This window comes from Rhinolophus sinicus, linkage group LG05, assembly GCF_036562045.2.
Source record: "Rhinolophus sinicus isolate RSC01 linkage group LG05, ASM3656204v1, whole genome shotgun sequence".
NCBI lineage: Eukaryota > Metazoa > Chordata > Mammalia > Chiroptera > Rhinolophidae > Rhinolophus > Rhinolophus sinicus.
The window spans coordinates 82893063-83027926 of NC_133755.1; the positions used below are offsets into that span (position 1 = coordinate 82893063).

The window sequence follows — 134864 nt, forward strand, 5'->3', positions numbered from 1 at the left end:
ACGTAAAGAAAAACTGATAGAATTGAAAGAAGTAGATGATGTAACAATAATAGTTGGAGACTTTAGTGCCCCACTCTAAATAATGGATAGAACAACTAGACAGAAGAGCAACAAGGAAATAGAAGACTTGAACAAAAATGTAAAACTATTTGATCTAAAAGACCTCTATCAAACAAACCATCCAACAATAGCAGAATACACATTATTCTCAAATGTACATGGAACATTCTCCAGGACTGATCATATGGTAGGTCATAAAACGAGCTTCACTGAATTTGAAGGTGAAATCATACAAAGTGTGTTCTGACCACAGTGAATGAAATTAGAAATTAATAACAGAAGGAAATTTGGAAAACACACAAATAGGTGGAAATTAAACAAAATAACCAATGGGTCAAAGAAGAAATCACCACGAAAATTAGAAAATACTTTGAGATGAATGAAAACAAAAATACAACATACCAAAGCATATGAAATGCAGTGAACACAATGTTGAGAGGGAAATTTATAACTGTAAACACCTATATTAAAAGAAGAGTGGTGGCCAGTTAGCCCAGTTGGTTAGAGCATGGTGCTGATAACACCAAGGTTGCTGGTTTGATCCCCACATGGGCCACTGTGAGCTGCACCCTCCTTAAAGGAGAAGGAGGAGGAGGGGGAGGGGAGGGGGGGGAGGGGGAGGGGGAGGGGGAGGGGAAGGGGAAGGGGAAGGGGAAGGAGAAGGAGAAGGAGAAGGAGAAGGAAGATTTCAAATCCAGAACTTAACGTTCCACCTTAGCAAACTAGTAAAAGAAGATCAAACTCATCCAAAACAAGCAGGAAGAATGAAATAATAAACAGAGTGGAAATAAATAAAATAGAGAATCGAAGAACAATAGAGAAAAATCAGTGAAACCAAAAGTTTTATATATATAGTTGCATTGTAAAGCACCCAAAAACATTGACTTAAAACAGCAGAAACTATTTATTTACTCAAATGTCTGTATTTTTAGGTAGGACTCAACTATATTTCACATGGTCATGTCTGGGTTTGTAATCACCCAGAAGCTCAACTCGGGCCGTCACTTTCAAGATGCTCTGCTCACATGGCTGGTGGTTGGTGTGACTGTAGTTCTCTTGAATATGGGCCTTTTCTCGTGGCAACTTGGGCTTCCTTACAGCATGGCCACTGGGCTCCAAGAAGGAGTGTTTCGAGCAGTGAAAGTGAAAGTGGCAGACCTCTTAAAGACCAGCCATGAAAGTCTCACAGCATCATCACTACTGATACAGTCTATTGATCAAAACATGTCAGAGAGCCTGCCGATTCAAAGGAGGGGAAGTAGACTCCACCCTGTGGGAGGGGTGGCAAAGAAATTGTAGCCATCTTTAACCCACCTCTGGTGGCTTGCCTCAAACAGCCCTTCTCCTGTAGGACCAAAGCAGATCCAGGATGTTCCTGCTACTAGCCCGTGATCTGTTCTACTTGCTGCAAACAAGAGATTTTGTTTTTATACAGGAGGGTGTGCTCCTCACTCTCCAGACATGTATTTTGCTGCTTCTCATGTGTGTGCGTGTGTGTGTGCGTGTGTGTGTGTGTGTGTGTGTGTGTGAGAGAGAGAGAGAGAGAGAGAGAGAGAGAGAGAGAGAGAAACAAGAGGCTGCCTAGGACAGTGGGATGAAGAGCTCAGACTCTGGAGCCAGATGCTTAGGTTTGAATCCCACCTCTGCCACCTCCTAACTGGCTGACCTGGGCAGTCACTTAATCTTTCTGAGCCTCGGCTTCACTGTAAATGCGATGTAAGTATTTGCTACTGCGGTTGTGTTGTTGTTACTATTATCTGAGCCACTGGGCACCCTCTGCTGTCACCCTTTAACTCTTGATTGCTGCTGCTTTTGGCAGTCCCACCTCGGCTGTATGTAGCTCAGGATTTCAGGGGGCTCCTAGGTTCATTGGAAGTGGACTTCATGTTTCTGTCCCTCATTTCCCACGTTGCTCCTCGGTAATTTTTGCGAGGAGGGAAGAAAGTGCTCATTTTATTATTTATGTTATTGTAATAAGAGTGCCGTTTATCGTCCTGGTACAGGGAGGGCACCTTTCACATGGGAGGTTTAGCTCCTGTGTTCAGAGAGGCAAGGGAGGGTCAGAGTGTCCTCCTTGCACCAGCTGTCTCTCAAGTACCTTTATTTAATTCAAAATACTGAAAATGCCAAAGTGGCATCTTTTTGAGTGACATATTCTGCTCCCCTTCAATGACATATATTCATTTGAATCTAAAAACAATGTCAATTGAAAAAAACGAGTTGCAAAAGTATCATTTTCAACCAGGTTCTTAACCATAAGCAACAGAAAATCCTTCTGACTTAAACCGAAAAGGATTCATTGGGAGGATATTGGCTAAGTTACAGGGGAGCCGAAGAACCAAGACCCAGGACTAAACCTGTAGCTGCGGTGGAGCCCAGCCCTTCGGCTGAGCCTACGTCACGTGCCTGTCCCCAGATGCCAGGCGGGCTGGGAGGATGGGCAACTGGGCTTTTAGTTTTTATGCTAGAGGGTACTCTTCCTCCTCCTGGAAAGGGGCCTCAGACACTGAGCAGCCAAAAGAATGACAAATGGCCACATAGCGTCATTTAAACAAAACTTACAAACATCCAAAGCAACAGGCTAGATTGTTTGCAGATAAACACAGTTAAGAGAAGTACAAAATCATTCATGGGAATGATATGCACTAACTCCAGGATAATAGGCACTAACTCCAGGATAATAGGTACTTCTGAGGGGGGGGGGGTGGAAACGACGTAGGACTTCAGTTGGACTTGGAACATTTTTATTTCGTAAAATGAGACCTCTAAAACAAAGATGGCAAAAATGTTAACATCTGTTTATGCTTGGTGGTGGGTACAGGGATATCATTATTTTCTACCCTTGTCTGTATGTTGCAAATAATTCCTAATTACAAAAATCACTTCAATAAATCAAGAGTATGTGTCAGGCAACTCAGGTCTCTGCAGATGTCTCCTTATATAATTGTTGAAATGCAAATTGATTCTGCACCCACAAGAGGAAGTGGAAAGCTGTGCTTGCAATCTCCCACATATCTTGTGTTTTCCAACACTTGTGAGCAGTCTACGTCTCCATCAGCTGAAAGTTGGCAGGGGTACTCGGCTGAGATTGTGAGACTGAGTAATGCTTGGCCTGGTAGTATTTACTGGGAAGGAGTGATTCATCTCATTATCAAAATTCTGAGTCCTTTAAAATGCCTCCCAAGAAGTTATCTGGTTTGGAAGATCAGAGACAAAAACTGGAGAGAAAACAAGAATCTCAGAAAATTTGGAAAGATTGTAGATTAAAAAATCCCTTTTGTTCAGGCATTGACTCTGTAGCCAGTAGAAGTGAATTAGTGAATGTTTCTGTATATAACTTTTTAAAATTGCAATAACATATAACATGGTATAAGTTTAAAGTGTACAATGTATTGATTTGATGCACTTATGCACTGCAATCTGATTACCACCGTAGCGTTAGATAATTCTCTCATGTCACATAATGACCATTTCTTTTGTGTGGTGAGGACATTCAAGATCTGGTCTGTTAGTAACTCTGACAGTGTTGACTACAATCACTGCATTCGATCTCCAGGACTGTTTTATCTTCTAGTTGCAAGTCTTCACCCTTTAACAGCATCTCCCTAATTCCCCGGGCCCTCAGCCCCTGGTAACCACCATTCTAATCTCTGTTTCTGTGAATTTGGTTCTTTTAGATTCCAGATATGAATGATATCACACGATATTTCTCTGACTCAGTCTGTGTGTGTGTGTGTGTTGCATCTTCTTTACTCATTCCTCCATTGATGGATACTTAGGTTGTTTCCAGGTCTTGGCTATTGTGAATAATGCTGCATTCGTACATAATTGTTAATAACAGGAAATTCATTTTTCTCTGTCCCTGCCTCCAGCCCCCCTTGCAAATAAATGGTTAGCAAATATTTAAAGACTATGGGTTTGAAAATGGCACCAAATTGTTAGCCTGCCAGGGTTATTACCTGTTTGAGTTTTGTCCTAAGCATAGTTTCTGGACTATAACATGAGCTTAATAGATATTAGCTATTATTATTCGACAGCAAAAATCAAATAACCTACATAAAAAGACAATGGACAAAAGACTTGAGCGCACATTTTTCCAGAGATGATACACAAAAGGCCAACAAGCACATGAGAAGAGGCTCAGCATCACTAATCACTAGGGAAATGCAAGTCAAAACCACACTGACATACCACCGCACACCCATTAGGGTGGCTACTAATAAAATAAAATTAAAAACACCCAGAAAATAAGTGTTGGCAAGTTGTGGAGAAATTGGAACCCTTGTGCACTGTTGGTAGGAATGTAAAATAGAACAACCTCTGTGGAAAACAGCATGGAGGTTCCTCAAAAAATTAAAGATAGGGCGGTACTTCATGTCTCTGAAGCGCAGTGCCCTTACCTCGAGCAGCGCTGATCTCGCAGGGCTTGTGTGAGGATAAAATGAGAAATAGACACCACAGGGCAAGGGACGCTGGCAGCCCCACCTTGAAGAGTCCTGAATCTGGAATTTGGAGGAAAACTTGTTGTAGCAGCCTGTTGTTACATCCTTACCTAGCATCCCAGCTCCCTTCTCTTGGGAACAGCCTGGCTTTTCCTGGGGGAAGCCCCCTTTCCATCTTTTGATCCAAGTGATTGGGGTGAGCTTAATCCATCCGTAACTATATGGGTGGCCACAGGCCACGGCTGGTCAATCAGAGCCATATCTCCCTGGTCTCATTGACTGGTTCAGGGATGGTCACCTGACCCAAGACAGACCAATGAGGTTCAGGCCTGAGACTTTTGTTAGTATTACTGGGAAAGAGTCTCTCTTTTCCCAAAGGACTTGCTAGGCTGGGAGTTTGGGGCACACTGCCAACCTAATCTTGGGCAAAAACCTAGCAATAGAAGAGTCTAGGGCAGGTGTAGATGGACTCCGTCCAAAGGACAACTCACCTCTCCTAAGCAGAGGCAAAAATTGAAATTCATAAAATAATTAAAGGAAAAAAATTAAAAATAGAAACTACCATCTGATCCAGCAATCCCACTTCTGGGTATATATCCAAAAGAACTAAAGCAGATCTCAAAGAGATATTTGCACACCCGTGTTCATAGCAGCATTATTTACAATAGCCCGAAGGTGAAAGCAATCCAAGTGTCCAAAGGAGGGAAATTCTGACACATGCTACAACAGGGAATAACATTGAGAGCATTTTGCTAGGTGAAATAAGCTGGACGATTCCACTTAGATGAGGTATCTGAAGCAGTCAAATTTATAGAAACAGAAAGTGGAATGGTGGTTGCCAGGGACTGAGAAAGGGGGAGAACCGGAAGTTCTTAGTTAATGCGCATAGAGTTTCAGTTTTGCAAGATGAAAAACTTGGAGATTTGTTGCACAACAATGTGAATATACTTAACAATACTGAACTGTACACTTGGAAATGGTTACTATGGTAAATTTCCATGTATTTTTTTGTTTTACCACAATTAAAAATGTAAAAGTTAAATAAATAGTAGTTTATTAGTTAATATTTACTAGTTAAATATTATTTCACAGGTGAGGAAACTGAGTTTCAAGAGGGAGGAAGTGAGTTGACCAAAATCACTTCCTGTCAGCGCAGAACTGGACCTAATCCCATGCTCTTTCCACTTGGTCTTTGGGTTCCTCAGACTGATGAAGTCTTGGCTGATAAAGTATTTGTCTTTTTGTGATTGGCTTATTTCACTTAACACAATGTCCTCAAGGTCCATCCATGTAACATTGCAGAATTTCCTTCCTTTTTAAGGCTGAATAATATTCCATCGTGTGGATAGACCACATGTTGCTTATCCTTTCATCAGTTGATGGACACTTGGATTGCTTCCCCCTGTTAGCTATTGTGAACACGGATGTACAAATATCTCTTCAAATCCTGCTTTCAAGTCATTTGGGTAGATACTCAGAAGCAGAATTGCTGGATCATATGGTAATTCTACTTTTAATTTTTTGAGGAAATGCCACAACATTTTCTTCAGAAGCTGTACCATTTACATTCCCACCAACAGTGCACAGGGGTCCAGTTTCTCCATATTCTTGCCAACACTTGTGGTTTTTTTTTTTATTAATAGCCATCCTAATGGGTGTGAGGTGATGTCTCATTGTAGTTTTGATTTACATTTCCCTAATGATTAGTGATGCTGAGCATCTTTTCATGTGTTTCTTAGACATTATGTATCATCTCTGGACAAATGTTTGTTCAAGTTCTTTGCCCATTTTTGAATCAGTTGTTTGCTGTTGAGTTTTAGGAGTGCTTTATATATTCTGAATATTAAGCCCTCCTCAGATATATGATTTACAAATATTGTTTCCCATCCTGTGGGTTGTCTTTTTACTCTGTGGATAATGTCTTTTTTTCTTATTTTCCTATGTTATTGAAATGTGTAATACTGTGTAAGTTTAAGGTGTACAGCATGACTTGGGTTTCACATACTGTGAAACGATCACCACAGTAAGTTTACTTAACATCCATCATATCATATAGATACAAAAAAAATTTAAAAAAATGTTTGTTTCATTGTGATGAGAACTCTTAGGATCTACTCTTTTAACAACTTCCAAATATATTATACAGCAGTGTTAACTGTAATTACCATGTTGTATATTATATCCCCAGTACTGTTTATCTTATAATTGGAAGTTTGTACTTTTTGACCACTTTCATCAAATTCCCCCAACCCCACTTCTGGTAACAAATCTGATCTCTTTTTCTATGAGGTTCCGCCCCCCCCCCCCAAAGATTCCATATATAAGTGATCATACAGTATTTGTCTTCCTCTGTCTGACTTATTTCACTTAGCATAATGCCCTCAAGGTACATCCAGGTTATCACAAATGGTAGGATTTCCTTCTTTTTTTTATGGCTGAATTATATATATATGTATGTATGTGTATATATGCCACTACTTCTTCCTCCATCTGTCCGTCCATTCGTCCACCGACCCATCCACCGATGGACACTTAGATTGTTTCCATGTCTTGGCTATTGTAAATAATACTGCTATATATAAACATGGGGATGCAGATGTCTCTTTGACATAGTATTTGCATTTCCTTTGGATATATTCCCAGAAGTGGTATTGCTGCATCATATGATAGTTCTATTTTTAACTTTTAGGCAACTTCTGTATTTTTTCCGTAGTGGCTGCACCAGTTTACAGTCCTACCAACAGTGTACAGGGTTCCCTTTTCTCAATGTCATCACCAACAGTCATTATCTCTTGTCTTTTTGATAATAGCCATTCAAACAGGTGTGAGGTGATATTTCATTGTGGTTTTAATTTGCATTTCCCTGATGATTAATGATGTTGAGCACCTTTTCATGTTGGCCATCTGGATGTCTTCTTTGGACAAATATCTATTCGGATCATCTGTCCATTTTTAAATCAGGTTGTTTGGGGTTCTTTTTTTTGCTATTGAATTGTATGAGTTATGTATTGTTTATATTAATCCTTATTCACTATGTGATTCGCAAATATTTCCCCCCATTCCATAGGTTGTCTTTTCATTTTGTCGATCATTTCTTTTGCTGTGCAAAAGCATTTTAATTTAATGTAGTCCTGAAGGCAGTGTGGAGGTTCCTCAAAAAATTATGAATAGAATTACCATATGACCCAGCAATCCCTCTCCTGGGTGTCTACCCAAAAAATCTGAAAACATTTATACATAAAGACACGTGTGCTCCAATGTTCATTGCAGCTTTGTTTACGGTGGCCAAGCATGGAAACAACCAAAATGTCCTTCGATAGGTGAATGGATAAAGAAGTTGTGGTATATATACACAATGGAATACTATTCGGTGGTAAGAAAAGATGATATAGGAACATTTGTGACAACAAGGATGGATCTTGAGAGTGTAACGCTGAGCGAAATAAGTCAGACAGAAAAAGCAGCGAACCATGTGATTTCACTGATATGTGATATATAAACAAACAAATGAGAAACAAGACAAAAGAACAAGACAAACAAATGAGAAACAGCAACTCATAGACACAGACAATAGTTTAGTGGTTACCAGAGGGTAAGGGGGGTGGGGGGTGGGAGATGAGGGTAAGGGGGATCAAATATATGGTGATGGAAGGAGAACTGACTCTGGGTGGTGAACACACAATGGGATTTATAGATGATGTAATACAGAATTGTACACCTGAAATCTATGTAATTTTACTAACAATTGTCACCCCAATAAGTTTAAAAAAAAATTAATGTAGTCCTGCTTGTTTATTTTTGATTTTGTTGTTTGTGGTTTAGATGTCAAATCCCAAAAAATCATCGCCAAGACCCATGTCAATGAGCTTTTTCCTATGTTTTCTTCTATGAGTCCTATGGTTTCTGTTCTTACATTTAAATCTTTAATCCATTTTGAATTAGTTTTTGTGAGTGGTGTGAGATAGGGGTCTAATGTCATTCTCTTACATATGAATATCTAATTTTCCCAGCACCATTTATTGAAGAGACTGTTTCTTCTCCATTGAATATTCTTGGTTCCCTTGTCAAGTATTAGTTTGCTGTATATACCTGGCTTTATTTCTAGGCTCTCAATTCTGTTCCATTGGTACATGTATCTATTTTTATACCAGTACCACACTGTTGTTTGATTTGTGTATGTTGAACCATCCTTGCATCCCTGGATTAAATCTCATTTGATCGTGCTGAATGATACTTTTAATGTGCTGTTGAATTTGGCTTTCTAGCTTTTTATTGAGAATTTTTGGATCTACATTCATCTAGGGCCTGTAGTTTTCTTGTAGTGTCCTTGTCTGGCTTTGGTATCAGGGTAATGCTGGCCTCATAAAGTTTGGCAGTGTTCCCTCCTCTTAGTTTTTTTGGAAGAGTTTGAGAAGGATGGGCATTAATTCTTCTTAAATGCTTGTTAAAATTTACCAGTGAAGTCATTTGTTCCTGGGCTTTTCTTCATTAGATTTTCTCAATTATTATTTCTGATTCAATCTCCTTACTATTAATTGGTCTGTTCAAATTTTCTATTTCTTCCTGATTCAGTCTTGGTAGGTTGTATGTTTTAGGAATCTTTCCATTTCTTCTAGGTTATCCAATTTTTTGGCGTGCAATTGTGTATAGTGGTTTCTTATGATTCTTTGTATTTCTGTAGAATTGGTAGTAATGTCCCTACTTGTACTTCTGATTTTAGTAATGTCAATCTTCTCTTTTATTGTTGTTTTGTTTTCAAGTCTATGTAGCTAAAAGTATGTCAATTTTGTTTATCTTTGCAAAGAACCAACTTTTGGTTTCATTGATTTTATGTATTGTTCTTCTATTTCTATTTCATTTATCTGTATTCTCATCTTTATTATTTCCTTCTTTTCTGCTACCAGGGTTTATTTTGTTCTTTTTCTCATTCATTAAATTATAAAGTTAGGGTGTTGATTTGAGATCTTTTTTGTTTTTTAATATATTCATTTATAGCTATAAATTTCCCATTTAGTACCACTTTTACAGCATCTCATAAGTTTTGGTATGTTATTTTCATTTTCCTTTATCTTTAAGTATTTCTAGTTTCCCTTATGATTTCTTCTTTGATCCATGGGTTGCTTGCTTAAATTTCACAATTTTTTAATTTTCCAGTTTTATGTTATTGATTTCTAATTCATCTTGTTTTGGTCAAAGAAGATACTCTGACACTTACCTTTTTAAAATTTATTGAGACTTAATTTTTGGCCTAATTTATGGTCTATCTTGGAAAATGTCCCATGTGCACTCAAGAAGAATGTATATCATGCTGTTTTTGGGTGGTGTTCTGTAAATATCTGTTAGATCAAATGGTTTATTGTGTTGTTTAAGTCCTGTTTCCTTATTTATCTTTTGTCTGGTTGTTCTATCCATTCTTGTGAGTGGGGTATCAAATTCTCCAACTGTTATTGTAAAATTGTCTATTTCTCCTTTCAATTCTGTCCATTTTTGCTTCATATATTTTGATGGTCTGTCCTTAGGTGCCTAAGTGTTATAATTGTTATGTCTTCTTGCTGCATTTAAACTTTTATTAATATATAATGTCCTTCTTTTTCTTGCAGCCTGTTTTGATTTAACGTCTATTTTGTCTGATACCACATTTCCCTGAAAAAAAGACCAGGTCTTATATTAATTTTTGCCCCAAAAGACTTATTAGGGCTTATTTTCAGGGGATATCTTATTTTTTCATGTACAACAATCTACATTTATTCATTTATTCATGTACAAAGATCTACATTTATTCAAGTACAGTCATGTCATCTTCTGGAATATCATCATACATCTCCAAACCCCAAATTCCGCCTTGAATTTCTTGTGACTCCATTTCCTGTAGAACCATTGGCCTCAATCTCTCATGCCCAGCAATAGAGCTCTCCTTATGAGCACTTCTTGTCCATGCAGCCTGCTCGTAGTGCACTGCCAACACAGCTGTCAGTGAGTTTAGCCCATGAATTCTTCACCCAAGTCACGACCTCTTGCAGGCTAGGCTTCACAAAGTTTCCACCCTGATTTCTCTCCATTCTATTTTCAATGTAGTCATTGATTTCCATGAGCAAGTGGTCATTGAATGGCTTGTTTATTGCAGTATCAAGAGTCTGGAGATAGGCAGTCATTCCTGTGGAAATCATTATTTCATCTATTCTTCTCTCTGCAAGGAAGTTCTTGATGTCTTTAGCACGGTAAGTGCTGGCTGAAACCCAGACTAGTAGACCTCTTTGGCCACCTTGCAAAACAAGTGGCAGCATTAAATCAACCCACTTCCTTATAACTGCTTGTGTGCACCACAGGCTTTTTCAGTTTCAAGAACCTAAATGCCGGAAAGACGTTCAACCTTATCTTTCTTGCCCTTAGTGATGATTAGAGGTGGGGCTTTCTTTCCATCCAGACAAATTGCCAAAATACAGGTAACACGTGCCCTTTCGTAACCAGTGGAGGGAATGCAGATTGATGAGGCACCCCTCTGATCAATTGTCGTTTGAGATCTTTGGCCCATAAACACTGCAGTTTCGTCCACAGCAGTCATGTTGGAAAGCTGGTACTTAGAAAAGTAGATGCCATCAACAAAGCACTTGAATGCAAGTACACATTTAATAACTTCAGTATCTTCCAGCTTGAACAGTGTTGTTGATCTTAGAGACAGTTCATATCGCTGAAGGAAGCCATCCAGCCAGTGTTGTGATGCTTTGAATTTTTCTGGAGATATTTCTAACTGTGCTGCCATTGCAAGGGCAAAGGCTTGACTATCAGCCCTGCACACAAGCAAAGCCTTTGCTCTCCTGTCAGCAATCCATTCACAGATGATGTCTTCCAGCTCAGGAAATAATGGTTGCCGGTCTGATCCACACTTGTGCTTCTTAGTATTTCCCTCGTTCACCTGTTGACTGAGGTTATCGTGCTCTGCTCGCCATTTTCGGACCATTCAAAGATCCAACTTCTTCTCTGCAGAAAGCCGTAAGATTTTTGCCCCAGGGGTCCTCCACAATTCCTTTCTTGTATTCGACGGAATAGCTCTTTCTTTTTGCACTCCACTTGTCTGGGGGTCAAAATATTATTCCCTTTAAATCTACCATTAAGTCAAATGTTATTTGAAGATATATGAGACAGGAGTGGCAACAAAAATGATGACAGTTAAGAATGATGGTCCACACAAAAGCGATGGAATATTGCAGGCACCAAAATTCAGAAAACGTTTCTTTATTTCACATGAATGCATTAAGTACTTCCTTTACAACGCACAACGTATTGAACTATGAAAATTCATATTAGACACAACCACATACATTCGTTATCAAGTGCTCACGTTATTGGTGCGTTGAGTCTGTACTTGGATTGGTCATTCAGCAATAAGTCTGGAGTTCATCTGTTTACATAGACGTTTACCTCTCGTCCAAAGGCGCCCACTTGGGTATTTACAAATACTTAATTATAATTTATTTGATCACTTATTTTAAGTATTAATGTCAATAATATTATTTATATTTAATTATATATTGTTATAATTCAATACGTCCATTGTTTGTTGCAACCGACGTACTAAATACGTCCATCTGGCTGACGATCTTAACTGGGGCTTATTTTTGAGGTAGGGCTTATATTATGAGAATCCTGAAAACTCATGCTAGGGCTTATTTTCCAGTTAGGTCTTATTTTCAGGGAAATACGGTATTAGGATAGCCACTCCTGTTTTCTTATGATTACTAATTACATGTAATTTATTTTTCCATCTTTTCACTTTCAACTTGTGTCTTTGGATCTCAAGTGAGTCTCTTGTAGGCAGCATATAATTGATTTGTTTTCATTCATTCTGCGGGTCTCCATCTTTTGATTAGAGAGTTTAATCCATTTACATTTAAAGTAATTTCTGACAAGGAAGACTTACTTCTGTCATTGTGTTGTTGGTTTTCTATATGCCCTATAAGCATCTAGTTTTTGTCCCTCATTTCCTGCATTCATTTCTTCTTTTGTGTTTAGTTGACTTTTTATAGTGAAATGTTTAAATTTCTTATTTCCTTTTGTGTATATTCTATAGCTATTTTCTTTTCGGTTTCCCTGGGGATTACATTTAACACAAAGTTATAATATTCTAAGTTGAATTTATACTAGCTTAACTTCAATAACATACCAAAAACTGCTCCTTTACAGCTCTCTGTCCACACCCTTTTGGTTTTTGATGTCATAAAATCACTTTATACATTGTGTGCCCAAATATATAATCATTCTTATAAGTGTATTAGTCTCCCAAAGTGTGTAGAAAACAAGACTTGGGAGTTACAAACCAAAGTTACAGTAACAAAAACTTTTACATTAATAAATGTTTTTTCTTTCAATCATGTAGGAAACAAAAAGTATTGTTACAAACAATTGTTATAATAATACTATCTTTTATTACTACCCATTTATTTACCTTTAGTGAGATATTTATTTCTCCATATGGCTTCAAGGTACTGTCTAGTGTCTTTTCATTTCACCTGGCAAGACTCCCTTGAGTATTTCTTGCAGGGCAGGTCTTAATGGTTAGGAACTTCCTCAGCTTTTGTTTATCTGGGAATATATGAATTTCTCCCTCACTTTTGAAAGAGTTTTGCTGAATAGAGGACTCTTTTTTTTTTCCTCAAAGTTTGAAAACTTTGACTTTATTGGCCCATTGTCTTCAGGCCTTCAAATTTTCTGATGAGAAATCACCTCTCTCTTGCTGTTTTCAAGATTCCCTCTTTGTCTTTTGAAAATATGATTACAATGTGTCTAGGTATGGGTCTCTTTTAAGTTCATCTTACTTGGAATTTGTTGAGCTTCTTGGATGTTTATGTTCATGTGTTTGATCAAATTTAGGAAGTTTTCAGCCATTATTTCTTCTAATATTCTTTTTCTCTCTGGCTTCTCCTCCTGGGACTTCCATGATGTGTATGTTGGCCCACTTGATGGTGACCCACAGATTCCTTAGGCTCTGTTCGCTTTTCTTCAATCTTTTTTTCTTTCTCTTCCTCAGCCTTGATAATTTCCATTGTCCTTTCTTAAAGTTCACTGATTCTTCCTTCTGCCCGCTCATATCAGCTCTTGAACCCATCTAGTGAAATTTTCATTTCAGTTACTGTGCTTTTCAGCTCCAGGATTTCTTTTTAGGTTTCCTCTCTATCAATATTTCTGTTTTGTTCACACATAGTTTTCTTGATTCCTCCTTATCTTCCTTTAGTTCTTTGAGCATCCTGAAGATGATTGTTTTAAAGTCTTTATTTAATACATTTGCCATTAATTTTCTCATGACAGATTCTGTTGATTTTTTCCCTTTGAATGGGCCATGCTTTCCTGTTTCTTTGTATGCCTTGTGATTTTTTTATTGTTGAAAACTGGCCATTTGAATCTAATAATGTATTAACTCTAGAAATTATTTTCTCCCCTTTCCAAGGGTTTGGTGGTTTTTGTTACTGTTTTTGTTTTTGATTTTTTGATTGTTGTAGGCTGTCTCTGTGCTGAGGATTAGTCTGAAGTGTAAATTTAATGTTTTTTCAGGTCTTTTGTGAGCCTTTCCTTGGCAAGTGTCACTTTCTAATTTTCTCTGTATATGCACTTGTTTTTTGATGTCCTAGCCTTTAATGTCTAGCCTCTGAAAGGGGAAAATGCGAAAAATTAAGAGGGGGCAAAAAGGTTGCTGGTCCTTTAAATCCCCCCTGGAAGTCACTTCAGCCAGAGGGGGAGGGATTTGCAACAATGGGAAGAGGTGAGACAATGGCTGCCCACCTCTTTGTCTGCACATCAGTGATCAGAAGCAGCAATCAGTGCACTGACCCCAATGTTCAGGGACAGTCTTTTTTCCCCCCATCCCAGCTACTCTGTGCTCCATGTGCTCCAGAAAACTTGAGCTGCTGCCTTATGGCTGGAGATCATGGGAGGGTAACTGCTATTGTGCTAAGAGCTGAAATTGACTTCAATTTACTATCCCCACCTACCCTGGAAGTTGCCAGGCCTCAACAGACTCCAGAGTTCCAAAATCTTTACATCAGACAGATTCTGCCAGTGCAATTGTTGTCTAGGTGGGGAGACAGATTCCTGGTGCTTCCTACTCTGTCATCTTCCCAGAATCTTCCTCCACTTCACATTTGATCTGTTAAGGCTTATGAACTCTGAGTTATCAGTGTGACTGGGAATAGATTTAAGATCAATGTGGCCTGAAGACCATAGACCCATTTTGCAGTTATGCCTTGCTGAAGTCTGCCGCTGGCTCACCACCTCAAGGTATTCAAGGCTAAAATGAGGTTGTAGGAATTGCCAGAAAACCATGTGGTTCTGGCTTCCATATCTCAAGACAAGGAACATGAATAAAGGACCACTGAGATAGAGATGCAAGGCTGCCATATGAGAAAGGACAGGAAATCAATTTATTGAGCATCTATTATGTACTAGATTGGGATGGTGCACTAGGTGCTGAGATGGTGATGAGTAAAAGGAATGAATGAGTTCCTGGACCCCTCAGTGGGGGTCATATGCGTACTATGTTTAGGCTGGTGTCATCTTTAGGAAGACTTTGGTATCTGTAGAGGGTGAGAGTATACATGTCGGTTTAAGTTTTTGACTGAAAAGACCAGTTCTCAATGTGGAAACACGGTTGTGAGCAGACATCAAATCACTGGTAGAGTAATTAGAATTAGTCACTGATTCCCCAAATACTAATCATTAGCTACTGTTCTTCACAGCTTATCTCCTTGGTCAGAAATTTTTAAGGAGATAACTTTAAAGCCAAATCGTAATACTTATTAAATATAAATTTTATGAAAATACCTTCTTGATCCTGGTCAGAAATATTTAATACCTCAAGAAAGGCTTAGACACTTGGTGTGTTTGTAACGTGTCAACTAAGCCAAGTTTGAAATAAGTGCCCAAGAATTCCTTCCTTGCATAGTTTCAGTTTGGTAAGAACCACATGATCTTGTGTAAGATTTGGAAAGTGGAAACAATGCAGCAGCCACATTCTTTTTATATTAGGCAGGTGAGTGGAAAGAGGGCTTCAGTGCCTGGCACATAGTAAGCACTCAATAAATAGTAGCATGACCAGTTTTCGCCTGTGGCTACAGGACAGCTTTTCCTACGCACTGATCTGAGCAGCTCACATCCTACCTTTGTTGATGTCTAAAGATTTTACTACTCGCCCTTGTTTATGTTAAAAGGTAGGGTCCCTTCAAGTATGGATATTTAAGTGTCTGTACAAAATGAGCAGAGTTCAGAAGAAAACCTTTTGCCTTTTCTTGCTCCAACCAGGATCTAGAGAACAGGATCTGAAAAAAACAAGAACCCAAACACCGAGATTCCTTAACTCAACCTGGAACATGCTTTAAAAAGCGAAACATGTCTGTCCTTTACATACTGGTAAATTTCCCACGTTATTTTTACTCCAAAGTAGGATATAAGACCTATGTATGAGTCTATGACATTTCAGTTCTACCAAATGTTTAAGGATTTTAAAAGTAACTACTAACATCTTATTCCATATGCCAGGAGAATCATGCTTCAGACTAGAAAAAGACCTATTCTGGAATTGTGTAAGGGCATCAGGCGACCTGGATGACCATGGGCCGGCCACTTCACCATTCTGGGTCTTCCTCATTCTTGATTTTCTCAGGTCCTCGGAGAATCCCTGCATTATGGATTATACTCCAGTTGTCCCATCTATAGTAGTGGTTAGCTCCAACAGGATGCTGCCAGTCTTCTTGGGAGTTACATTCAATGATGTCTCCTTTTTGCCATGTATTAAGGTCATGCATAGATTATTTGCGATTATAGGTTGAGATAAATTATGCAAAATATAGCATCAAAATTATTTTGCCTTCTCTATATCCTTTCCCTACCACCCTAAGACATGTCAGACACAGGAGAGAAAAACCTGAAAGCAAGCACCGTGGGTCCCCCTAAGCATTTTCAAGCCATTAGGGAATGTCCTTTTATGTACAGTTTTGTCAGTCAATGCTATTCAAACACATAAGCTGCCAGTGATAAAAATAATATACGCTAGTTTTTGGATTTTGACTCAATTCATTCAGTGCATTTGTCACCAATGTTAGTGTTGCTAGAAAAGCCAACGTACGGAAAAGCTCTTCACTGATACTTTTCACACTTTGCAGATGCAGGCTGCCTCAAATTACCCAGATCACAAATTTACAGCCAGGAAACTTTCCCTGGCTCACCTCAAGATCCCTAATCATGATTTGCTTGGGAAAAATGTGCAAATAAAGGGGATTATCTCATTACCAAATAATTTCAGCAAAGGGTGAGGAGATGAAGCAAGGAATTCAGAGGGAATAAAAGTTGGCTGGAGCCTGCATCTACCTGCCTGAAGGTCTCTGTGATACTGCCGGGGAAAGGTGTGCCGCTGCCCCGCCCCCTGCCACCTTTCTTCTGCAGCGTGAATCAGGACTCACCATCCACGACACCATCTCCGTGAGCCTTCAGAAGATGTAACCATGACTTTCTGATGAAATATGCCACTTAAGAAAGGCATGTTAACACAGCATCACCTGGCATAGGCCTACTTATTATTTTATGTATTTCTTTAAGGGCACAATTAAATCTCTTCACTTCCCAAATTAAACCTACCTTACAGTCACTTAAAATGGTGGAATACCCACTGGTTAATTAAAAAAAACCAAAATCCTCTTGTTTTTCTGATTATTTGTTTCATTTGAACAAAGATGCATCATTCCATTGCCTGTGGCCCAATGTTGATTTCAAGTTGTGCATTAGAGCAAGGAGCTGGTTGATACTGTCCTTGCCAGTTTTTTCATTTTTTTTTCAGTTACAGTTGATATTCAATATTATTAGTTTCAGGTGTACAGCATAGTGGTTAAACATTTATATAATTTATGCAGTGATCCCCGGATTAGTCTAGTGCCCACCTGGTGTTATACAGTTCTTATAACATTACTGACTATATTTCCTATGCTGTACTTTACACGCTGTGACTCTTTCGTAACTACCAATTTGTACTTCTTAATCCCTTCCCCATTTTCTCCAGGCCCCCAACCTCCCTCCCCTCTGGCAACCATCAGTTTGTTCTCTGTATCTGAGTCTGTTTCTGTTTTTGTTCTTTAGGTTCCACATATAAGTGAAATCATATGGTATTTGTCTTTCTCTGACTTATTTCACTTAGCATAATACCCTCTAGGTCCATCCGTGTTGTCACAAATGGGAAGATTTCATTTTTTATTTTTATGGCTGAGTTACATTCTATCGCATATGTACCGCATCTTCTTTATTTAGTCGTCTACTGATGGACACTGGGTTGCTTCCGTATCTTGGCTACTGTGAATGGTGCTGCAGGGAACATAGGGGTACATATATCTTTTCAAATTAGCATTTTCAATTTCTTTGTTTAAATACTTAGAATAGAATTGCTGGGTCATAGGTAGTTCTATTTTTAATTTTTTGAGGAACCTCGTTTTCCATAGTGGCTGTACTCATTTACAGTCCCACCAACAGTGCAGGAGGGTTCTGTTTTCCCCACATCTTCTCCAAAACAGGTGTGAGGTTATGTCTCATTGTGGTTTTTATTTGCATGTCTGATAATTAGTGATGTTGAGCATATTTTCATGTCTATTGGCCATCTGTTTGTCCTCTTTGGAGAAATGTCTGTTCATGTCCTCTGCCCATTTTTTTTTGTTTGTTGTTGTTGAGTTGTATGAGTTCTTTATAAATTTTGGATATTAACCCCTTATCAGACATTATCATTGGCAAATATCTTCTCCCATTCATTGCTTTTTGTTTTGTTGGTGGTGACCTTTGCTGTGCATAAACTTTTTAGTGATGTAGTCCCATTTTTTCTTTTGTTTCCCTTGCCTGATGAGATCAGTAAAAATATTAAGTGCAATGTCAGAGTTTACTACCCATGTTTTCTTCTTAGGAGTTTTATGGTTTTGAAGGTCTTACATTTAAGTCTTTAATCAATTTTGAGTTTATTCTTGTATATGGTGTAAGAAGGTGGCGTGGTTTTTTTTTTTTTTTTTTTTTTGCATGTGTCTATCCAGTTTTCCCAACACCATTTACTGAATATACTGTCTTTACCACATATTCTTGTCTCCTTTGTTATAGATTAAATAACCCTATAGGCATGGACTTATTTCTGGCCTCTCTATTCTGTTTCATTGATCTGTTTGTTTTCATGCTAATACCATGCTGTTTTGATGACTGTAGGCTTGTAGTATAGTTTGATACCTCTAACTTTGTTCTCAAGTTTGCTGTCGCTATTCAGTGTCTTTTGTGGTTCTATATAAATTCTATTTGTTCTAGTTCTGTGAAAAATGCCATTGGTATTTTGATAGAAATTGCACTGAATCAACAGATTGCTTTGTGTAGTAGGGACATTTTAATGATGTTAATTCTCCTACCCATGAGCATGGTATGTTTCCATTTATTTGTTACCTTCTTCGATTTCTTTCTTCAGTGTCTTATAGTTTTCCAAGTACAGGTCTTTCACCTCCTTGGTTAAGTTTACTCCTAGGTTGGTTTGTTTCGTTTTTTTTTCTTTTTGATGCAATTGTAAATGGGATTGTTTTCTTAATTTCTTTTTGATAATTCATTATTGGTGTATAAAAATGCAACCAATTTCTGAACATAAATTTTGTGTCTTGCTACTTGACTTCATTCATCAGTTCTAATAGTATTTTGGTGGAATCTTTAGGGTTCTCTCTCTATATTATCATGTCATCTGCAAATAATGACAGTTTTTACTTCTTCCTTTCCTATTTAGATTACTTTTATTTTTCTTGTCTGATTGCTGTGGCTATGTCCTTGCCAATTTTCTCATGTCTCATTTCAACTTGGGCTCCACTATAGTTTTCTAACCAAAACAACCTTTTTTGAAGACTAAGCAAAACCAAGAACAATGGGAAATCACGTTTTTGAATTTATTTAAGGAACACCAAAAAAGTGCATCTGAATGATTAAAAAAAAAAAAACCGCAAAAAAAAAACCACAATTTGTTTTTAATTCATCATATGCTGCCTCACCAGTCCATATGCAGTCTAAAAGACGCTGATTTCTAGACACATTGTTTAATATTACTGAATTTGATACAAGAATATGTGAAGTTTCTTTTTTCCGTGTGGTGATGGGCACCTCATAACAGTTTGCTCAGAACCACTCACACACCGTTTTCCCTCTCTCTCCTCCACACACTTTTGCCTCCAGGACACGTAACACACACTTGGGAGGTAGGTCACTAAGATCATCTATTTTGGGAATAGTTTTTTTGTTTGTTACCTGCAAAAGGCTAACTGGACTTTTAAGGACCAAATCTCACTATTGGGCTCACTGGAGTCATGCTCTCATCAACAGAGCTACAAATACTAACAGTTAGGAAAAGCAAAAGTTGATTTTGCATATTCGCTTATTTCCTAGGTGAGATTGGGGCTTTTTAAAGAAATACCTCGTGGGGGAAAAAAGCATAAATGAGAAATTATAATCATTAATGGAGAAACTCACAATTTAATTCCATCTGTTCCATGGAGAAAACTGGCATAAAAGGAAACGACTATTTTTAGGCTTTAACATGGGTACTAAGCTAAGAATAAAAGTGTTTTGTTAAAACCACCATAAAAATTGAAGCTAATCTAAAACATAATTGCCAGTGTTCTTTAGGGTTTTAAACAAAAGTGAGATGTTCCAGGTTGAGGTGAATGTTTCTTTGGGGTGCCAAATGCATTCCCAAGAGTGTTTCTTAGGCTGCGGAAATAGAAAGCCATGCTCGATCTCGTTTACCCGTAAGGACTAAAATTCCACTACATGTACATATTTAAGACTTGCCCTAATTCAATGCCCAAGTACTCGCGATTTCAGGCTAGATGTACCTGCACGGGAGGCTGCTTTCAGTTCTTTTTCACAACTCACACCAGGACGAAGCTATCAGCACAGGAAAGGAAAACTACTATGAGTCAAAACTGCAAGGAAAACCCTCGGTTTAGAAGAGCAATTACTGTGTTTCAACCCCACAGATTTTGTTTTAAAAAATCCAGCCAGTTAATAGTAAAAAGATTTTTTTTCATGAGCGAGGAGTGTAAATAAAGTTCCATAAACCAGTATACAAATGTTTATGAGCCAGTAATTTTAAAAAGACAACAAAAAAAGCTGCAGGGATCCTAAATAGATATGTAAATAAACCCCCTCCAGGTCAGAGATATCATAAGAACAAGTCTTACATTCTTAATAGCAAGGGTTAGAATAGAAATACAAAACTGAACAATTGCAATGCCAGCAGGCAGTGCTGTACTCAACATTATTTCCTCAAAGGAAGAGAGGAAGGGAAAAAAGCACAATCCTGGTTGCTCTTTTCACATTTCAGCATCTCACAATTTCATTCAAAACAGGGACAGACAGCTAATCCAGAACACCCTCTGCTCACTGTCATTGCGGAAGTGTTGTAGGAATGACAGAATTTCTTATTAGGGACAGACTGGGTGTGGCAGAAACCCACTCTCACTCAGGAGGGACTTTGGCAAAGTCAGCAAGCAAGCCGCCTCTGACGTTCTGGCTTTCAAGTCTGAGACACTGCTGCGGAGCTGGGGGTACCAGACCCCCGCTGTGGGGACTCCTGGTTAAAACTAGGACAAGTTGCATTCATAGCACGTCAGTTATTTGAAAAACAAAATCTCCTCCTCCTTTCCCCCATCCAGCTGTAGGAAAGGAGAAATTCATTAAGCATTTATTTTGAGGTTTCTGAAGTGCTACTAAAATTCAATCAAATATAAAATCTAACAGACAGCCCCAAATTGTCAGGATTATCTCAAGGGCCCCTGAATTGGATATTGCAAGTTGACATGAACTGAAATGAGCTGGACTTAAGCTGTTGGTTTCATCTGGCCACACCAACGGTCACTTCTGTTCCACGTGGAGTGGTCGCACACCACCCCTCCATGACAGTACTGGGCAGCAGCAGAGTGTGGTTTTTGGGGAAGCTACTGGTTTTGCCATTTGCTTCCATAATCACATAGACTATAACAAACTTGACATTAAACACTGTTTAGTCCTGAGTTGGGTGAAGCCCACGGAGGAGGGGCCGAGTTCATTAGGACTCTTCCCTCCTTTGCGTGGTGTCATACATGGCCTTCAGCTTTCTCTCCTTCTGTTGCTCGACTTCCTGTTTCTTTCTTATTGGTGACCCCTCCTAAAGTCTTCTTGCCCAGTGCTTTACTGGCCTCTTCCTGAGGAAGGAATAAGTGAAATGTTCAATTAGTTCCTGGCTCCTCCAGACTGTCGGTCAGGTCTAACACGAGAGAGAGGTGGTACAATGACTTTATTCTGGGTGCCTGACTGGGTAAGTCAGAGCTGGAGCGGGAGCTTCTCCTTGCCTTCGCTTAAAACGACCAGCCTGCCAAGGTTTAATAACCAAATCCACAGACGAGAGGGCTGGGGAGTGGAGGACGATGTGCTCAGGAGCAGAGTACAGCTGTGCTGTGGGGGGGCTGACCTCTCCTATCACACTGCAGCTGGCTCCTGAACCTCAAAGGAAAGGGCAAGATGGTGGGGCTTCCCCACCACAGCCCCTTTCCTCAGTACAGAAGTACTGTCTGGAAGAAACCTGATGTGTCTGGTTTTTTAATAAGAAGAGCTTCAGCATCTATCTAGGGAATTAATTTTTCTCATCTCTTGCACGGACCTGTCAGCATCCCTATTCTACCTCTGGATGCAAACCTGCCTCAGATCAGATTGGAAGCTGTTTTCTCTGCTCTTGTGCCTCTCGGCTTGTCTACCTGTCCTGTGTCCCGTGCTTGCCCTTCTTAGAACAAAAATCCAGGGGTAAGGTCACTTCTTGATCTACCTGAAGGCAGTGAGTCCCACACACACCTTTGCATCCTGCTCTGCAAACTTCTTGAACATGTTGGCGTATATTCTGCGGTCCCGCTCGTTGTGCTCCTTCGCCTTTTTCTGGCACATGGAGATCTGCAGTCTTGCAGCCTTATTCTGGGGATTTACTTCCAACACTTTCTCAAAGTCGCCCTTGGCTGACTCAAACTCGTTCATGAGCAGCTGGGCTTCGCCCCTCCTGTACAAGCCCTTCTCGTTGGTACTGTCAAGTCCAAGAGCCTAGAACAGAGGGTATGTATTTTAGAAAGAATGAACGTAATTTGTGGGAATTTTAAAGAAACTCAGTATTTACATAACTTACCAAAGCTCTCTGGCCAAGGGAATTAAAGAAAGTGTATTGAAAAGATAGGTTTAAGGTTATAATATACTACTGATCAAAATACAACTAGCTACCCCAGTTAATTTCTGTATTTAATGCAATTTCTATAAAGATCCCAAAGGGATTTGGGGAGTCTCTTGAGAAGTCCATTTTGATGGAAGGAACAAACACCCAAGAATGGCTGAGAAAGTTTTAGAAACCAAAAATGAAGAGAGGGTACTTGACCTACCAGAGAAAAAGATATACTATTAAACTACTGAAATTAAAACAGTTTGGTTACTAGTCCATGGGCAAACTGGTCAGTGGAACAGAACAAAGCATTCTGAAACAGATTCATATGTATGTATGTAAAAACAGAGTTAATTCTTACCTCATATCATAAACACAAAAAGAAATTCTAAACCAAGTATATTTACGTGCAAAAAAAACCCCATAAAGGCTTATTTTTTTTATTACTATATAAAAAGTAAACCTAGTTGGAGTTGGGTTGGCAAGTACCCAGTGGGATTATTTTCATAATCTGATGGTACAGAAGACTTATTCTAACTAGAAAGGAAAAGACAAAAGACAAAAATGTGACTACTTAAATACTGAAACTTTCTCTACAGGAAAAGATACCGTGGACAAAGTGACGGGTAAACGACAAACAAATAAGGAAAACAGGTTCTCTATTGTCAAAGAGTTAATAGTGATAATGTACAGGCTGTTTCAATCAATTGAAAACAGATAAATAATGCAGTAGAAGGATGTGAACAGGCAATTTACAGAAGAAATACAAATGGCTAATAAGTAACGAAAACATTAGTAACCAAGAAATAAAAATAAAAATAAAAATAAAATTTTTTGTTGCCAATAACATTGAGAAAAAAACACTGAAAATATTTAAAGACAATATATAATGTATTAAAATTTAAAATGTTAATGTATTAAAATAATCGTCTGTTGACCCAGTATTTCCAGTTCTAGGAATTTATCCTATAGAAATAATCCTACAATTATGCTCAGAGACACTATGTAATTGGTAATATCAAAAACCTAGAAATATACTAAAGGGGATTGATTAAATAAACGATGATAGGTATATACAATGGATACTAAACAGATTTTTAAAACAATGAAGAATTATATAAGGCGCAGAAAGATGTCTTTGTTTTATAAAACTATGTATCTAAATCTAAACATTTTCATTTTTAAAAATTTACACATCTATGTAACTCAATGTGTGGAAAAAAACAGAAGGAATGTGTGTGAGATGAATGACTATGATCCTGGGAGAGAGTCAATGGGAATTTTATGAATGGACTTTTACTTTCTTGATTGTTTCTATAATGTTTTAATTTTTAATAACTTTATACTACTTCTATAATAAAAAATAAAGAAGCCAAAGTTTGTAATTACAAAAAAATGTACTAAACTAACATGTTTTTCTTAGGTAAAAATTTAGTATAACAAGATAAGGAACACATTGATCCACAAAATTCAATCTTAAAATTCAAAATAAATCTTAGAAAGAATGTAGGAAATAGTTGTTTGTTTTTCTTATCCCTTTCTGTTTATCTTTAAGATACATCCAATAATTAGCTTTTACCCACAGTACCCACAGTATAATATACACTGTTCACAATACTATGTCAGACCAAATGCCTGACATAGTATCAGCATCAGTTTGTGTACAAAAACATCAGAATCACACATCTGATAAACACTGTCACGGAGCACCCGGGTACGAAAAGACCAATAACAGCTTTAACAATACAGATGTAAAATAGAAGAGGGCTGCTGATGCTTTGTTGGTCTTCCAATTACTTATGTGTATTTTTAGTCAGTGAATAATTATGATCGTAAGAAAAAGTGACTCGTATGTAACCTCTATATGAGCAGTTACAGTCAGTTATAGTAAAGTCCTGAAAGGCTTAAGTTATTAAATCTTATTAAATTGAACCTGAGTTGTATGTTTACTCTGATATGAAATGCTATAAATTTAAAGGGGTCATGGATGAAAATTGTTTAATTTTATCAAAACTTTTATTCATAATATATTTGGATAAATAATCCAGGTATCAGAATAGTCTGTAATCAAAATCTTTCTGAATTTCCCAATTCATACTGAGAAACAAATAATCCGCCCCCAAAATAAATAAAGACAAATGAACAACCCTCTGAACCCTGGCTGAGGAAGCAAAGGAAGACCAAGTATAAGGGGGGGAGGGATGAGGAGTAAGTGGAGTCCCACCCCCACCCCCACGCCCACGCATGCGCAGACACCCCACCTTGTCGCAGCACTCCACCGCCTTGCCGTATTCTCTGAGTTTCAGGTAGCACATGGCCAGGTTCAGGAACGCAGCGAGCAGGAATGATTCCGAGGCTTTGGATTCCTTTTCTGATAAGCCGTATTCCATCTCCAACCAGGATACTATCTTCCCATACTGAATCACCGCCTGCAGGTACTTGCCTCCCTAGGAGAGAAAGCCCATCATCACTTGTGGCACTGGCTCTGGAGGGATACAAAGCCTAAGCTCAGGCCTCCCTGAGAAAAACAAACCCTCAAAACGGAACATCCTCCTCCTGTCAACCCTGAATGCCACAATTTCTTTCTGTTCTTAGGAAGTGGCATCCAGGCACCTTTTCCATTCTTGCTGAAGTCCCAGGGACCCCTGGGCGGGTCAGGACAGTGCCTTGTGTGCTGCCCTATGTTCTCCAGCACTTGCCACCCATACTTCTCAGAAGGGCAGTTCTTCCAGCAGGAGGGCATTTTTGGGGTTACATTATTTGGTGCTAATATCTGCAGACTTTCCAAAGGTTGGTGAGTAGTTTCAGACTACGTCCCACGTGTGTATGAGGGGAAGTGACTCTTCCCTTTTCTCCTGACGACCAGCACCGCACAGCAGACACGTTCTGGCAAGTGCAGTCCCAAACACAGCAAATCGTAGTTACCTAAACCAGGGCTTGGCAAACTTTCCAGAAAGGGGCAGATAATAAGTATTTAAGGCTTTGCAAGCCAAACAAGCTCTGCTACAAGTCATTGGTGGTGCAGAAGCAGCTACAAACACTCTATAAATAAATGGAGGTGGCTGTGTCCCAATAGGACCCTACTTACAAAAACATGCTGTCAACAATGGGAATATACATAGTCGACAAGCAGCATCCAACATAACTAACTATAAAACATAAATCAGGGCCGGCCTGGTGGCTCAGGTGGTTGGAGCGCCGTGCTCCTAACGTCGAGGTCGCCGGTTCGATCCCCACCAGGGCCAGTGGGCTGTGACCTCTACAGCTAGGATTGTGAACAACGGCTCTCCCTGGAGTTGGGCTGCCGTGAGCTGCCGTGAGCAGATGGAGGTTGGTGTGAGCCACTGTGGGCTACCGTGTGCTGTCGTGGGCTACCGTGTGCAGCCATGAGCAGCCAGTAGACAGCGAGAAGTGCTGTGAGCTGCTGTGAGCAGCCAGCCAACGACCAGCGACCAACTGCCTCAGCCGGGGGGAGCGCAAAGCTCATAATACCAGCATGAGACAGGGAGCTGTGTCCTACACAACTAGACTGAGAAACAACGGCTGGAACCGGAGTGGGGGGGAGGTGGAAAAAGGGGAAAAACAAAACAACGAAATATAAATCACATAGGTGTAAGTTAACATGAGATAAATCTTTCTCTTAATCATAATTTTGCTCTTACCTGACTAGAATTCTAACATATCGTGAATAACAATTGTGTAATTAATTTACATGAATTATATACATGCTCTATACAACAAGCTATGGGGCTGAGACCATGTTTTTACTGCCATTTTAGGATGAATGAAAGAAGGATAGCTGGTAAATACACAAATAAAATGGGGTAGAAGTGAGGGATCTCTTCTGCAGGAGATGACTACGAGCTTGAAAACATGACGCATCCTAGCAGATGGCAGCACTGGGACCCTTTAGGACATTAAATCCAATGTCTCACCAATGAACAGTGTTACGATCATGTCACCAGGATTTACCGCAGTCAGAGCAGTGCCTACATCTCGCCTCCCCACACACACTCCAAACCTCACCCAATAACTGCGTGAGAAGCATCATAGAGCAGGCGTGTGCGGCTGTCCTATTCTGAAGGACTTACGGGGTTGGCATGAGAAATGAGCTCACTTGTGAAAGGAAGCCCTGATGCCGGTTTTGGTGATGAGGATGGGGTAGATCAGTTCCAAGCAGGGGGCCGGGGTCTGAATGAGGGCAAAGCTACACCCCCCCTTGAACATCCCTCTTCACAAGTGACTTGTTTAGGAAAGGGGAGACACAGAGCTCCTTGGTTCTGCTCTAAGATGGCAGTACAAAAGGATTCTGAGGTGTCATGAAGAAGGGTACCAAAATCAAAGTCTGTTCTTCTCTCTGCCTCAGGAATTTGTGATACAGGTTATCTGTACGAACATGAAACCAGGCTCTTTCATGATAAATGCTGAAATTCTTAGGGAAATACTGTACTTGCTAGGGACTGAACTGTGTTGTTCCCCACCCCGGATTCCTATGTTGGAACCCTACCCCCAAGGTGAGGTGCTTGGTGACGGGGCCTTTGGAAGGTGACTGGGTTTGGGTGGGGCCCTCATGATGGAATTAGTTCCCTTGTAAGAGACACCGAGAACTTATTTCCTCTCTCTCCCTTCTGCAAACACCTAAGGAAAGTCCTGTGAGGACACAGCAAGAAGGTAGCCATCGGAGAGCCACGGAGAGGGCTCTCGAAGACAGTGTCCCTGCCGGCACCTTGACCTTGGACTTCTAATCTCCAGAACTGTGAGAACTCAATTCCTGCTGTTTAAGTCACCCCGTTTATGGTATTTTATTTGGCAGCCCAAGGTAACTAAGACAATACTGACATTTGGTCATAGCCATAGGCCCACTACTTCCTTTTTGGGCACTACAAAAATAAATAAATAAATAAAATAAGTCCTCACCAGTTTCTGTCCCACTTGTCTCTTGCTGGATTTCGAGCTCTTTGAGGACAGAAAGCACGTACTACGCCTTTTAGGAAGATCCAGGGTTTAGCACAAAGAGACCTTCAATGAAGGTTTGCTGAGTAAACATTAAAGTCAAAGCACAATAAATATGGGCTCAAAACTTTTTCTATCATTGGGGGTAAAAATGGAGGTGAGATAGAAATGAAAGGTGTCATTTCATTTAGATTAAGTAAGAAGGAAAGGCATTTTTCCTGTTATGCCTGGTTTCTTCCTCCTTTTTCCTCCTCCTCCTCCTCCATCTTTAATGTTCCTATTACCTTTCCCACTCTCGCCTAATATGTTGTTACAGGGAAAAGAAAGAGCAGGGGGACAAAGACCCAGATCGTTATCACTTCAGTAGGTTCTGAATAATCAGAATGGTACAAGACTATGGTTTCTAAAAAAAAAAAAAAGTAACAGACTTCAAAGTCCTTTTACATTTATACAGCATTTTTTATTTCTTGAAAGCTCTCATATATATTGTCATGCAGGGTGTCATGAGGGGTCTCCCCACACAAGAACGCAGTATATGGTGAGGCCAAAAAGGAACACCCATGGAGCCATAGATAGGGAAGTCATATCACTATATTCTCACTGGTGGCTGAGCTGGAGACACAGGAAGCAGGAGCCACACTATCTGCAACCTGCCGTCCACTTCTCTCTGCCAACCAACCTCACTTGCTAGCTGCAATCCGCTCTTGCTAGCTCAGCCACCATCTTCTTGCTAGCCCCCATTTGCTGCTAGCGTAGCCACAGCAGTTATATTAGTGGCCAATGGCTCACTGGTTACAGCTGACGGCCAACTAGCCACAGCTGATGGCCATCCAATCACAGTTGATGGCCATTTATTACCCGAGTAAGCACCTTTCCACGTGAGGCCGAGAGCCTGGAAACTGCATTCCTGGCTCTGTCCCCACAATATCATACATAATTTCATTTCAATCTCAACTTCCAATGAGCAAAGGTATTCTGTGGTATTTCTGCTTTTGCTGTGCTACACAGGAGTTCTCAACTGGGGGTGATTTTGTGCCTCTGCCCACCCCTGGGACATTTGGCTATTTTGAAAGATGTTTTTTAGTTGTCACAACTGAAGAGGGTATATGTGCTACTTGCATCTAATGGGTGGAGGCAAGGAATGCTGCTAAACATCCTACAATGCACATAAAAGCCTCACACCAAAACGTATTATACAGCCCCAAATGTCAACGGTGCTGTGGTTGAGAAATCCTGTACTAAAAGAAGAAAAAAAAAGGCAGGGTTGACTCTTCTTATGAGTTTTCCTTTTTTTTAAGCTAAATCCTAATCATAAATGACTTGTTTCCAATCCCAGCACTGGTTTCTTGGTTCAGCAAGGGTGGTCAAAACAGCAAAGCCTGGTTTGTCTGAGAAGGGTTCGGTGGTTGAAACGGGTCCTAGCTCGCTTTGGAAATGCCTTTTCCCAAAAGAGCACAAGGGGGCGCAAGAACCCCGCAGTGTCGAGTCGTAGAAAACAAACACCGAATAGGTGTGACGGGAACGCTCCGTCCTGCCCAACGCTGCCAGCCAGGTGGGGAGAGAAAAATCAAGCCTGTTTCACTGGCTTGCACGAAGTCTGCCGTAAGATCATGTTACCTATGCTTAATAACTAGCTTGAGAGCCAAATGAAGAGTCCTCTCCTATCCTTCTTCAGTGCTCAGAGGTCGATACTAGGAGCTGACAATCTAAGCAGCAAAATCATTCCCATTTAAAAGCTGAGCACAATTCAACTCTACCAAGGGGGGAGATTTACCCACGTAAGTGTAAACCAAACCAACAGGTCAATAAAAATGGGGTTCCAACGTATACCTGGCATGGAATGCAGGTTTTTATTGCTCCATCTCCTGCTCTCACCCACACATCTGGACTCTGCATGGGTACCTACCATGTGCCAAGTCAAACGCCCTGGAGAGACCAGGCCCAGGAGGCGGTGTGGCAATGAACCTGCCCTGAAATTTTAAAAGGGAATGTGTACAGGAAACTATCTACTGACCATTTTTTTATCCTTACAGCTAAAAACTAGGACACTGCTGGATCTTTTACCTATGAATATGAAGGTACTCCAGGGAAGGTTTCAGTAGTACAAATGTTCAGAGACATTGTGGGAGAAAAGTCTTAGGTCAGTGGTTTTGAACCTTTTGTTAATTTTGCCCCAATAGACTAACGTTTTGAAAGATTTTGTCTATCAAATTACATGTTTAAAATAATATGTTCCATATGTGTGACTGCCGATCCAGATTTTATTCAAAGTAAGTAATTTTAAGACGGTTCATGATATTAAGGAATACACAAATCACTACTGCAGGTGTGATGCTAAGAAGCAATAAAGTAATTGTACAGATACTGGTACGTAAGCACTGCTTTCTGCTACTGATCACAAAGCACGCATACACACACATGCACACATTCAGGACACAGCTATAAGACATGTGGCTTTGCAACATTTCATTACCAATAATGTTCCTCAAAGTTCTGAGTCATCAGCAACCAATTAGAGCTTCTGCAGTGTAGAGCTGTTCTACTACCCTGAGTTGATATTACTTTAGGTAAGTGCCAAAAGCGTTAACCCCACCCCCTGCCCCCTACAAACTGTTAACATTCTATTTCAAAGTTTTGGGAAATATGAAAAATACATTTAAGACTTTTATGAACCCCAGGTATATAGGAAACACCAATCCATGGATTTTACAGAAAATTTTATTTTCATACCAGTGTACTGCGTATTTCGGTCTACAAATAACCTATTTGGAATCTTACTTGAATAGTTTTGAAGTTTCCAATAAACCCAAATTGAATTAAAAAAAAAATCAAACTTGCTCTTGAGAGTTTAGAAACTCACAGGATTTTAAGGCTGGAAAAAACTTGGGGATCATCTAATCTAACTCCCTCACATTTCTTCTTCACATGAAAAAATAACCGCTTTGGACCTTACATGACTTTAAATCATTTGGAGCCATAAAATCCAATTTTCCCAGTTCCCAATTCAGAACTCATTCCACCAATGCTTATCCCCAATGCTTATCGGTGATCCATACATTATTTTGGTATATATAATAAATAGTTAGAAATAAATATAAATATTTATTACCTAAGCCAATGGACTTCAAATTTGTTTAACCGTAACCCACAGTCAAAAATGTTTTAGGGCCGGCCCGGTGGCTCAGGCGGTTAGAGCTCCATGCTCCTAACTCCGAAGGCTGCCAGTTCGATTCCCACATGGGCCAGTGGGCTCTCAACCACAAGGCTGCCAGTTCAATTCCTCGAGTCCCGCAAGGGATGGTGGGCTCTGCCCCCTGCAACTAAGATTGAACACGGCACCTTGAGCTGAGCTGCCGCTGAGCTCCCGAATGGCTCAGTTGGTTGGAGCGCATCCTCTCAACCACAAAGGTTGCCAGTTCGATTCCTAGACTCCCGCAAGGGATGGTGGGCAGTTCCCCCTGCAACTAAAATTGAACACGGCGCCTTGAGCTGAGCTGCGCCCTCCACAACTAAGACTGAAAGGACAACAACTTGAAGCTGAACGGCACCCTCCACTACTAAGATTGAAAAGACAACAACTTGACTTGGGGAAAAAAAAAAAGTCCTGGAAGTACACACTGTTCCCCAATAAAAGTCCTGTTCCCCTTCCCCAATAAAATCCTTTAAAAAAAAATGTTTTAAATTATGACTGAGTACCCACTCACACACAAGTGAACAAAAAATTTATGAAACAAAATTTATCCTTACTAAATAATGCAATATACACATCCACTAAATTGATTTCATGACCCAATGATGGATCTTCTCTCCAAGTTTGAAAAACAATAACCATACACACTGTGCCCTCTGTTAATTTTGTGTTGATTAAACAGTCTTACATAATTCTCTTGTTGTTTCATATCGGTGAACATAGCCTCCCCTCCCGCCAGACAAGGTTGTCAAAACAATAGCTTATCTTATAGCAGAAGCTCCATAAAGACCTGTTGAAAACATCGTCTAAATTTTGTCCATGGATTGCAGTGGCAAGGGAAAAAAAAGAAAGAAACCTGGACAAAACTCCATTCTTTCTCTCTCTTCCTTGGTAAGCCTTTGTGCTTGACAGGGAGAAGGTACATATTTGGGGTGGGGAAGCAACGGGGAGAGCATTCTGATTCGAATTGAATAAAGGGCTGTTTATTTCTTCTTCTCTCTAGGGGTTTAAGACCTAAGTGAGGAAATAACACATTCCTAGATGTTACAAGAAAGGGTTTTCGAGAAGCAATCAATGACAAGCTTCATTCGGGAATTTCTGAAGAGTCCTCACAGAAGCAAGTGTGGTGGGATCATCGTGGCCCTTAGAAGAAATTAACACTCGCCTCCTGTCAGTTGTTTTTGAAATGTGTGCAGATTCTCTTTCCTTTTGTCATGTGCCTCAGTGACTTCACCAAGACAATGGAAAGGAAATCAATGTGAAACTTACCCCCTATGAAGTCTATTATTTGCTAACAAATATTCTATTTATTCTTTGTTTCATTCCACAAACACTTACTGAGTGCTAACCATGTACCAAAGCAAGATGCTTTGGGCCTTGAGTGACAGTAGTAGCTGGGCAAGCCAGACCTGGTTTGCCATAAGGGGAGGTTACAATCTAGAGAAGACTGTAAAAGAGGCATACGTATTCTTTTGTCACGTTAATTCATTATGTCTCACCATTTCTTATACTGAAAATGACAGACTTGTAAAAATTCAGGCTTACTTTTACCCAGAAGGGTATTGATAAAACTCAGAGTAGGGACTATCAGCACAATTAACTGACATGTGAGTAAATTCCTTGAGATGGAAAGGACTGCACAAGGACTCACATACCTTGAAGTACACAGTTCCCTTCTCTTTGACAATGGCAGCCTGCTCCAGTTTTTCTTTGGTGTCCATCTCCCAGGATTCTTTGGCCTGTTGTATAAATTTGTGACAATGGTTAGATGAACAGAGAAGGAAAAAGCATCCGCTGACGCCCAGAAGAACAACAAGTAGCTACTTCTAGAGGAAACCCACACCTCGAAATACACTGGATTTAAAATTGTGTGTCGCTGCCAATTCGCTGCCAGGCACTTCCCAATGACCAAGCTGCAGCGTGACCGATGTTGCTCAAGAGGGAGGAACAGGCAAAAATCTACTGAGAAACATGAACTGCTGAACACTGTTGAAGAGCATATCTTCAGAATTATAAGGGGAGGCCACACAATGAATGCGAGTCCCTTATTTCCTTCCTGCAAACTCCACCACTGAACTAGTATAACTTCAGCAAGCTGTTTCTCCAAGCCTCAGTTTTTCAACTCTAAAATGGGAACACTATTAGAGTCAAGTCACAGTTGTATACTCACAAGAATTTTTAAAATTCCAAGTCATGTAGTTTTCTTCCACTCTGAAACAACCAGATACACTAAAGCCTCCAATCTGTATCAACCTGCAGATGTATACTTGGGGAATTTCAAGTAAAACATAATTGGGAGAATAAAGCTGATGCAAAAACATCATTTCAGAACCATAAATAAATGATTTTATGATCCTCTGCTAATCTGGATTATGTGTATCATTATTCTCCCACATTAAAGGTACAAATCCAGAGACAACTGAAGTTTCATTATGAACAGCTGGATTTAGAACAATCATGAAGAGTCAATACAGGGAAAATGACAATGGCTATGTCAGAGCTATTTACTGCGTAGGAATTATGAAGCTTAAGTGGTAACTGTAAAATTCTCTCTATTCAAAAGTGGTGTATTCCTGGTGGCACAGCACACCACCCCCAAAGTGAATAATGAGAGGTACCAGTCTTTCTGGCAACCCCATGTTGCTTCCTAACAATTTAGCTGTTATTTAAAAATCTAGTAACAAAGGCCCTTTGCATTTTTTTTATAGTAGGTTCAGTCTTTATAGAGTATAAAAATGTTCTTAATACAACAAGGCAGAGAATGAAATCATGTTGCCTCCAAATCACACACCTTCACGTGGTTTCAAATAAGGCAAGCTGCGCCCCATGGAATGTACTCCTGGGGTGACGACAGCACAGGCTCACTGTGGCATACCAGGGAGAACGCGCCTAAATTAAGCCACGTCCACTGGGCCTCGACAGGAAGAAGCTGCGTGTGACTTTACTGAAACTGGAGTAGGAAAGTCAAAGGTCTAAATGACCATGTGCTAAAGATTATCCTCTCTCTCGAACAATAAAAACCACCTGGTGCCATGAAGACAGCTTTGGAGAATCAGCGCTGAATTAGCAGGCCGTCAGAAGAAATTACCTGACAACGGGCGGTGGTCATGACAAGCGTATATGTTCATTTTGGGGAACATGAAGTGTGCAGGGTCTGACCAGGAACACCACTACTGGGGGACAATCCTACAGCAGTCTTTCCCCGACTGTCTTAGCTCCAAGTTACAGGCCTACAGGACAATGATTTCCTTTCAGAGTCTAATGAAATATAAGCAATCACGATTCCAGTCCAAGGCCTAATGCACAGAACATGGAGGTAACAGTGCAGGAATAAAAAAAGGAATACAAAATGCAGTTCTTGAGGATTCTGGGGAAGGGGGGCTCTAGCGGTGCCGAGAGGACTTAGCTGACACGAGAGAAGACCTTGCGCAGGCATATGCTTTGTGTCTGCCCACTGAGGCTGCTGCGGGGAGCCTCCAGAGGCAGGCCTGAGGTGGAAAATACTCAGAGAGGTACGTCGTTTCTGGAACTCAAGGCAATTGATGAACTCTCTTTTTTTTCTATTTGGAAAGGCATGAAAAGAAAAGGCCTGGGGTTAGCAGGTTTGTCTCTTGTGTTCCTTGTTACAGAGCCTGGTGGCCCTTGAAGCTTTGCAGTTTGGATAATAACTTGGAGCTCCATGAAGGCCTCTTCACCACTCCTGAGAATGGTACAATCCGTTCAGCACTGGAAAACCGTCCCACTCCCCCAAGGAGCTGCTTGGCAGAATGTGAACCTTTTTGTCTTCAACCCAGAAAAAAAAGTACAAAAAGAACAAGTCTAGGAACAAATAAGGGAACAAGTCTTGGATTCTACCCAAAAAATTAAAAAAAAAAAAAAAAAAAAAAGGCTGACACATAGGAACACTGAGCTCCTTAGTTGTGTATAGTTGTATAGCAGCTCTGCTGTACCAGTTGTCCCATGTTCTATCTAGCTGCAGTGTCAGAGACAAAAGACAAACTTGATCATGAAAAGAACATACAAATAAATACCGTCTACCTACACCACCTAATAATATGTTTTATAATTTACAGGAAGTGGATGGAGAGGAAATCGACCATGATTTCAGAGGAGTTCGTATTTTCTCACCTTTTCGAAGCTCTTAAGTGTAACTTCATATATAAGCTCAGCATTAGGTTCAATGCCAAATTTAGGCTTCCCTGCCTCTCCAAAACCATATCTGAAATGGAGAGTAAAGACATGAAACTTTAAAAGAATGGGTGTATTTCCAGGCACTTCCTTTGGTACTTTGCAGCATCACATTAGACAGCTATCATTTGCAAGACTACACACGTCAGAGACCCTGAAGATAAACCAGATATTAATCAGAAGATATATACCAAGTATCGCTGCTGTGGTTTTCTATGAAACCAGGCTAGGTTTAGTTTTCTTTTCTCCTTCACATTCACATGTAATGCAACACCTGTGCTCCTTGGGGCAGCTTGCTTACTGTGATTTTAAATGTCACTGCCTTTTTCTCTGCTTGATTTTATATCTAGTTCTTCTTACAAAATAGCCATTATTTGGCTATGAGAACTCCTCCCCGAAGCTTTATCAATAGGAGGGCAGAGGAGTTGGGCACTGCAGTCGCGACAGAGCTGTTCGCTAGAGGGATGTTTTAATAAGCTTTCAGCTTTAAATAGTACCACTCCTAACAGTACCACTTCCAGTCAGATGGATAAAGGGAAAGCTCACACATAGGGAAAAAAATACATTGTCACAGTATTTCTCTAAGACTTTATAAAAGTACACTAAAAAGTACAAATGATATAACATACACACATAATCAAAAAGAACAGCGCTAGCAAGCTCTAACAGCTCACCGAGAGAAACACCCTCATAGTTCTGTGGCTGTCCAACTGTAAAATGCTCCACCTTCTAGCCAAAACGGACTGAATAAAAGCATGAGGATATAGAAATTTGTTTTTTCGGATCCCTTCAGATCTTTAACAAATCCAAGGCATTCAAGAAGTCCACGTCTACCAGAATGGAAGGGGAACAGAATGGAAGTTCTGGCAGAGGTCTGTCTAGTTCAATGGTTTTCCAGCATTTAGGACAATGCCCAGCATATTAGGAAAATGTTCACTGGGATAGATTCTGTTCTCATCTGTTTCAAGCCAAACTACTCTTTAATAAATGGAAGGAGACTGCAAAAACATTGAGTAAACCCAAATTTTCAGGAGATGAAAGATGCCAAACCAGGTCAATGCTAATACCTTGAATTTTCTCAGGGGCAAAAGGACCAGAGTGGGAGCATTTATATGCTGCTGCTTGCATCACTTTCTTTACCCCTTGCCTGAATATTTCAGGAAGAAAATGCTTACTCACCTCCACTGTTACACAAGAAAATGGAAGCTGGAGCCAGAGTGAGGCAAAGAGATACAATGAGAACTGGTAGGAATGGGGTGTGGTGGTTTTAATAGCAGGGCAAAGGGTATCTTCAGCAAAGGAACAAGAGAGGACATAATTACCAGTGGCCAATTTTAGGAAGTGGTGACGAGTTTTCTACTTTGAGCTCTTAGACCTATACATCACTTATTTTGTTTCTGCCATCTGGTAAATAAAGAACATTCCTTAACTGCTGGGAACTAGGTAGGAAGGTGAGGCCTTGCTGGGCACGTGTTTACTGGCAGCACGTTATGTTTGGAGCCCTGTGCTAAACAGGCGCGACTCCAGCAGATGGTCTGGCACTTGCCTTACACCAGTGGCTCTCAACAGGGGTGATTTTAATCCCCCCACCCCCAGAGACATTTGGCAATGTCTGGAGATGGGTTTGTCACAGCTATGTGGCTGCCACAGGCATCTGGTGGGAATAGGCCAGGGACACTGCTGAGTATCCTACAATGCCCACAACCAAGAAATGTCTGGCCCGAGGTGTCACCAGTGCTGAGAAAAGCTGCCTCGGTGGAACTCACAAACACGGGTCCCAAGGCTGGGGGTGCGACGTGGGGGGTTGGGTCAAGGGAGGCACCAAATTGTCCTGGTTATTATCAACGGGATTAAAGGAGACTGAAGAAGGATATTATTTCTACAATCTCTCCTGGGTTCACACGAAGAGATTCTGTGGAGATGTATGTGGAACACATCATCCTGGGAGAGGAAAGGTCACACCAAACTGTTTTGGGAGCACCTAACCTGACTTCCACATGATACAGAAAGTTGTCTGACTTACGTTCTATCAGTCTGGGCAAGGAAGGACCCAGGGCACACAGATTCATCTGACCGAAAGATAGAATGCCACCGCTGAATTCCAGGACTTAACCCAAAGAGAAGCTAGGCTACAGTAACAGGAGGAACCCAGTGCTCATGCTCCTGAATTAACAGTTGTCTGCAGAGAGTAGAGATACACATAATGACTATTACTAGACCAGTAAGCCTTTATGTGCATACAAGAAGCATGGGTACCCTAAGTTCTTACCAACTGTTCCCTTTTTATAGATGAAGAAACTGAGGCTCAGAGAGAAGTGCTTCCTGAGAGTCACACAAAGAGGCAGTGTAGAGCCAGGATTTAAATCCAGACTCTGTGTCCCAGAAGATGGTTTCGTTTTTGACCCACACTGCCTACTAATTAGCTTGGCAGCCTATGTTTTGGTTTGGGGTTGATGCAGAACAGAAACATAAGGAAAGGGAGGAAAAAGAAAAAGTCAAAACTAGCCACACTTTACCTAAAACGAAAAAGAGTCATCAGTCATAGTATTTAAAACAATATATAAGATACTGTCCTGATAAGAAGAAAGAAAATGGGTTCTTTGGAAGTGTTTTATGAATTTCTTATTATGAAAACATCCTGCCAAGGAGTCTATCAGAATCAAAAAGAAGGTATGACCTGGACATCTTTTGGAGAAGGAAATACAGGTGACACTAGGAGTCGCACAGAGCATATTTACAACAGCACTCAGGTACAATGCTGCACAGGAAGCAGGAGTCTGGGGAAGACAAGGAATCCCTTGCAGGCACTCACACGTGCCTGGTGTTGGCGTGTTCTACATACATGGGGGATACATACATGCGCCGTACATGTGTGGGTAGTCTCCTACTGCACAGTATGTACCTTCCATAACGCCTCAACATACTAACTAACATCTGAAGAAAAAATAATATGTTCCTTTCTAACTATGCTAAATTATTTCCATAAAACATATGAAAAAACTTTTATATCTACAAATTTATGAAGACTTATTGACGACTTTTATGACTGAAAAAATCTACCATGTTTACACAGGGTTTCCTCTTCCTTGTGGTCTGAGGGTCAAATGGAAGAGCACGAGAGGCCTCGCAACATGCATTATCTCACTGAGTTCTCCACAACTTTATGAGGTAGGTACTATTATCCCCATTTTACAGAAGGGGAAACTGAGGTTTAGGAGAGTTAAGTGACTTGCACAAGTCCACACAGCTAGTAAGTTGCATCATTAGCATAGCAGGGTTTAAGCACTAATGATACAACAACTTAAACTTGCAAGGAACTACGTGCATTAATAAATATAAGGATAATTTCTGTTTCTCTCTGCCATTAAACTTGAGAATCTGGCCCTACAAGTGCCTTGTAAGCTAGGTTGAAATGCAACAAATTCATTCATATACTATTATATGATCAGTGTATACAGAACTTATCTTCAAGGAACTTAAATCTGAAAACATACATTGGACATAAATACCACTCTCCATATGAAGCTAGAACTATAATTTTAGGATGCTAGATTAAAAATCATTAGCTATTTTTGGATAATATCTATTATCCAAAGCAGACAGCCTTCTCTGTGCATTGCTTGATTAAAAAAAATTCCTTATAGAGAGAAACAGGTTCACCTAAGCGTGAACTACAAATACAGAGGAAATGTAAATGAAACACTGACGTGGGAAAATATTAGTGGAAAAGGAATATGACAGAGAAAAGGAAGGTATTAAATAAAAGGAGCCGCTAGTGAAGGCTCTGAAGGGCTCAAAGTATAGGGCATTTTGGAAGATTTTCAAGTGGGTGGGGGCATATTTAAGACATCACTTGAGAAATATGATTATGGCCCAAGTGTTAGGGCAGAGGTAAATACGCCACTGATTACTACGGAGGCTACACAAAGGCAAGCAATTGTACAAAAGGCTCCATATTACCTACTGGTAAGCGTAGTTCATGAAAATCCTACTGACTGAACTCCAAAGAGGCAGAGAGGGAGCAGACACAAAGAGAAGCAGATGCACTTACATGCAAACAGAATCAAACACCCTGGTTTCTCTCAATGGTCCATTTCTCAAGATAGAAGGATTGGATTCATGGTATAATTTTAGATCTAAAAATAATACCAAATGTGTTTTCACAAGAGAGACTGTTAGTGTCTGATAGTTCTGAGTGTGCAAGTGCTAATGGGTATCCTTATGGTGGGAAAAATTTAGGCAAAAATGAGTCATCTCCGCTGCCTGTAGATCCAGGAAGAACACTTTTTTTTCCCAGGGACTCTATAAGAACAGGTGGCACAAATTCAAATGGTAATAAATCATCCAAATACTGCTGCTACTTCTAACTCCCACAGGTTTTACTGCCTCCTGCCTAATTTAGAGAAGAGGAAAGGGGTGGTAAGAGAATCACAGGAGAAGTGCCAATAGCTTCCTGTCTTGGCAACGTAGCAAGCAAAACAAATAAACAAAAGAGCAAAACTTGCCTGTCAATCCCATCCTTAACACACATCAATCAAGTGAACAGGTTCACACGCGTTGGTGATATAAGGCCCATTAATTTACTCCGTGACTAACATAGTTTGATTGTTTCCACTATTAGCACTGACTTCACTGAAAATACCAAAATGTTGATTGAAAAAGCAAGCATATCCCGGTTTTTCAGACAACTTCACTGTGTACTGAACTGGTATGCAGCTTACCGTGGGTCAAGACGTAAAATACACTGCTCTTCCCGCTGCATTTTCTCCAGGGCTTTGTCAATTCCGATTGGGATGTCGTGATCTTCTCCTTCACCAACGATGAAGACCACATCTCTGCAATCAAACATCCTTTCACCGCAGCGGCCTTCTAGGTGGACTAAGGGAGAGGACACAGGTCAGTCACCAAAGGTGCTGATTAGGACTGGCTCACTGGGGGGCGGCTAAGTGATGCCTCCCCTTTCCCATTTCATCTACAGACACACATGGTATGTCCTGCTGAAGTTTAGTCCGCCCAGTCTGAAAATTTAAGAGCAATCATATTTCTTTCTGTTTTAAGTTTAAACTTATAACCACTGATAACTGTATCAATAAGATATTGGCTAATAAGACAAAGTGGAAAAATAGGTTTGATTTAAACCTACTGTATGACAGAGGTTTCCTCACCTATAACATGGGTTCGAGAAATACTAGATTATTTAATAATTATCAAAATGTCACAAATTTAATATCACATATAAAAATATAAGTTTAATATCAAATATAAGCTTAAACATTTATAACTGCATCTTGGCTTCAGATGCTTGGGTGAAAAACAACTGAATGACCATTTCCCCAATGATATACAAAGGTTAACTGAATACAGACACTCGTCTTTTTCTTTAAGAGTCTTAATCTCATTCACAAATACATCTGAATAAAAAAGGAAAACCCAAAAGCAACATCCAACGTACCGTGTTTCCCCGAAAATAAGACCTAGCCAGACAATCAGCTCTAATGTGTGTTTTGGAGCAAAAATTAATATAAGACCCGGTCTTATTTTACTATAAGACCGGGTTTTTATAACATAACATAACATAACATAACATAACATAACATAACATAACATAACATAACATAACATAACATAACACAACACAACACACCGGTCTTATATTAATTTTTGCTCCAAAAGACGCATTAGAGCTGATTGTCCGGCTAGGTCTTATTTTTGGAGAAACACGGTAGCTATGTCCCTTAGTGGAGTAATAAATGTCAAGTGTGGAGGCATCAATAGTCTACTATAACCTCACAAATCAAATTACTTAAGTGCCTCCTCAGAAATGTTAGGTGAAGGGGTCAGTTTCTTGGGGTCTAATTCCCCACTCCACTCAAACTGACTCATCTTATTCCGGGGGCAATTTCATATTAGATAAGGGGCTTTTATGTTGTTTCAAGACAAAACAGGAAAAACGCATAGAGATTTATATTTTTTCTTAATCGGTTAGATTTTTTTTTCCAGGATAAACAAATAATTCTCTGAAACTTTCAACTATTTTTAATAGTGAGGATTATTCATTCCTTACCATGTAGATCTTTGACTCAAAAAGAAATATGGGTGGCTTGTATGACAGCACAATAGCAATGTAATAATTTCTCTCATAAGAAAATTCCTTATTCCTACTTCTGTAATACAATGGCCTAGATCAAATGTAATGATTTCCTAAAATGCTCTTCTAAGACGGTTTGCTCTATTTTAGATCAATAAGTTGCTTTAGAGAGCGTAAAAATCACTCGTTCTGTTACATTTGTTCCATGAGACAATGACTATTTTCTAAATACATATTCAGTTCTAACTTACTCTACTCTTGACCTACTTGATCTCAGGGTTCCTATGAAGCTCTGAAATTCTATGATTCTATGACCCAGTAATATAATTCTCAATATAGGCCCAAACCAGCTTCAAGGCTAATTCCTATAGTTAATCATTTGATCAGGTTACCTTTCACCACGGCCTGAGAAACGAGAGAAGCCTTGATGAGTAAACAGCAGTTATGTAGACACGAGGGGCCACAGTGTCTCATGAACATTTACACTTTTCTAATTTACTAGGATTCGTATTATCCTGATTTGTTCGCATTGCAGACATAGGATGGAGTGTAAGAAGCTTGGGCCAAACGAGAAAAGGCCTGCCTCGAGTCAGACCCTCCAAACAAGGGCAAGAACCGGACTGGCTCTTAGGGTGGAGCTGGCATATAGGAATTTTGCTCTTTGCCCCATACTCATAAATGCTGATGATTCTATTACACTCACTTCTGGAGTGCTCTAGATAAAATAAAAATCAACTTGCAGCACATTGAAAGTTCTTTTGAACTGGAAAATATTTTCAAAATAAATTCAACTTTATTATTCTCAAATATATACATACGTGAGAGGCTCAGCAGGGAGTCTGGAGCTTAAAGTATTTTTACCAGAGTAAAAGCTGATGTTTCTAAAGGGTTGAGAGTTCTGAAAAGTCTGGATTCTTAAATATTTTTCAATCTGCCCAAGAAATTTAATTTAGACTAATGTGATCACACTTTTCATGAAGAGAGATTTGCTGAGTGAGCAAAGTGAGTTTCAGCCCGTCTACTGTGGAATTCCTCAAGTACTGAAATTTACTATCCTAGTAACTCACAACTTAGTTGACAAATCTTTTTGTCTGAAGTTTATTGTTAGAAGTATCTTCCTCCCTAAAGGAGAGTACATTTAGTGGGGGAGGAAACTATCAGTACATTCACTGTGGTTTTTGGTTGATCAAGTTTAAATGTGTTTTCAAAACAGGAAATCCAGAGACTGCAAAGGATTCCTGCCTGTGTCAGTTTCCTAGCCTGGTTTTCGGCATGCTGCATATACTTGATATCACAATTATATAAATAATTTCAGAAATTCTCTACATGTGATAACCCATCATATTAGAAAGAAAATAATTGGCTACTAATAAGCATGTTAGGAAGGTAAAGCAAACAAGTAAAAAAAGAAATGTTCAAGTCAAATGACAAGGAAGACATAATTAAGAAAGGAAAAAAAACCCATTCATTGCAGCTGGTCTCTTTAAGAGACAATAAATGATAGAACCAATGTTTGTGGCCCCCTAATAGGAAGGTAAAAATTTGTAATAACTCTTATAAATACTTACTACCTTATATATGGACTAATAACCTTTTTTTCCCGGTAAACCTAACTCTTCTAAGTTGGACCTGAACAAACACTACCTACAATACCTAAGATCTTAAACTGATAAACTGATACGTGCACACGCACATGCGCACACATGTACACGCGTACACACACACAAACACACTCACACACCAGTTTATATGTTAATATAAAACCACCACCTTTTAATACTATCTGGAATGTCAGCACAAGAGGAGGTATCATAGCCTCAGGGAATATATAGCCCATTGATTCTTCACATCTACCTGTAGCAAACTCTATAGCCAATTAACTGGCTTCTAAACTTGGAACACTGGTGTGACAAGTTCTACAGGGCTGTTGACAAGAACTCAAACACCTTGGAGCCCCAGAAACGTGTGCCAACCTCCACAGTAGGAATCCCCTTTCATGGTGACAGAGGCAGCCATGCTTAGTGCCTATAAAGTCAGTTTTTATTATTTTAATTGTCTCATCAATTGCTACCAAAGAAAACCGTGGCAGCTCTGGCTGTGGAAGACCTGTGGTTGCTTCTGACCTTGCATCTCTTAATGCAAATACTCACTTAATAAATATTTAATAATAACCATCATGACTCACTGGGAGCTCGGCCTCTAGGGCTCAGGAGATCTGTTGCTAATTCCAACCAGCATGATTTACGGGAAGTAGATGATCTATGACGTGCCCGAAGAGAATAAAAGTACATACAGGATGCTTCTACTTAGGGCTTTTTGGGTAGAGAAAGAAATACACAAGTTAAAAAGGGACAACATTTTCCCTTAAAGTCTATGTAACTTAAAGTGGGGGGGAGGTCCTTCAAACCCCGCGAAGTCAAACCAAACCAAATTACTCGAGCTTAGCTGCGCAACCGGAGTGTAACCACATCAAGTGAGCCTGGTCTGCGGCAAAACATCACTTAAACTGGAGCTCTGACTTATTGTTCTCTTACTGCCCTAGAGCAATTTTGTTTTGAAGAGCACAGAACACCCTGTTCTGAATGTGGCTGGCACATGAACTCAATGTGCTGACAGCAATTTGTACTCCGATTAAAACGGGTGGGGGGAGGAAAGAGTGTACTGCAGTAACAAAAACTGGAATGCAAGAACCCCAAAACTGTATAATTTGTATTTTAGGAAGCAAAACTGAGAAAGAGGCTCCATAACCTTAAAAAAAAGTGCTGTAAATGCTCCAGCCTAAAGACGTAGCTCTGGTAAGTGTCTGTTTTTCCCTTTTCTAATTATAGTAGTTGGTGTCTGATAGCTTTGCACTCATTCCCAAAACAATTACTGGGTCATGGGGATCTGAATGGGAATGCTGTAATAGCATTACTACTAGACAAGACCGGTCATTTGGCCAGAGAAAACCAGGTTGACAGGTTACTCCCACTCGCCAAGGGTTTTCTCTGCTGCCTAATTCGTGCCAAATGAATTTCTCCCTGCCTGTGTCTCCTGCCTAATAGAGAGCATTCAAGAGACAGTGGGATCTTAATCACCCCCTGAAAAGGCAAATGAGGAAGCAGAGATGGATTTCTAAAATCAGGAGAGCATGTTAATCACTGATTAGAAGAGAAACGGTTCCCATCAGGCATGGTGGTCAAACTGGGGGCAAACTCCCTCCCTCCCTCCTTTGCAGCATTTCGTACTATTCGAGATTACCAAATACCACTGTAAGATTGCTTATGGGACTGAGGGACACATGCTAACTAAGAGCAGGCATGGAAACTGGCTACTTGAATAGAATAACATTTATGCAGATGACATATATCTTAGTCTAAACAGGAAGCATTAACACAGCAATAAATTCCAGGCTAACACAAATCCTCACCACTTTTCTTTTTACACGGGTATAGATAGCACTGTAGTCAGATGTGGATTCCAGTCTCAGTCTGCCACTTAACAATTGTGGCTTTGGGCAAGATCATTTACATTATCTAATTCAGTTTCTTCATCTATAGAACAGGGGAAAGAATATTAGCTAACTCAGAATTGTTGAGAAGATTAAATTAGGTCCTGATTAAAGCTTCTAGCCCAGTCAGTACCTGGCATTTGCCAATTCATATGTCGGGATGGCTACTATGTTTTCACACTGTGTTACATGTGGATACACAGAGATGAACTCAATAAATGTTAGCTATGATTATTTTCCTGCAATTAGTGGTAAATTATACCAGATAAAACATGTTTCAGAATTTGGTATAAGAAACCACTTAATGGCTCCACAGAGACAACTGTAAAAGTATGAATAAAACTCAAAAACAGGCAAAAGCGATGTCTTTTGCTTCTTTTGTACCTCACTGTGCCCAACACACAGTTCAGGGCCAGAAAGTAAACATTTATTTAATGATTAATGTGAAAACAGGGCATTAAGGTAAATGGTAGTAATTTTCACTCATTATGGGAATTTTCCTTTTTGATAATAGTCAGTACTCCTATTTTTAATAAATTCCAAGAGCTATTTAAATTCTTTACTGATATGGAGCTTTTGTTTCTTAATACTATTCTAAAATAAATGATCCATTAGCTGGATTTTTAAAAAATAACAAATAAGACTATTTTCTACTAAGATTTTACTCTACCATAAGACTTACAGATACCTTTTTAGAAGGAGGTATATAAATCCAAAATATTTGAAAGAATAAACACTGTCCGTTTTAGACCAAGTGCCACACTACATTATTTTGTGAAAACATATAATAAAACAACTTCAAGAATTTGCTCTCTTACTGGACAAAATTTGCCAGGACATTCATAAACACTTCAAAAACATGTGAAAAACAAAACTAAAAAAAAACCCTCATAGCTCTATCAGATATCAACATGGGCATATATGAAATCTTTCCATTTGCAATTTTTGGTACCATTGTTTGTTGTTGGTGGTGTTTTATTTATGAGGAGCACACAGCTAGGTTTTGCTGTTGTTTTAACTTTGCAAGAATTTTTGCCTTTAATAGGTGACTTTATTCCATCCATATTTTTTGTTATCACTGATATGATCTGTTTTCTTCCTATCATCTTATTTTAGGTTTTCTATATAATATTTTCTTATTTTTCCTTTATTACTTTTACTGTATTGACCAAATTTTCCTTGTTCCTCTACCTCCCCACTGGGGGGGTTTGGAAGTTCTACATGCTATTTTTACTAGTACCTAATATTACATGTTAAACAAATCATTTCAAGGTATATATATATATATATATATATATATATATATATATATATATATCTTTATTAATGTTAACAATCAGCATAATCTCCCCTGGAATAAGAAAATCATTTTAGGCAATTTTGCCTCCCCTCTCCATTTCCCATCTGTACTGCATTGTGTTAAAACGACCCAGAATCTAGCTCCAGACTGTTAAACTATTATTATTTTTAACATTAAAGTGTTACCACTTCAAGGCTCTTTCAAGATAAATGTATCCAACTTCACTGTCATATTTTGGGAATTACTTTTTTGCTAACTAATGTTTCTTATGCCTGAGTCTTCACTTCTTGGCTTTATTTTTTATGATGCTTTAGTATATCCTATAGTGTTATTTTCAAAAAGGGCATGGGTCTGCACATTCCAAAAAGTTAATTTTCTTCTCATACTTCAATGATTTCACCAAATATAGAATTCTAGGTTCAAAATACTCCTACTTAGACACAGCGTTCAAAGCCTTGTCTTGCAATATTCAGTGCCATGCACAAGGAGTCTGATATTCTAATTCTCATTCCTTTGCATTTAGCTTGCTCCTCCTGGAAGGGTTCCAAATTTTCTTTTAAGCTATGTAATTAAGAAATGTCACCAGGATATATCTAGGTGGAAAAGCCCTCCTTAGTCCTGTATGCCACCATCAACTGGCCCTTTCAACCTTAAGATTCTTCTGTCTTCTCTAGGAAATCTTCTGTTACATGTTTGATGAGATGCACACTGCCTAGTCTTGATTTAGCATCTCCGTCTTCTAATTTTTCTTTCACCTCTCACCTCTGTTTTTTTGCTCTGTGTTCTGAGATATCCTTGACTACCCTTCCTATCACCAATTCAGAATTCTGGGACTGTCCGTTTTGCTTTTCAACCCTTCCTCTGAGTTCCAATTTTGATAGTCATATTCTTAATTTCCAGAAACCTTCTTATCCTCCCTTTCCTGTTTTAGAGAAGCTGGCTGTTTGATTTATGAATTTAATATCTTGCTAAACATCTCTGAAGATAATTAGTATTTTAAAAGTTCTCTATTTCTTGTTAGTCTCCCTTGGTGCTTCTTTTTCATGGTATTTGCGGATGATTCTTTGTTGTTTGGTCATATTTATAAAGGAAGGATTAAGCAAGATTAAATGCCTGTCGTTCCCTCGCACAGTATTTCTAAGCAGTTGCGTACACGGTAGGCCTTTTCCCAGAAGGGGTGGCTAACTGTAGAGATGTCTGGGTGAGGACCCCACAGATATTTACCGAGCATTTACTGTGTGCTGAGCACGATATGCACAGGAAAGTTGGGGGCATCTTTCCTTTCCCACTGGTGATGCTTGCAAAAGTTTCCCTTCAGGAGCAAAACACTGGCACATTTACTATTGTGCAGAGCTGCTATGCTAGTTCACTTCCTCCCCCTTCACATCTGTTTTAAAAGTTCAGACACTTTATGTTCTCATTCTCTAGTCCAAGTCCTAACATATGGAGTCTTCTGAGGCAGATCCTTATTTTATTTCAGAAATCTGGCCTTACTGGCGTTATTAGCCTGGGAGCAAAAGTCACAGCCAGGCCCTGGAGTCGTAATTCTCAATCCCTGGTTGCAAATTAGAATCAACTGGGGGAGTTTTAAAAAAATACTTGCGCCTGAGGAGTTCTATCCTTTGCGGTTTGAGATTCTTATTTAACTGGCCTGGGCTAAGGCCTGGGCAGCAGGGTTTTAAAAGCTCCCCAGGTAATTCTAAATTCAGCCAAAGTTGAGAACTACTACACCGGAGGTTTACTGGCCCCGCTGTGCCACATCGTCTTCTTACCACCCTGGTGATTGCCCCACAGCCTGCTTTGGCTCCCTTGCACCAGCCCACTGTGAGCTTGGAGTCCTGCCCGGGCTTGTGGGGAAGAACGGTATGTACTTCTGCAGAGGTCTTCTCTACACCTGTTTTGGGTTGGGGTTTCTGAGTCTAGTTTCCATCCGTCCAATTTCATCTACTTTACATATTCTAGAAATTCTTCATAATTTCAGATCCATTTCTTGTATTCTCCTAGTTTTCCAGCACTAATACGGATTTTTCCTTCTTTTCTGAGATCATTCTCCACCCCCAGCTCCCATCTCTCACTTTAGTCAGACTTGGAGAGGGAAAGGAGGTGAGAGGGAAGAGTACTCCAACAATTTGAATCCTGCAGATCACTCTGCTGAAATTTTCACATCTGAAAATGCTGCCCATTGTTTGCATTCTTGGCATGCAAAAGCAGCTGAAAGCACACTGTGTGGCGAGAAGCTAGAGCCACATTCAGCCAGCACTTTGATGTGCGCACTCTAAACACTTAAGGGAACAAATCAGAAGACGTGAGAGATGCGGAGTTGGGGTTAAGAGGAGCTGGAGGCTATTTAGAGCCTTTTGTCAGTCAGATTGGATTTTCAAAGAAGGCAAAGCTTAAAAAGTAACAACGTAGCCACTACTGGCAATTAAACTAAAGTAGATGACTAAAGTCTCAGTCATCATAATAATGTCAATTAGACTACCTTAGAACACAATGACTTCTTTTAAATGGAAAAAGGACATTGAATAAAAATTACAAGATGACATACGAAAAATTACACTGGAATGGAATCTAAAAATTGATTTCAAGCATTAGGATTCTGACAGAGACAGTAAAAATCAAAATTTCTTTGAGAAAGAATAAATCCTGTCAAACAAATTTAAGTTTTCTCTTCCACATAGAAACAAAGAAGTTATTAAAAGAAAGCAAAAGATCACTACTTAGTAAAAGCCATTTGATTCGGTCTGTAACTTTACTTTTCAAAAAACAAGCACAAATCCTGAAGAAATATGATTTAAGTAAGATAACTATTAAGAAGATCCATAATTAATTTGAAGACTGGGATTAAGTACAAAGACAAATTAATCATGGATTCTAGGTTACTCCTGGTAAAACCAAAAAGATGTGCTGATGGATTGGATGTAGGATATAAGAGAAAGAGGAGTCAAGGATTTCCTTCCTTAAATCTATTTAAAGAAAGCAAAACAAATGAAATAAACATAACATAGAGGGTGGGAAAAAGAAATTAAATGTTCACCATGTACTAGGCACCATTCTTCATTTAACTGTAACAACAGCCTGTGGGGGAAACAATTATTATTCCCATTTCACAGATAAAAAAACTAGATGCTCAAGTGGTTAAGCAATTTGCATAATCATAAAAATACCAAGGTTCCAAATATGTTCCGACTCCGTTGCTCCCAAAGCCGGAGTGGCCCCTTCCCTGACTACTCACTGTATCTTTATGCAGAAGCGACAGAAACGCTAACTCTTGTGCATCTATAACCACATATTAGAATGAATGATCATTGTCTATTGTTCTCTTTCACTGTAGAATTGCATTTAAGTTCTAGTATTTCTACCTGGTTTTGAATCTAAGTGTATAGATGATGCTCCAAAAAAAGGGCGAGCTGGTAAAGTCTGAGAAGACTTCAAAAAGAACAATGTGATCCCGGTTTCTGACAGAGACCACTTATAAGTCAACCTTCTGTCCCCCTCCCACTCACAGCTAACTTATTTCAAAAAGGAAAAACAGGACACCTTAACCTTGATAAATGAAAATACAAGAAATTTTTATAAAATTGATTTGTTTCAGAAAACCAAAAAGGGCTTTTGGGAGAAAATTAACCATTTACTCTAAAATTTCCCAGGAAAGTATAATCTAACAAGATGAAAGACAAAAGATTAGTCATTGCTCTTTCGTAATATATTTAAAAACAGAAAATAAAATTATATAAAGGATTATTCAAATACATTAAAAAAAATTCCATTCATAGTACGTTATCCTTCATGCAAAACGGAAGGGGATATAAGAAAAAAATACATGTCTCTGCTCATTTCTGCAAAAGAAATACAAGAAATCAGAAACTAATGAGATGAGTTAGCTACAGGAGTAAACAATGGGTTAGTGGAACAGGTTAGTAGGGTTGAAGGGGATAAAACTTCTGAGTATACATTTTCATTTATAGTTGGCCCTCCTGTGTCGGTGGGTTCCACATCTGCAGATTCAACCAATTGTAAATTGAAAGTATGGGTGGGGAGTTACATTGTTGCTGACTCATACCGTGTAGTTAGGCCTATGATGATTTCGGCAGTACTGAACATGTACAAACTTTGTTTTTGTCATTATTCCCTAAACAATACAGTATAACTACTATTTACATAGCATTTACATTGTCTTAGGTATTATAAGTAATCTAGAGATGATTTAAAGTATATGGGAGGATGTGAGTAGGTTGTATGCAAACACACCATTTTATATAAGGCACTTGAGCATTAGCAGATTTTAGTTATCCGTGGGGTAAGGGGGGTTGGGAGAGTTGGGTGTGTCCTGGAACCAGTCCCCCTTAGATACGGAGGGATGACTGTAGTTTAGAATCTCATGGTAATGTTTCATATATCGAAAAAACAAATGAATAATTAAAATCAACCAGAGTGTGGAGAGAACCCCAAATGGAATGCAAACATAACCAATGAACCTAACTGTATTATAAATGTGTAACATCACCATACTGAAGGGAATGAGGAAGAAAACAACTAACCTAAGTTGGAAAACAGTGTTTTCAAAGTATGCTATAAGGCTAATGACAAAAGGAACTATACACAAATATTTGCTACTTTGGAAATTTGTTTTTCACAGGGGTGTGCGTTGGCAATTCTGAAACTACTTTCTATATATACTATAATTTATGAATGATGAGAGCCAAGTTTCTCACTGTTGGAAAAAGCAGTTTCAAATAAGCACAGGGAGAAGAAGGCTAGAACAAAGCTATGGTGTTGGATTGGAATGGAAAGTGTAAACATGTAGTCATAGTTTTTAAAATATACCAGGTGCCAAAAAAATGTGTAACGTGACTTGTATTCATCTTTTGTTATCGGTATATATTGAGTATTACAATTTTAACACAGTTTTTACCTTTCTTATAATGTGTATACATTTTTTTGGCATCCTCTATAATATACAGACTAATATACAAATACATATAGATGTGTGTATATGCAAACTGAGGTTGACATATTTCCTACCTCTCTCTGCTAAGAGATTCTAGAAGCAATAACATTCGGAGCCATGAGTATACTTAGCATTTTTCTTTTTTTTATTAGGGAAGGGGGAACAGTGTCTTTTTCCCAGGACCCATCAGCTCCAAGTGAAGTTGCTACCCTTCAATTTTAGTTGTGCAGGGCATAGCTCAGCTCCAAGTCCTGTTGCCATTTTCAGTCTAGTTGCAGGGGGCGCAGCCCACCATCCCATGCGGGAGTTGAACCGGCAACCTTGTTGCTAAGAGCATGTGCTCTAACCAACTGAGCCATCCAGCCACCTCCAGATCTTACTTTCTAAATACCATTCATTCTCCAATAAGAGGAATCAGAGCTCTTTGGAAAATGGTTTGATTTTAGGCCTGGGGCAGGGAAATTACAAAGTGAGCCTAAAGCACCTGTAGTAGCAAAAATAAGGAAGTGCTTACTTAAAATACAATGAAGGTATGTTGAAAGGACACAAGAGCCAAGGTGAAGAGCTTCCAATGGCCAACTCTGGGACAATTTGAGCAATAATATACGAATAGTAATATATAATAACCTACAGAATAAATATCCATGGGTCCATGCTGATATAAATAAACAACTGAATAAATAAACGGGAGAATAGGCAGCTCTTTTTTACAGTAGAATTCCAATTAAATGTAGAAGGAACAGTGGAAAAAAAAAAATCACCATTAGGTAACTATCACAGTAATAAGTGTTGTATGCAAAAATCATTCATGGATGCTAAAATCAATGTGTGAAGGTGTGATGTAAAAGAAGATACTTGCATAGTTTCCTAGTATTTCCCTCCCAATGAGATACTTGGTAATTACAAAGGGAAACATAGTAACCTTACAGTGGAGAAACATGGCAGACCCCATCTTAACCAAATAACCCAAGTTAACATCACCCATAATTGGCTGACACCAACATCGTGTGCCTCCTGATAATGATGAATTGAGAAGGGCACAACATCACTGCTATGGTATTTTCTGAAAACGTGTAACCTCAGTCTAATCATGGGAAAACATCATACCAAACCAAATTGAGGGATATGCTACAAAATAACTGGCCAGTTGTCTTCAGAAGTGTTAAAGTCATGAAAACACAGAAAGACTGATGAACTGTAATAGACTGGATGTGACTAAGGAGACAGGACAAGTAAACACAATGTTGGATCCTGAATTTGATTGTGGATCAGAAAAAGGACATGAGTGTGGCAGTTGGTAAAATTCAAATAAGATCTGTAGAAAAGTTAATAGTATTGTATCGTTGTTGATTTACTAATTTTGATAAATGTACTGTGGTTAGGTAAGATGTTAACATTAGGGGAAGTTGGGTGAAGCATGTAAGGGAATTCTCTGTACTAGTTTCGCAACTTTTCTGTAAGTCAAAAATTATTTCAAAACAAAATGTTAAAAAAAAAAAAAAAAAAAGTCCCATTGAAAAGATTACCAAAGCATGATTTAATTTAGCCTGCTCCAAAGTTAACTCTATGGTGGTAGTTTTGTGGTATTTTCTGTAATCGGGAAAAGGTTTTTCCCTTTAGTTTTTAGTTAACAAAAAACCTCCAGTTTTAAAGTATGTATCATAAATTGTTGAAACATGGGGAGTCACTGTATCATAGGAAAAAAACCTCTATTTTTGTATATGTTTGAAGTTTTTCATAATTAAAGTTTTAAACACATGTGATAGACAATTTTTTTAAGTGGGTGTTAATATACTGAAGATAATTTTCTATCGTTCCTATAACACTCAAACATTTAGAATTCTATCATGGAATGTTTAGGGCTAGCAGGACCTTAGAACTCAAGAAGTCTACCCTGCCTGCATGACTGTATAGGAAGGAAGTTACATGTAGAGGGGTGAAGTCTAGTTAGAGCCAGCTGAAGCCAGAATCCTACCTCCTGACTCCTGGTCTAGGTATTTCTTCAACAATTATATATCTGAGCTCTTCTTTATTTATTCTAAACCTTATCATAAATGATAACTATCTAAACACTTCAACTGCAATATTACAGTAATACAATTTATAACTGCTTCCAATTAAAAAAAAAACACACAAATTTGCCAGACTCATAGAAATGAAATATGGATTCAAAGTAGTATATACAACATTAAAGATAAGAAAATCAACTATTCTAGTTTACTATTTTGAATGAACTCATTATTTTAAAATAGGCCTTTTATAATAGTGCATGTTGCCATCCTTATTTAATGATTTTATTTTTTATTTTTTTGGATGAGAGTATTCCTCTATTTTCTCACAACTATTTTTTTAAATACTTCAGCTCAGTAAGCTCAGCATCTTTCCATGCAGAAAGCGTTTACTGAACACCAACTGTGTGTAAGGCACTGTAGGTGATGCTGGAAACAAAGATGAAGAAGAGTCTAGTGCTGAAGCACATACTGTATACAGGGAAATGGGCTGATTACAATATTAACTGACAGTGGTGAGCACACTGTGCTGGGGAGGAAGGAGGACCAGTCATCCCCGTCCTCAGCAGTCTCCTTACTCCCAACTTAGCAGATGAAAACATGGAATAGCCTCAGGTCATTCAATAAAGGGCAAAGCAGACCGAGGACACAGGTCTCCTGACACAGAATAGAATGAACACTACCATCCAATTTTGATCTAATTAAAATGATGATTTGTTTTCTTATCTTGATGACAGCCAGTGAGATGGATTTGAGAGCCCTGAAGGGTATTACCAATCTACTGCTGTTTAATAATTCTGTAGTGTTGGGCAATTTATATACCTTCTCTAAACTTACTTTTCTCACCTGGGGAAAAGTAAATCTTACCTCATAAGGTTATTGTGAGAAATGAATAAATGTACAGAGGATGCCAAAAAAATGTATACACATTTTAAGAAAGGAAAAAACTGTATTAAAATTATAGTACAATGAATAACGCTAGCGTTCATTTGATTAATGCCATCTTTTGAGCAAACGTCATATTACACATTGCTATGTAATTCAACTTCAAAAAGTAATACATAGATAACATCTCTTAAAATGTATATACATTTTTTTGGCACCTCCTGGTAGGGCAACTAATACAGTTCTTAGCACACCAAGGAGTCCATAGAATAAGAATTCCTCGATGGATGGGACAACATTTCTTTCATTTTTTTGAGTTTGCAGAAGCTGGTACAGTAGCTGGCACATACGTATCAAATGAGTATTTACTAAATGAAGTCATTGTTAAATAAATGTCAAATTTAAAACTATTCTTGAGATATATTCAATGTACTTATTTCTATAAACAGATTTTAATAAAGAAATCTCCATTTCATCCACATTAGTGGAACCCAATCTTTAAGGACTAGTTCCCTCTCACAGCAATACCTACCTTCTACTGTCGCTCCTTCATTTGGGTTTGAATAGCCTTCTCCTTTCTGTTTGATTCTTCGGATAATGCCTCCATCTTCAAATAAATCCTCTCCTTTGAAATCAAGGAGCTCAATCTAGAAAGGAAAATGGGATTTGGCTGAGAAAAGACCAAACAAAACCAATTTCACTTACTTAAAGGCAAGGACAATCAACTGTCCTTTCATTTTACAAAGTAAAACTCTGTTTTATATTTAGCTGTGCTTCTTAGTTATTGGAAGAGTAGGGAAAAAAGAACACTGCACTTTTCAATACCTGGAAAGAACCTTCACATGATGACAATGTCTGGGACGACATCCTGTGGGGCTGCAGCGCACAGACAGACAGGAAATACTAGGAAAACTGCCCGGTGGGCAGACAGCCAGCCAGCGCTACAACGTGCAGGCCCCCAACCATTCTGTCTGACTTGGGAGGCCACCACTTTGCCACCCCAGATTCATGAAATTCCATTCTTAAAATGTAAGAATAAATTCTATGAAGCAGGCCTACAACCAACTACGGGTGTGTTTTAGCTAGTTATGCTGTTTTAGGCATTTCCCCCCTTAATTTTAAAATCAGGTTTGGCCGAATATGGTAATTCAACACAGGATGAATAACAAATGATCATTACCTACTGCTTCTAATGATGAAGTGACATTTATAAACCTTTATACTATGAAAATACTTTACAACTTGGTGTAGGTATTATTTCAACATTTATTTCCCACATTTCCATCCTGTCTTCTGGTCAATTTTAATGTCATACTCACACCACTGACCAGAACCTTTATTCCTGAGCCTGGTGTCTTTTGTTTATTTGGATATGACCTTTCTGTGCCAGAGACACGTTTCTAAGAAAGCACTGGCACACACCCCTTGGGTTTTTGGGAAACAATTCAAGAAGCCAAGCTCCAAAATAAATAAATTGGATCTGATTCTCAATAGCAAGCTTAGCTCCTTGTTCCACTGCCTGCTGCTTCAGAGCCAGCACTATAGCAGAGCAGATGCTAACAAGGCCACATCACACACATACTTGCCTCAAAAAAGAGAGTTGCATTTGAGGGAATTTTGGGGATACTGCCAGTCGCACCATACGCATATTCTGGTCTGCACAGTAAATGGCACATCTCTCCTTTCTTCATAGTAGCCACTCCAATGTCCCATGCCTTGATAACTTGGCCTAAGAGAAAGGAAAAGTTGAGACGCTAAAACTGCAATTATGTTATATATGAAGTCTTGGTTTGCTGATGTGGGGCTTAGCACAAGCGACTCCATTTTGGACTTAATCTCTTTTTTAACAAAAGCTACAGGCCATACTTAAAAAGATAAAACAAAAGTTCAGACAAATTTCCAATTCTTTATACTACGTACTCAGCTAGGAAGTAAGGGGTACAAAAGAACTCAGTGAAAGCTACACATTGAAAAATAAATTGTGGTATTTTTTTTGAGGGCTATCAGAGAAGATTCCCTGCTGAGGAAGACGAAAAGTAGTATTAATTTCTCAACTGCTCAAAGATTAAATCTTTGAAAAGTGGCAGTAACATGATCTTTGGAATGTGGCTGTGTTGCAGTTGTTGATTAATTTATCATTTTAACCATAATAATAAGTAAATATTTTCTAGGCAGAGATGAAACAAAAATAGTATAGAAAACGGAATTTGTCCTAAGGAGGCTTATTATTAGGACAGACAAAAGCAAACAAGAAACAACCAGAAAAGTATAAACTGCATAAAAGAGCACACGAAACAGAGTTTTTTCCTCAAAATTTAGCATGAGAAAAAGACTTTTAAAAAAGCAAAATGGAATGTGTTCTTTTGTCAAATCAGAATTTTTTTCCCCCTACTTCCAGGAAACTAAAAGTCAGTTTTACTGTTCAACTACAGAACAATATTAGCCTATATATTTATATTTTAAAATAAGCAGTCTCAAATCCTTTGGGAAACAATAGGAAATACAGGTAATTTAAAGGGATAAAATACAAAATTAAGGTGTTATGTTAATCAAAAACTTATGTATTCAAAGTGGGATCAGGTAAGCAATGAACCCAGAGGAAGAGAATTCTGAGAGAGCTGTTACCTGGAACTGAACTGGTGGTAGGATATTAGAATGATGGGAACCCTACACCAAGGTATGTAAGTAGGAACGATAAAGAATAAAGCATTTGAGACTCGACTTCAGCTTAGTCTTCAGTATTATAAATTTTCAAAATATTAGATACACTTATTTTAGTTAAAAATGTATGTAATAAACACCTAATATTAAAACACACAAGAGAGAAAGATATAAAGGGAAAGATGAAAGGTCATCCACTTCCTCCTTGTAAGAAGCCACTGTTATGCTTCTTTTGTATCCTTCCAGTGTGCTGCTGGTTTTTAAAACATGTAAAACACAAATGACAGCATACTATACGAGTGCGTTCCGTTCTGAGCTGCTTTTGTATTTAATATATAACAGATGCTCCTCGACTTACGATGGGGTTACGTCCCGATAAACTCATTGTAAGTTGAAAATATAAGTTGAAAATGCATTTAATACACCTAACCTACTGACTGGCATAGCTTCGCCTCCCCAGTTTCAACTGAATGTGTATTGCTTTGGTACATCATGAAAAAATTATAAGTCAAACCATGGTAAGTTGAGGACCATCTGTATCTTGACCATCTCCATCAGTAGAAAGGAGAATATTGTATCATTATTTTTTATTTTTTTGAGACTATGCATTTTAGAGGTTAAAAGTGCAGCCCCAGACTGTCTGGATTCGAATACCAGATCTGCTCCTTACTAGCTGTGTGACCTTGTGATGTAACTTAACTTCTGTGCCTCAGTTTCCTCATCTGCAAAATCATAGATACTAGTACCTGTCATAATAACAGCACCTGCCATACAGTTCTTATAAAAACTATTAAATAGAATATGTCAAATGCGTGGCATAGTGCCCGGCATATAATATGTATTCAATAAAGGACAGCCATTATCATCACTGTAAATAAATCTACCTCATTCTCAATGACTGTACACTATTCCAATCACTTTCCTATTGGGAAACATTATCAACAGTGCTCTAATAAGGATATTTGTCCATATATGTTTGCCTACTTCGTGCAACTTTATTTGGAACAAAGTTGATGTGCACTTTCAATCTGACAGATACTGCTCACTGTCCTTACCAAATGACTACATCAATTCATATGCCCACACATGGTTCTACTGTGAAAACAGCCCAGAATCATCAGAAGAATCAGAAAGTCTGCTGCTGAAAGGCTGCTTTCCTGTTACTGATGCTCTTCAAGGCCTGCTATGTTTTTGTGTGGGCCACTGAGAAGAATTTTTTTTAAACTGTCAACTCTGGTATTTTAAGACAAATACCTTATACATCATGACTTCAGTAAATCTTTATACTGTGGAGGTTCTACTGTACATTTGTTCAAGACATTTAGGCCAATTACTGAGGAGTAAAGGTCTGTCTCGGTATTAAGTATACAAAGGTGGCCATTCCCTTCTTCCTTCCAAGGAACATGCAATGTAGAATGGCCAGTGGAGAAGAAAGATACACATGCTGTTTCTTCTTCTTTTTTTTTTTAAACACAGTGTGGTAAACACACTAAAACAATGTATAAACAAGGGGCATTTGCCTTGGAATGAGAGTTGGCACAACCAGCAAAAACTTAATTCAGAGGGTATGTATGCTAGGCCTTAGAAGCTGGAAACATCAGCCTGTCAATTAAATCCTTAGGAGCCCCAAGCTAAATAAATCATGCCTATGCCTTTGCTTTTTTTCTCATTTGGGAACATTAAAGCTTCTCTTACCTAATGAAACACACTGAGCAAAGAGCCAGAAAGATACAGACACAGGTATGTTTCTAAAATTGCCAATACTGGGATTAAAAAAACAAACAAAAAAAACCCACACACACTCATTATAGAACACTTGGAAAGTATAGAAAAGCATAGAGAATACAATTTAAAAAACTTTTGAAATCCCAGCTTCTAGGGTAAACTGTGAATTTCTTGGTTCATTTTCTTCAAATTACAGATGTACACTTTGTTTGCATAGTAAATTTTTACATATACATTCGTAAAATTCTGATCCTACCGTGTTTCCCCGAAAATAAGACCTAGCCGGACCATCAACTCTAATGCGTCTTTTGGAGCAAAAATTAATATTATAGTAAAATAAGACCGGGTCTTATATTAATTTTTGCTCCAAAAGACGCATTAGAGCTGATGGCCCATCTAGGTTTTATTTTCGGGGAAACACAGTAGTTTATTTGGTTTTGTAGCCTGCTCTTTATATTTCACATTATATGAGTATTTTTCTTGTTAAAAAGATACCTGAAAATATGACTTTAATAACTACCAGGGTGCCAAAAAAATGTATACACATGACTTGTATTCATCTTTTGTTATCGGTATATATTATTACTATTTTAATACAGTTTTTCCTTTCTTAAAATGTGTATACATTTTTTTGCACCCTCTGTATATACTATTCCACCTTTTGGATATACCATAATTTCGTTACTCCCATTAATGAACATAGAGGTTGTTTGTATTTTTTTTTTACTATTATAAAAGTTTCAGTGAACAATTTTGCATCTAAATTTTTACATGACATTTTTGGCATAGTAAAAGCCTCCTACCTGACACAGTCAGGACTATGGTTAGTTAATTTAAAATGTAGCTTTAAGTAAAGTGTCATAAAAAAGAACATATGCATACCCGAAACACTTTTTAACTTAAAACATATGAAAGTACATTAATTCACTAACCTTGCGTTAGAAGCCCAAGGCCTTGTCTCTGAATGTGGCTCCAATGACAGGAGTTCCACGTCATCTTTACTATATAAACCACACTTAACGATACTTCATTTGCAATTTACAATGTGGGTTTCTTTAAAGTGGAGTAAGAGCCAGAAGACACTTATAAAGCGATCAGTATACAGAATCCTTCTGGTAGAAATGTGTTCTGATGGCCTCTGTATCGCCTTGTACCCACCCCTAATTCAGCAGCCATTTAAAAATGCTTTTAGCGATTCACCTTAATAAATCTTCCCAAAAATGTTCAACTTAGTTTTCATAGAAATAATGCCTCTCTTTTTGTACTAATTTCAATGTTTTATATATGATCGCTAATGAAATTATATAAGAAGTACTATGGATATAAACAGGTTTCAAGTGATTCTCAGCAACAGTCCGAGGAAGCAAAAGCAGCCCCCAAAGTCTGGAAACTGCTTGACATAGCAGCACTTAGGGTATCTGAAGCTGGCCTGGGGCACACAGCTGGGCCATGCTATTCTCCTGTTGGACATAATCTCACAAAACATCAACATCAGACAAGGTCACTCTGAGACCATGAAAAGTGGGACAAAACAAGAAACACTTCAAAATTTTGTCTAAACATGGACAAAAAAAACAAGGTCACGGTGCAACCTACAGAATACCAAACATCCCCCTCTCCTGGCGAATATGAGTGACTGCTATTAATACTTCTCTAGCAGGTAAAGCTTTAGTCTCATTCCATGTCAGCTCTCTTAGATAAGATTTAAGATATCCAAAGAATCACCCACATTCTAATAATATGTAATCCAGAGCAAAGCCCCTCTTCCTTAACCATCCCCCAAATCACCTAATATAAGCCCAAATCCGGTGAGTCCTTAAGAACACTCTTGCGGAGACCCCCCCCACCCACCCACCTTGCACATTCTCCCTCCCTACAGACAATGAGTAATAAACCCAACTTGCTCAATTACAGCTGTGTTCCTAGTGGTCTACGGCTAGAGGCCCACTCAACTGGCTGAAGCAGAGTGTTCCCACAGAACAGGGAATCAGCTGTATCACTGAGTTTATTCACAATAAATGAAGAGCATCAGTTAATCTGGAGTAAGTTAAGCAAGCTTCTACCACTTTCTTTAGGTCAATTTCTAGAAGTAGAATTACTAGGTCAAAGCATAAACATTTTTAAGACTCCTGATCTTTAGGATCTTAACTATAGGTATAATACACCAAGGATTTATTCTTACACTTGATCTGGACTTCAATTTTACTAGCTCAAACACAATTTACTTTATCAATTTCAGGAGTCCTATTCCATTTGTAACAAAATCTGAAATAAGTTTTAATGCTTTTTATATATATTAACTGTATGCAACTCAGAAAGTTTAAAAGTATAAAAAGCTCAGTATAAAAGCAATGTACTATACTTTTTTCTTTCTGCAGAGTATTACATAGTTTTTTCTCATTTAGAAAAATCATATAGTACATTTTGAAACATAAAATTTTAGAGGTTCAGTGTTTAGAGGTTCTAACAAGTGTACCGCTCTGGCGGGTGATGTTCAAAAGGGGGGACTATGGGGCCAGCCATTGGCTCAGGCGGTTGGAGCGCTGTGCTCCTAACGCCAAGGTCGCCAGTTCGATTCCCACATGGGCCAGTGAGCTGCGCCCTCTACAGCTAAGATTGTGAACAACGGCTCTCCCTGGAGCTGGGCTGCCCTGAGTAGCCGGAGGTCAGCGTGAGCAGCAGGAGGTCAGCGTGAGCTGCTGCAGGCTGCTGCAGACTGCCACGGGCTGCTGGGGTCTAACATGTGCCACCATGAGTGGCTGGTGGCCAGCGTGAGTGGCCAGCAGCCGGCGAGAGCTGCCGTGAGCTGCTGTGAGCGGCTGATCGACGACAGGCGACCGACTGCCTCAGCCTGGCGGAGCGCAAGGCTCATAATACCAGCATGGGCCAGAGCGCTGTGTCCTACACAACTAGACTGAGAAACAACTGGCTTGAACCAGAGTGGTGGTTGTGGTAGTGGGGGGAGGCGGAAGAAGGGGGAGAAAAATAAATAAACAAAAGGGGGGACTATGATCCTGTACCTTCCACTCAATTTTCCTGTGATCCTGAACTGCTCTAAAAATAGTCTATTAAAAAATCATACAACACATTTTTAAAATATACCATTTTAATTTAATCACTGAATACTTTCAGTTATAATAAAGACTACAGTGACTTTAGAACAGGAGTGTCCAAACTGCGGCCCGCAGGCCAACTGCGGCCCATGATCCATTGTTAATTGTCCTGCAGCAAATTCCAAATATATATTTAGTTTACTTAAATAAACCAGGTGAGGCAATATATACTTCACCTCGAGTGAGTGGCCCGGCTGTTTGTGTATTTTACCGTATACGGCCCTTGGTGAAAAACATTGAAAAAAGTTTGGACACCCATGCTTTAGAACATTCTTTTTCTTTGTTTTAAAATTTTAAAAATTGTGATAAAATACATATAACATAGAATTCACCATCTCAACCAGTTTTAAGTGTACAGCTTAAATATTGTTAAATACCGGGGGTGCCAAAAGAATGTATACAAGTGGACACTTTGGTCAACGTTGCTCAAGCAGTAGTTCACCTTAATCAGAAGTGTCTGGACACTGATGGCAACCACTTTGAGCACCTCTTGTGATTGCAGAAGTCAAATGTGACTTGTATTTATCTTTTGTTATTGGTATATACTGAGTATTGCAATTTTAATAGTTTTTTCCTTTCTTAAAATGTGTATACATTTTTTTGGCACCCTCTATATATTCACACCGTTATGCAACCAATCTTCAGAACTTTTTCATGTTGCAACACTAAAACTACCCATTAAACAACAACTCCCCATTTCCTCCTGCCCCAAGCCCTTGGTAAGAATTTCATTCTATTTTCTGTTTCTATGAATCTGTCTACTCTAGATTCTTCTAGATGTAAGAGGAATCATACAGTATTTGTCTTTTAGTGACTGGCTTATTTCACTTAGTGTAATGTCCTCCAGGTTTATCAGTGTTGCACATGTCAGAATTTCTCTCTTTATAAAGGCTGAATAATATTCCATCATTTGTATATATGATATTTTGTTTATCCATCTACCTGTAGATAAACACTTGGGTTGCTTCCTCCTTTTGACTATAATGAATAATGCTGCTATAAACAATGGTGTACAAATACGTCTTTGAGACTCTTTCAGTTATTTTGGATATGTACCCAGAAGTAGAACTGCTAGATCATAGGGTAATTCTATTTTTAATTTTTTGAGGAACTGCCATACTGTTTTCCATAGTGCCTGTAGCATTTTACATTCCCACTAACAATGCACAAGGATTTCAGTTTCTCCACAACCTTATCAACATTTGTTTTGGCTTTTGATAGTAGTCATCCTGATCAATCAGTGTGAGGTGATATGTCATTGTGGTTTTGATTTGCATTTCCCTAATAATTGGTGATATTGAGACTCTTTTCATATGCTTGTTGGCCATTTATGTATCTTCTTTGGAGAAATGTCTAAGTCCATTGACCATTTTATAATCAGGTTGTTAGCTGTTGAATTATTCGAGTTCTTTATGTATTCTGGATCTATGATTTGCAAATATTTTCTCCCATTCCATAGGTTGCCTTTTTCCTATTATATCCTTTGCTACACAGGAGTTTTTGTAAACTTTGATATAATCCAATTTACGTATTTTCTATTTTTGTTGCCTGTGCTTTTGGTGTCATATCCAAAAAATCATTGCCAAATCCAATGTCATGAAGCTTTTCTTCTAAAAAAATATAGTTTTAGGTTTTATGTTTAGGTCTTTGACCAACTTTGAGTTAATTTTTGTATATGGTGTAAAGTAAGGGTCCAATTTCATTTTTTTTTGGTGAATATCTAGTTTGGGAAAACATCATTTGTTGAAAAGACTGTCCTTTCCCCACTGAATGTTCTTAGAACCCTTGATAAAAATTACTGACTATGTTAACTTTTAATGTATGTTTTCATCTGAAATATGAGCATACTAAAATAGGATGAAAGATGTACAGTGCATTATACAGACAAAATACTTTTTCATATGGGAGTAGAACAAGAAAGATAAAATAAATATTTTAATTGTAAAAAGTTTTCCTTTCAAAATATAAAAATTGATAAATACTTAAGTGTAAAGTTAATCACTAGTAAGTATCAGATAATTAAAAATACATCTGATTCACTTCTGCTGTACTTTCATTGAAGGATTTCCAGGACTTAGTACCCATTTCTGTCTGATCAGCAAGATTTTGCAAGTATGTTTTTGCAGATAAGCTGTTATAATTCAGTTTTAAATACTGCAGTCACCAGGTAAAAACTGGTAGCAAGAAATATGAAATTTACATAATATGGTTGAACTTCAAAAAAATATGAATTATCAATATTGGTACAAGAGTAAATAAACTTAAATACACCAGTAACCATAGAATAAATTAGAAAGTCAAAGTCTATCTCCTATTAAAAACAGTGTCCAAATAGTTCAACAGGCCAATTCTACAAAACTCTCAAGTAACAGGTACTATAAATATAAACAGGTATCTCCTAGACCAGAGGTCAGGAAGCTACAACATATGCTGGCCTGTCACCTGCTTTTGTAAATAAAGTTTTATTGGAACACACACAAAATACTTCAGTCACAATAGAATCTCCAAATTAGTGTGACTTTACATTGAGCTATTTCTATTTAATCCCTTGGGAGAATCGGTACAACATAAGGGATCAAGAGAGTTCAATGTATAATATGCATGCTACAGTCCATTTATATTATTTTTCTTCATTTTGATGAAGTAGCCACTGCTATAGCATAATGCTTCTTTTATATAGGTAACTCAACACGTTATAAGAGTTTTACCAAAGGCATACTGCTCTATTATCATATTTCTAATTGTCATCTTAAGGGGGCCGCTAAAGTTGCTGTCATTGTGCTGGTTTTAGTCTTTCGCAGTTCTTGTTCCTGTACTCGTTACAGAAAGTAAGAGTGGAATCAGAGACTCAGGGTTAATCTTAAAGCTCTCCTACAGAAGCCTTCTTTTTATAGGAGCAGGGAAGGGCAGGTTAGGTGGCTCATTCACGTTAACATATCAGAGTAAAGAGCCAAGAGAGGAACCCTGGCTGCCTAACACCCAGCTGGATGCTCTCCCCGTGTGACCATGCTCTCTAGATAGGTGTGTCCCTGGTACCATGTTAACTGAAAGTTACCTCTTTTCTCTCTACTCAAAATTGGAGGAAACAAGAAAAGACTCATTCACCATAGAGTGTTTTACTGAGAAAAGCTGGGTAGAGAAGGTGGCAGTATAAATTCTCAGCAATTCTTAAGTCTACTTGCAAAGATAACTGCTGAGAGAAGCCTTGTTATCTTAAATCTATCAACTTCTTCAAGACAGAAAATCAAATGGTAGAGTAAGAGCTTTGGGCAGTGGGAACAAAAAGGTCTGACAATACCATTTACTCTGAATCTAAACTAAATAACGATGTCACAGACATGCTGGTGGCCCTTCAGGTTCACATCCCTAAATCAACAAAAATGAAAAAAATTCGAATTTAACCGTCATCATTATCTGCTACATCAAGAGAAAGAATCCGTTATTTGATTTTGATTGCTATCTTATTGGAACACAAGATTAATTTCACGTGAGCCATTAGCTCACTAGGGGCCCAAAGGAGAAGGGCGCACTGCCATAGCCAGCACTACAGCCTGGAGAGAGAACAGCTGGACAGGAGTGCAAGTCACCACGACACAAAGTGCCTGAGTACCAGAGCAGACAGGGTGGCAGAGAGGCAGAGAGTGTAGTCCCTCACTTGCTGTTTGCTTTCCCAGATCACTGCTTAGTTAACAATTCAACTAGCTGTAGAGTCAGAAAAAGAAAGAAACTGTAGTAAGTAGTAAGCACTGAGCCCTGGCGGCGGACAGGACAACTATCCTTTTCCTCCTACACTTACTCTGGGAACGCACCACAAGTCTGTCATACCTGTGGCAAATCAGAATAAAAAGACATTGCAATTCAGCCACGAATTTCCAAAAAGCCACATGGCCCTTCAAGTTCAATTTGATGTATGGGCTATTATTCTTCTCAGAAGATTAAAAAAATTAGAATATTAACTAAAGATATTTAAAAGCATTTGAAAAGAAATTAGCAAAACTCACATTTAAGACTTGAACACAGTGGCTCTTAACCTTTTTTCCTCGGGACCCCTTTACATCTTAAAAATTGAGGACTCCAAATTTTTGCTTATATGATACATATCTATTGATAGTTACCACATTACAAATAACAAGTTACATACCAATTTATTTAAAAATAAAAATAACCTCATTGTGTTAATATAATTTATTTTTGTGAAAAATAACTACATTTTCCAAAAACAAAAAAGAATTAGTGAGGAGAGTGGCACTGTTTTGTAATTTTACAAATGTAAAATGTGTCTGACTTAATAAAAGACAACTAGATTCCCATACCTACTTTTGCATTCATCTGTTGCAATTCTGGTTGAAGCACATGGAAAAAAACCCAAACCCACAAAGATGGATAGTTGAAAAAGGTAGGCATACTCTAAGCCTTTGCAGATAATTATGAATATAACCATCTGATACTACATCAAAACTGGACAAGTGGTAGTTTCATAAAGGTTAGTTGCAATGTAGAACCTGAAAGCATATCAGTGAACCTTTCATTTTATACTACATTAATAATCCATTGGTCTTTTACTCGTGCATAACTTTATAGTATCTTGCAGTGGTCATCGGGAAAATACTGCTTCAGTGAGTTACACAGATCTTCCAGATGTTAAGAGATTTCATTGTACAATATTTTTAAAGTCACATACATTATTAATACCCATTGATGTCATCAGGAGTCTTTTAAGTTTTGGGAAGCTGTCAAGCTCAAAGTATCAGACACAAACTTTCCAAAACTGTAATTTTCACTTGAAAACTCAACGGTATCAAATATTGTCAGTTGCTTTCCTTGAAGTGACAGGCTCACTTCATTCATTTTCAAGAAAATATCTGCCAAATACTGAATAATCAAATCTGAATAATCATACTTTTTGCACTCTCATAAAAATGGTGTTTCATGAAAAAAAAAAGCAGCTAGTTCAGCTCTCAACTAAAACAAGTGCACAAGTGGGTTACCTTGAGATAACCACCCTACTGCGTTATGTGTGTTTCCCTTTCTGTCACAAAATACCAAAACAAGGTGAAAATCAAGGATTAGGATTTAATGAAATTAATATTTTTTACACTATATCAAGGACACTCTTACTTGAAACTGGCTTCCCTTCCTTATTTAAACAGTAAATGAGGGCAATAAAGAACACATCACTATCTATAGTTTGGCGCCACTGCCCAGATTTGTGCGAAAACATAAAACACCAAGGGTTTGACCACTGCAGGTTTTGTACCATCAGTGCAAACATCAGCACAATAAAAACATAAATGACATTTAGCATCATCATGAAAATAATTTTGACATAGTGGACCCCCTGAAAGGATCTCAAGGATCACCAGGAATCCATGGACCATGATTTGAGAACTACTGCTCTAACATCTCTTTACTTTTCGCAAGCAGTGGATCCACTAGCTCCTATATAAGTAGCAATAAATCTAAGTAAAACACAACTCAAAAAATACCCTCAGGGGCCAGCCCGGTGGCTCAGGTGGTTGGAGCACCATGCTCCTAACACCGCTGAGATCGCCGGTTTGATTCCCACATGGGCCAATGAGCTGCGCCCTCTACAGCTAAGATTATGAACAACAGCTCTCCCTGGAGCTGGGCTGCTATGAGCAGCTGGAGGTTGTCGTGGGCTGCTGTGAGCTGCTGTGAGCAGCCAACCGACGACAGGCGACCAACTACCTCAGCCAGTGAAAGTGCAAGGCTCATAATATGAGCATGGGCCGGGGAGCTGTGTCCTACACAAGTAGACTAAGAAATAACGGCTGGAACTGGAGTGGGGGAGGGGGATAGGCAGAAGAAAGAGGGGGAAAAAATACCCTCTTACCTTTGCCAAGACTAAAGACAAATGGTTCTTTTCGATCATGACTGGAATCAAACTTCTTCCCATTTGACAATTTTCCGTTGTAATGGACATAAACTTTGTCTCCGATCATTGGTGATTCCTCACTATTCCCCGCTCTTTTGACGATCTAGAAAAGACAAATATCAAGAAAAAAGAGGTGGAACTTTTAACTTCTAATCAGAGAATGAAAAGATCACACAGTCCATTTCATATCACTCAGGCAGATTTGCAGATAATTATCTGTCTTTTCTAAAGGCTCCCCTCCCAGTTCTCTCAATAACCCTCACTGTTAGAAATTGTCCTGGTCTACTCTAAATCTTTAATGCTACAAAATAATGAACCAATAGATCCTGCCTCATTGGTTTAATGTCCTCCTTGCTTTGACACTAAAATTTCTCAAGACACAGACCTAATTCATATACAAACTGAATTAGACTGAAAAGATTAGTACTGACTTTCAAAACCATTCAAAAAGAAGTCTAAAGCAAAGTTTCAAAGGTGAGGTTTTATTTACTTCCCTCCTTGCATTAGCTTTTGACTAGACTCCACAAGTTTGATTTAATTTCTAAAAGTGCAATTTCCTGGTATAACAGATTACACTTCCTATTATTTGAAGAATAGTCAATATATAAAAAAACAGAATCACTGCACAGTTTGATATGATACTTAATAATTTGTTTTCTAATAAAGGAAATGACAAAAAAAAAAAAAACAAAAAAAACAAACAAACAACCCTCTAAGCTGAAAAATATTTAGCTATTGTAAAATCCAGTATATTTATTTTGTTCTTGGCAGAGAAAGCCACTAATGTAGTTGGTCAGTTTTGGGAAAAGAAAATCAAATCCTGGCATATGGTGGTGTAATTTATTCTGTCAATCACCTATGCCAAATTACTCATTTTTATTAGATAACAGAGGGTGGTAGCTAATGTTCAATGAACATCTTTTGGGGGGAAGCGTCTGAATTTTTATCTAAATAATTCAATTATTTGTTGCTAAATTCTTCTTTGAGATGTGTCCCACTTGCCCCACCTTTATATCACCACATAAACACTATGAACTTCAAATCTACAACTTTCTTAGTTCAAAAGCCCAGTCTCTAAAGGAAAATAATCATTACTGCTACTTCATCAAAAAACTATTAGAGCTAATTGGTGAATTTAGTAAAGTTGCAGAATACAAAACCAACTGCTTTTCTATACACTAACAATGAAACATCTGAAAAAGACATAAACAATTCCGGAAATGCAAATCAAAACCACAATGAGATCACCTCACACCTGTTAGAATGGCTATTATCAAAAAGATGTGATAAGAAGTGCTGGCCAAGTACGTGGAGAAAAGGGAACCCTGGTGCACTGTTGGTGGCAATGTAAATTGGTGCAGCCACTACGAAAAACAAAATGGAGGTTCCTCAAAAAATTAAAAATAGAACACACAATCTAGTAATTCTACATCTGGATATAAATCCAGGGGAAACAGTATCACTATCTTGGAGAGATATGTGCACTCCCATGTTCATTGTAGCATTGTTCACAGCTGCTAAGCCTTGGAAGCCACCTAAGTGTCCACTGATGGCTGCATGGATAAAGATGTCACACACACACACACACACACACACACACACACACACACACAGAGGAATATTGTTCAGCCATGAGAAAGAAGGAAATTGTGCCATTTGTGACTATATGGATGTACCTTCAGGGCATTATGCTAAATGAAATAAGCCAGACAGAGAAAGAAAAATACTGTATATCACTTATACATGGAATCTAAAAAAGCTGAACTCACAGAAACAAAGAGTAGAACAGTAGCTGCCACGGGCTAAAGGAGGAAACGGGGAGATGTCAGTCAAAGAGTATAAATTTTAGATATAGGATGAACAGATTCTGGGGGTCTAGTGCACAGCCTGGTGACCATAATTAACAACACTCTATTGTATACTTGACAGCTGCTAAGAGACTTGATCTTAAATGTTCTCACCACAAAAAAGAAATGGTAAATATGTGAGGTGATGGAGGTGTTAACTAACCCTGTAGTAATCATTTCGAAACGTAACTGTATCAAGTCATCATAATGTTACATAATGTTACAGGTTAATTGTATCAACAAAGCTGGGAAAATAATTCTAATTTAAAAATTAAATTAAAAGCTACTTTAAAAAAAAGATAACCACCTTTCAAGGACTTCAAACAGAAAAAAGGTTTCAAAAAGAAATTCATCTAAAAGAAACCACACGATGTTCTAAGCGTTCATGTTCCCGTACATCTGAAACAAATATAAAATACTACTGAATGTCAACTGTAACTGGAAAAAAAAAAAATAATTAAAAAATAAAAATAGATAAAAATGCTCATGTTCATGAACTGCAGGCAGTATCTGGGGGCCCGAGCCTCACCAGGAGGGAATCTGCCCCTCCGGGACAGAAGTCACTGGGCACGAGGCACGGGCGGCTACCAGGGGGGCAGACGCTGCCCACACCAGCAAGGATACTGTGCTGTCACTTCCGGTTTCTCCAGCAGGTTAAACTTGTGCCCACAGCTGCAGATGCCTTAGGGACACAATCTAATCTCAACTCATTTGAAAAATGTAAGCTCCACAATGTAATTTTATCTTGCTGGGCTAGTTATTGACTTCAGACCTACCTTGGTCTTTTAAAAATATATATATGTGATCGTTATAAGAGAGGTTACCTAGGCGAGACACTGTGCTAAATAAATGTTCTGTGTAATCCCGGTAACTCTGTGAGGTAGGTAGTAGTATTAGTCCAGTTTTACAAATGAGGAAACTTCCTCACAGGTGGGTTAACTAAATTGCCCTAGGTCACACAGTCGGTAGACCTGTTTAATCTTAACCGAAAGCCCCACTGAGAAACTTGAGGCTCCAGAGAGTGATAAGTGATCTGATGTAAAGGGCTTGCAATCCCAGAAAGTTTCTTACAAGCTGAAAAACCTTCTTAGTTTATGCCCCAGGACAACCAGCGCCTGAGGCAAGTCCATGACTATGCTCTCCATAAGGGTGCTCTGAAAAGATGAAAGAGAAGGGAGACGCTGAGGACGTGCTGCGATTTCCACTATCTCGAACAGCATTCCAGAGTTTGGGATGAGGAATTCATACAGCTAAAGGCTGACAAGCCCTCTGAAAGAAGACAGCATGATATAAACCAATACCATAAAACCCTTATTCTGTAGTTACAAGTCTCCACAATTTGGCTTGGAACCCAGCAAGCTAATATAAAACATGTATATTCAGAAGAGATTCGGGCACAGAAAAAAGGCTTTCACATAAGCAACATTAGACAAAACAAACTGAAAAATTCTCATTTGCTACTGAGACACAAGGAAATATTAGAACTCAGCTTAGTGGTAATAATATTTAGAAAGTATAAGATAATCTCAGCAAAAAAAATTTAATTCTACAAAACTTGTACGTATAACAACAGTGTAGGAGAAATAACTTAATATGACCAAAGCCATTTAACCCCTCTCAGTTTCAGTTTATTCGTTTATATAGAATACAAATATACATTTTCCATATATAAATAGAAGAATCAAGAGGTGCTCCGATGGTCTCACAAGACCATTGTGAGATACAGAAAAAACACAAGTAAAAATGATTAACTAAAGAGTGAAAAAAACATAATGTGTTTTAAAAGGACAAAAGCTAATTCAAAAGCGATATATTCTCTGATGAAACTGCAAAAAAAATCTTCACTGTACATGTACAGTATTTGTACATAAAAACAAATCCTTTTGAACTTTGCAAGTTAGCTTTTCTTTTTCCTTAAAAAACAAAACAAAACACAGTCTTTTGAATTGTCTTTGGCTAGCTTTAACATACTTAAATATTCTATTAAAATAAAAACCCATTTATACACTCTGAGAATAGGGAGGCTAGCCTTTTGGATCAGACATAACTGGGACCTGACCCCCAGATCTGGGCAAGTTAATTTACCTAGCTAGCTGGGCCTCCATTCACCATCTATATCTGGGATTAAAAATAAACCTCAAGATAGGAGATGAAATGAGAATTTAGCTGTGGCGTCTGGTACTTAGTAAATCCTAACAAACGTTGTCCACGTCCAGCCCCCAACCTCAAAAAAAAGATTTTTACAATCTTTCCAGATCGCAAGTGTCTCTCCTTGTCATTCACCCTTACGGCCTCACCTTTAATACTCCCCTATCCTTTTTGATGGTAATATCCTCTCCCTGTGCAGCGACAGCTGCTGCCGGGCTTTCTCCATTGTTCTTGGCACCTTCATCAGTAGTCATTGTCTTTTATAAGTAGATAACCTATGGAGAAGACACAACATTTTAGAGAAAATATCACTTCTTTATGCATCTTAAAATGCTCCTAGGAACTGAGCTTTACCTTCTTAAGATTTATTTAGGGGCAATAAGGTTAAACTTTGAAAATGGAAACAAAAACATTTGCTATGAGCGTGTGTTGATGTCATGAGGCATGTAAATAAAACATCCAACTCTTCAATTTCCCATCCAGCTCTGGTCCCAAATTAGATGGCAGTATAAGTCAGGTTTGGTGGTGATTATATTCCTTAACATAATTACACATCAGAAGTAGTCCTTCAGAACTTTGAAAATGTCCTTTTCGTACAGCCATATTCTTGACAGAAAATCAAGAACTTATCAGGTGATCGGATAAAAGAACATATCACTGTGGTAAACAGAACAGGCTTTGGAATCTGACAGACCCCTGTGCCAGCTGTAGCAATATCTGTTTGACATGTGCAAACTTACTGAATCTCACTGAGCCTCAGTTTCACATCTGTAAAATGGACATAGTACATTGTTCATAGTTATTGAGAGGCATTAATAAGATAACATGTTAAGAGATTAGCACAGAATCACATTTTAAAAGGTAAGCATTTATTACGATTATTATTAGGTCTTCTATAGGGCCACATTTTCCATTTCCTGCTCAAAAATATCTACAGAACGAAGATCTCCCCTAGCTTGAGAATCAAGGCCCTTCACAATCTGATCCTAACCTATCTTCCAGGTCTAGCTTCCACTTTCTTTTACTGTTTTTGTTTTTTTTTAATTTTCATTGGGGAACATTGTGTTTCTCCAGGGCCCATCAGCCCCAAGTCGTTGTCCTTCAATCTAGTTGTGGAGGACACAGCTCACTGGCCCATGTGGGAATCGAACTGGCAACCCTGTTGTTCAGAGCTCATGCTCTAACCAACTGAGCCATCCGGCCGCCCCCTTTTTACTGTTTTTCATGCAGCTCATGTTCTAGCCAAATCAGACCCATTCCTCTTCCATAACAAGCCCTGTGCTTTCCCACCTCCATGCTTTTGGTCATTCTTTTTCTTCCCCAAACATTCTCCCCCCTCCAATGTGACCTCTAGCATACCAACCTTGACCTTATACTTGGAGGTTGTCTGCCCTTTTCTGTACTTCCCTAGCGTTTCCCTTGATTTTTTCGTCTGTAATATATTCATAAGAAAACAGACTTATTGGATTTAAAAGATCCTTGAGAAGCAAGGACCACGCTTGGTTCATGTTTATAGTTCCTAGAACGCCTCTTTCAGGTTGGTAAGACGGAAAGGACAGGAATTTGGAGCTCCTTACAGCTATTGTAACTTCTTACAAACCTTTTTCCTCAACCTGTGTAATTAGAATAACAATAATATCTGCTTTCACAGTGTGATCCTATATATTAAATGGTGTAACGTATATTTCAGAAGTATACTATGCCAGTGTTAGCTGTATTATCAGTCACCCGAATGACTAATGTTACCAAAGGCTAATCAATAGATGAGACAAACACAGGTCGCTGGCCACTGCCATGATGCTCTCCTCCTTAAGCAGGAAAGGCAAGAAAGACACTCCTACAGCGGTTCCACGGTGGCTGCTAACGGACGTAAGGCTCCCTAACGTCTCCTGCTGGGCCTTCTCCTCTACACAGTAAAAAAAGCTACTTTACACCTGTGAAAAATGACGTATTGATACAACTGACAACGAGACAACTGAAACATATATTGTAGTGTTTGAACTCATTTCCAATTGACCTCAATTTACTTCAGTTATCAAGAAAGACGCAAGTCAAATTTTGCTGTGCCCAAAAAAATCTTCAAAGAGAACACCAAAATCCAGGGGCTAAGCCCCTTTGCTTTATTTCCTAGTACAGTTTATGCCAAACACAGAAAGCCAAATGCTGGGCTCAGGATAAGGCAAAGTCCAGAACAAAGTGTTCTCAAACAAACAACATCCAAAATTATGTATTTAGTTGTATGTAATCCTGGGCTAGACAATTAGGAAAATTAGATGAACAGGGTTGATTCCCAGCTTCTAGAAACCTACCATTTATAACAGACTTCTCCGATGCATAGAAACTTGTAGAAGGCACCTCAAAAACGGGAGTATGGGAAGAGAGCTTTTAAATATTTTGGAGGTCATGGACTGTATCCTTGGAAAAACACACACATACACACACACACACACACACACACACACACACACACAAATGTCCTCAGGGCTTCACAGATACACTGACATCCATCGATAGACCCCTGGGGAAACCCTGAATTAAATCAATAAACAAATTAAATCCACCAGGTGAAATGTTATTAGGGAATAGGACAGCCACATGGTCTCAAAGCATGAACCTACAGATTACTCCTTACTAAAAAAGGAAAAAGGGCTTTCCAATGAAGTGATTTGACAGATAACCCCTCAACACAAGTGATCTGAATTATGACCAAACTCTACATCACCAATAATATAAACTGATATTGCCTCCTGATGTGATACATCTTGCTTCCCCCAAAATAAGACCTAGCTGGACAATCAGCTCTAATGCGTCTTTTGGAGCAAAAATTAATATAAGACCCGGCCAGGTCTTATATAGTATAGTATAGTATAATATACTATAATATAATACCAGGTCTTACATTAATTTTTGCTCCAAAAGATGCATTAGAGCTGATTGTCTGGCTAGGTCTTATTTTCGGGAAACACAGTAATAAAAAGCATACATGGGGGTGGCCAGAGGGCTCACTTGGTTAGAGTGCAAGCTCTGAACAACAGGGTTGCCGGTTCAATTGCCACATGGGATGGTGGGCTGGGCCCCCTCCAACTAAGACTGAAAACAGCAACTGGACTTGGAGCTGAGCTGTACCCTCCACAACTAGACTGAAGGACAACGACTTGGGGCTGACGGGCCCTGGAGAAGCACACTGTTCCCCAATATTCCTCAATAAAATTTATTTATATATATATTTAAAAAAAGCATACATGTATGTGGTAGTCCTACCAAAAATGTTTAACCTGAAACTAATCAAGAATAAAACACAAAATTAGGTTGTGGAACATTCTATAAGACTACTTACTGGCTTAGACTCCTCATAATGTTTGTGTTATAAAAGACCAAAAAACGAAAAGAAAGGAAAAGAAAAGAAAAGACAGAGGGGTCTGTTCTAGTTTAAAGGAGACTAAAGAGACACAACAACCAAATGCAATGTGTGGTCCTTGGCTGGTTACCTGATTAGGGGAACAAAAAGTTATAAAAGTACATTTTTGAGAGAATTAAAAAAATTTGGAAAAACAGACTGTACATTTGATTATTATTACTGTATAATGTTAGTATTCTGGAGTGTGACATACTATTGTGGTTTTACGTAGAATGCTATCCTCATTCTTAGGAGACATATGCTGAAGTATCTAGAGGTGAGATGTTAGGATGTCTGCCACTTACTTTCCAATCATTTGGGCGAGCATGTGCAACCACAAATATCACAAAAAACTAAAAACAAAGCATTGAGAAAACACGACTACAACACATCCAAAGGCAATGCCTTTCTTTTGAATGCTCATCATTTGGGAGTCAGCTAAATTTTTTAACGAAAATATTGTCAATCAACAAAACATTTTGTTTTTTGGTTCTAACCCTGACCTTTGGAAACAATGGCTTTCTAAAATTCAAATAAATCAGAAACTTGTATAAGTTGATTTGCTACCTTTATAATTCCCATTTGATAATGGAATTTACTCTTCATTTTTGGTTCTAATACTTCAAGGGATGCAAGTAATCTTTGTAACTCAAAGAATGGTTCTGAGTAGTATAGAGTCCATATGAAAAGGGGCATGAATAATTAAGAAGCAAAGATAAAAACAAGAACACAAAATTTTGAACTTTTAAAGGTAGATAAGGGGGCAGCCAGTTGGCTCAGTTGGTTAGAGCACGGTGCTCTCAATAACAAGGTTGCCAGTTCGATCCCCACGTGGGCCACTGTGAGCTGCACCCTCCACAACTAGATTGAAACAACTGTGTGACTTGGAGCTGATGGGTCCTGGAAAAACACACTTAAATAAATAAAAGTTAAAAAAAAAAAAAAAAGGCAACTAAATCTGGAAAAATAAAAAAATAAACTGAACTTTACAGTATTTCTCCTTAATTCCAATTATGGCATGCGGTGGTATGGATTTTTGTAAACAAACAAATAAAAAAAACCTTTTTCTTTTATCTTGTGTTATATAAAAGGCAGTAAGAACAGACAACTCCTAAAAGCCTGTAAGACACATTGAGAAAGTTCTTTTCATAAAAGAGCTTTTTCTTCTTTCCTATACCCTAGATTTATTCTGGATTTAAAATCAGTATGTAGCTATGAATATTAAGCTACGATAAAACTCACTGTTCTGAATTGTCTAAAGGAGTGAAATTGCTACCCACCACATCAGAGAGGGAACACACAGTTCCTTCCGTTAGGGACGTGCCAGGTAAGTACACACTCTCCCAAGTGCTACTCAGCAAACACCTGAGAGGCAACAGGAAAATGAGAATACGCTTAAAATTTCATCAACAGTGTACTGAAAACTCCAGTTTACATAACTAAATTGTCATATCCCCCCAAATGAGAAGTCATTTTAAAGCTTTGTCCACTAATTCCCCATGTATATTACTTACTGTGTTGCTCTTTTTGTTAAAATATAGATACTTTGCACCAGGCTATCCCACTATCTAATAGGATGCTTTTCAGAGAGAAGACAAAAAAGAATATAGGAACTGGCTACTTTGTTAGAAGCACAGGAAATTACAGCACCATTCTTTCTTTCTAAGTACCACAGATATCTGGGCCATAATGCTTTCAGCGTCCCAAAACTAAAACACAAAAGAAAAAACACACAAGGAAGGAGGTATACCGAGGGCTTGTACTTGAATGCAATATAAGTGCATCTTTGAAAATATCCATGTAAGGATGAACTGGAAAGCCCTCATTTACTTTCAACCGCAGGCCTCTCTTAAACAATCAAGACCAGTAACGCAGGAATGTCAGGAAAGTTATCTATTTGTAGACAAGACATACATACAAAAAAGAGATAAATATGCACACAGAGGAAATAAGACCTAATATAAACACAGACAGTACAGCTATATGAAATACACTATATTTATTTACCTACTTTCCTTCAGTTAATTTCCTTCCTCCACACGGGGGTGGGGAATGGGGAGATGACAGACAATACTCCTATACATGCTCATACACTCATTTGTTCTCCTCTTAAAAAGAAAGCTGCAAGAAGATATATAAATGGCCAGTGAGCACGTGAAAAGATGCTCAACATCATTAGTCATAAGGGAAACGAGAATCAAAATCACAATGAGACACCACACCCATTCGCATGGCTATTATCAAAAAAGGAAAAATGAGAAGTGTTGGTGAGGGTGTAGAGAAATTGGAACCCTCATGCACTGCTGATGACAACGTCAATGGCACAGATTCCGTGGAACAATTTGGTGGTTCCTGAAAATGTCAAACATAGAATTACCACATAATCCACCGATTCCACGCCTAGGTATACACCCAAAAGAAGTGAGAGCAGACTCAAACACACACTGTACTCCAGTGTTCATAGCAGCATTACACACAACAGCCAAAAGGTGTAAACAATCCAAGTGCCCGTAAACCGAATATGGTGTTGTGTATGTATGAATTATGTATTATTATTAAAATGAGTATTATTCAGCCGTAAAAAAGAATGAAATTCTAACACACGCAACAACGTGGGTGAACCTTGAAACCGTGGTGCTCAGTGAAATAAGCCAGACACTAAAGGACAAACACTGTATGATTCCACTTATATAAAGGACCTAGAATAGGCAACTTCAGAGACAGAAAGCAGAACAGAGATTGCCAAGGGCTGCGGGGAGGGAAGAGAGAGAGTAGCACTTGTTTAATAGGTACATTGTTTTTGTTTGGGAAGATGTAAAAGTTCTGAAAAAGAATAGTGGTGACAACTGCACAGCAGTAAGAATGTACTTAATGCCACTGATTTGTTCATTTAGAAATGGATAAAATGATAAACTTTGTTATATATGTTTTATCACAAAACAAAAAGCAGTCACTCAACCTGAGCAGCCAGACGTTAACTGAACAGACTGGTCAGCCAGACTTCACTTCTCTCTTTCATCCTCCCACCTTGCCCTTAGCGGAGGGCGCCTTTCACGTGCCCAGTGTGCTGCCCAAGCTCTGGGTCGAGCCTCTAGCAGCGACTGCGGCATCAGCTTTTTAGGGACCAAAGCCTCGAAGATGTCCAGTCACGGAAACAGGAAAGAGAATCCTAAATGGAACTACCACTTTATAGCTACAATTTCCTCCTTTATTGCATCTCTTTGGTAAACGCACTTTTCCTCTCAGTATATGAGTTCCCGAGTCCTTCTTGGGTATTTTCTTGACTTTAAGGGTTGCCTCTTACCTCTCACCAGCTAGCTGTGGCCGGCTCCACACCGACTCAGGACACCTACTGGCTCAAAGGTGTACCTGACATATATGGCTGTTAGAGTTGTGGCGGACTGCTAACAATTCTCAGTATCCTCTTCTCCAGTTCTTCCTTAAAAATAAAATCTCTACTTTTTAATTGGACATGAAGCTTCCCAGAATAAAGTCCCAATTTCCTTTCTTGCAGCTAAGTGTGGTCATGTGACTAATTCTGGCCAATGGAATGTAAGGAAAACATATCCACAAAGGATCGAATAGCCAGCTCAGGTCAGAAGAAAACTGTAAGAAGGGGACATCTGAGTTGAAAAGCTGAAAGGAACCATTCACTTATTCATATAACAAATATCTACTGAGCACCTACAATGTGCCAGGAACGGTTCTGGGCAATGGAGATACTGCAGTAAACAACAGAGAACAATTTCTATCTCCATGGAACTTACATTCTGATAAGAGTAAAGACAGCAGGAGTCTCTACTACTTGTTCACGGTTTTCATAGAAAAATTAAATTTCTACCTGGGCCACAGTGATAGATTATCAACTTGGGTTGATTCATGAGGGCCAAGCAGTTTGATTCTAAGTCTGTTGATGATTTGTAAGAATGGGCCAACAAGGTAACATATGACAAAGGCCTGTAATACAACACTAGATAGGCGGACAGCGTGTCCCATTCATTTTGGTATCCCACCACCTAGTACTGTGGGTGAACAGCATAAAAGAGGCACTCGATAAACACTGAAATGCACTGTGGTTTTCAAAAGCAGTCAACAGAAAGGTCATAAAATATCAGCCACTATAAGTAATCAGTGCTGAAGCTCCCTATTACCAGTTGACTATATTCCTTCTCTAAATTAACTCTGAAAAATCTAATCTGGAGAATTACACAGAACCTGAGTGTTCAACTATAAAAGCAAAAATAACATTCTGTTCTAATCAGAGGGGTGGTAATTAAGAAAACCCTAGCATAATATGTCTTTGAAGTGCACTGCAAGTATATGTCTGTGCATACATACGAGTACACATAGATTTATCTTATGAATTCTATCAGTTTGGCTTAAACACGGGCAGTCAAGAACAGAGGACCACACCTAGCTGCCAATCTCTGAGTACAGTAGTCCCCCCTTACCTGTGGTTTTGCTTTCCATGGTCAACTATGGTCTGAAAACAGTAAATGGAAAATTTCAGAAACAATTCAAAGGTTTTTAATTTTGTGCTGCTCTGAGTAGGTAATGAAATCTCGCGGCACTTGCTGCATCCCGCCTGGGACGTGAATCATCCCTTTGCCCAGCTTACCCACGTACATGCTACCCACCTATCCATCACTACTACAGTATCTTGGTTATCAGGTCGACTACCTCAGTATCGCAGCCCCAAAGCACAAGAGCAGTGACGCTGGTAATTTGGATCCGCCAGAGAGAAACCTTGAAGGGCTTCTTTTAAGTAAAAAGGTGAGCTCACTACCATAAGCTATTTTGAGAGAGACCACATTCACATCACTTTTATTACAGTATATTGTTATAATGGTTCTATTTTATTATTTTTGTTAATCTCTTACTGTGCCTAATTTATAAATTAATATTTATCACATGTAGGTATGTATAGGAAAAAACATAGTATATGTAGGCTTAGTGTTATCTGTGGTTTCAGACATTACACATTAACTAGCAACTGGAGGAAGAGATGGTTCAGAGAGCTGGAATGCAGAAGGAAGAAACCTGGCATAAAGGTTCTATGTAACATTGCATCCTCTTAAAGTATTGTCTCATCAAAGCACTATAATATAAATTAAGCAGATTTAAATCATGGCTTCACAGGGTCCATTATATGTCCAGGAGAAAAAGTGTTCAAGAACAGCCTTTGGGGTCTGCGAACAAACCCTTATGTAGAAGGAACAAAACCTTGGCCACTCCAATTCCTACCAGAAAAGTAGAAAAGGAAGGAAGGAGGATGGGGATGAGGAGAGAGATGGAAGACTGCTGCTCTGGAGTCTGATGACCAGAGGTCTCTGGCTGGCACAGGGTTTTGAGAACAAGTGGATGTTCCGTTACAGGAAGAGACTCAGTGTTTGGGGAGAAGTCTAGAGAAAAATGGAAATTATAAGGCTGCAACATACCAGGCAGGAATAAATAAAGAAAATTCAGGTTTGATGTGTTCCTACCATCTCCTAAACCCCTCCATTTTCAGTTGGTATCTTCCGGTGTGCAAACCTAGTTACTGACCAGAGAAGTCTGTTAGCATGACTTATTCCACCTCCTCCATGTCAGGCTCCTCGGGCCTTCCAAGGTGACAAGTTAATCTCATAAATTAATCATGTTGACTAAGAAAAAGATTCATCTATCTTCCTAAGTAAACACCCTCTTATAGTGACTCAGATATTTCACAATTTCAGAACAAATTCCTAATTAAAGGGTATATGGGGTAGAGCACTGAACCATGCCTGAATTTAAACTCTGATCTGTTGGTAACTATAGCTGCGGAATCTCTGACCCTCACTGTTTTTCTCTCCATCTATAAATTTCAGGGGGTTAGAACAGAATGATATCTAAGGTTTATTCCTACTCTGTTTTATATTTAGAATTACTTTTTAATGAATAAATACATGTTTTACTTTATGGAAAAATGAGGTTTGATATGTGTAAGGGAAAACAACTCTCAAGGATGGAAAAAGTTATTTTGGTATTACAGAGTTCACTTTCCATTGCAACCCTCTGGCAAAACATTGTTAATTCTGAGCTTTACCTTCTTACACACTGTATTGGTTGGTTTCCTATAGCTGCCATAACAAATGACCACAAACTTACTGGCCTAAGTAATGCACATTTATTATCTCACAGTTCTGGAGGCCAGAAGCTGGAACTGGGTCTCACTGGGCTGAGATCAAAGTGTTAACAGGGCTGCATTCCTTCTGGAGGCTCTAGGAAGAGAATCATTTCGTTGCATTTTCCAGATTCTAGAGGCCACCCAAATTCCTCAGCTCCTGACCCCAGTCCTCCATTTTCAAAGCCAGGAGTGCTGCATCTCTCTGATCACTCTTCTCCCTCGCATCTCCCTCTCACCACAGCTGGGAATGTTTCTCTGCTTCCCTAAGTTTCTTAAGAATCCATGTGATTATGTTAGGTCCATTTGAATAACTCAGGATAATGTCCTCATCTCAAAGTCTCTGGCCTTAATCACACCTACAAAGTCCCCTCTACTCTGTAAGGTAACATATTAACCAATTCCAGTGATTTGGATGTGGACATCTTTGAGGAGCCATTATTCTACCTACCACACATACCTAGTCGTCCAATCAAGCTCATAAGCATTTCTCCCAAGCTTAGAATTCTGTTGACTTCCTCCATTTTATACTTAGGGCTCTACAACATTCTTTCCTTTCTCTCCTTTATTTATCAACCAGTTGGAGAACAATGTTCCACAATTAAATGTAACATTTGATATCTATCATTCTGAAAATTCCTTCAGAATTTCAGAAAGCCCAAATTGGAACATTCAGTCTCTCAATTTTGTAGTTAAGTTAAAAATTTTAAGTAAACTTGATCTACACACTGCATGTTTTCCCACCTCATCAAACTTAATCACTGAAAACAATTTTTAAAAATTATTCTGGGTCCTTTACATGATTTTTGAACTTTGAGCAGCATGTTATAAATGCTGAAGAACACATGAGTGTATACATATTTTACATATTTAGTAACATATATTTAACATACAATAAACTGCACATATTTAAAGTATACAATTTGTTAAGTTTTGACATACGTATGTGTGTGTGTGTATATATATATATATATATATATATATATATATATATATATATATATCTCCATAAAGCCATCACTACAATCAAGATAAAGAATGTTTGTCACTCACAAGTTTCCTTGTGTCCCTTTAGAATTCATCCCTTACCAGCTCATTATGTCTCCAGGCAATCGATGACCTGCTTTCTGAATAGTTGTATTTTATAGAATTTCTTATAAATGGAATTATGTCTTCTTTCCCTGGCTTCTTTCTCTTATTGTTATTATATTGAGAATCAAACACATTGTTCTGTGTATCAATAGTTCATTCCTTTTTATTGCTGAGTTCTATTCCCTTGTATGGAAACAGAGCATTGTTTATTTACCTACTGATGCCTTTGTTTTTTAATTTTTGCCTATTACAAATAAAGCTGCTGTGAGTATTCGGATACAAATCTTTATGGTCATATACATTCATTTCTCTTGGATAAATGCTTAGGAGTGGAATGGCTAAGTCACAGGGTAGGTCTACATTCTGGATCTTTAAGACAGTGCCAAACTGTTTTCCAAAGTGGCTGCACCATTTTTGCATTCCTGCCAGAATTATATGAGCGTAGTGGCTCCACATCCTCACCAACACTTGGTACTGTAAGCCTTTTTAACGAAAGACATTTTAACGTATTCAGTGGTATCTTGCGGTTTTAATTTGCATTTCCCCAATGACTAATGATGTTGACCATCTTTTCATGTACTTATTTGCCATCCATGTAGCTTCGTTGGTGAAGGGTCTCGTTCAAATATTTGTCCATTTTTTACCAGGTTGTTTTCTTGAGTTTTCACAGTTCCTTATATATTCTGAATACAAGCCTTTAATGAAATGTGAATTTTGAGAATATTTTCTCCCAGTCTGTGGCTTGCCCTTTTAGTCTCTTAAAGGTGACTTTCAAAAAGATGTTCTTAATATTGATATAGTCCAATTTATCTTTTTTCTTCTGTAAATTATGCTTTTGGTCTTATGCTCTCAAAATTTTTACCAAACCCAAAGTCACAAATATTTTCTTCTAAAAATTTTATAGATTTGGGCTTTAGATTGTTGTCTATGATCAATTTTGACTTAACTTTTACATACATGTATGATGCAAGGTATGGATTCAGTTTTTTGTATATGAATATCAAATTGTTCTACCACCATTTGTTTAAAGACTATCTTTTTTCCACATGACTGCCTTGGCACCATACTCAAAAATTGACCATAATTTTTTCTGGACTCTTCTTTTCCATGGATGTATCTATTTATCTTCATACCAACACCATTGTTTTGATTACTTAGCTATAATAACTTTTAGAAATCAGATAGTGTTAAGTCATCAAAGTTCTTCATCAAAATTGTTTTGGCTATTCTAGGTCCTTTGCATTTCCATAAAGATTTTAAAACCAGTTTGTGACTTTCTACAAATTGACAGCTGGGATTTTGACTGGGATTGCACTGAATCTGTATCTGTAGAGAAAACTGACAATATTGAGTCCTCCTCCAATCCTTGAACACAATATTCATTTATTTAGGTTTTCTTTAATTTCTCTCAATATTTTATAGCTTCTAGTGTAGAGGTCTTACATATCTTTTATGAAATTTACCCTTAGGTATTAAGTATTTTACTGTAAGTGGTATTCTTTTAAAATTTCAACTTCTGACTAGTATATAGAAACATAATTGACTTTTCTATATTGATCTTGCATCCTGCAATTTTGCTAAGCGTACTTAATTGTTCTAGTAGCTTTTTTTTTAGAAATTACAGGCAATCATGTCATCTGCGAATAACGTTTTACTTCTTCCCTGGCAATTTGGATGTCTTTTCTTTCTTTTTCCTATCTGACTGCACTGGGTAGAAATTCCAGCTCAATGATAAATAAAAGTGGTGATGGTGGACATCTTGCCTTGTTCCTGATCTTAGAGAAAGGATTCCGTTTTTCAGCATTAAGTATGATTTCAGATGAGATGGGTATGTGCAGGGTGGTATGGCTGTAGACATGATTTCAGATATTGATTTTACAAAGATGCTCTGTCAGATCGAAAAAGTTCCCTTCTATTCCCAGTTTGTTGTTTTTAATCAGCAATGCATTTTGGATTTTGTTGAATGCTTTTTCTGCATCTACTGAGTTGGTCATATGGTTTCCCTTTTGCACTCTGTTAACATGGTAAATTATGCTGATTTTCAAATATTGAACGAATTTTGCATTCCTGGGACAAATTCCATTTGTTCATTGTATTTTATCCTTTTTAGAATGTTGTTGGAATCAATTTGGTTCCAAAATTTTGTTAAGAATTTTGCAACTACGTTCATGAGGGATATTTGGCTGTAATATTTTTTTTGCAATGTAATTTGTCTGGTTTCAGTATCAAAATAATACCAGTGTCATGAAATGAGTTAAGAAGTATTCCCTCCTCATCAATTTTATGGAGTAATTTGTATGAAATTGGTATTATGACTTTCTAAAATGTTTGGTACAATTCATCAGGGAAATCATTTGGACCCAGAGTTTTCTTTGGGGGAATTCAATTTCTTTAATAGATATAGGCTTACTCAGGTTATTAGTTTCTTTTTAAGTGAGCTTTGTTATTTTGCATCTTTCAAGGAATTTTCCCATTTCATCTAAGTGTTTAATGTACTGGCATAAAGTAAGTCATATAATTCTCTTATTTCCCATTTTAATAACTATTGGATCTGCAACTTTACCAACTCTTGCATTCCTGATATTGGCAACTTGTGTCTCCTCTTTTTCTCCTGATCCACCAGGCTAATATCAATTTTATTGGTCTTCTCAAAGAGCCAGCTTTTGATTTAATTGACTTTCTCTATTATTTCCCTGTTTTCTATTTTAGCGGTTTTTGGCTTTTACCTTTAACTCATTTCTTCTGCTTACTTTGTTTCTTCTTTTTCAGTTCCTTAAGGTAGAAGCTGAGAACACTGGTTTGCAACTTTACTTCTTCTCTAATACAGGCATTTAGTGTTATGAATTTTCCGCTGAGCACTTGCATTAGCTGTATCCCACAAACTTCATGTTGTGTTTTCATTTTCAATCAGTACAAAATATGTTCTAAATTCATCTTTGACTTTTTTTTCTTTGACCCATGAGTTTCTTTAAAGTGTGTTAGTTTCTAACTATTTAGGGGATTTCCAGATATCTTTGTTATTGATTTTTTATTTAGCTCCCTTTTGGTCAAATGACATACTTTTTATAAGTGATTTTAAATTTATTGACATTATTTTCTGGACCAAAATGTGATCCATAATAGTAAATGTTCTGTGTGCAATTAAATAGAATGTACATTCTGTTGTAATGGGTAGAATGTCATATAAATGCCAATTAGGTCAATTTGTTGATGGTGTTGTTAGATCTTCTAAATTATTACTGACTGTTTTTGTCAACTTGTTCTATAAATTATTGAGAGAGATCCAACTATAATTGTGGATCTGCTTCTCCTTTCAGTTCTATCAGTTTCTGATTCATGCATTTTGAAGCTCCATTAGGTGCATAAATATTTAGAACTATTAATTCCACTTGATGAATTGACTACTTTATCATTATGAAATGACTCTTTATTCCTGATAATAATCTTTGTTCTAAAATCTACTTTGTCTAAAATTAATATAGTTATTCCAACTTTCTTTATTAGTATTAGCATGGAATATTCTTTTCCAACCTTTCACTTTTAGCCTATTTGTATCTCAATATGTATACTAGGTTTCTTGTAGGCAGCATACAGTTGAGTCTTGCTTTTATAGCCAATCTACTAAGCTCTGCCTTTTAACTGGGTTTAGATTTTTATATAGTTGATTTGTTTATTGCTATAATCTGGTATACATCTAATATCTTGCTATTTGTTTTGTTTGTCACATCTGTTCTTTGTTCCCTTTTCCTTTTTTTTCTTAGATCTCAGAGTTTACAAGTTTTATCAAATTTGGAAATTTTTAGCCATTTTAAAAAACATCCTTGGCACTCCCCTCCTCTTCTCAAGACTACAATTACATATATATCAGGCTACCTGAAAATGCCTCACAGCTCATTGATCCTCTATTCATTTTTTCCTAATTTTTATTTCTCCTCTGAGTTTTATTTTGGATAGTTTGTATTGCTATGGCTTCAAGTTTACTGATCTTTTCTCCTGCACTGTCTAATTTGCTGTAAATCCCATATAGTATATTTTTCATCTCCCACACTGTAGTTTTCATCTCTAGATGTCCAATTTGGGTCTTTAAATATATTTCATATTTATTTAACATTCTCAGTCTTTCCTCTACTTTGGTGAAAATATGGAATATAGTAATAAACTGTTTTAATATCTTTGTCTATCATTTCTGGGTCTGTTTTATTTATTTTCTTCCTCACGTGTTGTATTTTGCCTGTTTCATTCCAAGCCTGATATTTTGACTGGAGGCCAAATGTGAATTTTACCTTGATGAGATATTTTCATATAAACATAAATATTGAGCTTTGTTCTGGGATGCAGTTATTTGGAAAGAGTTTGATCCTTTTGAGGCCTGTTTTTAAGCTTTGTGAGAAAGGATCAGAGCAGTCTTTTGTTTAGAGCTTCATTTGCCCCACTGCTGAGGCAATCATACCCTTCTACTCAACCCAATATCCTGTGACTTATGAGGTTTTCTCTCTTTGGCTAGTGGGAACACAAACTATTCTCAACCCTGAGAAAGAATGGGGCTGGGGGGATTCCCTCTAACCCTTTTGGGTGGTTCTTTCTCAGCTTTGGGTGGTTTCCACACACCTGTGCACTTAGCAGTACTCATCTGAAGACTTAAGGGGACCCCCTGCAGCCCTCTGGAGTCTCGCCTTGTGCAGCTCTCTCGTCTCCAAACTCCAGTAGCCACCTGGGCCTCCGCAACCCACGGAGACTGCTAGGCTCTGCCTGTTCCCCTTCCTCACCCTGCAGCCTGGAAACTCTCCAGGTAAGGTTCATCTGTTTCTGCTTTCTTGGGGATCAGTGTCCTGTGCTGCCTGTTGTTCAGTGTTTGAAACTTCATATATTTTTTCTGGGGTTTTTGTTTGTTATATGATTACAGCCAAGAGAGTAAATTGAATCTGTTATTCCATCTTGGGTGGAAGCACAAGTCCATGAGTACATTTTTAAGTCAGAATAAGAGAGACACACAGTAAAAAAGACACAACTATTATGAATGGAGTTCCAAGTGGGGAAAAGTATCTGACAAAACAAACACTGTTTAGAAAAAATTTTGACAGTCTGAAATTTGAAGGGTATAGTTTTTCCATGACACTACAAAAGTCAAAGCCTGTAATTAATAATAATAAATCTCTCTCTTTAAATGGCAGGTACTTTATTTTAAAACAGCAGTCAAAACAATGGTTTTGTGCATACATGGAAATATGGATAATTGCAGTATCTGTTTTTCTTTAACCTATGTAAGAAATTATTTTAAACCTTACAAAAAATTGTGATTTTACATTTCTAAAGGCCATTAATAATCATTTTCTTTTTAAATCTATGTTTAAAGCTCTTTTCCCTCTTCTTTTAATTAATTCAACTGAAAAATACACAGTGGACATCATCTTAATAGTTCTAAGTCATAACGCTACGAAAGTTGGCTTCTGGGTGACACAGTTTTGTATTGTTTTTAATTTTTTTATTACTTTCAGTTGTACAAAACAACATAATGATTAGACATTTGCACCCCTGACAAGTGTCACCCCCCCAAGTCTACTACCCCTCTGTCATTGTCCATCGCTGTCACAGTACCATTCACTATATGCCCTATGCTGTACTTTACATCTCATGACTATCTATAATTATAGTTGGCATTCGATATTATTTTAGATTAGCTTCAGGTGTACAGCGCAGTGGTTAGGCATTTATATAATCTATGAAGCAATCCCCCGTTAAGTCTAGTACCCACCTGACACCCTACATAGTCTTTACAACATTATTGATTATATTCCCCATATTGTATTTCACATCCCCGTGACTATTTTGTGACCACCAATTTGTGATCCCTTCACCTTTCTCACCCATCCTCCAAACCCCTCCCATCTAGCAACCATCAGTTTGTTCTCCGTTTCTATGAGTCTATTTCTGTTTTGTTAGCTCATTTATTCTGTTCTTTAGATTCCACATATAAGTGAGATCGTCTGGTATTTGTCTTTCTCCGTCTGACTTATTCACTTAGCATTATTATCTTCTAGCTCCATCCACGTTGTTGCCAATGGTAAGATTTCATTCTTTTTTATGGCAGAGTAATATACTCCATTGTATAAATGTACAATTTCTTTATCCAGTTGTCTACAGATGGGCATTTTGGTTGTTTACACTGGTATTGATAGTCTTTAGCAGGTCTATAAAACTTGCTTTTGTTTCGGAACAAATCTCAAATGGACACCTATAATATGCAAAACCTACAAAGCATTTCAAAATACTGAGATTTTAACACTGCTTAAACTAGAAAGAATACGTACTCTATAGTGACACTTACAAACAAATATGGATAGCAGTTTGTCACCGAGCCACACGGCTTGCTTCTCACGGTATGCCTATTTAAAGTTGTAACTAAACTAGCCCTAGCAACACCTGCAGATCTCTGAACTTAAAGAACATAGGATTTCATAAGAAAACAGCATATACAGATGCAAAAAATTGATAGAAATACAACAGGGGCAGAGAAGACCGTAAAGACTGCTTGGATGACTTCCTTTTCTTCCTCTGAAAATCACTTTCCATCAAAGTGGCTCCTGTGGCTCAGAATGCACTGTCTGGCGCCTTGCCCTCATGCTGCTCCACCACCATTCATTCCATTTATCAACGGCAACTGTACAAACTAGCCAGATTCCCAAAATTTCATCTAAAAATGAAAATTTCACTTAGGAAATTTCTGAGGAAAGTCCTAAGCTCGGGTGTGAGGGAGGGCTTTCAATGGAGAATGAGAAGGCCGGGAAGAAACTGAGGGAAACTCATTGAAGAGAAAGAATTCAGGGAGCTGAGCGTTAAATCTGAGCCTGGCTCATTCTAATCGTAACCTTACACCCCAGCTCCTCACCTTCATGTACTCTTCCTGGAAAGTCAAGGAAGTCTGGTTTCTATCTACAGAGCAAAAGGCTGCCTCTTGAGTTAAAAAATTATTCTACTGACTGCAGCCACTGTCCCTGCCGCTGCCGCCACCGCCACCACTCAGCGGAGGCAACAAAACGCTCAGATCCTCTTACTCCGTCACCTCCAAGCACAATCTCCAGGATTCCCCAAAACCTGGTCTCTACCTTGGCTCAGTGAGGACCTGAAGCTGGAGGGCAATCACAACAGGAAACTCCAAGGAGGCTGAAAACCCCTCAAGACCCTGTTTCAGGAACTCAAACCAGTGTAGCCCAGATGAATACACCAAGCACCCACGATTCATGTCAACGAATTACACAGCAGTGGTGATCCAGAGCGAGACCCCAAGACCCCCCTGGCTATTAGATGAGCTGCGCCACCTTCTCACTCCCCCCCAAGGTCTCCACTGCAAAAGCCACCCCCTCCTGGTGCACTCTAGAAGGAGACTAGCCAGGAATAAAATGTGATTTCTTCCCGGGGGAAAAAAATATTAATCGATTAGCCAAAACTTAGTTAAAATTTTAAAATTATAAATGCAATTATATTACAGAAATTTGGGGAAAGAAAGGAAAAAATAATTCACTATAATCCAAATATTACTAGTTAGGGGTACTTTTTTTAAAAAATAGATTTTATTTTTTAGAGCAGTTTTAGGTTCACAGCAAAATTGAGGAAAATAATTAAAAGAGCCTTGAAAAGAATAAAGTTGGGAAGGTGCACCCTTGAGAGTTCCAAAACTTATGAGAAAGCTAGAGTAATCAAGTCACATGGTACTTGGATAAGGACACATAGATCAACGGAATTGAGAGCTGAGAAATAAACTCTTACACTTAAGGCCAACTGATATTTGAAAAGGATGCTAAGACAATTCAATGGAGGAACGGATAGTCTTTTTCAACAAATGGTGCTGGGAAAACTGGATCTCTGGATGCAAGAGATTACAAAGTTGGACACCTTTCTTCATACCATATATAAAAAGTAACTCAAGGGCCAGTCGGTGGCTCAGGCAGTTGGAGCTCCATGCTCCTAACACCAAAGGCTGCCGGTTCGATTCCCACATGGGCCAGTGGGCTCTCAACCAGAAAGTTGATGGTTCAACTCCTCGACTCCCACAAGGGATGGTGGGCAGCGCCCCCTGCAACTAAGATTGAACACAGCACCTTGAGCTGAGCTGCCTCCTGGATGCTCAGTTGGTTGGAGTGCGTCCTCTCAACCACTAGGTTGCCGGTTCGACTCCTGCAAGCGCCCCCTGCAACTAGCAACGGCAACTGGGCCTGGAGCTGAGCTGCGCCCTCCACAACTAAGATTGAAATTACAACAACTTGACGTGGAAAAAGTCCTGGAAATACACACTGCTCCCCAATGAAGTCCTGTCTCCCTTCCCCAATAAAATCTTTAAAAAAAAAAAAAGTAACTCCAATGGTTTCTTATGTGAAACTGAAAGCACAAGCAACAAAGAAAACAGATAAATTAGACTTCAAGAAAATGAAAAACTTTTGTGCTTCAAAGGACACCATCAATGAGAAAGTGAAAAGACAACACCTAGGATGGAACAAAATTTTACAAATCGTATATCTGATAAGAGGATTACATCTAGAACATACGAAGAATGCCTACGACTGAACAATAAAAAGATAATCCAGTTAAAAAATGACGTTTCTCCAAAGAAGATACACAAACGGCTAATAAGCACATGAAAAGATGCTCAACATCATTGGTCATTAGAGAAACGCAAATCCAAGGCAAAGTGAGATACTACTCCAAACCCTCCAGGATGGCTAGTAGGAAGAAGACAGGTAACAAATACGTACTGACAAAGACGTGGAGAAAGGGGAACCCTCACACATTACTAGTGGGGATATAAAATGGTGCAGCTGCTTTGGAAAACAGTCTGGCAGTTCCTCTAAAAGTTACAGCAGTTATTTGATCAACAATTCCCAGAAAATGAAAACAGACATCCACACAAAAACTTGTACATGAGTGTTCATAACAGTATTATTCATAATAGCCAAAGAGTAGAAACAGCCAAATGTCCATTCACTAATGAGGTAAACCAAATGTAGTAAATCCATACCATGGAATATTATTCAGCAGTGAAAAGCAATGAAACGCTGATAACATGCTACAACATGGATGAACCTTGAAAAAATTATGCTGAACGAAAGCCAGTCTTAAAATGCCATTTATTGTATGATTCTACTATATGAAATGTCCAGAATAGGCAAATCCATAGACAGAAAGTAGACTGGTGGTTGCCTAGGGTAAAGGGGGAAGTAGGGAGTGACTGGTAATCGGTATAAGATTTGTTTTTTGTGGTGATAAAATGTTCTGAAGTGGAATAATGGTAATAGTTGTACAACTCTGTGAATATACTGGAAACCTTTAAAGAGGTGACTATTAAGCCATGTGAATTTTATCTCAATAAAGCTGTTATAAAAATTATTCTATTCAATGGATGGACCACAACTCATGATATACATCACTTCCAATGTATCTATTCTACATAACACTGCTGTGAATATTTTTGTGCCCAGGCTTTTAACACATAATTAAGAGTGTGGATTCTTCAAAAAGTCTGCTTCAGTGGGAATCTTGGCTTGACAACACAGCAGCTGCACAATCTTGGGCAAGTCATTTAGCTTCTTTGTGCCTCAATTTCCCCGTCTCTGACATGAGGTTAACAGTATCCATTCCTCTTGGGGTTCTGTGAACTAAATTAAGTAATGCACATAAAGGGTTTGTCACATAGTAAACTTTCAGTATAGTAGTAGTGGTAGCTGTTATAATTGTCATTCTAATTTGATGATTTTCAGAAGTGGTGTCACTGAGTCAAAAACCATGAACATTTATGTGCCTGAATCCATTTTGCCAAACTACATTTCAAAGGGGGTGCACTAAGTTGTGGTGCCACTAGTAAACACGGGGAGAACGGGGGTAACCATGCCACCATCAACATTATGCTTTAGTACATTTATTTTGTTAATTCAACAGGTGTCCCACTTTGTACATTTTTGCTGCTTTTGGCCCTCTGCAGCTTAAAACCCAATAGTTTTCCAATTATTCTATAAATCCCATACACCACGAATACCTACTGAATGTGAAATCTGCTCAAGATCCTACACTAGGGGCTACAATGGAAGCTGAAATGAGTAAGGCCAACGATTTTGCATGAAGTAGGTAAAGAAACATTTTAATTCAAGATAACTATGATTAAGGATAAAAGAGCTACAAAGTATTTATAAGGGTAAGGAAAAGATGGCAGTTTGAGCTGGTTCTTGAAGAATGGGCGTAGTTTCACCTGGCAAGGGTATGGTAAGAGTAAAATCAAAGCTGGTTAAAAGAACACGCACATTCCAAGACTACGAGGCTGGAGTAGGAAGTGGCTAGGGGAGGGAATGGTGGGAGAACAAGGCACAGGACGCTCCAAAGAGCACAAAGAGGACCCTTGAAAACAGAGCCAATGACTGTGTGAGCTGAGGGGGAGGGTTTCTTTAGAAGGCAAACAGCATGCAGAACGACACGAAGACACGAACGAACCATCAGGACCCATCCAGGGAACGGCATGTCATCCTATTTGGCTAAAGTGGGAAGGACACAGGCGATGCTAAAACAACAGGCAGAAGACTGGCTGTGAAGGACCTTGTGAGCCAAAATAAAGCATCTGAACTGTATTCCAAAGGAACTAGAGAATTGAAGCATTTTAAAGAAAAGAAGTGACAATCGGACTGACTTAAAAAAAAATTACTCCGGCAACACTCTAACGGCTTCCCGTCTCATACAGTATAAAATCCAACGTCCTTCTTATGTTTAAACCCTATAGCCAATCTGGCTATGTCTGAAATTATAACATTTCCTATTGCTCCTCTCACTCACCCTGCTGTTGCTACACAGGCCTTCTTGCTGCACCCTGCGAAATGCCCCTCCTCGGGACTTTTGCTCTTACCATTCCCTCCTGCCTGGAACTCTTCCCTCAAATGGCCAGTCTGCTCCCTCACTTCCTTTAGGTCTCTGTTCAAATACTTTCCTATCAGAGAGGGCTTCCCTATCACCCACTATAAAAGAGCAAGAAATGACAGCAATCAGCCCTACCATGTTTCCCCTCCACTTAGCACCTAGCACATATTTATTTGCTTGCCTATTGCCTCTCTCTCCTTACCTACTAGAATGTAAGTTCCACAACGGATCCTCTCGATAATCATGATACAGGAACCATTACTGCCATTTCCCGATGGTAAAATTAAGGGACATAATACTGTAGTGAACCATGGAACCAGGTGGAATGACTCCTAACCATTTCCCATACTGACTCTCTCTAGTAGTGTCACAGGTCCCTGACTTTGATTCTAGATCACTTCCTGTGAACAGGCTCCATCTTGACAAGTACCAAGACAGTAAAAATTCTAAACTTATATTATGTCCTCCTAAGGAGATATGGATTATTATAATTTGTTATTGGTCAAGTTTCAAAAGCCAGGAAACATCTTTTAAATGATCAATTAAAATATACAAAGTATCTGGACTTTTATCTATCCAACAATAAGCTGTATTTTTTCTTGTTTAAGACCTATAGATATTAAAACAAGATGAAAAGTTTTATCAAAGTAGAAGAAACATAGTATATGACACCAAAACTGTTTTTCCAAGACTTTTTTTCAAATAAATATTCAACTTCAGGAATAAAATTAACTCCATCTTTAAAATAACCCGTCAAAATTTTCTGAGGTATCACTACCAAAGGAAGAAAGAACATGTTTTCCAGGCAGACACCATGCTATGAAGTAGATACGTAAACAGTATGATACGTAGAGTAAAAGGATGAAAGTGAAGTCTCAGTAACGTTTTCTCCTGACTCTTTCCCTACTCCTGTTACTAAGTTCATCTCTCCCTGATTATGCTTTCATCCCCGCCCCCATTACTGAGCACCCGTTTCAAAGGGTAGTTCTCAATCAACAGCGTTTCCCTATTAGTCACTTCATATCAGAACTTGTCCACTTTTTTTTCCCAACTTTTATTTATTTTAAGTGTGTTTTTCCAAAACACATCAGCTCCAAGTCAAGCAGCTGTTTCAATCTAGTTGTGGAGGGCGCAGCTCACAGTGGCCCGTGTGGGGATCGAACCGGCCACCTTGTTGTTAAGAGCACCGCGCTCTCACCAACTGAGCTAACCGGCCACCCAGAGAACTCATCTACTCTTAATTTCAATTACTACATACCTCTGTTAGGATAAATCTGTTATAATTTCTGCCTCTTCCCTTCTCCAGTTTTCGCTCTCTAATTGCCTGACTATAGATACTTCAGGATGCTTTAATATCCCTACATTTTTAAAGAAAATAAACTTTTTCAAACTTGGCCCCTTCTCTATTTACTTCATTATCTATATTATCTGGCTATTCTCCTAGGTTTACATTATTTAATTTTTCTAAATATAATTTTAATATAGTCTTTGTCTATTTAATTAACAGGACCTGACAACTGTTCATCGTGTTTCTTACAATCCTACTTTTCAGTCCCACAACTATCACCATAGCCTGGATTTTCTTCATTTCCTTCCTGAATTACCACAGTTCTCCAGCTGACCTGCCTATGTCCAGCCTACTCCCTCACTTCATTCATTTTATACATACTATCAATAAAACCTCTCTCATACAGTATACTCCCCAATTCGAGGACTTTAAATAGTTCCCCAGCACAACAAATCCAAACTTCTCAAACCAACAGTCAGGGCCTTCTCCCCCTTCAGACTGTCACTGGTAAACGTTTATGTTAAACATTCCCAGGAGACTAAATCCTAGAGAACCAAACACCTTGATCTTCCGTATCTGAATCAGTGCAATGCACACTATAGATCTACAGGCAATACCGTCTACCATCTTCTGCTTGATTTCAACTAACTTCATCAGGCCATGGGAATGTATTACTTCATCGACCATCTTCTGAACATCTTCAATTACCATGAAGATTCATTTTCAAAAGTTGAACCCTTCTAATCTACCAAATGAAAGTGTGTACAATTTTCAGAAAATAACACCCCATATCCTTAGTGAACATTAGAGAGTACAAAGTGGTAAAATAGTTTGAAGGGTGAATTCGCTAATATCTATAAAAAGTTTAAGGACAAATATCCTTTAGCCCAGCAATATCACTTCCAAGAAATTACCTGTAGATACTCTCACAGAAGTAAGCAAAATTATATGCAGAAGAATATTAAACACAACATTGTTGTAATAGTTTAAAAATGGGACACAACGGAAATTTCCTTACTGGACTATTATTACATGTCTCCACAATGGAATATTATGCAACAATTAAAAATAAAGAAACAGCTGTATGAACTGATATGGAAAAATGTTTAAGAATGGCAAAAGGGGGCAAAGCAAGTTTTAGAACAGAATGTACATTATTCTATTTGTATAACGAAAATGAACATACATTTGTAAATGTGAGAAAATATCTAGGAAAAAAAATGTGCCAAACCTTCAAAGTAGCTAATTCTGGAGAATGGGATTCAGGGGAAGAAATAGGGATTTTCATTTTTTGTTTTTTTGTGTGTATGTGTGTACATATCTTTTTAATTAAAAACATAATAATCAATTTAGTAAATTTTCACTAAAAAAGAAAGAAATGGCTGAGCACAGCAAAGGCTCTTCACTTTAGAAGAATATAATTGATCTTGATTATCCGCAGTGCAGGAAATATGAGCTACTCCAAATGCTTAATGAGAAACTCCTCTATTCATTCAACAACTATTTATGGAACACTTACTATGTACCAGCATCGTGCCTGCTGCTACTGAACACGAAGGGCCTCCCTCGTCCTGCTTCTGAAGGGCTTACAAAAAGGATTTTGGTCTTCATTTTCCTGCTTCCCCTGTAAGAACCACTCCGACTTCCAGGTCTGTGTTCTCATTACGCCTATTATGCCTATCATCTCTCTCAGAAAACAGATCCAAATTAAAAGAATAATTATATCAAACAAAAACAAAGTCTTTAAAAATTAACTCCTATTTCCTTCACAATGAATTTCAAAAGTTATTAGAAGCACAATTTGCAGAAAGAACAGCTGAAAAAGCACCCTTTCAAATAACCAAATAAGAAGTAACCTAGATGTTAAATGAAGTTTAAGGGAAATTAAGAACATTCAGAAAGGGAAACAAGTGTTAAAAGAAATTTTTATTTTCTTCACTGATTATATTGTTATTAAATTTTTGTAAAATGAACATGTAATACATAGTAAGAAGAAAAGTAACATGTAATACATTGTAAGTAGAAATTGTTCTCCAAAGAACTGCCTAGTGCCACAGCAAATCAGCTGCTGCGCAAAGTTCAACTCCTTATTCCACTTCCAGGCCCTTGAGGGTCTGACCTTGAGGAGACTCCTCGTTTTATCAGCGCAGAGACCATTCCCCCTCCTGCTGGAAACAGCCTTCTGGGACTTGCCACTGGGGAACCACTCTCCTCACCTCTTGGGGTGGACCCAATCCCCAATCTTTGCCAGTCAGTGCTTTCCATCTCCTTGGCCACCACAATAGTTCAGAGGTGAACACATGACCCTATCAGATCCAAACCAAAATCAATCCTGAAAAGAGGCTAATTTTAATGAGGCTATTAAAATGATTCCAATTACTGACATAAAATGCAGCTGAAATTGCTAAAAACTTGTAATAAATAGAATTTTCATTTATTGTAGCAGTAAAATAGTCTTAAGTCACCTCTTTTATTGAAACATACACCAATGGAACAGCAACAAAAACACATTATCAGTAAATTCCCATTTTAAAGAAGCTATTAAAACTTCATGCTTGTCTCAAAGAATAAGAATGCTGAATCCATATAAATCACACCCTGTTAATAAAGCTAAGTACAGGAACAGTAAGAAAACACAGGTGCAGGCATATATGTTAATCACATCGCTGACAGAAAAATTTTTAATAACTTCAAAAATAAAGATTCCTATGGGTAGTATTTTCTGAGGCACCTAAAATGCCACAATACCAAAGTTTTATCTCAATAAAAAATAATTAATAAAAAAAATGCCACAATACCTAAAAATACCACTTGATACATTTAACTTTTTAAATAGTTTTGATAGATTAATCATTTCAACATGAAGAAAGCTATAGAGTATATTAAAAAATTACCAGGAAACAAAATTCAATGCAATATGAGAAAATAAAACTTAGTCATGAGAACTTCCTAACAGTAAAATGGGCTATCTTATAAAAGAGGGAACTCCCCTTCCCTGGAACTAAACTAAAACCCAAACTGTAATTCTCTGAAAATTAGACATCATTGAAGAATTCGACTGATGTGCCAGCTGTTTTATTTCTTGAAAGCATATAGCTGAACACATATAATAATCTGTTGCATTTTTTTCCTAGCATTGCACAATTTTCCTGGCCTACAATGCACATACTGTATCTATTATCATATTTAAACATCTGACAGCATTGTTATAAGAACCCATAATACTCATCGCTAACTAAATGCATATATAATTTTTTCAGTCTTCAAACGGATATGGATTTCAGTAGTTAAGTATCATATATATTTTTTCCACAAAGCCTAAATACAATACATTTCCTGAACTTTTAGCTTTCAGTTTCCTGTTCGTCAATGGCTACAACTCTAGAGGCAATTCATAAACACAGCCCAGCCATGGTATTTCCACTTTTGACAACAGTGGACATGAACTTTATATGACCAAATATAACTACAGTCCATATAAATGGTACATGGCAACTAACACAACAATAGCAGGAATGTAATAATTTACAAAAATGGAAATATAAACTATATTCCTTATGTAAGAATTCATATAACAAACCCCTTTTATAACTGAGAATCCAGAAAACGTTTCTCTCTCCTGAACAACTGATAAGTTTTCTTTATCAGACAAAAACGATGAAACCCATCCTGTTTCCTTTTTTCTCTTGCTTGCCAGGAAGCTCAGAGCTAAATTTAATGTTCAAATACAGAAACTATCTTGCCTCAGATTACTGATGTAAAGATTTCTTTGCACTCCCTCATCCTGCTCATTATTTCTCAAGTGATTTGTGCTTGTTCTTTTGTTTTTAAAGGTCCTTGCCTTTTTTGGTTTAATTATAAAGTATTAAACCCTTTCAATGAACAGGTTAACATAAATTATAAAGAAATTTAACAATTTAAAAGATTATATCTTCACATCACTGAATGATCTGTCAACTCCATCTGTTAAACAAAATCTGTTAACCTACATTTATATAAAAGGTAGGTTCTAAACTGTATCTCTATTTTCCTCTTTTAAAGTTAATAATTTCATATAGTTTATGATTTAGGAAAGCCACTGGCAAGTTTCTAAAATACAAGAATGATAAAAAGACACAGGATAAAAATAAATTATGAAATTCGGGACACAAGATTAGGAGGACTTATAATTTTAAATGTTTTTAATTTACTAACAAAATTGCTCTAGCTAAGCGACGTAACTCATAAGATATTAACTCATAAAGTGTATTAAAAATCTTGTATACTGTTATCAGCATTCTTAGATGCAAAATAGACAATAGGCATAAAAATATTTAACTAGTTTAGAAACTTTTTAAAAAGAGGGAAACTTAGTCACACTTCTTTAGAAATTATAGACAGACACACATGAAAATGTTCATATGTGATACCAAAAAGTTTGTTAAATGGAAATAAAGAGATACTAATAAAATGAGCAATATGAAGATGAAAAGAAACTACAACCCAAATCGAAAAATCTAGACAAAAACTAAACAAAAATATATCATGAATTTAACCAAAGAAAATCTAGAACATCATCATATTAAAAATCGAAAAAAGAAACCAACATTTTATAACAAGGACTACAGTCTATAAGAATGCATAACATAATACCAAAGCTCTCTACTTCTAGGAGCCACAAATAAAAAACAGAAAAAAAATCATCATAAATGGAACAAGATAGCCAAATTTATGTAATGAAAGTGACAAAAAACAATTTCCCCTTTCTCTCTCAATATATGAGAATTGCAGGGCTTACACCTGAAGAAGTTGAATTACAAAAATCTTAATATTCTAAGAATGAAGTCAACAGCAAAATTTATTATTATATAAATTTAGAAGGCTAGCAACCACTCATAAATACACAGTTTAACAGATTTCTTTCAAACAACAATAAAACAATTCCACATAAGAAACCATTTAAATAGAAACAGAAAATCCTATAGATATTATATGAAGAAAGGGGCTAAGAAACATCTACACACACACACACACACACACACTCACACACAAATTCAGGCCTCAAAAAAAAAATCAAAAATCTATTTTTGAAGTGTTTCTCTTCCCTCCTAATAGTATAAATAGTGGATAAAATCTTTTATAAAGAGTAATCATTCAAATACAAAACAAGTTGCAGATCATAAGAGAGAAAAAAAAAAAATCCCCTTCTCCCTTCAGAAAAATGAAGACAGGAAAAAAGAAACCAAACTATGGGAAATATAAATAAGTGATCTGCTACAAAGCATTGAGGACATGGATTTTTTTCTTTTTGTATAGACATTTGTGGATTATACAATTCAACTTCACAGAGCTTTAAAATCATAAAAATTAGTATTTCAGTAAAAATGAATCTAGTCCAAAAGTCTTTTTTTTTTTTTTTGAAGGATTATGGCCAGATGAACAGAGGTCTGGAGTATTTTTATGTAACACATGCCACTTTTTCTTTCTTTAATCACGGGAAAGAATATAGAACATGAACACCAGTTGCAAAACGATTTCATGGTAAAATTATGCTTAATGTGACTAAAAAACACTTGTACACCATGCAAATTCTCAAAATGTAGGGAGGGCATCTTGCCAAAATTAAAACAATACATTTCAAAGGAAGAAAAGTGTTGCGATAATGATTTGGTAATTAGGAACTGACATTATTTATATCTGAGAAAAAATTACCTGCTCTATAAAAAGGGAGGGGAGTATTTATTGAGCAAATAGAGTAACAAGATCCTAAGCTTTATAGATATTCTGTCACAATGCATGTAGGTAGGAAAACAATGTAGAAGGAAACAACGTTTAAGTAAGTTTCTCACCGTTATGTGTGCCATATATTTAAACGGAAGAGGCTGAAATAATGCAAACCTACACTACTGAAATAGTACAAGCATAGAGTCAAGAGCTATGAGGTGAAAGGACAGTAGTGCCCATTTTTTAATGCTAATCCTGCTGTCATATCACTCTGTAAAAGAACCTGTGTGCCACTGTGGTAGAAACTAAAAGTCCACTTTATTTGAGAATGCTATTTATGTTTATAACACTATTACATTTATAATTTACAACTCTAAAAATCAAAGAAAGAAACCCTTTCTTCTTAAAGCAAATTTTGGAATCTTCGTTTTAAATGTTACTTTAAGAAGAGTAATGCTTGTCCAAGAAATGTAATCATAGGCTTCTCATTAAGAAGGGTGAATTATTCTCTCATTATTCCTGGTAATAAATTTATTTTTTATCTTGGAGTTTAATAGTAGTAGCAGAAAAATTGTTGGTAGTATCACTGTAATTCCCACCCAGATGGCTGAAAATCACACTAGGATGACAGTGAAAAACAGCCCTCTTTTAGCTCCAAAAGACAGGCCTGCTCATTAATTAGCTGTGCACCTCGAGCATGTATGTGACTTTACTTTCGCGGGACCTCAATGTCCTCATCTGTAAAACAAGATGGCTGGACTAGAGGATATTTCCCTCCCTTTTCCTCTCCCAGGCCCTTTCCACATTATGGCTTTGGTGATTTAGGATCTAGACTGGGATTTTCAAAGACAGAGAAAAAAACAGTAGCAGAAACCCACTAAACTGTAGAAAAGAAATGGACAAATTAAAGAGGCATAATGGTTCAGGAAAGAAATCATGAGTTTCATTGTCAAAATTAGTTTGAATAGAAGTTTCAGTTATACTGAAGTCAGGAAAGATAGTGAAAAATGCTAGAGATACAGACCTAGAAATGTTATCTATAACACACAAGAATGCTTCACAAATAACCCAAGAAATCCTCCCAAATTTCCTCAGTACATATGGAAAAGATGTTATACCCCATCGTTTAATCATTCTTAATTCTACCCTGACATAATCACTCACTGTTTTCCAACAGGTTATTCCCTTCGGCAATTTGGTTTCATCATGTCAAACAATCCCAGGATTATCTCCCCTTCATTATCACTCAATATTTTCTCTGAAATCCATTTTCCTTTTCTCAATTTGTAATAATAATATATTCATGCTCTCATCATGTTTGAGGCACATTCTAAGTTTCTGACATGTATTAACTCATTTAATTCTCTCAACAATCCTAGGAGGGCATTTAAGAAAACAGTTTAAGACACACAGTAGCAGAGCTAGGATTCCAATACAGGCAGTCTGGCTCCAAGGAGCCTGTCTTCTTAACTAGCTAACTAGTCCTTCAAAGCTCAGGTCAAGTTCATCACCTTCCTGAAGTTCTCTGCTTAGCAATTATTCCTGCCTCTTCAGTCCTTAAGGTGACCACTCATTTGCCACTTACCATGGGACCTACGTAGTTATTTCTTTTGTGCATATGTTCTGTCTTTTCTAAGAACAGGATCTTGTCTTATTCTGTAATAACACTGTTAGAACGTAACAGAACTTAGTATCTGGAACACAAAAATGCTTATTAATAAACCTATAATAGCATTTAATACTTATTGAAAACATAGACCAGGCTCTGGGCTAAGTGCCTTATATGTATTATCTCATTCAGTCCTCACATATGAATACTGCCCCTCCCCAGTATTATAGATGAGGAAACTGAGGCTTAGAAAAGCCAAATAGCTCGTCCAATGTTACAAAGTGGTAGTGACAGCCTTAAAGTCTTACTTAGGAGTCTATACCATCCTCATAATCTCCAGCCTACCACGAAACACCATGATGAATCAGTTCCAAGTTGTACTGACTCTTTAGCACTATGCTAAATAAACACTAAGCATTCAGAATTAGAGGTACAGCTGTTGCCCTCAAGAAACTCAGTCCATTAAGACTTCAGGACCAAACATTGATACTACTGGGAGAGTCACCATCATCAAAACTTAAAATATTTAGGCGGCTGGTTGGCTCCGTGGTTAGGGCGCAGTGCTCGTAACACCCAGGTCGTCGGTTCGATTCCCACATGAGCCAGTGAGCTGCGCCCTCCACAACTACCGTGTTTCCCCAAAAATAAGACCTAGCCAGGCAATCAGCTCTAATGCACCTTTTGGAGCAAAAATTGATATAAGACCTGGTCTTACTTCACTATAATGTAAGACCGAATCTTATATAATGTAAGACTGGATCTTATATTAATTTTTGCTACAAAAGACGCATTAGAGATGATTGTCTGGTTAGGTCTTATTTTCGGGGAAACAGAGTAGATTGAAAACAACAACTTGACTTGGAGCTGAACTGCACCCTCCACAACTAGATTGAAAATGACTCCACAACTAGATCAAAAATGACAACTTGACTTGGAGCTGATAGGTCCTGGAAAAACACTTTTCCCCAATATTCCCCAATAAAAATTAAAAAAAAAAAAAAAAATATATATATATATATATATATATATATATATATATATATAAACTTATATCTTAAGTAAAACATCCTTGGAAACTCTCTTCCACACCATTCTCCCCTCTCTTCTGCTCCCCCACCCACTTTACCCTAGGATTCATCTTTCTGTATCACAGAGTAGAAGGGTCCCATTAATCCTAGCAACTATTAGGATGTCTAAATTTTATTTAGTAATAGATCAGACTCTAGGGTCCATGTGATGAATTCCATGCCCACAATGAAATACGGGCCATGAAGGGTAGCTAAAAAAAAAAAAAAAGCAATGGCAAGGAGAAACAACAAAAAGAGGGATATGAAATTCACACTGTAAAGACAATAAAAAAATAAAAAGTAAAAGGAAGGAAAATGGACACAAATAGAAGGTGAAAGTAAGAGTCCAGAATAAATTCAGTGGAAACACAGATAAATGAAAACACTAAAATCTAATCCATTTTATGAATGCTGACTTCTTCAATTCTTTTCCTAACCTCCAGTGGAAACCAAATACGTATATATAACAGCCACTTAAAAAACATTAACTAGGAACAGTATATATAGTATATAAATTAGAGGAGTAGCTGCAAAGAGACCTTAAAACACTATCTAATCCAACCCATTCATTTTACAGTTAAAAGAAGGCTCAGAAGGGCTAAATAACTTGCCCAAGATCAGATAGTTACTTAGTAGCAACACGTGAATCACATCCTGTTAGATTCCTAATGTCAATTCCCACCACACTAGGCTTCCTAGAAATGGTATATTTTACTCCTCCATTTTTTGCTCTTAATAACCATTAAATTAATTTCTGCATAAGCATCTCATAATCCCCATGTTATTCCTAGTTCCCATAGGAGAAAATAATCAGATATTCTGGATTATCTAAGACAATATAAAACAATTAACTTATTCCTGAAGTCAGTAATCTTAAATTAGGCCTTGGTTCCTACCACCAGGAAATGCAAACATTTCCCAGAAGTGCAGAAAGATGAAAGATCTCCATAAGCTGACCAAAAGCAAGCCAAGGTCATAACTATAATACAATCCCTCTGGAAAGCAATCAGGCCCCAAAACCCTGGAGGCTAAAGGACTGCTAGTGGGAAGTACAATGGATGTCACTTATTTTCCCTTTGTATTTTATATCCTCCCAACTAACCTCAGGCTCATGTCTTTCTGACACATGTCAATTCCAGGAGCCTGTAAAGAAAACGGAAAGTAATGAAAGAGAGTATCGTGTCACTTTCACAAGCTGGCTTTTTGATGGAAGCCATCTTGGCCAGGAAATACGGGACAAAGGACAGAAGAAGAGTTCTGAGGTAAACCCACAGAGCTAAACTATTAGCCAGGAAAACACTAGGAAGTCCTGAAAATGTTATAATATACTCAGTATTTCCCCCACTGCAAAGCACTTCAGATATTCTGGGCTGGAAGGAACTCATCCTGGGCCATTTCTGTCGCCTAAGAAAGTCTGCTGCTTACATTCCTTGATAAACTGTGGGCCCAGCCAGCCACCATTCACCAGGTTATTTGAGCTGAGTGATTTGGAAATCACCTACAGTTGTACCCCTTTATCCACGGTTTCGCTTTCTGCGGTTTCAGTTACCCCCCAGTAAATGGAAAGTTCCATCAGCAAACAATTCATAAGTTTTAAGTTACGTGCCATTCTGAGTAGCATGATGAAATCTCACACCACGTGCTCCATCCCTCCCAGGACGTGAACCATCCCTTTGTCCAGCTTGTCCACGCTGTACATGCTACTCACATATTAGTCACTTAGCAGCTGTCGAGCTATGGCAGTACCTGTGTTCTTTTACTTAAGAATGGCCCCAAAGCACGAGAGCAGCGGTGCTGGCAGTTCAGGGATGCCAAAGGGAAGGTGGCGATCGCATCCGTTAAGTGAGAAGGTGAGTACAGTACAATAAGGTATTCTGAGACCACATTCGTATAACTTTTATTAGTTATTGTTGTAATTGTTCTATTTCATTATTAGTTGTGAATCTCTTACTGTGCTTACTTTATAAATTAAACTTTATCGTAAGTATGTATGTATAGGAAAAAACACAGTCTATATTACCCATGGTTTCAGGCCTCCAATACTATTCCATACGTCATGGAACGTATCCTGTGCGGAAAAGGGGATATTGCTATGTATTATCTTGGTTTGAATACACTGTGTATCTATACCTTAAACATGACTGAAGACTTCTCTGGAAGGGAAGAAAACGCCCTATTTTACTTTAGAAACATAGCTTAATTTTGATATGTATGAAGTTCATTATAAATTAGGGATAACTTCCTGCTTTAACATGTTAACCAAATTAGGACAAATCTATAAATGAAAAGAACAAAAGGATACAATGAGACATTTTCAAGTCAGAACCAAAGTGATTTAGTGACTCATTGAGTTTAAGAAATAAAGCAAGAGTAAAAACAACCAGTAAGAACAATGGAGTCATTAACAGCTAAAGAGGAAACATCAGGAAGAGAAGCTGGCTTTTGTTGTTGTTGTTGTTGTTGTTGTTGTTTTAACTGGGGGATGGGAAAGAGGTGCTGGGTGTGCAGCTGCTATAGAAATGGTATTTAAGCACATTTAGTTTCAAGAGCTAGGTGACAATTTGGGCCTCATTTTGAAAGGCCTCAAATTTAGACAAAAGATACACATCTGGGACCTAAAAGCTCAGTAAAAACTGAGTTTTTAGAGAAAGAGAAGGTAACAAAAAAACTTTCCAAATGAATAGTACTTTCTTCTAGACAGAATATTTGGACTAATTTATTCTAAATGAAAAGCTGAAAAATTCATCTTTTCCAGGCTATGAATTAACAGAAAGAAACTAAGGATAAAAATTATTTCATAATTACGATTTGTCCAAAGTCAAATCTCTGAGCTAACATACACTGCTTTTTAAGTTTCTCTATTTATAACAAAACTTTTGAAAAAATTGAGAGAAAATCTGGTGCACCAATAGTACTACTATTGTACAATATTCGTCAGAATTTAATAGTTTTTAAAGCACATTAATCAAAATTTTGATAATTAATAAATCTGGAGAACAGGTACATGGAGGTTCATTATACTATTCTTTCCAGTTCTGTGCAGTTTAAAACTTCTATAATAAAGTCTAAGAAAAGGCTACCTACAGATATTTTAAAAATTCTATCTGCAGTTAAGGCTTCACAACTCAAAACAAAATTCTCGCAGATAAAAACTTTTCAAATACTTTATTAACTCTCGATAAGCCACTGAAATGTAGTGTGTACGAAAGGGAGAAAAAAAAGCCCCGTCATTTCAGAGGAACATGAGTATGTTTGTTAACTGGAAAAAGTCCTTTTATCCACATTGGTTGATGCTGGACATTTGTCATTTTTCTCTTCAATGAACTTATATATTTGTATTGAGGAAAAACATATAGGTCATATGGTTTGTGTTAGTAAAAGCAAAATAGATGTTTAGCCCCAGTATCAATGATTAATTTGTTGAACCTGCTGGCTAATCCTATTACTTCTAACATCTTCCACTCTAGTAAATAACCAAATAAACAACTTTCTTATATAGATGCAAAAAAAATTTTTTTTAATGAACCAATATCCATAAATTGTATTTAACCCTAAATTGCAACGAACACAATTAACATTTTATAAAATAATAGAGGGAAAGGTTGAATGTTTTTTAAAATGATACTCCAAGCTATGCCTTAAGTAGATGTAATTTAAATCAAATCACTCTACTGAGACCATGGAAGCACTAAAACTAATAGAGAGCAGCAAATTCACCACTTGGATTTACTGCATAACAACGATCAAGAATAATTTACATGGTTTACAAGCTAAACCAATCCTTCCTCCCTATGACAAACAGCACTATCCAAAAATGACATTTGCTTGCCTCCTGTCTGGTAAAGACTTTGACAAAAAGACTGTACATGTCTGTGCAAAACTTAGCACACTGTAGGTGCACAACTCTTTTAACAGGAATAATCACCACCTTCAATTCCCAGAAAGCTATTGCTAGCTGTCAGTCTTATTCCCTAGGAGACATGCACAGGATAACAAAGCAAGGTTTCCTTGCTGGCAGTCCTGCCTTGAATAATTTTAGTATCCTGTTTCTTCTAACAGAAATATGTCATCATGAAACTTCAGAAAGCAGCAGCAAAAATACATATATGTAGAGACAAAAGATTGTCAGTGAGTCTCTTTTTCTACATCACTAATTCTGAACAGAGGTTATTTCACGTTTTGCAGATAATAAGATCATTCTCCTATCTTCAAAAAATTTTTGTAGCTTTCTTCCCTTCTAAAGTAAAAATTACATACCATAAGATCCACAGATCTTAAGTACTCAGTTCAATAAGTTTGAACAAATGTGTATACAAACAACTGGTGAACCTGGACATTCCTTGTACTAATCTTGCAACTTTTCCGTAAGTTAAAAACTGTATGAAAATAAAAAGTTACCAAAAGTGTGCACTTGATTTATCATCACCCAAATCAAGCTATAGAATATTTCCACCTCCCTAAAAAGTTCCCTTTTGCCCCTCTCCTGTCAACCACAGCCCTTACCCAGAAACCACTGACCTGATTTCTATCACCGTACCTAAGTCTTGTATTTTTTTTATAAATGGCATCATTTGGTACATACTTGCGTCTGGCTTCTCTTAATCTGAGTAACATTTCTGAGATTCATATATGTTGTTGTGTGAATCAGTAGTTGATTCCCAGTATGAAAAAAAAGCTGCTACGAACATTTTGTATCAGTTTTTTTGTGAACATGTCCTTTATTCCTCTTGGTGCAGTAAGATTTAAAAAAGGGGGGGGGGTGATTCATATATACATAAACCTGGGAAGTCATATAGTATAGATAAATAAATGGATTTATATATGCACTACACATATAGCAAACATACATATAGTTACATATATAAAGTGCAAAAATATAGGTAATTTTCATATATATGTGTGTGTATGTATATATATATATATATATATACATACACATACACACACATATATATGTAGTTGACCCTTGAACAACACAGGTTTGAAGTATGTGGGTCCACTTATACGTGGATTTGTTTCAATACAGTAAATCTATTTTCTCTTCCTTATGATTCTCTTAATAATTTTTCCTCTACTTTACTATAAGAATACAGTATATAATATGTATATATACAACACAGAAAATATGTTTCAATCAATTGTGTATGTTATTGATAAGGCTTCTGGTCAACTATTAGTATAGTCAGCTCCCCCCATATCTGTGGATTCCCAACCACAACTGTTTTGGATCTGTGGTTGGTAGATGCAAAACCCACAGATAGTTAAGTTTTGGGGGAATCAAAAGTTATACAAGGATTTTCAACTGCGTAGGAGTCAGCAGCACTAACCCCATGTTGTTCAAGGGTCAACTGTACACACGTGCACATATATACATACACAAATGAATAGATTCTGAAAAGTCCACTTAGGACCAAGGATATATTAAAAAAAACTTATAAAGTTCACAGTGAAAATAAATTTAAGATGGAAAAGATGACCATCTCAATTTTTCTTAATAAGTACTATGTTTTAAACCAAGAATAATTCAAAAGAGAAACAAATTTCTCTTCATGTAAGTTATCCTGTTCTGTTTCAACGAAATACCTTCTGCTCATAACAAATCCCCTTCACAAACCAATATTTCAAAACATTATGTGTTATCATCTACCATGTAATTTTTAAGCTGGGGCAAAATCTGAAATGTGTTAAGATTACAAGATTTTATTTCATTGTCTCGCTTTTTTTAAAAAGTTAAACATGGAAGTAATTCCACTGGTTAATATTTAACATGGATAAAGACCATTCCATCCTCATTCAGAATATCTTCCCATAAAGACTCTATCTCTAGGATGTTTTCTCCATTCTAAAAATTTACTGCAGCATTAACTCTATGATAGAGATTGTGGGGACAGAGCCCCAGAGAGCAGTTTCCAGGCTCTCAGCCTCAAGTGGAAAGGTGGTGGCTCAGTTATTAGATGACCATCAGCAGTAATCAGATGGCCATCCGCTGTGGCTAGTTGGCCATCAGCTGTTACCGGTTAGCCATTAGCCACTAATATAACTGCCGTGGCTACGCTGGCAAGGGGGTTGGTCGGTTGGCAGAGAAGTGGACGGCAGATTGCTGTTAGCAAGCGCGGACTGCCGATGGTGTGGATCGTGTGGATCCTACTTCGTGTGTCTCGCCCAGCCACCAACTAGACGGGTGCAGGAAGACCCCTTGTTGGGGTACTGGCGGATGTTTGCTTTTGTGTCTCGACCAGCCGCCATCGAGAATATAGTGGTATGACTCCCCTATGTGTGTCTCCGTTGCTGTTCCTTTTTGGCCTCACCATGTCCTGCATTCACCTGCCGGGAGTAGGAGCTGAGTACCACCATTACACATGGCACAGCGAGCAGGGTGTGGTGCCGGCCAGAATTTTCAAAGGGGTAATGGAGCAGTTTATACGTCTGAAAGCTCAGTTTTGCGAGCAGGGTATGGTGCCGGCCAGAACTCTCCGAAGGACGGTGGAGCAGTTGAAAGCTCAGTTTCGGAAAGCCCGTGAGGAACGGCGCCGGGAGCAGGAAATGCAATCTGCTTGGGAGAAACATGACCCCTCAGTGAACGGTGGTCCTCTCAAGCGACTGGATGGCACGCCGCCCTGTTGGCCATAGCAGGCATTGCCTGCTTTTTGGTGGTCTGCTGCTGCTGCCAGTGGGCTCCTACAGTTGTGGACAACTTATACCAGGGCCACCACCCACTCGGACACCGCACACGACGAGCAGTCCAGGTAGGAATGGTGCCTGACTCTGGGCAGGAGGACGTGTGGCCCCCACACAGTGTGTGGTGCCCGGTAGCCACTGTTCTCAGGAGTTGGACCCCCGTGGAGGGGTGGGAGGACATGGATGGTTCTCTAACCAGCATAGAAAAAGCCGTGCAGCTGGCAGAGAGCTGGACCCCCATGGAGGGGTGGGAAAACATGGACGGTTCTCCAACTAGCACAGGCCGGAGAAAGCGAAGGTTGTTGTGACCGTGGGGGCTGGGAGGTGCTTGCTGAGGTGGTCCAGGTGAGGGACTTGTAGTCCCAGGAGAAAACGCTTGCTGAGTCCTTGGTGGAGGCTGCAGGTGAGGTCGAGGTCATCCCTCACCCCCAGGATGGGGAGGACTTGGAGCCCTCGCCCTGTGGAGAGGGTACACATTGTGAGGCCAACGCATGGCCCTGGCGAATGACTGTGGACTATGGGGAATGGCCTTCCATCCCTGATTTAATGGACCGCTTGACTGTTTGCTTGGGAACATACCACCCTGTAGTGAAACTGGTGGATGTTTGCTTCCTGTGTCTCGCCCGGCCGCCAGCAAGACTGTGGTACAGGAAGACCCCTTGTTGGGGTACAGGTGGATGTTTGCTTCCTGTGTCTTGAATGGCCACTGTCGAGAATATGTAAGCACCTTGGCTGTGCGCCACTATTGTTCCAGCACGGTACCCTGAGAAACCCTGGCTGTGCCCAGAAAGTAGGTGGACATCGAGGGACACCCGCTGGGACATTACTTGAACTGGACTTAAAACTTTTTCTTGTGAGTTGGGTTCCTGACACAGGGCCCCTCACGGAAGGCGCCTGTCGCGTAGATTGTGAGGCGAGACTCTGTAGGGGTGGAGTGTGGGGACAGCCAGGAGTGCAGTTTCCAGGCTCTCGGCCTCACGTGGAAAGGTGGTGGCTCAGTTATTAGATGGCCATCAGCTGTAATCAGATGGCCATCTGCTGTGGCTGGTTCACCATCCGCTGTTACCGGTTAGCCATTAGCCACTAATATAACTGCCGTGGCTACACTGGCAAGAGGGTTGGTTGGTTGGCAGAAAAGTGGATGGTGGATTGTGGTTAGCAAGTGCGGATTATGGCTAGCAAGTGCGGTTAGCAAGCGCAGATTGCCGATGGTGCGGATCGTGTGGATCCTACTTCCCATGTCTCACCTGGCCGCCAGTGAAATGGGGGTGCAGGAAGACCCCTTGTTAGGGTACTGGCGGATGTTTGCTTTTGTGTCTCAACCAGCTGCCATCGAGAATATAGTGTTCTGACTCCCCTATGTGTGGCTCTGTTGTCGTTCCTTTTTTGGCCTCACCATAGCCTGCGTTCTTCTGTGGGGAGCTGGAGCTGAGTCCCTGCATTACAGAGACATTTTGACTTTCAAATTCCACTGTGTAATTTTCAGCTGTCGGTAGAGGAGGTTCTTTAACTTCCAGAGGTAGGAACATTAATAAACATGCACAAAAATTTTATTTTTGAAGAGATCAAAATGAAATTCCCAATCCTGCTTCTGATAATCAGATGGTCATTTAAGGTATAGGAGTAGTTCATCATTTAACATCATCTATAAATTGCAAAGATGGAGGCAGAATATTACAAATGGTTCTAGAACTTAATAAATGCTTGCTTTAGGAAAGATTTGCAAACACAAAAAGGAAAAAAAAACAACCCTCTTCTAGTCTTTGATCTTTCTTCATCTTTTATTTCTTCTTCCAAAAAATCGGTAATTTCAAAAACATACAAATTAAATGTACATTTTTAATCTTAAAAAAAAACACTCTTAGGATTTGAAAGTTCCCTAACTTTTACAGATGTGTTTACTTAAAAACCCATTCTTACACTCTGAAAATACATCATTTTCACCTTTCTAATAAATGTACCTTTTTATAAAACAGCCTTAAGCATTACAAAAATGACAGCAGCTCCAAACAGTGACAATCCCCAACTTAGTTTCAATAATCTTTTGTCTGGTTGTTTTAGAGAACTAAAAGAAATTTCTTATTTGTAAAGTGTTTTTCTTCCACACCAAGGGTAGACAACAAGTATACCCAATGTGTAGATCCCATATCCCCTCTGGTGATCCTTCACTCTCATTAACTAGGTGTTTCCGAAAAGACTAGAAAGTAAATACTAAATTAAGCATAAAATGAACTTTCCTCGTTTAAGGACTATAGTCTTACAGGTTTAAGTTTCAGCTGAGTGCAGGTCAATTCTCATTATGACAAATTATGAGGTGCAAATTATTTTGAGTACTTGAATTTGTTTCAAATAGTGCTAAAATATCCTTAGTAACCTGTTAGCTACACAGATTACACTTAAGTGGCTATTGTTTTTAAATCAATAGTTACGTGATTTACATACCAATGTCCACCTAATCTCTGATGTGTAGATTTAATTTTCTTTACACTTTGGGAAATTAATGTCAGAAGTTAAAAATACACCGTAGAAAAATTCAGAAATGTAAAATAACGAAAAAATAAAATCTAATTAAGGATCAGCTTGCTTAGAAAGTCCAAATGGTTTTGGAATTATAAAATACACATTTTAACTGTTCAGCATTAAATAATTACAGAATTTCATGTGCTAAAATATGTATAATACAGATTCTTTTTTACGAATTGTGAAAATTATATTCAAGGCCTATAATAAATATTCCTAATGTCAGGTATAACATGCATATTACTGTTAAATAAAGCAGTATTAATGTCTAACAGTTCATGTGACTTAGCCTTAAATTTAATTGTTTTAAATATCTGGTTTTTTGTGTGTGTGTGGCTTTATTCATTCAAAAATATCTGCCCACCCCCAAATTCAACAGCAGCCACACCTGAGGGTAAATGACCTAAAAATACTCCCAATGTTAATCGTGTAGATATGAGAATTCAACTTATGCTTAATTTTGAAACTGAAATGTGGTTGATAATTTTATGATATGGTCTACCACAAGTTAAAATGGACCAAAAAACGGCAATTAAAATATCTAAAAACTGAATCTGAAAACAGGCTTTTAATTATAAAAGGCACTTTTATAAAGTTGCTAAAATATGCTTTTGTGTAAAAAAAACTGAAATATAACTTTAATTTATGATGTGGATATAGTTAAGCATCACCATCGGAAAAAGATTATAAAATTTCTAATTACAAATAATAAACTATATTCCTATACACTTTAAAGAGCAATTATATAAATCATCCATAACCAGACTAGTGAGAGCTCTAGTCTTGTAAGATTCCTTACAACTATTTATATAGAATAAAACCCACCCTACACGAAGACGAGCCGCCATTCAACCAATCTACCAGAAGGGTCAAAAAGCCAACTCAGCTTTTAATAATAACTTCTACAGCGATAGAAAGAGGATGTTCTTTCATCTCTAGACTGATTCCTTCTAAGCTAAGAAAACTTTAGGAAACTAAAAATAACCCAAGATACCTATTCTTTTCCAATCCAAGAAAAAAACAGAAAAATTAAGATTAATTGCCTAATCCATTATTTTTTAAATTTTTTATGTTGAACTGGTTAAAATTATGTTTTAAAAAATACATTCAAGAGGTAGTGCAAAAAGAGGGAAAAGGGGGTCAAATATATGGTAATGGAAGGAAAACTGAGTCTGGTGATGAACACACAATGCAATATATACCGTTTCCCCAAACATAAGACCTAGCCGGACAATCAGCTCTAATGCGTCTTTTGGAGCAAAAATTAATATAAGACCCTGTATTATATAAGACCCGGTATTGTATTGTATTATATTATATTATACCCAGTCTTATAGTAAAGTAAGACTGGGTCTTATATTAATTTTTGCTCCAAAAGACGCATTAGAGCTGATTGTTCGGCTAGATGTTATGTTCCGGGAAACAAGGTAGATGAAGTCCTATAGATATGTACACTTGAAACCTATATAATTTTACTAACCAATTTCACCCCAACAAATTTAATAAAAATTAAAAAATAAATAAAAAGACATCCACCGCAAACTCCCAAAAACTAAAAAACAAAAAAATTAAAAAAAAAATTAAAGATTCAGAAACATACTTGTTTTATTAAGATGAAAGACATAACATATAAGCTTGTTATTTTAGAGAAATAAAACATTTTATAAAGACCATCTTTATTTTTTTTGTTTAATCCCAGAGTCACAATAAGCCTCTTGGTTAGAGTTCAGCTTTAAATATTGCTACTAATTAGCTAGGTAAATAAGTAAAATCATTCAATGAAACACTAGTAAGGTAGCATAATTAATCAAAATTGTAACTTTGTTCTTAAGATGTTAAACTTAATCTATTATGTATAAATCATACCCAAGACAAATATAAAAGAAGTCACATTAGAAAAAAATCGAATAAAATCGTGTTTCTCACAAATGAATGTTAACAACCCTACTTTAAAATATATATTTTATATTTTAAAAAATAATTATATTTTAAAATATATTTCTCTATAGATGCCCTAAATTGGTCAGGACCATAATTGCAGATTGTTAAATGGAAGTCAGTTAGGAAAGAGACAAAGAGAAAATAAGTGAAAGTATGACAAGTAAAAATTTCCCACAAAAATAATGTTTTAAGACTATCCTTGAATTTTGATTCAAACAGCAAGAGAAAAATCTACATAATTTTCTAAAGTAAAAACCCTTGGGTGGAGGGGCCGCACGGAACTCCATCGACTATTAAAAATAACCAAAATGTTGCCTTAACTTTTTTTCCCTTGTCCACAATCTAACAAAATGGGAAGGCAATGAAAATAAACACTCCTATCTACCCTCAGAGAGGCAAAGAAAGCTCCCATTCAATGCTAAGCCTTATTCCACTGGAAAACATACTCCTGAAAAGTAAATCCAAAACCACGAGCTCAAACTGCTTCATGCAGAATTTACTGAATGGCGGCCAAACGTCGTACACGCTGTCCTGAGCCACACTGAAGGATATCTCGAGTTCTGCGTTCTCCATTTACAACTTGTATCTTACTATGCTTTTCCCACCACTGCAGAAACCGATTTTTAAAAATGAGAGTAAAATGTTCCTTCTGGCTCGTCAATCGAAAGAGGTCAATCTACACTGACCGTCCCCCCCCCCACGCCGCCACAGACATACACACACATACACATACACACACACCAATTTTTCTTTTATATTCAGCACTGAGTTTGACTCCTACAGTCAGCAGTACACCTTCTTAGACATTAATTGGGGGGAAAGCGTTATAACGTCCCAGGAGCGAAATGAATGAATAAGGAACCCTCAAACTTTTAACTGGCTTTCAGCCGGCACTAATCACCTGTTAGAATGGGCGCTGCGCTGGCACCCTCCAAGAGCGCCTGAGAGCGGGGATGCTGTCCCGTCACTTGTCCCAGGGCGGCAGGTGAAGGCGGTGAACGCGCATCCGCACCCACCGCCCGGGGAGCGAAAACCTAAGCAAGGAGCGCAGCAGCCGGACACTCCGTTATCCTCACCCTCCGCGGCCCCGCCAGGTGAGCGAGGCTCCATTGCGCCCTCGGCGTCCCGGCGCATGGCTCACCCCTGCTCGACTTCTCCCGCCGCCCAGGCCGGGAAACGCGAAGTTTCTCTCCCGCCCGTGGCGGGGCTGCTCACGCGCCGCCAGCTCTGGGCGGCTGCGGTCACCGGCACCGGGCCTCGGGTGATTCTGAGACCGCTGATGGGAGCCGAAGCCGGGACCTGTCAACCCCGGCGGGAAACAAAAGCCGGGTGAGGACGAGCAGGCGCGACCAGCCTCGCCTCCGCGAGGGGGAGCGCGGAGGGGAGGGGAGCGGCTCCCGTTGCCGCCCGGCTCCGCGCCTCCCGGAGGGAGCAACAGCCCCATCGCCCAGCGTGGCGCAAGGGGCCCCGCAGTGGGGCTGGGGGCCTTCGGCGCGCTGGCTTCAAGGCTTCTCGGGCCCCGCTCGCCCAGACAAGCCGCTCCCGGGCTGGGGAGCCGCGTGAGGGGGCGGGGAGGTGGAACGGCGGCGGCCGGACCGCGAAGGAGGGGATTCGGCTCCCCGGGCACCGCAGCTGCCCGCCCCATCCCTGCGGCCATGGCGCCGATACCTGTCGCAGCAGCTGCTCGTCGGTTCCGTCTCTCTCTGCCTCACCCGCACCACCGCTCTCCCCTCAGCCCGCCCAGCAGGCCGCCCGCGCACCGGACGCCGCAGCCCGAGACTGGCAGCGCCCGCGAGCCGGCCGAATCCCCGGGGCAGCGCCCGGCACCGTCCCGCCCCTGCCTGCCGCAGGACCCGCCTTCCATTGGGCCCTGGAGCTGTCAATCCGCCCCCAAAAGGCGCGCGGGCTGTCGCTCTGCTTGTTCGGATTGGTGGCCGCGCGCCGTCCATGCAAATAAGGCCCCGCCCACGTCCATTTGCACCTCCGCCTTAGTGTAACCTCCGCCTCTTCACGCCAGCCCACGTGTCTGGCCCTAGCCCTTTGTGGGGGTAGGAGGGAAGGGCTGGAGGAAACTGACCTACGCCCACCCCCAACACACATACACCATCCCCTACCTCCAGAGAAAGTAATGCTTGAACAAACTAGTTGACTTCGCATCCAAATAGTCTCTCTGAAATCTCTGCTATCCTATCTGTCCAACCGGCCTGCCGGGAAGATGGAGAGGAACAGGCCAGGCTGTTGTGGCAGACCAGCAGACTGGGTTAGCCCCAGGAAACAACCCCAGGAAGTCAGTGTTGCCCAGTTGGGACTGGGAAAATCCCATTTCCAGAATCAATTTAGACATAGCACTTCTCTCTGGACACTCAGTGACTGTGAAGACTATGCTTTCCCTTGGCTTTCTACTTTTCAAACAGATCCCAGGCGATTGAAACAGTAAAGGACCTTAAGAAATGTTTGTGCTTTCTATCACCACCCGGCTCCCAAAAGGTAGGCCTGCTGAGCAAACTCAACTTCAGGAGGGTCCCAGGCTCCTCCAAGTAGATGGCCACCTCTGAGTTGCTCCCACAGAGATTCCTGGGCCTTGCGGAATAACTAGATCAACCCCCTCGTTTTCTGAGGAAACAGAAACTTTGAGCCCCATAGCAATGGGACTTCCTATGGTAGTTACCTATGGAAACCTAAGATCTCATAGCCAGATTAAAAGCCGTGTTTCTTGGTTCCATATCTGCTCTCTGCTCTGTATCACATTGGTCATTTAGACCTGCCTTCAAGGCGTGGTGCCTGTAGGAAAGACAATTAGAGTTAACACCGAAACCTCAAGGGCAAGGGCCCTGTCTCAGTGCCCAGAAGTTTCCCTTTTTACCAGATGCCTGGGAAAGTCACTAAAACAATTTATTCATACATCATTTCAGCAAGACAATGGTGATTAAAACCACTCTGCATGCTATCATCAATAAATTAAGCATTTACTGTGCTTACCAACAGCAGGTTTTAAGCACTGTGCTATGTGCAGGCCATGCATAGGTGAGCGAACATTGTCCCAGCCCTTGAGGGATTAAGCCTACGAGACAGGGACATCCGCAGTACATGTCAGTGCTCCTCATGTTACAGGGATTGTGACAGATACCCGCATAGGGCACAGTGGAAGGCTCCAAGGAGGGAGGAATCAGCTCTTCCTGGGAGAGGCAGGGAAGGCCTCCTTGAAGAGGTGACACTAGATCTGTGTCTTCAAAGATGGAGTCTTGAAAGATTGTGTTTACCAGATGGAGGGATGTGGACGAAGGAAAGGGACTCCCAGTGGGGTTGGGGTGGATGAGAGGAGGTGAACATGAACAGAAAGAATACAGACCTGGAAAAGCCTAGTAACTGAGGGAACAGCAAAGAGCACTGTGGGCAAAACTGCAGGACTGTGTGGCCATGTCATCTGCTCTGGGACCAGGCTCTTCTAGGAAGAAGACAGAAAGGCCCTGGAGGCTGCCAGGCTGTGTTGTAACACACCGCAGCAAACAGCAGGCCCTGTACATACAGCTGCAGGCTTTTTTTTTTTTTTCCTAGGCCAGAGTCTGTGGGGAACAGTCAGTTCCACAGTTGCAATGGCAGCCTGGCTGGCCCCACCCACTCTCAGACAACCACTCCGGTCACTGCACTTGCCCTCCTCAGCATTTGGAAACATGTGTGCTTACGATTTCCCTAAATGTTGCTCTTGCTTTTCAGAATTCAAAGATAATGTGGGCTATGGCTGCAGACACCTGGGTGTGGGCTGACCAGCCCTTTGCTAAGGCACAGAGCAGTTCTTTGCAGGGTTTGTCACCAAGGCTGGCATTGTGGGCCCGTGACCTGGGCTTTGCTTAATGCTCTGCTGTCACCATCTTGAATTTCTTAATCATTTTTCAACAAGGGGCCCTACATTTTCCTTTTGTGCTGGGACCTGCAAATTATGTAGCCGGTCCTACCTGTCATTGCTAATGTCCCTGACAATGCTTGCGATACTGCTTAAACCACAGCTCACTTTTAAAGCACTTGGCATTCACTAGGTTTGTTCATATATACTGTATCACTTGATACTCGCAGTGGCAATGTAGGGTAGGCCAGTAGTACCAGTCCCATTTATTAGTTGAGAAAACTGAAGTTTGACAACCTTCTCCAGGTGGCACAGCTAGGAAGTAGCATAGCTTGTACTTGAACTCAGCTCACCCGAACCCTATTCCATTGGCTGCGGAGCTACCTCCATGTTGGTTTCAGAATCCTTTCAAAGGCAGATCTGTACATGAAAGAGATACTGTTTTAAGAGTCAGAACTCATGATAGAGTGGATATATCTGTCATTTCACAGCTGCCTGTCACCTTTTGAATAGTTTTTCATCAATTTGAAAAAATTCTCAGCTATTATATTCGCATGTTCAAATACTGTTTCTGTACCTTTTCCTCTTTTGAAACACGTTAGACCTTCTCACTATTGAAACACATGTTAGACCTTCTCACTACATCCCTTTCTTCTGTATTTTCTATGTTTTATCCTCCCATGCTTTGTTCTAAAAGTTTCTACTCACTATTTTTCAGTTCGCTAATTCTCTCTTCAGCCTTTAAAAAAAATTCTCCTATTAAACCTATCCATTAAGGTTTCAAATTTGATTATTCTATTTTTTTTTAGTTCTAGAATTTCTATTTTGTTCTTTTTCAGATCTGCTATATCTCTTGTTATATCTCTTAGTGCCCTGCTTTAGTGTTCAAGCTTGGCTTTTCTCTCCTTAAGCATAGTGAGAATAGTTGTTTTATGGTCTGTGCCTGTTAATTCCAATCTGGAGTTCCTGTGGGTAAGCGTCCATTGTCAGTTTTTACTACTGGTTCTTCCTCATGTTGTTGTAGCTCATCATGTACCTGGTTATGTTTTGGAGCTTGTATTTAAAAAATCATTTGCAGCAACGATGATAATATCTTCCTCTGGAAAGGATTTCCATTTATTTCTGCAGGCATCTGGGGACACCAGTAAGTTAGGATCATCTTAACCCAATTTCAGGACTTCTGATTTCTGAGTCTCCCAGATGACTTGAAGCTGGACTCTAGTTTGTGGGAGCGTTTGTTTATTTATGGATCCCACTTATTCAGTGCTGCAGTTCTTTGAGGTCCCAGTCAAAGATGGGGAATTATTTTAGTTGTATATTGTTCCATATCAAACTACCTCAAAATTTAGCAGTTTAAAACATATGTCAGCAGACTTTGTCTTAAAGGGCCAGATGGTAAATATTCTAGGCTTATAGGCCATATGGTCTCTGTCACAACTATTCAACTCTCTCATTATAATACAAAGCAGCCATAGACAATACATAAATGGATAGCATGGCTGTGTTCCAATAAAACTTTATTTACAAAAACAGGCAGCCATCCTCAACCTGATAAAGGGCATCTACAAAAACCCAAAACAAATATCATTCTTAATGGTGAAATACTGGATCCTTTCCTCAGGAAATAAGGAACAAGACAAGGATGTCCACTGTTGCCACTTCTTAATATTGTACTGGTGGTTCTAGCCAGGGCAATTAGGAAGAAATAGAAATTGAAAAGAAAGAAGTGAAACCATTTCTATTCACAGATAACATGATCTTGTATGTAGAAAATCCTAAGGAACACATGCACTAGAAAACAATTAGAACTAATGAACAAATTCAGCAAGGTTGCAGGATACAAGAGCAATAACAAAAATCAACGGTATTCCTGTACAAGTTCGATGAACAATCCAAAAATGAAATTAAGAAAAAAGTTCATTTATAATAGCATCAAAAATAATAAAATACTTAGGAATAAATTTAATTATACTCTGAAAACTACTAAACATTATTGAAATTTTAAAAGACCTAAATAATTGGAAAAACATCCCAGGTTCATGCATCAAAAGACTTAATATTGTTAAGATGGCAATACTCTCCAAATTGATCTACAGATTCAATGCAATTCCATCAGAGTCCCAGCTGACTTCTTTATAAAAATCAACAAGCTGATTCTAAAATTCATATGGAATGTCAAGGGACCCAGAATAGCCAAAACAATATTTAAGAAAAGAAGGAGGAGGATTCGCATTTCCTGATTTCAAAACTTACTCCAAGAAATCAACACTTGGTACTAGCACAAGGATAGACATATAGATTAAAGAAATAGAATTGAGAATCCAGGAATAAACCTACATATCTTTGGTGAACTGATTTTTGACAAGGGTACTAAGTGTTGGTGAGTAATGTAGGAAAATTGGAACCCTTGTGCACTGCTGGTGGGAATGTAAAATAGTACAGCCTCTGTGGAAAATGGCACTTCCCAAAACGTTAAACGCAGAATTACCATATGGTCCAGCAATTCCACTCCTAGGCATATACCCAAAAGAATTGAAAACAGGGGTTTAAACAGATACCTGTACACCAATGTATATATCATTATTTATAATAGCTAAAAGATGAAAATAATCCAAATGTCTATCAACTGATGAATGGATAAACAAAATGTGGTATATCCATATAATGGAACATTATTTGGCTGTAAAAAAGAATGAAGTACAGATATGCTAGTACAACACGAATGAACCTTGAAAACATTATGCTTAGTAAAAAAAAAGCCAGTCACAAAGGATCACTGTGGTGATGGTTGTACATTTCTGTGAATATACTATAAACCACAGAGTTGGGTATTTTAAATGGGTTAATTGTATATGTGAATGAGTTATATCTCAATAAAGCTGTTAAAAAATCATGCAGCCATCCATGGGCCCTAGTTTGCTTTTCTTCTAGCTTAAAAACAATAACTATTGTATTTATTTGCTAATGAGTCTGCAATTTGGACAGGATTTAGCAGACACAGGTAGTCTCTACTCTATGTGGCATCAGTTGGGGCACGTTGGCCAGGCCTGAATGATCTACTTCCAAGATGGCCTTACATGGAAGGCAAATGGGACCTCAGCTGGGATGTTGGCCAGGGTCCTCAATTCCTTTCCACATCATCTCTCCATGAGGCTTGGTTGGGTTTCTCACAGTGTGACGGTTTCAGGATAGTTGAACATCTAAACATGGTGGTTGGCTTCCTTCAAAGGGCAAATGTGGAAGCTTCCAGGCCTTCTTAAGGTCTAGGCCTGGAACTGACAGCATTATTTCCACCACGTTCTGTCAGTTACAGCAGGTCACAGGCCAGTCCAGATTCAAGGGGAGGGAACTAATAATGGTGTGAATACTCAAATATGTGGTTCACTGGGGACCACTGAAGTGACAATTTATCACAGTATACTCTCCGACCCCTTATGGTTCACTTCCCCCCCACATGCAAAAGACAGTTACCACTCTTAAGGTCCCCAAAGTCTCACCCCATTACTGTACCAGGATTGAGCTTGAAGTCTATCATTTCATCATATAAGTCAGATCCAGGTATGGATGAAGTTTCTCAAGTGGTGCTCCCCTGGCTCTGACTACCTTGGAACTAAAGAGACAAATTATCTGCTCCCTACAGGAAATGGTAAGGCAGAGAGAGGAAAATGTTAATAGATATTCCTATTCAAAAAGGAGGAAATGGCAGGCACATAGCAGCCACAGGTCCATAGCAATTCTGAAATCCAGCTGGGCACATGTCACCAATTCCTTGGTTAGGTCCCCGTTCTTAGGGTAATTGAACTTCTTACATGGCAATTGGCTTCCCCCAGAGACAAAATATGAAAGCTGCCTTCTTAAGGCTTGAACCAGACCTGGCACGACATCACTTCCATCACATTCTATTGGGTAAAATGGATCACAGAGCCCGCCCAGAGTCAAGAGGAATACACAGAGCATAAATATCCATAGCCATGGTTCATTGGGGGTCATCAAAGTATAGGCTACCACAGGGGTGGTTTATCAGAATCTCCGCACTCAGTAGCCCCTGAACTCCAATTTTGTACCCCTAGTCCTAAGAAGCTTTCTAAAGCATAGCTTGGCCCCTCCAATGACTCAGATTGGCAAATGCTCTTGGGCAAAAGCAGTCCCAGGTGCTGGACTCACTTCACTGGTAGGGTTGCCAGATTTAACAAATAAAAATACAGGACATCCAGTTAAATTTGAATTTCAAATAAACAACCAATTATTTTTAGTATCAGTATGTCCCAAGTATTGCATGGGCATACTTACACTAAAAAATAATTGGTTGTTTATCTGAAATTCAAATTTAACTGGGACATGTACTAAAAAATTATTTGTTGCTTACCCAAAAATTAGATTTAACTGGGAGTCCTGTATTTTATCTGGCAACTCTAATCTCTCTGGACTCCTATCTTTTCATGTAACTTCTTCCAGTAATTCCTCACTATCTTATTAGATTTTTGATGCTTTTTAAGGCTTAAAAATATTGGACTAGACTATGTAGTTGGTTTTGATAGGAAGATTGGTCCAAATGCTAAATGGCCTTTATATTTGGGGAAATTCCCTAAAATGAGTTTTGCCCCTCAACCTGGAAGTCAGAACTCAAATTCCCAGCCTCCCTTGCAGCTAGAACGTAGACATGTGACCTAGCTTTACCAATCACACACCCAAGGGGGACTTCAATTTGGAAGTGCAGGACATGAGGCTTGGTGAGGGGCTCCCACTTTTCATTGGACAAGTGGCTATAAACAATTGCATTTTTCAAAATGAAGCAAATCTATGTATACTGTAGCAGAGATGGTTGGTCATCCCCCAATATTCATCCTCTGATTTTTGAGCTCGGTGTATGTTTACCTGGAATGAAGAATATGTTTCCCAGCCTCCTTTGCAGCTAGGTATGTCCCTATATTCTGGCCAATGGGAGCTGAGCAGAAATGCCATAGGAATTGTCCTTAATGGGAGAAAGGATGTCCCTCTGTTTCCTTTCCTTTTTCAGCTGGCTAGACACAGATGTAGTGGCTGGAGCTCAGATAGCCATATTGGACCATGAGGTAGAATCCCCATGTTGAGCATGGCATAGTAAAAGACAGAAGGAATCTGGGTCCCTGATAATTGAAGAGCCCTAGTATTGCCTGGCTACTTACCTCTGGACTTCATTAATGAGAGAAAAATCAATGTCTGATTTTGCAAGGCACTGATATTTTGAATTTTCCATTCCTCACAGCTGAACCTAATATTAACTGATACACATAATGATGTGAAATGATTTCTAAGATAAATTGTTAAACAAAGAAAAATAAGGTACGGAGCAATGTAGACAGTATGGTACTATTTTTGGGGGAAATGCAGATAGATATATCTATGTTTGTATATAAGCAGCTTTTTCTGGAAGGATATACTGTTTGAATTTTTTTCAATGTGCAAATATTATTTATTTAAATGCTAACTTTAAAAAATAATCAAATATTTAAAATTAGTCAATAATTAAAAATGATTTACACTTTTAAACCACAATAATTGGTGGAACTACGGTTGATTTTCCTCCTGTTTCTACGTTTCTATATTTTTAGGTTTCTATGCATATTTACATGCAAAATCAAATTGCCCCAGACAATAAAAATAATTTATGCTTTAAATATTTCTGTTTGTTGCTATGCATACACTTTAATTCCCAGGACCTCAAAGATATTGAGCGTACGTTCTGGACTGCAAATCTATTCACCAATATACACAGGGTGCCAAAAAAATGTATACACATTTTCAGAAAGGAAAAAACTGTGTTAAAATTGTAATAATATATACCGATAACAAAAGAGGAATACAAGTCACATTTGACTTCTGCAATTACAAGAGGTGCTCAAAGTGGTTACCATCAGCGTAACTTTAATACAGTTTTTTCCTTTCTAAAAATGTGTATGCATTTTTTGATACCCTCTGTATATTGAGCACCTATTATCTATCAGGCATTGTTCTAGGTAAAAACAGACAAGATGTCTTTGTTCATGAGGCTAATGTTCTCATGGGGTAGGCAGTCAAAAAATAGACAAACAAAAAAGATTCCTTCAGGGAGGGCTCACCACTACAAAGTAAAAAGCAGGGTAATGTGATAAAAAGTGTTGAGGACACCAATGGAGAGGGTGGTGAGGAAAGACCTCTGAGGAGGTTAACACTTGGGCTGAAGCCTGAATGATGAGAAGTGGCCAGTTACGGAAATTGCGAGATGATGAGAATTCCAAGGAAGGAGCCTAGAGCATGGGGAAACAGAGAGCAGGTCGGAGCAGATGGGGAGAAGTGTGGGGGCGGGAACAGTGCTTCCAGAAGAGGCTGGAGGGGTGGGCACATGCGTGCTTCACTGAGAGACCACTCGTGCCTAACCAGATTGCAAAAATTAAAAAGACCAACAATACCAAGAACTGGCAAAGATGTGGAACAGACAAAACTCTCAGACTTTGCTGGTGGCAGCGTACAGCCACTTTGCAATAGTTTGGCAGTTTCTTTGGAAGTTAAACACATACTTACCATATAACTCAGCAATTCTGCTCCCAAGAGAAATAAAAAACATGTGGATACAAAAAGAGTTATCTAAGAATGTTCATAGCAACTTTTTCATAATAGCCTCAAACTACAAATGACAACACTCTCCATCAACAGGAGTGGATAAACAAATTGTGGCATAGCCAGACAATGGAATACAATACAGCAATAAAAAGGAACAAACAAATACATGCAAAAACATGAACAAATCTCAAAAAAATGACGTTGGGGCCGCCGGTTAGCTCAGTTGGTTAGAGCACAGTGCTCTTAACAACAAGGTTGCCTGTTCGATCCCCACATGGGCCACTGTGGGCTGCACCATCCACAACTAGATTGAGACAACTGCTTGACTTGGAGCTGATGGGTCCTGGGAAGACACGCTTAAATAAATAAAATTAAAAAAAAAAAAAAAAGGGGGAGGCCAGCCCGGTGGCTCAGTCTGTTAGAGTTCAATGCTCCTAACTCTGAAGGCTGCCAGTTCAATTCCCACAAGGGATGGTGGGCAGTGCCCCCTGCAACTAGTAACAGCAACTGGACCTGGAGCTGAGCTGCGCCCTCCACAACTAAGACTGAAAGGACAACAACTTGAAGCTGAACAGCACCCTCCACAACTAAGATTGACAGGACAACTTGACTTGGAAAAAAGTCCTGGAAGTACACACTGTTCCCCAATAAAGTCCTGCAAAAAAAAAACACCGAAACAAAACATGACATTGAGCAAAAGAAACCAGATGCAAAATGTATATCCTGTGTGATTCCATGTATCTGAAATTCTAGGAAATGCCAATTGAATTCAAAGTGACAGAAAGCAGATTAGGGATTACTCAGGCCAGGTAGAGATTGATTGAAACAAGTGGAGGAAATGATGTATACTGTGACAGAGCTTACACAGGCAAACGCATTTGTCAAAACTCATCAAATTGTTCACTGAAGTGGCTGCATTGTATTATATGTGAATTACACCTCAGTCAAGTTGGTCTAACACACACACATAATGTATGTGCTTATTAACTAGTCTGGTACATTATCTGTCTGCTTCTATCTATACTTTCAAAGAAGCAGCTTGTAAATAATTGTTGCTTACCTGCTCACTTGTTTGTTACCCTGTACTCCTAACCCCAAAGTAAATTAAACCTGTCACCCAGAATTTCTAAGTTTTGAGGCTGGCTCCATCACCTCAGCCCTCACCAAAGCTCCATCTTTAGCTCCATTTTACAGAGAGCAGAGATTCAGCATGGTTAAGTCAGCAGGAGTGCTTTCCCTGGAGGTATCCTTGGTGGACTTAGGGAAGTGCCTCAAAGCCCCCGATGAGTTGCTTTCCTCTGCTGACTAATGCTTGAAATTCACGAGTCCGGGTGTCATCCTTTCAGCATTAGGCTTTAGGAGCCCAGGAAGGGAGATGACACCAATTTTGCTGATGTGGTGAAATGAAAAGTAACCCCATTCCATTCCACAAACAGGTCCTGAGGAGACTGGGGACACAGATGAGTGACACCCAGGCCGTGCTATTGAAGCCTTCACAGTCTCAGCTGAGTGGCCCTGGCTCAGTGAGCCTAAGACTCAGCCTGGAACTTGTTCGATACACAGATGCCTGAGCTCCCGGGAGATCCTTATTTGGGTGGGACGTTATTAACAAACTTCCAGGTGTCCTGTGTAGATCACATTTGAGAAACAGTGGTTGGGATAGAAGGAGTACTGAAACCATTTAGAATAAGTAATGGCTGAAATTGTTCCAAATTTGATGAATGACACCCAAACAGAATAAACACAAGGGAAATCTCACCATGGTATGTCATAGTCAAATTCTTAAAAAAAAAAAAAAAAAAGTGATTATCAAGATAAATTCTGGTTTAGGAGATCTAAGAGAAAGCTTTAACAGGATGGGGGGCATTAGAAGAGAGCCCCAGAGGTGGATAAGAACGGCAACATAGGAGGGAAGGTGAACTTGATAGTTCAAAGTGAATCCTCAGGCCCTCATGGTTTGCTAAGGAGCAGCCAGTTGGGCCTGGCACGGGAAAGGGCCCCGGCTCTGTTTTGTAAGCTAATCCCCTCTCCACCTGCCCCTTCCCTTAGAGGAGCCAGATTTATATCCCACCCCAGCCTCGTTCTCAGAGACCTTTGGGCTCTCTCTGCATAACTGGACGGTGCTGTCACCCTGTTGTGTGAACAACAGGTACAGTATTTCCCAGGCCTAGCTAGTACACGCAGGGCTGTGAGCTGGCTGCCCCCCAAGTTGCCGAGAGGCACCAGCGCCTGCTCTCTGGGGACTTAACTCTGATGTCTGGAACCTGGCTGACCCTCGAACTGAAGTTGGCCGTGTGCACGCCCAGAAAGCATTTACTCAGGTTTCAGTGCAGCTTTGCTTTCCTGTGCTGGCCCTACGGGCACAAAGCAAAAACTAATCTTATCCCAAGAAACTGGTGTATCAGCCTACATAAGTGAGCGGAGGCAAATAGAAGGGGTGACTGACTCGGGACATTTGGTGGTGGAGGAGCATATAGTTCCCATCCACAGGAACCACACCTGTACGGAGAACTCTAGAACTCAAGAGAGGCAGCAGCAAAGGCCACATCTGTGGCCTAGAAGAGGGATAACCCAGTGAAATTTTGCATCATTTTGAAGGTCCTTCGTTACAGTGACAATATTAGCTAATGTCCACAGGGCACTTATGGGAAGCTGGACCATGTTCTAGATGCTTTAAATGCCTTAACTAATTTAATCTTCAACAACCACCTCAGGAAATTGTGCCAATGCCCTGCCAACCCAGCAAGCAGCCGAGCCGTGGCTTCCCCTGTGAGCCACACCACCTTTCAGAAGTGAGCATAGGAAGACCAAAGCTGTGGGCTGCTTGGGTGGCGAGCCAGCTGTGTCAGACGAGAGGATCAGCAAACCCTCTTGCCCTGGGGATTCTCTGTTGAGCTTTCCCCCAGTCTTCAAGGATCAATTTGCATATAGGATAGCAGAAAATGAAAAGAATCAGCCACTTGTCCAAAAATGTACAGGTACCTAGGGTGACAGTGAAGGCGATTTCACCCTTCTCCCTGGTCTCTCCACCCATCTCACCCTCTCTTTGTTTCCTGCATTCTTGCCCTGCCCTTTCTACCACCAAACCTGGGGGGCCAAACATTCTCTGGACTTCCCTGCCCTCCTCCCTTCTCTCCAATCATCAAAATCTTTTAAGACTCAGCCCAAATCTCACCTCTTCCAGAAAGCCCACAGACATCCCTGGTTGGAACGATTCTGTCCCTGGCTTGTGCCCTGAGATGGGCTGTTCTTTCAGCCCCAGCCACCACTCACCTTGCGTTAGGTCCCTTCTCAGTGGCTCTGTCTCCCTGCTGGCATAACCATCAGGATAGCTCAGTATGTGGCTGACACCAGTCCGTGTCATAGGCAGCACGTCATAAGAGGATCCTGAGAACATTTCTAGTCATTGACTTGAAAAACTTAGGCGTGGCGAGCCATATAAATGCCATGTTAAAAAAACAAGAAACCCAGATGAAACACGATATATGGGATTTTACTCTCAAAATCTATTTTCTTTAAAATTTTCTATGTTCTATAAAAGTAAACTATTAGATTGGTGCAAAAATCATTGCGGTTTTTGCAGTTATTTTTAACCTTTTAAACCGCAACAACTTTTGCGCCAAACTAATAGCTTTAGCATGGCAGACCTCTTACCTAAATGAAGATGAGACCTACTTCTTCATTCTATTAAATTTTAGTGAGTTCATTCCATTAAATTCATTCATTCATCAGACATTCACTGACTCTGAATGCTCAAAAGCTATGTAAGGTGGCAAATACTTGTAACAGTGAATAAGGCAGTGTCATGCAGGGGTTAACAGCACAGAACCTTCAGCTGAACTGGCTGTGTGTAAATCCCACTCCACCTTTTACTACGCATGTCGCCTTAGGTAAGTAAGTCAGCTGAACTCTCTGTGTCAATTTTCCCATCTATAAAATAGAGATGATAAATGGTAGCACCTACCAAGGTTGTTATGAGGATTAAAGGAGATACACACACCCACACTCAGAATACATACTGGGGAGGCCAAAATAATGTAGACAAGTGGACACTTTGGTCAACATTGCACAAGTAGTAGTTTTCCATCATCAGAAGTGTCTGGACGCTGATGGTAACCACTTTGAGCACCACTTGTAATTGCAGACGTCAAACGTGACTTGTGTTCATCTTTTGTTATCGGTATATACTGAGCATTACAATTTTAACAGTTTTCCTTTCTTATGTGCAAGTCAAAATGTAGACTTTTAAATCATTATTGTCAGCATTATCACAAAATGTGTTTAATAGAGACCAAGAAGGACCTCCTCGGCCTGGAAAGATGAGGAGGTCCTTCCCAGGTCAAGGAGTGGGTGGACATTCCAGGCAACAGGAACAGCACATACGGATGCTCAGAGGTAGACACCAGCATAGCCAGTTGGGGGAACCCGCAGGCTGGGACATCACGTGTAGTTGGGGGCAGACTGAGAGGTGCAGGGGCTATGCATGCTGTGCATGGAAGGACGACTGTGCCCTGTCAGGCACTGGAGCCTTCCTCCTGATGGTAATGGAGCAGGAAAGGGTTCTAAGTTCCACATCAGCTGTGTCTTCGAGGCAGATGGTTCTGGCAGCAGTGTGGAGGATGGTTTAAGCCTAGAGGTGGGACCCCCATTTAGAAGCCCTGGGAGGGAGATGGTGAGAGATGTCAAGGCATTGAGCCCTGAAAGGAGAGAATGGCTCGGAGAGATGGGATGAGAATAACCCGTGGGATGGGGGACTGTTTGGATGGGGTAGGAGAGGGCAGATCTGAGGTGGTCCCCAAGTTTTTGCCCTGGGCTACAATGTGACGTTAGTAACCAATATAGGAAATACAGCAGGAGGACCAGACAGGTGGTGGTGTTTGTGCTGCTCTGGGGAGGGGTGGACAGAGGTGATGGCTTCTCTCTCTCGCTCTCTCTCAGGAGACAGCTACTGTGTCTTACTCATTTCTGTATCCGCCCCCTTACCCTCCCTGCCCACCCCAGCACCACGCCAGGCACAGGCTCTGTGCTCAGTGACTGCCTGAAGTGGGTTTAATGGAGTCCAAGCTTGCTCTCTGCCCAACCCTGTAGATCTGGTAATTGTGTCACAGACACAGCCACTCCTCCTCATCCGTCTTCTCTAGGGGGCCAGTCTGTTGGAGACCCTGTTGTCAGCCCAGATCCACATCAACCTTGGGACTAGATCCCCTTCAAAGCCTTCCTGGAACGTCCCTCCCCACAGGAAGGGAACATGGGCCTGTGGCCTCTGCACCAAGGGGAAGAATAGATGGAACGGAGTGAAGAGTGTGAGTGTGAAAGCAAAGAGAAGAGCAGCCTCACATTTACTGGTCCCACAAAACAGTGGCTCCTTGGAGACATTTGTTCACAGAAGTAATTGAATCCTTACCCCCCACACCCCATTCCTATCAGGCCCCCAAACAAGGTGCTGCCTGGAATAAACTCATAGTTCTTGGAGCTTTCTCTGCTTCCCATAGGGCCATCAGTAAGGGACATTGATACAAAAGACCCGGTTTGATGTAAATGTAGAGGCAGCCAGACCCCAACAACGGAGCACTCTCCTCCTTCCACATTCCCCTGCAGCATCCGTGGCTCAGCAAGCATGAGGTCAGCTCACCTGAGGGCTGGCGGTGGAGAGCAGGCCACATCGTGGGAGGGTGTGCATACGCGTACCCACGTGTGAATCCACGTGTGCCTATGTGCCCGTGTGAATGTGTGCGCCCAAGGTGCATATGGGCACGACTGCACACCCATTGTGTGTCTGTGTGTGCCCAAGTGTGCATGCACCATGAATGTGTATGTGTGCACAATGCTTGCCTGGGGGGAGGGCAGGGGAGCAGAGGGAGAGTGGGGTACATTTTTGCAAAGTTGCTAGTCTGTTTGTGGGCAGATGGATAGGAGGGGGTTTGGGTGTGGTCGTGTTTGCTGTGAAGTAGGTTTTCTGGCCAGTGTTTGTGAATGAGGATGGGACAGGTGAGGTGGGGCTGCCATCATTTCAGCTGAGGCCCCGCCTGTTCTCATCCTTCCTGGAGTCACCTCCCAGGGTCACCACCTTTGCCAAAAGTGCCCCAGTTTGAAACTCTGGGTTGGACCAGCCTGCCCAGCAGGAAAGCACCATCTCTAAGAGGCCCTAAGGAGGCTCAGTCTCTGAAAGCTGAAAGGGGCACGTAGATGTGGGAGCAAGAATTCACTTCAACTCCTCCAACGGTGGACAATCAGACACCTTCCCCGCAGGAGGCCCTGCCCTAGGATGGGAGGGTCACAACAAGAGGTAGGCTCTGTCTGTTCTGGTAAGTGGAGCCCTAGATGCCACCACTCAGTCGATCCCCAAAGACTGCGGGGGGGGGGGGGGGGGGGGGGGAACCTCTGGGGGCAGCATTTGAATGAGGTCCTAATTGATTGGGAGAATGTCAGAGGAAGGAAGTGCAAGGTAAAGGGGTACTCCAGATGGCAGAAACTGAGCAAAGGCACCGAGGCAGGAAAATGCGGGGGACACCAGAGAAAGTTAGAGCTGAAGGAATCTTAAAGCTCCCCCAGAGGTGGCCTTCCTCATATGCACGGGAGAAAACCAAGGCCCAGAGAGGGAAGTGCTCCTGAGCCCTAGAAGCAGAAATGAGGCCTCCCAACTTCCAGGTCAGTGCACTCTCTGCCAGGCCAGAAAGCTGTGAGGGAGTAGGCCACGGAGTCGGTCGGGCTGTTCATTTTGCTTCCTTTGCTTTCTTATCTCCAGCTCGGGAGATGGCTGAGTCAAGGGTCCCTGTTCTTTGCCTCCCTCTGCCAGCAGCTAGCTGTGTGATACTGAACAAGTCACTGCACCTCTCTGAGCCCCTCATCGCCAATGTGAAGGGGGTATGAGGCCTTGCCTCACCTGGGAATGCTTCCTTTGACTCCCTAGAGAGCTAACAGTTGTCTTAGTCCTCCTCGCATATCCGGCACCTAGCAGAAGCTGCAGAACAATGTAGGTGCTGAAATAAGTGTTCTTAAATGAAGGAAAGGAATGATGAGCTCCAGACTCGTCTACCACCCTGCTTTGAAAGCCTGGGCTTTCCCCTCCCTAGGCAGGATAAGAGGTGAAGGGGGCCCAGAATCATGAAGACCTTGAAAGGAAAGAGGGAAGAGAAATAATCGTGCAGAGGCCTGCCGTCCCCTGTCTCTGAGCGGATGCCCTTGGGAGGGCCCTTCCCTGCAGCCTTAGCCTTGCTGAAAACTACTGTGGTGAAGGAAGGGGCTGGAGGAGGGGACGGACCTCCAGCAGAACATGGAGGCGGCTGGACCCAGGAGGAGCCCTGGCAGGCTTCCCCCTCACTCCTGCTCTCCACACTCACTGAATCTCGGTTCCAAGAACTATCCCAAGCTCTCCTGTCCCAATCCTGAGGGGTCGGCTGTGCTCTGGAACCTCCTGTTTCCCAAGCCAATGATTCCTTAGTTTTTTCAAATTCCAATAACCCTCCCTTTTTTGAGGCCCCCTTTTCACATGAAAAATGTTATCGCCTACTTCTCTCTTCCATGATAGCAGCTGTATTTTTTTTAACTTTGTAAAACACACACACACACAAACACACACGAATCTAATCTATGATGACAGAAATCAGTCACCTCTGGGGTGGGGACTAACTGGGAGGGGACACGAGGGAACTCAGCGGTGTTGAAAATGTTCAAAATCTTGATCTAGGAGATGGTTACGCGGATATATATACATGTGTAAAAATTCATTGAGCTGTACACTTAGGACTTGTGCATTTTACTGTATGTGGACTATTCCTCAATGAAGTACCTCTAACATCTGAAAGACACACATCCAGAGAAATGCACAGAACAGACCTGCTCAGCCTGTGTAAACACACCCAGAGTGCCTGGTGCCGCCCAAGTCCACCGAGCTGGCTGTAACCAAGCAGAACCCCTTAGACCCCCACACCCACAGACCAGGCATCTCTACCTCAGACACCATGCACCTCTTGCTCCGCAGATTTATGGGGACACAGAACCAGGGATGGGGTGAAGCCCATTGAACCTAGAATTTCCCATCAGTGCTTGACTGCGGCTCCTGTTCTGGTGAGTTGAAGGAACAGAAAACACACCCGTTTCCCCTTTCTGGGAGGGGGGTTTCCGTACTGGCCTCTCCGGGCTGAGTCTTGGCTGGGGGGTGGGGGGTGATGTCCCCAGTGAAAGTCCAGGAGAAATGTGCCTTCCCTGCATCCCTGCTAAAAATAACCCAGGCAGAGCTGCTGCCACTGAGCAGCAGGAAGGACAGAACGGTGTTTTGCTTTAAACCTAGAAGCAGCTCGGCAGTTGGGGGGCGAGGGAGGGGTGGGAGAGGGAGGCTAGGGATCTGAGAACCCTGGCAGGACTCTCCACACCCCCACACCCCAGCTGCGGCTGGTCCTCTCAGGGGTGCCTGGGAGGGGTGTGCGAGTGTGTATAGTAACAGGGCCTCGGCAGGAAGCCTGGGAAGGCTGGGGATGGGTGGGGAGGGGTCTCCGTCCTGCTGACTGCAGTGTACAGGCTGGAAGGGCAGGAGTCACGTACTCCACCGGGTCCCCACCTCCTCTGAGAAGAGCTCTGTCCCAGCAGCCCAGGCCGGGCTCCCTCTGCGGGTCCCTGCCCTCCTGCAGTTTGGCCGCCTGCCCTTGGGGGCTGCCGGCACACACAGGGCTGAGGATTGTCACTTCACAATCCCTGGTTCTGTCTGTCTGCTCTGCGCAAAGAGATGGGGAACGGTCCAGGGGTGAGGACTTTCCCTGGAAATAGGAAGTACAAGATGTTTCAGTGTAGCATCCCAGCTCGAGGAATGAGCGGTTGAGTGACGCGGAAGAGGCCCTCCTAGCTGCCCTCTCCTGGTCCCTCTCCTCCCACAGCTTCCCTGCCTGTCCATGCATCAGAGGCCTCACATGAGGGCAGGACCATTCAGCAGTTCCCTCAGCTTTCCAGGATAACACCAAAGAACTACCAAGAATTGAATGTGTGCCAGGTTCCAGGTACTCCACTGACCCTTACATGGATGATCTCATTTAGTCCTTTCAGCAAGCCTATGGTATTGGAATTTTACTCTTCCAATTGACAAATGACAAAACTGAGGCTTAGGGTGATGAAGTGCTCATCCTAGGATCCCACTGGTAATCAGAGACAGGGCTGGAGGTCAAGATGTGGGACACAGAGAATGTCCAGGATGACTATCCAGGGAACAATGAGACAAAAATTTGGAAATTGGACCTTCCTGAATAATTTGGGGTACATTGATACTTGATACTTCGGTAGAAAAAGGAGCAGTGGCTTTAGAGGGAAAATTTGTACTACCAGCTATGATTTTGGCCAAGGAACTTAACCATTCTGAGCCTCAGTTTCCATCTCTACAAAATGGGTACAATAATCCTTGCATAGACTTGCTGGGGAGTAATCACTTTGAACCCAGCCTTTTTTCTAAACCTAGAAAACACCAAGCTCCTTCCTGCCTCAGGGCCTTTTCATGTGCTGTTTCCTATGCCTGTAAGCCCAAGTCCCCAGGTGTTCACATACTGGTTTGTTCTTGTCATCTAGGTTTTAGTTCAAACATAACTTTCCTTAGAGGAGCCTCCCCTGACTACCCAGCCTACTCCATTATTCTCAATTGCATCACTTTCATATTCTTTGCACTCAGCATAATCTGAAATTACCATGCTAATTTATTTGTTTTGTTTCTTTGTTCATAGCCTATCCTCCCTCCCCAACTGCCAAGGCTATAAGTAAGTTTCTTGAGAGTCGGGACCTCTGGGGGGTTCAATGACCCATTCCCAATGCTCAGAGCAGCACCTGGCAAACATCAGAGCTTGCTAAACATTTATGAATGAATGAATGAATGAATGATTGTGCCTCGGAAACAGCATTATATTTAAGTGCCTGAGTCTCCCCCAGGCCTCGCTGAACCAAAGAGCAGTAAATATGGGTTAATGGGAGCTAGAGACAGAGCTTTGGGCCTGGCTTAGGCCCAGTCCTAAAACTCCCAGGCTGCAGGGAGCCATGAGGCTGCTTGGGCTTCTGGCTGCTCCAGGATAAAGGTCAACCCTTTTGCTGGAACATGAGGTTCTGCACTGTCTTGGCCCGCCTGTCGCTGGCCTCATCTCCCTGGGCTTCCCAACCTGCAGTCCATGGCCAGGCCAGACCAAACAACTCAAAGTGCCTGCTGGAGAACACGAGGCAGTCTCACGCCTGTGTGCCTTTATACATACTGTTCCTTCTACCTGGAATGCCTGGCACCCTTGCTCTGCCTGGCTAGCTTCTGTCAGACTGGAAGACGCCTCCTCAGGGGAGCCCTCCCTGACCCCTGTGGCCACACCCAGTCCCCAACTTTCCAGGACATTATAATGATCTGTTTTTGTGCATCTTCCCAAGTATCCCAGAGATCTCCCGAGGGCAACAACCAGCTTTTGTGCTCTCAGTTTGAAGCTCAATGCCTAATGCACACAGTAGGTGCTTAACAGATGCTCCAGCACCACTTTTGGACTTTTGGTTCCCAGGCATTAACACAATTCCTGGAGCACACAGTAGGAGCCCAGTAAGTGCCCACTGAATGCATGAACCTGAGCGATCTGACACTGGCAGAAGCTGGAGGCAAGGTGAGGAGTGGGGGTGGGGGAGGAATGGAAGATGCTTCTTGGGAAAGAAGACAACGTCAGAGGGAAGAAGGCAGAGGGGACTTGGGAAATGTCCCAGGAGAATGGACATGCAAAAAGCAAAACTAAAAAGCAAACACAGATGGATGGAGGCATATAAACAGGACTCTCATTGAGCAAGGAGAGAGAAAGTGAGAAGGAAGGATAAAAGAGGAAGAGCTGGGCTCAGAGAGGACAAAATGTGCCCGTGAGAGCCACCGAGGACAGGAAGCCAGAGACCAAGACAGGCCAGCTACCTACAGGATGTCTGGTGCCCTTGCTTCAGCCCCTGGGGGCAGATAAGGGTGGCAGGGGCAGTG

The 134864-nt window shown here is 39.5% G+C and overlaps 1 protein-coding gene and 1 long non-coding RNA gene across 5 annotated transcripts; one reads left to right on the forward strand and one right to left on the reverse strand.

Moving 5' to 3' along the window:
- Nucleotides 1-19415: 19415 nt before the first annotated feature.
- On the reverse strand, nucleotides 19416-115306 carry FKBP5 (FKBP prolyl isomerase 5). 3 transcript variants are annotated; one of them, XM_019738723.2, is made up of 12 exons: nucleotides 115153-115267; nucleotides 75835-75919; nucleotides 71307-71432; nucleotides 67121-67265; nucleotides 55354-55496; nucleotides 54300-54414; nucleotides 39766-39922; nucleotides 34985-35075; nucleotides 32512-32595; nucleotides 24975-25160; nucleotides 22365-22604; nucleotides 19416-21721 (listed from the first exon to the last, which is right to left on the reverse strand). In XM_019738723.2, exons 3-12 carry the CDS (start codon nucleotides 71409-71411, stop codon nucleotides 21614-21616), a joined length of 1374 nt encoding a protein of 457 aa, XP_019594282.1. In that variant the 5' UTR covers nucleotides 71412-71432; nucleotides 75835-75919; nucleotides 115153-115267; the 3' UTR covers nucleotides 19416-21613. The 3 variants fall into 3 exon arrangements, 2 of the variants coding, with proteins under 2 accessions (XP_019594282.1, XP_019594281.1); XM_019738722.2 differs by lacking the exon at nucleotides 75835-75919 and having other exon boundaries at nucleotides 115153-115305; XR_012496554.1 differs by lacking the exons at nucleotides 34985-35075; nucleotides 75835-75919 and having other exon boundaries at nucleotides 115153-115306.
- Nucleotides 43803-108915, forward strand: LOC141571635 (uncharacterized). Of its 2 annotated transcripts, XR_012496557.1 has the most exons (4): nucleotides 43803-43927; nucleotides 86376-86577; nucleotides 103485-104195; nucleotides 108796-108915. It is a non-coding gene; the product is annotated as an uncharacterized LOC141571635 (long non-coding RNA). The 2 variants fall into 2 exon arrangements; XR_012496558.1 differs by lacking the exon at nucleotides 86376-86577.
- Nucleotides 115307-134864: the final 19558 nt, after the last annotated feature.

What these genes read in the sequence shown, in the direction of transcription:
- FKBP5 (XM_019738722.2), bottom strand. Translation starts at nt 71,411, where the DNA reads ATGACTACTGATGAAGGTGCCAAGAACAATGGAGAAAGCCCGGCAGCA. An exon ending in AGGATAGGGGAGTATTAAAG is followed by an intron (nt 67,266 to 71,306) that starts GTGAGGCCGTAA and finishes TGTCTTTTCTAG; the next exon opens with ATCGTCAAAAGAGCGGGGAA. An exon ending in TGTCTTTAGTCTTGGCAAAG is followed by an intron (nt 55,497 to 67,120) that starts GTAAGAGGGTAT and finishes CCTTTCTCTTAG; the next exon opens with GCCAAGTTATCAAGGCATGG.